This window comes from Podarcis erhardii, assembly GCF_964252035.2.
Source record: "Podarcis erhardii genome assembly, chromosome: 4".
NCBI lineage: Eukaryota > Metazoa > Chordata > Lepidosauria > Squamata > Lacertidae > Podarcis > Podarcis erhardii.
In genome coordinates this window covers 7,716,276-7,857,535 of record NC_138508.1, presented here as the reverse complement: position 1 = coordinate 7,857,535, position 141,260 = coordinate 7,716,276, and the positions used below count along the sequence as shown (strand labels likewise).

At 47.1% G+C, this 141,260-nt stretch overlaps 3 protein-coding genes across 3 annotated transcripts; 1 reads left to right on the top strand and 2 right to left on the bottom strand.

Moving 5' to 3' along the window:
• Window positions 1–8,444: 8,444 nt before the first annotated feature.
• Window positions 8,445–19,437, bottom strand: UCP3 (uncoupling protein 3). Its single transcript, XM_081860717.1, has 7 exons — window positions 19,233–19,437; window positions 17,688–17,892; window positions 15,436–15,633; window positions 14,693–14,794; window positions 12,409–12,589; window positions 10,535–11,012; window positions 8,445–8,651 (listed from the first exon to the last, which is right to left on the bottom strand). Exons 1-6 carry the CDS (start codon window positions 19,356–19,358, stop codon window positions 10,898–10,900), a joined length of 927 nt encoding a protein of 308 aa, XP_081716843.1. The 5' UTR covers window positions 19,359–19,437; the 3' UTR covers window positions 8,445–8,651; window positions 10,535–10,897.
• A 9,612-nt stretch (window positions 19,438–29,049) lies between these two features.
• On the bottom strand, window positions 29,050–86,015 carry C2CD3 (C2 domain containing 3 centriole elongation regulator). Its single transcript, XM_081860896.1, has 33 exons — window positions 85,844–86,015; window positions 83,588–83,857; window positions 82,400–82,557; window positions 81,968–82,182; window positions 79,176–79,414; window positions 78,880–79,009; window positions 77,752–77,874; window positions 77,367–77,511; window positions 75,326–75,483; window positions 73,628–73,846; window positions 73,121–73,233; window positions 71,019–71,137; window positions 69,898–70,020; window positions 67,926–68,411; window positions 65,676–65,827; window positions 63,149–63,392; window positions 61,466–61,646; window positions 59,762–59,945; window positions 58,693–58,865; window positions 57,466–57,589; window positions 56,972–57,240; window positions 55,431–55,520; window positions 54,656–55,282; window positions 53,267–53,566; window positions 51,002–51,140; window positions 49,708–49,772; window positions 46,258–46,463; window positions 45,758–45,888; window positions 45,442–45,606; window positions 44,263–44,471; window positions 39,770–40,796; window positions 37,550–37,658; window positions 29,050–30,442 (listed from the first exon to the last, which is right to left on the bottom strand). The coding sequence occupies exons 1-33, from the start codon at window positions 85,905–85,907 to the stop codon at window positions 30,290–30,292; spliced, it is 7,110 nt and encodes a 2,369-aa protein (XP_081717022.1). The 5' UTR covers window positions 85,908–86,015; the 3' UTR covers window positions 29,050–30,289.
• A 2,159-nt stretch (window positions 86,016–88,174) lies between these two features.
• PPME1 (protein phosphatase methylesterase 1) lies at window positions 88,175–128,980 on the top strand. Its single transcript, XM_081860595.1, has 14 exons — window positions 88,175–88,358; window positions 92,386–92,480; window positions 92,839–92,930; window positions 101,042–101,099; window positions 105,221–105,272; window positions 109,580–109,734; window positions 113,802–113,892; window positions 115,222–115,287; window positions 118,021–118,153; window positions 119,519–119,648; window positions 120,706–120,750; window positions 122,831–122,895; window positions 124,399–124,466; window positions 126,284–128,980. Exons 1-14 carry the CDS (start codon window positions 88,258–88,260, stop codon window positions 126,300–126,302), a joined length of 1,170 nt encoding a protein of 389 aa, XP_081716721.1. The 5' UTR covers window positions 88,175–88,257; the 3' UTR covers window positions 126,303–128,980.
• The last annotated feature ends 12,280 nt before the right edge of the window (window positions 128,981–141,260 follow it).

Sequence of the window (141,260 nt, the reverse complement as noted above, 5' to 3'; positions counted from 1 at the left end):
TGGCCCTGCACACATCCCAGCTCCCTGCGCCCAGCTGCAAATGGGTTGTGAGCTGGTGGGAGCGCCTCTGAGCATGTGCAGAATGTGTTTCTAGGCCAGCGCCGGAGTCTGCATTCCGGACCAGCTGGGGAAGTCCTAGTATACCCCACCGGATTCAAGGGTTAGGTCTGCCAGCCCCATTGCCCAGAAGGGTTTTGCTTCCAAATAACTAGGGAGAAGATGGGGGGCTCGTGAGCCCACCGACTCATGAGTAGGCCCCGTTTAAGTCAGTCAGGAGAAGCAGGATTGGGCAAATCCCTGGCGCAACAAGCCTCCATCGTCTCCCAAATGTGACACTCCCAAAACCGCCATGACCCACTTTCTAGAAAAACCAAAATTTAGGATTGATTCAGCATTTTTCTGGGTGGGAAGACAAGAGCATAGCTGTCAACTTTTCCCTTTTCTGGCGAGGAATCCTATTTGGAATAACAGAATTTCCCTTTAAAAAAGGAAAACGTTGACCGCTATGGACAAGAGCCTCTCCCCTATGACCCAGGACCTCATTTTTGGCATGCATTTAAACTAACCACATCTACTCGGAAGTAAGCCCTGCTGAATCCAATGGGTCTTACTCCCAGGTAAGCGGGGCTAGGCTTGCATCCTAATGCGGGGAAAACATCAGCAAGAAAAACAATTAAAAACCACAGTGAAAGCAATTCCACAGAGGCAAAACAATTAAAAACAGCTCCGTGTGGAATTGACAGCAATGTCAGAGCTAAAAACAATTTCGAATCCATTTAAAAGGGCTGCTGAAGGTGTTGCATAAAGACATGCAAAGGGGGAGAGTTTGCAAAGGGCAGGTTCCACCCAGTGCTTGTTTTCCTTAAAAAAATGTTTAGGGGTACTCTCATTTTCCTACTCCTATTGAAATACTGCCCCATAATAAGGCCAAATTTAGATCCACAAAATGTTTAGGGGTATGCATGCCCCCTGCGTCCCCCCAGGGGAAAAAAGCACTGGTTCCACCTCACTAAGATTATTTGCAGTCTTTCTGATTTCAATGATTTGCCCCTTCTTTTTCTTTGCTTTGCTTCTCCCTACCTGAATTTGGTATGTGCCTGCCACAAAACTCTTTTATTGTGCCCCCCCCCCCTTGCTGCTTGACTTAACATGGCTTCTCCCTCTCTGGAACCTGCATATGCTCAGGAGACCTCTTGCCTAATTCCTTTGTGTTATTTATTTCGCAAAATGCTTCCAGCGCTTGCTTCTAGTGTAGCAGGAACCCCCCCACCCCAATCATTCTGTTTGTATAAACTTCACACTCACACACTACATACGCCACATTTCTGTTATAAATTCATAACGCCACATTTCTGTTATAAATTCATAGAAAGTCAACCATACATTGGATTTGCACTGTTCCATTTTTTATTTTACTCCATATAACAAGAACTAACAAAGGGGGGTGACTTAGTCCTGGTCAGCCAAAATCCCTTCACTGTCTCAGCACATAAACAGGAGCCCTGCCCATGCCAACCCTGATGATCCCAGACAGAAGACAATCAAGATCACAAAGAACTTGCATATGGGAGTGGATTCAACATGGACTGAAACAAAGGACACTGATCAGATCTTCCCTCAGGGGGCAGGAAACTGCCAACTCCCCTTTGTCTCACTGGAAGTTCCTGGAAGTGACTCAGGGGGAGGGGGCAAGGGAGGAACCAGCCAGGTGACAAGACACTCAGGTTACCACCAACTCCTCCCTCAGCCCCTCCTTCCTGTAATGTATGCATGATGTTTCTGGGGGTGGGCTAGACCTAGAGGAGGGGAAATTCAAAAGTTTTTATAAGACCTTGCACACTATTCTTCTGGGTCTTTCCTCTCTCCTGCACGTGAGGGGAATACCCTGTTGCAACAGTTCAATAAAGGCCAAGCCTACAGGCTGCTGTTTTGCTCCAAGTTATCCTGGTTGGTGTCTTTGTTTTGTCCAAGGGAGCCCTCGGATTTTTCCTGTAACACTAGGACAAATTCCTTCCAGTAGCACCTTAAAGACCAACTAAGTCAGTTCTTGGTATGAGCTTTCGTGTGCATGCACACTTCTTCAGATACACACGAAAGCTCATACCAAGAACTGACTTAGTTGGTCTTTAAGGTGCTACTGGAAGGAATTTGTTTTGTTTTGACTATGGCAGACCAACACGGCTACCTATCTGTAACTTGCTTCTAGGAAACACTCAAAAGTGGTTTCCTCCAGCTGTATTCCACAGCTGAGTCCTGACCAGGGCCAGATTTAGTTTTGATGAGGCCCTAAGCTACTGAAGGTAATGGGGCCCTTGATATGTCCAGCTGTCCCTTGTCCACAACAAATTGTCACTGTTTTTTGTGTTGAATATATGCTAGATGGTCATTTATGGACCTAATAGGTATCTCAAGCCATTTGCACATAACAAAATATGCATTTAATCAAAGTAATTGTCGAACTGAAATACAGTTAAGAAGAAATACAGTTAAGAAGAAGTACATTAAGCTCTAACTTAAAATGATTTTTTATTCATAACAAACTTAATAATGCAAACACATTGGCGTTTGGCAATAACAAAAGTTCCTTTAGAAACACAGTTTACAAAGACTCACAATCTAATCTCTAGACACTTGCTATAAAATGAAATAATAATTGGTGTAAATATATGATGCAAACTACTAATAATTAAAAATAGCAGAATGTAGGCACCCTATATATAGAAATGAGCAAACTGGTGATATTTTAGGGAGCAGGCTAGGAGGTGGGGCCCATTGCTTACATCACAGGAGCCTACACAACACAAAACACTGTTGCTGTATGTAGCTTTTATTTTATTTGTTTTTTATCTTATATTTTGGAAGTGTACATCCAGTTTTTTTCCTTTAATTTTTTTGGGACCCCCCCCCCAAGAGAGTGGGGCCCTAAACTATAGCTTGCTTAGCTTATACATAAATCTGGCACTGGTCCTGACAAGCTCTGGAGGTGAGCTCAATCCCATCCCATCTGTTGTGAAATTCACTTTATACACTGTGAGGCTCCCTTCCATCATCGTTACCGACAATTAGCCACAAGGAGGCAAAACAAGCAGCTCTGCAAAACTCTCATTTATAACAGCAGTTAAGGCTTTCTTGGGAAATTAGTCAATCCTTTGGACCTCTCCTCTGAAACACCTGTGACCACTGGCACCTTCCCACAGCAAACTCGTTCCCTGAGTGCAGTGGCAGTGTGGTGCAGTGCAGTGGTTGCAGTGCTGGATTTTAGAACCGAGAAAACGAGGCTTCCAATCCTTACTTGGCCATGGGGCTCGCTGGGTGACCTGGGTCCAGTCCCTGTCTCAGCCTAACCTACCTCACAGGGTTGTCGTAAGGCTACAGTGGGGAATCGTGGCCTCGAGCTTCCTTGGGAGAGGAGGTGGGAGATAAATGCAGTAGCGGATTTTTAAAATGACAGATTCCTATCCATGCACCAGATATTGGCATGTTTAATACCAAGTGTTACAAAGGGTAAGCAATAATATCCTAAACACCCCCTTCTGTTCTTTTTATTATTAAGTTTGCATACGGCCCTAAACCCAAAGATCCCACAGCAGTTCACAACCAGGCAGAGGACCTTCTCAGTGGTGACTCCCGCCCTGTGGAACGCCCTGCCATCAGATGTCAAGGAAATAAACAACTATCTGACTTTTAGAAGACATCTGAAGTTTTTAATGCTTGATGTTTTACTGTGTTTGCTGTTTTCCTTTGTTGGAAGCTTCCCAGAGTGGCTGGGGTAACCCAGTCAGATGGGTGGCATATAAAGATTGTTATTATTATTATTATTAGCCTAACCATACCCAGTGGCCGTCTTGCACGGAGCCCCTTATCTTTGTTCTCTTCAATGGCCCATCACCCAGGCAATCACTTCGCCGGAAAGCTAGCCTGGCTTATATTTTAACTTCACACACAGCCTGCTTCCTCCCCGCCAGTTTTTAATGGTTGATATTTTGTCGCATTATTATTATTATTATTATTATTATTATTATTATTATTCTGTTGGGAGCTGCCCAGAGTGGCTGGGGAAACCCAGCCAGATGGGCGGGGTATAAATAATAAATTATTATTATTATTATTACAAAGGGGAGGAAAGAAGTCCAGGAGATCCTTTAGAATCTTGTTTCTATGTGCCTGTAAAATTTTAATCTGAAAAAGCAAATAAATAAATTTATTTTTTTTAAAAACCCCAACATCCTGCCCTTTCCCTGAGCTCCTTTTCTTGCGTCGGATGGTGTCCTTGAGCAGAGATAGTGGCCTTTCCTTCGCCGGATCCAGAGATGTGGGGGGGGGGTTTGAGGAATCTCCCAACCGTGCATGTTGCTGGAACATTGCCTGTTGCTTGGTCAGGTTTGCAGTTCGGTGCGCTGTACTTTTTGATCTGGGACAATCCAGCCTTTGGAAGGTCGCCCACCCACACCGGCGAGAAATCTCGCCTGCTCAGCCCTGTTTTATCAGAAATTCTCCCAAAGATTCAACAAAGCTGAGTCTGGAATAAAATGCATTGACCGTTCTTCCTGTCCACAAAATATCTCAAAGCTGTTTGGCGGCAAGGTGTGGGAATCTTGTCCGAATGCTTAAAGGGTCTTTCTGCGGTTGCTGCATCAGCTGATCAACGCCGGGTCCCAGGACCGGAGCCATAGCTGTTACCGTATTTTTCGCTCTATAGGACGCGCCCGACCATAGGACGCACCTTGTTTTAGAGGGAGAGAACAAGAAAAAAAATTCTCCCCCTCAGCGCCCCTTCAGCGAAGTAGCAGGAGAAACAGAGCCCCGTCCATTTCTCCTGCCGCTTTGCTGAAGGGGTGCTGCGCAGAGAGGGGGAGAATTCTTTTTCTCTTGTTCTCCCCCTCTAAGACAAGGTGTGTTCAATGTGTTCAAGGTGCGTTCAGTCACCTTCAGTCAAGGCGACCAGAAGCCTCCAGAGATCCCACCACCACCAGCCCCACAAGCTCGGAGGGCAGCGGGAAGGCGGTGGGGGGAACTGCCAGCCTCAAAGATCCCTGAAGCCTTCGGAGCGCAGCGCATGTTCCCGCTGCGCTCCACAGGCTTCAGGTTCCTTTTGCTGAAGCCAAGAGAGTCTTGCTCTCCCAGCGGCGGCTATCCCAGAAGCCTGGAGAGCGAGAGGGGTCGGTGCGCACCAAGGAGTCTGCATTCGCTCCATAGGACGCACACGCATTTCCCCTTAATTTTTGGAGGGGAAAAAATGCATCCTATAGAGCGAAAAATACGGTAACTTTTCCCTTTTCTTGCGAGGAATCCTATTCAGAATAAGGGAATTTCCCTTTAAAAAAGGGAAACGTTGGCAGCTATGACCGGAGGAACCGTTGGGCAGATGGAGGCAACTGGCTCAGGTGGCAGAAACTTAGAGGCGACGGCGACACCACTTTCTTGACTGTTCCCCTCTGTTGTGGGGCAGAAGCAGTGGTGGAGCAAGGTGGGTGCAGACCGCCGCTGGTGTCATCTCCTAGGCGGGTGACATTCAGCGCACCGCCTACCCACAACCCCCACCTACCCCGAGCTGTCGGGCGAAGCGGGAAAGCTGCGCTGCTTTGCCACTGGCCTCCACCCTTTCCCCTTCATTACAAGGAACCACGCAGAGGGCCTTCTCGGTGGTGGCACCCACCCTGTGGAACGCCCTCCCGCCAGATGTCAAAGAGAAAAACAACTACCAGGCTTTTAGAAGACATCTGAAGGCAGCCCTCTTTAGGGAAGCTTTTAATGCTTGATGTATTACAGTATTTTAATATTTTTTTTGGAAGGCCCCCCCACCATTGCAAAGAAGTTTGTGGGCTGTGCATTTTCGGGGTTTGGCTTCCGATCATCTGGGTCACCTGCAGTTGTTTTGGTGCCGGGTGATTGACAGGTGGGCAGGCCCCGCCGGCCGGATCCTGTCCCCTACTCCCACAGAAAGGTGTGCCAGCTTTTCTCTATCTCTCTCCCCCCTCCTTTTCTGGCAAAGTTTCTGCATCTGATCTGACAAGGAGAAAGTTAATGGCCTGGAAAAGCTTTTAGTGCAAGTCGTCCAGCACATTCTAGGAAGAACCAATGTTTCGGGAAGTTCCTGCTAAATGAGAAATGCTTTTCATTTCCTCCTACGTGTAAGGAGAGATCGTTGTCTTTTCCTTGCCTGCCTGCCTTCCCTTGAATGTCTAGCCTTTCACCTGGATAATTAAAAGTGCTATTAACAGTCTAGTGGTGTTTTTGTGTGTTCCTAAGAGTTATTCTGGGGGTGTATATTAGGAGAAATTCTCATTACAATGCTGAAGTTTCACGAGGACTTTCCCCCTCCAATCTGGTGTGGAAATCTGGAGAACTGAATTTTAAAGGTAGAAAAAATGAGAAATGGAGATTCAGGCTGAATTCGATGTATATGTCCATCTCCATCTTTGGCCCTGTGGCTGGTAGGAATAAATCGTAGCCTAAATCCAATTATCGTCCTGATTATCTCAGCAGGACATTCCTTAAAAAAGGCCTATGACGAAGGTGATGAACAAAATAGAATGACCCTTCTGTATTATGGTCAGGTGATTTTTTTGGGGGGGCGGGGGAATAATGGGCAAGATTTGGGGAGCACTTCTAACTAGGACTGTGTTTCATTTCCTTCTGGAAATTTGATTGCAGACTTCCTGCAGGTGCCCCAGGAAGCAGATGTTATATCAAAACAAAACCCACATTCTTATTTTTGATGATAAATTCTATTTTAGAGCCCTTCTGAGATGCTGCTATGAAAAACACACAAGCGTAGTCTAAAATAAAGTATCGTCATGAGTTTAGCGGGGAGGAGGCAGGCTGTGTGTGAGGTTAAAATATAAGGCAGGCTAGCTTTCTAGTGTGGTGATTGCCTGGGTGATGGGCCATTGAAGAGAACAAAGATAAGGGGCTCTGTGCGAGACACAACTGGTATGGTATGAAAACAGCAAACACAGTAAAACATCAAACATTAAAAACTTCCCTAAACAGGGCTGCCTTCAGATAATTGTCTATTTCCTGGACATCTGATGGGAAGGCATTCCACAGGGCAGGCGCCACCACCGAGAAGGCCCTCTGCCTGGTTCCCTGTAACTTCACTTCATAGAATAATAGAATCTTAAGAGTTGAAAGGGACCCCTGAGTGTCATCTATTCCAACCCCCTGCGATGCCGGAATCTCAGCTAAAGCATCCATGACAGGTAGGCCCACCAATGTTTCATCTTCAGATTGTATATATGTGAGAGCCAGTGTGGTGTAGTGGTTAAGAGCGGTAGTCTCGTAATCTGGGGAACCGGGTTCGCGTCTCCGCTCCTCCACCTGCAGCTGCTGGGTGACCTTGGGCCAGTCACACTTCTCTGAAGTCTCTCCTCAGCCCCACTCACCTCACAGAGTGTTTGTTGTGGGGGAGGAAGGGAAAGGAGAATGTGAACTGCTTTGAGACTCCTTAAAGGGAGTGAAAGGCGGGATATCAAATCCAAACTCTTCTTCTTCTTCTAAATAAGCCACGTATTCTAAAGACATTGCAGTCTCTGCTGTGCCTCATTCCCAGAGGCAACATGAATGCTGAGTAAGCGCCGAGAACCCCTGGAATCTCGCATTGCTTGGAGACTGGAAACGCTTCTTGTTTCAAAATTATTATTAATATGCAAATCTGATCAATTAACCAGTGGATTAATCAACTAACTAACGCTTATATGATTAATCAGTGTGCAATCCTATACAGTCATACCTTGGTTTTCGAACAGCTTAGTTCACGAACGACTTGGAACGTGAACGTCACAAACCCGGAAGTAGGCGTTCCGGTTTGCGAGCTTTGCCCCGGAAGCTGAACGTCTGGCGCAACTTCCGATTGGCTGCAGCACGCTCCTGTAGCCAATCGGAAGCTGCGCCTTGGTTTCCAAATGTTTCAGAAGTCAAATGGACTTCCGGAACGCATTCTGTTCGAAAACCAAGGTACGGCTGTACACACTTACTCAGCCCTGTTGAACTCAATGTGGCTTACGTCTGAGTAGACATAGAGGAGAGAAATGTGAAGATTTCTATCATCAGGTGTCCCATGGAACATCTTTAGGTGTTAGTAGGGGATTTTTGATATTTTTTTCTGGGAATAGCAGACTTCCTACCTCCACCACCCAGATTACAATTGCTTGTGAAAGTCCCCACAGTGCTAATAATAATAATAATAATAATAATAATAATAATAATAATAATACCATTTTGTCAACTGGAGTCACAAGTCTGAGAAAAACAAACCCAGGCCACAACTATCCTACCCTTCCCCACTTGGGGACCACATTGCTTTGAGAATCTGGGCGTTGATGGAAGACAGAGATATCTTTTAATTATTTTGCATTCAGCCCCGGCTGGAGAATGTCAAATTGTGGGGCAGCTGCTGAATTAAATGAAGCTGATGTAGATCTGAAAGAGAAAGTTCTGCAAAATAGAAAAAAAAAAAGCTTTATTTGGGGTGGGGGAATGCTACAAAAATGGGAACATGGCAGAAGAGCTTTGATTTCCTCTTGAGTAGGGGGGTGGAGGAGAAATTGCTGCTTCTTCATCCAATCTGTATTTACAGCAGGAGTTCCATCTGCCAGCAGATTTTCCGCGGGTTCAGTAGGGCAGGCGCTTTTGTGTTGCAGAAGCCATCTCTAGGCAAAGGAGAAGGAAATTTAAGTTAGTACTGGGAAGGAGGTTCTGCAGCAGTCTGCAAGCACAGATATCTCTTTAATGTTCCTACTCAGACAATAGCATCCTCCCTTCCCTTGTCTGTTCAAGTCCAACCTGCTTCAGGCTGCAGAATGCCAGTAAAATGTTGCATTATCAGAAGCGTTTGGTGGTAGACTTGGATGGTGTTGCAGTCCCCTGTTTCCTGCAACCTATAGCCACTAAACCACAGAGCCCAGGACTTGCCAATCAGAAGGTCGGCGGTTCAAATCCCCGCGACGGGGTGAGCTCCCGTTGCTCTGTCCCAGCTCCTGCCAACCTAGCAGTTCTAAAGCACGTCAAAGTGCAAGTAGATAAATAGGTACCACTCCGGTGGGAAGGTAAACGGCGTTTCCGTGCGCTGCTCTGCTTCGCCAGAAGCGGCTTAGTCATGCTGGCCACATGACCCGGAAGCTGTACGCCGGCTCCCTCGGCCAATAAAGCAAGATGAGCGCCGCAACCCCAGAGTCATCCGCAACTGGACCTAATGGTCAGGGGTCCCTTAACCTTTTTAAAGACTAAGGGAGCTTCTAGACTGTTGCCATTTTCAGGTGAGATTCAGTTGCATACTGGCAAATTTAGGTTGCATAATTATGGATGACTGGGAGGTCTCGTGCAACAAACTCGCTTCTCCACAAGATCAAATTTTTAGTGATAAGGAAAGAGATTCGGGGAATGCAATGGAAAGTGTGGGATAATGCTTGCTTTGATGCATCACCTAAGATCCCTGCAAACAATTCAGAGCAAAGGCTCAAAAAAGAGCCAACATTGACAGATTTCCTTGAGAATAAATCGGGACGAATGTTCTGTAAACAAGGATGTCTGGAAGCGCCGTTATAAATGTATTATGGCTTAAGTCAGGTGTGGCTAACCTGATGCTTCTAGATCTTTTAGACCAGAGTTTCCCAAACTTGCGGTCTCCAGCTGTTTTTGGACTACAATTCCCACCATCCCTGACCACTGGTCTTGTCAGCTAGGGATGATGGGAGTTGTAGTTCAAAAACAGAGACCCAAGTTTGGACAACACAGTTTTAGATACAGTGGTACCTTGGTTCTCAAACTTAATCCGTTCCAAAACCCAAGCGTTCCAAAACCAAGGGACGCTTTCCCATAGAAAGTAATGCAAAATGGATTAATCCATTCCAGACTTTTAAAAACAACCCCTAAAACAGCAATTTAACATGGATTTTACTATCTTACAAGACCACTGATCCATAAAATGAAAGCAATGAACAATGCTCTGCAGTCACACAATCAATCAATCAATCAATCAGTAACTGAACTGGGTTCCACTCAGTCACATGAAAAAGAGCCGCAAAAACAAAAACGCAAAATAAAAAGCAAAAACAGACAGACATCAGCGTGACACTCAAAACAAAAGTGTGGCACTCAAAACGGAGTACGTTTGGCTTCCGAAAAATGTTTGCAAACTGGAGCACTTACTTCTGGGTTTGCAGTGTTTGGGTTCTAAGGCGTTTGAGAACCAAGGTACCACTGTACATACGCTTCAGGTTACAGACTCCGCTAACCCAGAAATAGTGCTTCAGATTAAGAACTTTGCTTCAGGATGAGAACAGAAATTGCGCGGTGGCAGCAGGAGGCCCCATTAGCTAAAGTGGTGCTTCAGGTTAAGAACAGTTTCAGGTTAAGAACGGACCTCCGGAACGAATTAAGTACTTAACCTGAGGTACCACTGTACTGGTAACATCATTGCTACTCTGTAGGTCTCTTTGCAGTAAGATTAAACTAATCACTTTTTTCCTTGTGTAATTAGGTCCTCCTCCCGAAAACAATGCAATGCTATTAATATTCCCCATTGCATATTCACCTGTCAGTCAGAACCTTTGGACCAGACCACGCGAGACCCCATTCAAATCCGGATAAACCTCCTGGGCAAGGAAGCATCAGAGTCTCTCGGCACTCCTTTTCTGGGGTGGCAGCACCCAGAAGTCATGGGCAAATTTGTCCTTTTTAAAGTCTCCTTTTCTCAGCTTGAATATTATGCGCCACGGAGCCACACATTCCGAAGCAATTAAAACCATTGCCATTTGCGCCTTGCCGCCGCGACAAGAGTGTTTCCTAAAAGCTCCCCGGCCAAAGCTGTCTCTCTCGTGTTTTCCTCTCCCGTGTTCTCCTCTCAGGGAGTCCTTGTCGCGATCCACCTTCTCCTTCCCGGAGACGGCTTCCGGTTTCAGAAAGGGGATTCCCAGGTCACCTGGGCCAGAACCATCAGTCTTTTCAGTTGCTCAAAGGACACAAACATCACCATGTTCCAGGATCCCAGTCGCAGGAAGGAGGGTATGAAACTGAAGAAGACAGAGGCAGCCAGTTAGACATGGACTGTTCTCCTCCCTTGAAAGACATAGGAAGAAGCTCCCATGGGCATCGTGGAGGCCAGGGGTCGGGAACCTTAGGCCTGGGGGCCAAATCTAGCCCTGCAAGCTTCTGGCTATGTGGGGCTGCCTTTGAAGGTGACCTGGAAACTGCAACTAATCCAAAATGTGGCAGCCAGACTGGGGACTGGGAGCGGCTGCCGAGACCACATAAGACCAGTCTTGAAAGACCTACATTGGCTCCCAGTACGTTTCCAAGCACAATTCAAAGTGTTGGTGCTGACCTTGAATGCCCTAAATGGCCTCAGTCCAGTATACCCGAAAGAGCATCTCCACCCCCATCGTTCAGCACAGACACTGAGGTCCAGCTCCGAGGGCCTTCTGGCGGTTCCCTCATTGCGAAAAGTGAAGCTACAGGGAACCAGGCAGAGGGCCTTCTCGGTGGTGGCGCCCGCCCTGTGGAACACCCATCCGTCAAATGCCAGACAGACAAACAACTATACGATCTTCAGTAGATGTCTGACGGCAGTCCTGCATAGGGAACTTTTTTGTGTGTGATGTCCTATTGTGTTTTTACTATTTTATGTTGGGAGCCACCCAGAGTGGCTGGGGCAACCCTGTCAGATGATGATGATGATAATAATAATAATAATAATAATAATAATAATAATAATGGTCTTTTTTGTTAATTGCTGCATTTTGAAACTTTGCTTTGTGATTTTATTCTTTTTTTATTATTATTGTACAGTCATACCTCAGGTTACAGCTGCTTCAGGTTTCGTTTTTTGGGGTTACGGACCGCCGAAACCCAGAAGTACCGGAAAGGGTTACTTCCGGGTTTTGGTGGTTGCGCATGCGCAGAAGCGCCGAATTGCAATCTGCGCATGCGCAGACATGCAGACACGGGTTGCGAACGTGCATCCCACACGGATCGCATTAGCAACTCGAGCGTCCGCTGTATACTGCTTTGAGGCCAATTTAAAAGGTGGCATAAAAATGCCTTTAAGATAAGGAAACTGATACCAAAAAAGCATAGGTGATGGTAATAATAATAATAATAATAATAATAATAATAATAATAATAGTATTATTTATACCCCACTCATCTGGCTGGGTTTCTGCAGCCACTCTGGGCGACTCCCAACAGAATATTGAAAACATTAAAAACTTCCTTAAACAGGGCTGCCTTCAGATGTCTTCTAAAAGTCAGATAGTTGTTCATTTCCTTGACATCTGATGGGAGGGCCACCACCAGGAAGGCCCTTTGCCTGGTTGTGAACTGCTCTGGGCTCTTTGGGTATAGGGCGGTATACAGATTTAATTACTAATAAAAAGAACAGAAGGGGGTGTTTAGGATGTTATTGCTTACCCTTTGTAAAAAGCCGTAGGTCCCTCTTTCACCACCATGGTGAACATACAGTTCAGAGCGTTCTTGTACTGTCCTGGGATGGAGTTCATGTATCTCGTTTTGACCACATCCACGGGAGATGCCACAATGGTGGCACAGAATCCGGCCCCAAAGGCGGCGACAAAATGGCAGGGGAAATTGTCTGTTGGCGGCAGGAAATGGAGATGAGATGGTTCAGGTTTGGGACAGCCCCCAAACTGGGAGCTTCCTTCCCTTAGAAAACCGCTCCAGAAGCTACCTTTTGAGAGTTGGCCGCCAAGGCCAAAGGCTGGTTGAAAGATCTAGGCTTATGAGGTAGTTTGGTGCAGCAGTTATAGTGTCTGATGAAGGACACCGGGAGACTTGGGTTCAAATCCCGCCCTGCAGCCATGACACACACTTGGTAACCCTGAGTTTCTCTCTCTCAGTCTAATTTGCCACACATCATAAAAGAGGGGCACCATGCATGGGCAGAGGTGAGAAAAAGGAACTGCAAATGCTAATTTATATGTCTGGATAATAGAATCATATAATAGATCACTGCAGATGGTGACAGGAGTCACAAAATTAAAAGACGCCTGCTTCTTGGGAGAAAAGCAATGATAAACCTTGTTGTAGTTTAGTCGTTTAGTCATGTCCGACTCTTCATGACCCCCTGGACCAGAGCACGCCAGGCACTCCTGACTTCCACTGCCTCCCGCAGCTTGGTCAAACTCATGCTGGTAGCTTCGAGAACCCTGTCCCACCATCTCGTCCTCTGTCGTCCCCTTCTCCTTGCGCCCTCCATCTTTCCCAACATCAGGGTCTTTTCCAGGGAGTCTTCTCTTCTCATGAGGTGGCCAAAGTACTGGAGCCTCAGCTTCAGGATCTGTCCTTCCAGTGAGCACTCAGGGCTGATTTCCTTCAGAATGGATCGGTTTGATCTTCTTGCAGTCCATGGGACTCTCAAGAGTCTCCTCCAGCACCAGAATCCAAAAGCATCCATTCTTCGGCGATCAGCCTTCTTTATGGTCCAACTCTCACTTCCATACATCACTACTGGGAAAACCATACCTTTAACTATACGGACCTTTGATGGCAAGGTGATGTCTCTGACAAACCAAGACAGCTTCTTAAAAAGCAGAGACATCACCTTGCCAACAAAGGTCCCTGATGTTGGGAAAGATGGAGGGCACAAGAAGGGGATGACAGAGGACGAGATGGTTGGACAGTGTTCTCGAAGGTACCAGTATGAGTTTGACCAAACTGCAGGAGGCAGTGGGAAACAGGAGTGCCTGGCATGCTCTGGTCCAGGGGTCACGAAGAGTCAGACATGACTAAACGACTAAAACAACAACAATAGAATCATAGAATCGTTGGGTTGGACAGAACCCTGGAGGTCATCTAATCCTATCCCCTGCAATGCTATCTTTTGCCCAATGTGGTTCTCGAACCCAGACAGCGTCACTGAGGGTCAGAGATGAGGATGAGAGCTTTAGGCCGGCAACATCTGTTGGATTGGGAACAGGTTCACCATCTCTGACTTAGCTGCTCCTTTCGTGTGACGCGGCAAGTCCTTTTTTCCACCAGTTGCCAGCCAAGAAAATGCTGGGAAGCTCAAAATGTGTCTGAGAGCGATGGCCAGAGCGATGGTCAGTGATAGGCTGGTCTTGGATATGGAGGTTTCATTAAGCTGATGGAGGTAACGTCCTGACAGCTTGTACCGCGGAGCGGCTGAGAGAATGAGCCGCAAAACTGCTGGGCTATATGCCAAAACGGTAAGATTATCTGTGAGACTTAGGAACCAAGAAGATAAGGACTTTAAAAAAGAATGGGGAAATTTTGTAATGTACCTAAGGGATTATTGGAAGCAAATCAAAACGTTAGCTGGACTCTAAGAATCACTTGTAAAGCAGTTTATTGTTAAGCTAGATAAATGGGAATTGTGGAGAATGTATTGATATGTAGTATGATGATGATGATGATAATAATAATAATAATAATAATAATAATAATAATAGAAAGATCCCTGGAAGGGATGGAGGAAGTCATGAGATTCAGAGAATCTCATGAAATGAGTATATAAATGTTGTTGATATAAAGTTGTATCTGTAAAAAGCAATAAAAATATTTCAGGCGGAAAAGGAGAGAGACTGAGCCGCCATTTTGAATCCCTCCTCCTTCATTGGCTGGAGACTCCATAATCTTTAAGACCGCAAGTTAGGTAACTGGAGCAGACCTAGATTTGAGGCCTAGATTTCCAGCATCTGGGGAGAGGCTTCCTTACCTGTCATCAGGCGATATCTCAGCAGCGTTTCCTTGATGAGGTCATAGGTTACCATCTCCCCACAGTTCACGATAGAGTTTCGGATTATGTTTGGCAGGGTCCCTGTAGTGGGCGGAAGCAAAGGGTTGGGGTGTGTGTGTGTAGAGATTGTCAATTGTGATCTCCTGGCTGGATCCCAGGAGCTGACCAGGAGGTCTCGGTGGCTAGAATTATCTGTTTTCACGACTGTAGTTCAATAAATGTTCTTGCTGTTATCGCTGCGTCTTGCCTCATGGGAACCCACCTACTCTTCAGAGAGATTTTTAGGCTCCGATTTTAAAATTGCTTGAACCGATTATAATTTTGCATTTTCATACTGCGGCATCTGACACCCGCACCCTGGGATCTTAGGGTGCGAGGCGGGTAGGAAATAAAATCACCGTATTTTTTGCTCTATAAGACGCACCAGACCATAAGACGCACCTAGGTTTTGGAGGAAGAAAACAAGAAAAAAAAATATTCTGAATCCCAGGAGTCAGAACAGCAAGAGGGATCGCTGTGCAGCGAAAGCAGCAATCCCTCTTGCTGTTCTGGCTTCTGGGATAGCTGCGCAGCCTGCATTCGCTCTATAAGACGCACACACATTTCCCTTTACTTTTTAGGAGGGGAAAAGTGAGTCTTGTAGAGCAAAAAATACGGTAATAAATAGGACAATCATAATAAATATCATGCAAAAAGGGAATGAATGGCGGAAGACAACACACCTTTCCAGAGTCCTCGGACCCCTTCTTCCCTGGCGATGGTCCTGTAGGCGTCCACAGTCCCATTGTACTTCTTTGGTCCACCAACCAACCTGATGTGCGCTTGGAAGCGGACCTTAACCACATCTGTGGGCTGGGCACAGGTGACGGCCATGGCTCCGGTGGTGCAACCGGCGAGTAACCGGGTGGGGATGCTGGCGCCTGAGAGAGAGAAAGAGGCAGAAGATAAAGTCCCTACCAGAGAAGAAGGGGAAATCAAGTTGATGGACTATGCCGAAATGGCAAAACCGACTGGAAAGCTCCAGAACCAGGAAGACCAAAACTTTAATAAGGAATGGGGAAAATATATATATATAATTGACCTTAAAGACCATTGCAAGCAGCTGAAAACATGAGCAGGACTATAATAACACTTGTAACGTAACGAGAAATATGGTATAAGGGAGTTAATTTATTGGGGGGGCGGGTTATTGAAAACAGATGCAGTAGAAAAGGTTTAACCACAGAACCCATGGCGGTGGCGGCGGGGGGGGGGGGGGAGTCCAGAGATTTGGAGGAATCTTTAAACTGTGGTGCGATTATAATTTTAAATATGTAAAACCAAACAAAAACAATTTTTAAAAAGAGAGCGAGAGAGCGAGGCAGACAGAGAGACAGAGGGTGTTTTTGTCTTTACAACTGATTAATATCCTCGTTCCATCTCTTCCCCCAGTTATACAATTTGGGCTGTGTTCACAAGGCAGTTTATTTCATTTCCCCGATGATGTTTCCCTAGCTGTTAACTGCCACGTTTATTCTATTTATTTGTTATCCTTGTTTATTATACCTCCCATCCCACCTTTTTTACTCCAAGTCCAAAGGGATCATTCCCATCCCAGAATAATACCTTGTTTCGCCTTGCAGGGCTTCGTCAGCCGGGCATACTCTAAATAATACAGATAAACACAAAATATGGTATGTAGATCCATTGTTCAATATGTGTGTTATGCGTTTTATTTCCTAATTTGTTAAAAAAACTACATTATTATGTTTATCTGTATTATTTAGAGTATGCATGGCTGACAAAGCCCGGCAGGGTGAAACAAGGTATTATTCCAGGAATCCTTGTCTTAAGTTCTTTCGTCTGATACCTGCATACAGCAATTATATTTTGCAAAGGCATATGTGGAGCATTACAAAGAACAAGTTCATTTTCTGCAGGTATGCTTCTTAAAGTTGTCGTGTCTGACACTTGTATTCGTAAAGACTTACATGGAACGCAAAAAAAGCTTCTATTTGGACATTACATATTTAAGAACTGATCTATTTGCATTTCCTGTTCAAAATGTTGGTCTTTAGTTGCTTCTGCTTAATATGAGAATGTGAAAAGAGGTACGGTATGTTTATATGATGTATAAAGAATTCATAAAGTTAAACACAGCCCGTTGCAATGTGGGTATATTTGTCAGTTGAATTTATGTAACTATAGGTTTGATAGCGTAGCGTAGGATGACAAGCCGATGTTCTGTCAATGGGATAGCTCATGATGATGATGATGATGATGATGATGATAATAATAATAATAATAATAATAATTGTTACGTTGTGGGTTGACATAGCAGACGACACAGCGATTTCTCCAAGTAGCTCTTTATTTTGTAAGCTGGAATAGAACTGACTGCAAACAGCTCAGCCGGCCTGCTTTTATAGGCAGCCGGCTGTCAACATTGTAGCAAAAACAGCCCAGAGTTTCCCGCCTAAAATAACTGACGTGGACCTGAGTGAAATCTTATCTACAGACCTGAGTGAAAACTATATACAGTATCCCCCTGCTGGCCCAGGGTGAAACTTCACTACATAACAATAATAATAATAATAACAATAATTTATTATTTATACCCCGCCCATCTGGCTGGGTTTCCCCAGCCACTCTGGGCGGCTTCCAACAGAACACTAAAATACAATGACCTATTAAACATTAAAAGCTTCCCTAAACAGGGCTGCCTTTAGATGTCTTCTAAAAGTTTGGTAGTTATTTTTCTCTTTGACATTTGGTGGGAGGGCGTTCCACAGGGCGGGTGCCACCACTGAGAAGGCCCTCCGCCTGGTGCCCTGTAACTTGGCTTCTCACAGTGAGGGAACCGCCAGAAGGCCCTCGGAACTGGACCTCAGGGTCCGGGCTCAACGATGGAGGTGGAGACACTTGGAAGCCCGCCGTGTATCAGAACGAGACCCCCGCCGGAGCTCAGGGCCTCCGGAGGCAGCGGAGAACTTACTGTCTGAGCCCTTGGGGGTGTAGAACTGCTTCACCGAGTCGTACAGGCCGATCCGGATGGATGCAAAGCTCATCTGGCGCTGGAGGCCGGCCACCAAGCCGTTGTAGAGACTCTTTGGCCCCTCCGTCTTCACCATGGTAGTGATGGTGCCCAACACCCCTTTGTATTTCTTCGCTGTCCTGGAAGCCTTGCATTCCCCTTGGATCTGAAAGGAGAAGTTGACGAGAAATCAACCACTCATCACATGGCACAGCTCCGTTTTGTAGCAGACTGAGTCTGCATTCAGCAAGTAAAATCCTCAATGATACACTGGGCAGTAGATATAGGTCAAAATACAGTGGTACCTCGGGTTACATACACTTCAGGTTACAGACTCTGCTAACCCAGAAATAGTACCTCGGGTTAAGAACTTTGCTTCAGGATGAGAACAGAAATCGTGCTCCGGCGGTGTGGCAGCAGCAGGAGGCCCCATTAGCTAAAGTGGTGCTTCAGGTTAAGAACAGTTTCAGGTTAAGAACGGACCTCCAGAACGAATAAAGTACTTAACCCGAGGTACCACTGTATAGTCATGGAAAAAAACCGGGTCAAACACATGTTGGAAATGTAAAGAAAAAGAAGGGATTTTTTAGCATATGTGGTGGGAATGTACAGAACCCCAAAATGGAAAGAAGCAGAAGTCCCAGCAAAGGAAAAATGGATACAGAAACTTATGGAATATATACAGAAATGGCAAAACTTACCAGAAGAATAAGATATCAAGTTAACAAACGTTTTATAAAAAGAATAGGGTATTTATTAATTGAATATTTAGAGATAAATTGCAAACATTGGTAGGGTTATTGTAATAACCTGCAGTTTCATAAGATTACAGCGGATGCTCGGGTTGTGAACATGATCCATGCGGGATGCACATTTGCAACCCGCAGTGTTCGCAACCTGCGTCTGCGCATGCACAGGTTGCGATTCGGCACTTCTGCGCATGTGCAAAGCGCGATTTAGCGCTTCTCCGCGTGCACAACTGCCGAAACCCAGAAGTAACCTGTTACTTCCGGGTTTCGGCAGTCCGTAACCTGAAAAAATGCAACCTGAAGTGGCTGTAACCCGAGGTATGACTGTATATATTTAAAGTAGATGGATAGATGAGCAAATTAAGTTAATTTGGATACGCAGAAGATATTAAAAAATAAATTTAAGGAAACACAGAAAGACGGGGGAAGGAAGTCAAGTCTTAAAATGTCCAAATGATTGTAATGTCAGTGTAATGTATATATCTGAATAAATAATTTTGCATTCATACCACTTTAAGCACCTGAGAGTGCTTCTTGCTTGTGCTCATATTCCACCTTTTCCCTCAAGGAGGTCAAGCTGGCACGCATAGTTCTCCATCTCCTCATTTAATCCCAACAACAACAACCCTGCGAGGTTGGGCTGAGAGGCAGAGACTGGCTCCCATGGTCACCCAGAGAGTTTCATTATGGCTGAATGGGGGATTCGAACCCTGGTCTCGCTGGTCCCAATTCGGCACCCTAACCCAGCGGTTCTCACCTGCAGCCTGACTTTGGCCGTGTCCAAAGGGAAGGTGAAGAGGTCAGCAATGCAGGCGGCTGTCCCGGCGCTGAGAAACTTGACGGTCGCTGAGGGGGGGATGTCCGTGGGCTTCAAGCCGACCATCGTGTCACTGTTGACAGAGGCGTTTCAGCCCCGGAAGATGTCCGCGAACACCGAGAAGGAGGCTTTGATGTCCTTGGCAATATAGTCAAAACAAAAAAATTCCTTCCAGTAGCACCTTAAAGACCAACTAAGTCAGTTCTTGGTATGAGCTTTCGTGTGCATGCACACTTGAGCCTGGGGAGGGGAAATAAATCTTCAAAATTCCTGTCCTTTCTCACAGTCCTGTCCAATTCATAACTTTGAAAGCCCTAAACCAGGCATAGGTAAACTTGGCCCTCCAGATGTTTTTGGGACTACAACTCCCATCATCCTTAGCTAACAGGGCAAGTGGTCAGGGATGATAGGAGTTGTAGTCCCAAAATATCTGGAGGGCCGAGTTTGCCTGTGCCTGCCCTAAATGGCCTTGGCCCAGTATACCTGAAGGAGCATCTCCACTCCCATTGTCCAGCCCGGACACTGAGGTCCAGCTCCAAGGGTCTTCTGGCGGTTCCCTCCCTGCAAGAAGTAAGGTTACAGGGAACCAGGCACAGGGCCTTCTCAGTGGTGGCCCCTGCCCTGTAGAGCGCCCTCCCATCAGATGTCAAGGAAATAAACAACTATCTGACTTTTGGAAGACACCTGAAGGCAGCACTGTTTAGGGAAGTTTTTAATGTTTGATGTTTGATTGTGTTTTTAATATTCTGTTATGGGACGCGGGTGGCGCAGTGGGTTAAACCACAGAGCCTAGGACTTGCCGATCAGAAGGTTGGCGGTTCGAATCCCCACGGCGGGGTGAGCTCCCGTTGCTCGGTCCCTGCTCCTGCCAACCTAGCAGTTTGAAAGCACATCAAAGTGCAAGTAGATAAATAGGTACCACTCCGGCGGGAAGGTAAACGGTGTTTCCAGGCGCTGCTCTTATTCGCCAGAAGTGGCTTAGTCATGCTGGCCACATGACCTGGAAGCTGTACACCGGCTCCCTCGGCCTCTAAAGCGAGATGAGTGCCGCAACCCCAGAGTCGGCCACGACTGGACCTAAGGGTCAGGAGTCCCTTTACCTTTAATATTCTGTTGGGAGCCAGCCAGAGTGGCTGGGGAAACCCAGCCAGATGGGCGTGGTATAAATAAATAAATCATCATCATCATCATCACTGAATGGATAACAGTCCACATGTATTGAGAGCCTAAGAAGTGACTCCTGGATCTGCAAAATGGCCAGTCTAGACCAGAATCCTGTTCTCACAGTAGCCAACAGGGAACCCACAAGCAAGATTCGAACACAAGACGCGTCTTCCCTTCTGTGGTTTCCACCAACTGGGGTCCAGACGTATTACTGCTTCCAGTTGTGGAGGCAGAGCAGAGCTACTGTGACTAGTAGCCATTGAAAGTCCTCTCTCCTCCATGAATTTGTCTCTAGGCTTTTGCTTATCACTGCTTTCTGTGGCAGCGAGTTCCCCAGTTATCTATCAGGCTTGTTGGTAGACCTGATATCAACAACATTGTGATGGCCTGGGATTCGGACTCGGAGGCTGAACCTGAGGAATCCCAGCCTGCACTGGAGTCCCCGCCTCCAGAACCTGCTGAGCCGGGGCTGGGGCCTGAGCCTGAAGGGTCCTCACCTGTGCTGGGTCCTCAGGTGCAGGCACCAGCTGAGTCTGCTCTGGCTCCTGAGGTGATGGAGGGCCCATTGCCTGCAGGTGCTCCACTCTCAGCCCCGTCAGGGGAAGCTGAGGTTGCTTCTGGGTCCGGTCACCCTCCAGCCTCTCCTGAGCTGCAGAGGCTCAGGGCAGAGAGGCAGAGGGAACTAAGTTCCCGCAGGAGGAGCGCTCGCCTCCAGGCCAGGAGAGGCGAGTCACCTGAGAATTGGGGCCGCCTCATGTCTCAGGGCAGATAAAAGCCGGCCAGCCCCAGTCCCAGGTTGCGCAAGCAACATTGTTGGTAGCCAGTTCCTGCCTGAACCCTGTTCTGCTCTTCTGCCAGAGTTCCTGGCCCCACCCAACTCCCTGCCTTGGACCCAGCATCAGCTTTGACGGACAGCCTCCATACCGCACCCTTGACCTCGGACTGGACTCGGACCTCGCCGCACGGTTAACCCTCGGGACCAGCACAAACATAAAACTAAAACCAAAACAGACACCAGTAGACCACTGTGGGGTGTATACTCTTCCTTGCCTGCGTAGGCCTGGCAGAATAGAAAAGTTTCCTGCAGGCGTTTTAAAGTCGACACAGGAGGTGCCTGCTGAATCTCTAGTGGCAGTGTGTTCCACAGGACTGGGTCAATCGCCCAATATACCAGAATACCTGAAGGAGCGTCTCCACCCCCATCGTTCAGGCCGGACGCTGAGGTCCAGCTCCAAGGGCCTTCTGGCGGTTCCCCCCCTGCGAGAAGTGAGGCTACAGGGAAGCAGGCAGAGGGCCTTCTCGGTGGTGGCACCCTCCCTACAGATCTCAAGGAGATAAAGAACTACACAACCTTTTGAAGACATCTGAAGGTAGCCCTGTTCAGTGGATGCTGGGGTTGCGAATGTGATCTGTGTGGGAAGCACATTTGCAACTCGCAGCACCGTGTGTGCACATGCGTGGGTTGCGATTCAGTGGTTCTGTGCATGCGCAAAGCGCAATTTAGCGTTTCTTGCGCATGTACAAGCACCGAAACCCGGAAGTAACCAGTTCCAGTACTTCCGGGTTCGGCACAGTACGCAACCCGAGGTATGACTGTATTGAGAAGTTTTTAGTGTTTGCCCTTTTAGTATAGTATGTTTTATATGTGCTGGAAGCTGCCGAGAGTGGCTGGGGAAACCCAGCCTGATGGGTGGGGTATAAATAATAAAATTATGATTATTATCATTGCCTTACAACAATGTGTTATTTTATTGTTGGAAAGAGGAAGAAAGGAACAAGGAGGATGGGAAGAATTGTTATGACAAAATGTGCTTCTCACAATGCCAAATCATTTACCGGTAATCTCTGGGCAAGGTGGAACTTGTAGGCAAACAACAGAAACTAGCCTGAGCTTGAGGGCCAGTAATTTAAGCCAGCAACTATCTGCATGAAGATTCCTGGAACGTACCTGAGAATTAAGACTGCTTGCCAAGACTGGGAAATAAACAACTGTTTTACTTTTAAAAGACAACTGAAGGCGGCCCTGTTTAGGGAAGTTTTTAATGTCTGACTCTGTATTGTTTTTAGTGTTTGGTTGGAAGCCGCCCAGAGTGGCTGGGGAAACCCAGCCAGATGGGAGGGGTATAAGTAATATATTATTATTATTAATATTATTATTATTATTAATTATCTGACGGGTGGGCGTTCCACAGGGCAGGTGCCACTACTGAGAAGACCCTCTACCTGGTTCCCTGTAACTTTGCTTCTTGCAAAGAAGACCTTTCAACCCAACCAGTGCTATTTTTCTAGAAAAAGAGGTGCCGGAACTCAAACGCCTCCTTTGCTCTTAGAATGGCAATGGCCCCCAACTGAGAGGTGCCGGAACCGAGTCCCGGCTGAGCAAAAAGCCCTGAATGTGGCCAACCAACTCCATGCAAGCAAAAAAACCCCAGAAAAAAACCCACCTTACTTGGCCCCAGATGTTTTCTGCTTGAATCCCTTGCGGGCTGATCCGTAGGCGTTCCTGCCGAAAGGCGGTGATGTGAATTTTGCAGAGAAGAGTATTACTAAATCAGGGGGTTGGATCGACAGCCTAGGAATCACAGCAGCAGCGAAAGTTACGTTCAGCTCAACCACCCGCTGCTCACGAAGCTACTCTGTTCGGCATCTTCTCATCGAGATTCTCATTTATAAGGTTTGCTGCGGTTGGCATTTCGGCAGGGAGCAGACGGGTGAAAACAGAGATCGGGTCTCCTCGGGGTCAGTCAGTTCAAGAAGAGCACATGCCCCAGTCGCCGTGTCCTCATGTGAATCAAAATAGAAACGGGCGACTTCTGTTTGGTAATATCCCCGGTGGTGGTGGGGTGTACTATTTGTGGTAAAAGCTAAAGGGACCCCTGACCAGTTGTGGCCGACTCTGGGGTTGCGGCACTCATCTCACTTTATTGGCCAAGGGAGCCGGCATACAGCTTCCATGTCATGTGGCCAGCAGGACTAAGCCGCTTCTGGCAAACCAGAGCAGCGCACGGAAACGCCGTTTACCTTCCCACTGGAGTGGTACCTATTGATCTACTTGCACTTTGATGTGCTTTCGAACTGCTAGGTTGGTAGGGGCAGGGACCAAGCAACGGGAGCTCACCCCATCGCAGGGATTTGAACCGCCGACCTTCTAATTGGCAAGTCCTAGGCTCTGTGGTTTAACCCATAGCGCCACCCGGTAAAAAGCCATGTCCCACTAGAGATGCAATGAGGTTGAGGGTACGTTCTATCATATGTGGCGGACTTGTAAAAGGGTAAAAAAAAAGATTATTGGGAAATAATTTGTAATGAATTGGAAAAAAATGTTTGAAAGTACTTTCTCCCCCCAAAACAGTCCTTTTTGTTGGGAATAATTCATATTGAAATTCCCAGGTGTCAAAAATGGTTATTTATGTATGCCACTAACTCTGCCCGTGTTTTGCTAGCCCAAAAATGGAAAATGAGCGAGGTCCCAACCAAAGAAGAATGGCAACTTAAACTGAAGAAATATGCGCAGCTTGCAGACTTAACATATAGAATAAGAGAACAAGAAGAAAATATGTTTCAAGAAGACTGGAAAATGTTTATTGAATATATGGGGGGAAATTGTGCACACTTGAAAACGTTGGAAGCATGAAGATAAATTTGACAGTGTAAATCAGGCATAGGCAAACTCCAGATGTTTTGGGACTACAACTCCCATCATCCCTAGCTAACAGGCCCAGTGGTCAGGGATGATGGATTTGTAGTCCCAAAACATCTGGAGGGCCGAGTTTGCCTATGCCTGGTGTCCATAAGTTTTGACGGATGTACTAAAGGAAAACTGAATGGTTTGGTTTATGTAAAACATGCAGGGATTTATGGTTTGCAAAATGAACCATGGAAAGAGAAGAAGGGAGGGAAGCCATTGATATTTTAAGGTTGTTTAAATGAATATTCTAAAATGCAAAACAGAAAAATTTAATAAAAAGTATACCCCCCCCCCCAAAAGTCCCCAACACAGGGGCCTGGCTTGCAAATGTATCTGTGGAGAAAGTAGGATCCCATTACTGCTTACAACCCTGCTTTGAAGCTTACAAAGCGATTTAGAGTCTGGCTGTGCTTGCCCTTACAACAGCCTTGCAAGGTAGGACCCCGTCGTTCCCATTTTACAGATTGCTGTGACTCCTGCACTGCAAGGGGGCACTGGATGGGCCCCTTTCAGCTCTGCAGTCCCAAAAGTAAGCTAGCAAGCTCTTCCAAATAATCAGGTTTTTTGGGGGAGGATTTTTCCTGATTTGCTTGCACAAAGTTTACGAGGAGATTAGCAGCGACAGGCGTTTATCTCGAGTCCTCACTTGACCTGGGGAACTTGTTATAAGCTTTGCAGAGGGAAGCCAGCTCTCCTACGTAACTTTGCTGACGACTCCGAAGTTTACGTCCCCCTCGTTTCCTTGTAAACCGAGGACCTGGTGGTCTGGTCTGGATATTGGCGCATTAAAAATAGATACTGACAAACATTGAGAGGTCCTGGAATTTGACCAGGGCCCGGGGCTGTCCACCTGCTCTTCTGCTATTTAGAGAAGCCGCTTCCATGAAACGAGCGAGGGAACTGTGGCCTTTGCACCAGATAGTTCATGTGTGTCATGTGGTTTTTTTCGGGGGTCACATGCTGCAGCTTCTTTTGCAATTAGGGCAAATTGCTTGCAGGCCACTGATTGAGACGTCTAATCGCTAGTTCAGGGACGTTGTTCAGTTTTGACAGACAGCAGAGCATGGAGGTGGAACAGCCCTGTGGATTTCCTGGGATCTGTTATGCGGCGAGAAGCCCTTGGCCGCCTCTTGGTTCCAACCTCACGAGGATCAAATCTGCTGCAATTTTGGGTATCTAGCACCAACCCAACTTGCTGAAATGTATAGGACAAGAGCTAAAGCGTGTTGGAAATGTAAAGAAAAAGGAAGGAAGTTTTATCACATGTGGTGGACCTGTAAAGAGGTAAAAGCTTACTGGGAAATGATATATAATAAGTTAAAGAAAATGTTTTTGCTATGTTAATGGTGAAATCTGAGGGCTCCCTTGGACAAAAAACAAGGACACCAGCCAGGAATACCAGAGCAAAACAGCAGCCAGTAGGCTTGGTCTTGATTGAAGACTGTCGCGACAGGACTCCCCACCTGCCACAAGGTGGAACAAGATGGACGCCGCGAAGAAAAGAGCCCCCAAACTTTTATTAGCTGCTAATCCCCATGTTACACCCCCCAAACTACATCACTAATACATCATGGTTACATCATGAAAGGGGAGTTCTGATGATAGTAATCTGAGCATCCTGGACCCTGCCCGATGGTTCTCCTTGCCCTCCACCAAACAACCACAACTGTAACAAAAGAGATATTTACATTTCCCTTTGAAAGACCATTGCAAGCAATTACCAACACTAGAAGGGTTGTAACAGGACTTGTAAAGATAACCGTATTGACCCTTTTATATTTATTTAAAAATTGTGAAATCTTAAAGGAGTGAAATGTAAATTGGAAAATGTATAAAATAAATGTATAAAAGCTCAACATTAAAAAAACTAAGATCATGACCACTGGTCCTATCACCTCCTGGCAAACAGAAGGGGAAGAAATGGAGGCAGTGAGAGATTTTACTTTCTTGGGCTCAATGATCACAGCAGATGGTGACAGCAGTCACGAAATTAAAAGACGCCTGCTTCTTGGGAGAAAAACAGTGACAAACCTAGACAGCATCTTAAAAAGCAGAGACATCACCTTGCTGACAAAGTCTGTCTAGTTAAAGCTATGGTTTTCCCAGTAGTGATGTATGGAAGTGAGAGCTGGACCATAAAGAAGGCTGATCGCCAAAGAATTGATGCTTTTGAATTTTGGTGCTGGAGGAGACTCTTGAGAGTCCCATGGACTGCAAGAAGATCAAACCGATCCATTCTGAAGGAAATCAGCCCTGAGTGCTCACTGGAAGGACAGATCCTGAAGCTGAGGCTCCAATACTTTGGCCATCTCATGAGAAGAGAAGACTCCCTGGAAAAGACCCTGATGTTGGGAAAGATGGAGGGCACAAGGAGAAGGGGACGACAGAGGACAAGATGGTTGGACAGTGTTCTTGAAGCTACCAACATGAGTTTGACCAAACTGCGGGAGGCAGTGGAAGACAGAAGTACCTGGAGTGCTCTGGTCCAGGGGGTCACGAAGAGATCTAAACGACTAAACAAAAACAAATAAATGCTATGATATAAAGTTTAATTTTGAAAACCAGGAGGCAGGAGGGAGTCGACAAGCTCGTATGAGCAAAGGAAGTAAAGTAGATAATGAAGATGTGTCTAAATATGTTAAAATGGAAACTTAATAAACATTATTCAAAAAACAAAAAAACTGCTGCAATTTTGGATGTTGTATATGGCCTTGCAGGTGTTTTTTTGGTTTTTTTTTACCGAAATGTGAGATGTGGGACAATGGATAGGTGCTAGTCCTCACCATAAAAGGTTTCCACCTCCCTGCCCTGGAATGGATCTCCTCCCATTTTCTCCCTCCCTCTCTCCCATCTCTGTGTGGCCCTGACTTTTGGCTTTTTCTCACCATTCAAGTGTCTGGTCCATATTCTTAATCTGTAGCGACATCATTGCAGACCTCGCCTCAAAACAGCTTATCTGTTCCTTTTCTCGGGAACAGTGTTGCAAGCGTGTTCCTTGGATCATGGCCCTGCCGTCAAAAGGCAGGAAGGGGCTGATCTGAGGCTCGGCTTGCCAGCCAACCAACCCCTTACTGGATTTCTGGGACATCCAGCCCAGGAGAAGGCGTCATCACTTGCTTATAGAACTCCGTGATATTTGATAGCTTCACAGCAATCCAGCCTTGTATCTGATGAGGCAGCAAATTCAAATTGCTTCATTGTTTGAGCTCAAAGAGGAGGAGAGTGAGAATCCAGGCACTTAATGGGATGTTGGATGGATGGAAGAGGAGGTCAGGATGGTCAAAGGGGCATAGCAAAAGTGCCAAATGTTACAGCTGCAGTTTTAGAGGGCAGAGAGGGAAAGATCTATCAGTATCTCTGACAGAGGCACATTCGCACAAAATATAGCAGAAAATTCACACCGAGGGTGTGGTGTGTGTGTGTGTCCAGCAGTGTGGAAAATTAAAACTTGTTGGAGGAGTGTAAGTATCATAACGGAGCTATCTATCTTTTTGGTCCGGCAAGGTCAAAATGTTTAACAAAGAGATTAACTTGCTAGAGATCAGGCCACAGTCCAAATATCACTTGCTGCAAATATGACAGCAGAAGAGATGCTCTTGAGCTCAGATTCTGCCTGGTTTCCTGACTGGCCACTCTGAGAATAGGGAGAAAGGTTTTTTTCTGCTGCTCCAGAGAAGCGGACATGGAGCAATGGTTCCAAACTACAAGAAAGAAGATTCCACCTAAACATTAGGAAGAACTTCCTGACAGTAAGAGCTGTTCGACAGTGGAATTTGCTGCCAAGGAGTGTGGTGGAGTCTCCTTCTTTGGAGGTCTTTAAGCAGAGGCTTGACAACCATATGTCAGGAGTGCTCTGATGGTGTTTCCTGCTTGGCAGGGGGTTGGACTCGATGGCCCTTGTGGTCTCTTCCAACTCTATGATTCTAGGATGCTGGACCACCGGCCTGATCCAGCAAAGGCTGTTCTTATGTAGTCCATCTAGGGTAACTTCAGCACAGCAGATGAAAAGCCCTGATGGAAACAGGGAACAAACATAATGTTGAGCCCAGGGACATGTTCTGAGCACCGCAATGGAACTGAGCCGACAGCACCTTGCCCTGCTTATTTAGTTTATGCATTATATTTGGAAGAAGAGAAGGGGAAGAATCACGTTTTTGCTGCTCAGTCGGCAGAGCACGAGACTCTTAATTCTAGAGTCATGGGTTTGAGCTGCATGCTCGGCAAAATATTCCTGCGTTGCAGGGTTGGACGAGATAATAATAATAATAATAATAATAATAATAATAATAATAATAATAATAATAATAATTTATATCCCACCCTCCCCAGCCAAAGCCGGGCTCAGAGCAGCTAACAACAGTAAAATGATAAAACATTCTAAAATCATTTCATTATAAAATTAATTCCAATCAGATTAATGAGATGACCCTCATGGTCCCTTCCAACTCTACAATTCTATGAATTGGGAGTCGGAAATATTTTATGACTGGCTGAAAATCACCTAGAATGGGAGGAGGGAAAATGAGAGCTTTTGAGCTTGAGGGCTGCATTCTCTTTTGGACCACCTTCCGGCCGGACCAGAGGTAAAAGTGGGTAATGATTGTAAATTTTAGTATTATATGCCAGGCTAAGTAAGAGGCATTATCAGAGTTCAAGCATACATTTCCAGCAAGGCAAAAACACCTGGGTTGTGAAGTATCACCATCAAGGGCCAAGTGCAGAGATCTGGAGGACAGGATTCGGCCCCCAGGCCTGAGCTTTCCCACTCCTGACTTAGTTATCAACTAAGCAGATAACAATCTACCTTCCGCTCACTCCAACATCTCCAGCGCTTCCTAGAAGCTTCCAGCATTATATGAACAACTATTGCACAAAGCATCACTTATTGAAGAAACACGCTCGAGGTCACAAAAATATAAATGCTGTTTTATTGTAAAAAAAGACAGAGAGAATCGCAAGTCTTTAAAAAACTCTTTACAAATAAATTAGCATGATTTCCATTTAGGGCAGATACTTTTCAAGGCCCAGTGTGCTTTTTAAAAAAACTGACTTAAAATATATATATATATATATGTAAATACGTGAAGATATTTATATCCACAATATTGCCACAAAAAAGTGCAACAATTTTATTTGCATATAAACAGTTCTGATCCTGGTGGACAATGTGCACAACCTACTTTGTGTGCATTTAGCCAAGTTTGCAAACGGAGGGTGTATGCTGGGCAAGTCTGCCACGTTCACAGGGCGGTTCACAAAACTCAGCAGGAAAGAGCAGCTACAGCAAGGTTTTAGTCTGAGCCCAGGGTCCTTTGCATGTTGTCAAGTGTACCCAGATATACATGAGACCCGTAACCCTGGGCTGCGTTCTAAAGGACTGCGAGGATAAGAAACGCAGCACAGCAACTTTCACCGCTCACGCTAGACTCTCAGGCACTGTCTGCTTCTGCTCGGAAAGGCGATTCTGCCCTGTTTGAACGTTTGGAAAACAATGAAGCAAACTTCATGACCTCCAAGCAGGTGAAATGCCACACGAAGCCCAGGCCTACAAGAGTGGCACAGGGTGGAAGTCTGACCAGCCCCAGACCTTACCGTAGCTCCTTCCCTACACCAGCACTGCCCTCTGGGAAACTGGGCACCCGGTGCAATGACAGGAAGGACACCCAGGGCAAATCTCCAGAATGGTGCAGGGCCTCTCACATTACTTGTTACAGTGCGAGAAGGAGCAGAACTGCTGCAACAGCTCCTGGGGTAAGAACACAGGCTAGGAGAAGGAGCTGAAGGCAGGAAGGAGAATGGAACTTTAGCTCCTGGCAGAGCTCGGTTCCAGAGGGTAGGCAGGGATCTGCCGTTGCCTGTAACCTAATTCCTTGGCTTATGTGACTAATGCCACGCGTCCTTCTAGGAGGAATGGACAGACCTCATATGAGGCTCAGGAAGAGAGCAGACTGCATCTTTGGTATACAGCAACAGGCGGGTCTCCCGCTTTCACACCGGGCTCAGAACTCCCATACAAATGCAGAAGGGGTTTTTGTGTGGCTCCTCAAGAATCATTTTTCTGCCGGGACTCCTTAGGACATGTGCTTGCTACGGCAGCCCAAATGAGCCATCACTGATGGGCCTCCCTGCCCCCCCCCCCGCTCCGCTACTGCTTTTTGGAGAACTGGGCTGAAAATATCCGAGCGATCCTTCTCATTTCCTTTTCCGGGAGCTCGTCTGGCGTCAGGCTCGGGTTGTGACGAGCCGGCCTTCGGTTAGGGATTCTCCCGGCAGCAGCAACGGCGGCGCCACTTCCAGCCTGAAACAGAAAGTGACGTTGCACCAACTTCCTCTGAAGACACAGAAACTGCAGATCTTTGCTAATCATAAGAACGTGGGAAGCTGCCTTAAAGGGAGTCAGGCTGCAGCAGTGAGTGGCAGGGGGCCTTTCTCAGCAGGTTTTATACGTCAGGGGCCGATTGCAAAGGCTGCTGGTCTGGCAGCTCCTCCTTGCCCTTCCATCCTCCAACCTGCCTGGTGGGATTCCAGGTATGCCCCCTCCCAGTTTCAGTGGCCCACAGTCTTTAGCTCCTAAGAGCAGAATAAAATGAAACCTTACGGCCCTTTCGTTTTATTCAAGCCTTCAGGGAAACCTAGGTGTCAAGAGTCCTGTCTGAGCACCCATGGGTGTATTTTTTTTATTTATTTTCAAGAATAATAATATCTAGTTGCAGAAGAATAAGGGGTTTTTCATTCTTCAGTCAGTAATGGTGACTGCAAAGGTTGATGAATGCAATATTTCACACACATGTACAAATAACTACGCTGAGGTCCAGCTCCGAGGGCCTTCTGGTGTTTCCCTCACTGCGAGAAGTAGCAAGGTTAAAAAAAAGTTAAAGAACCCCGGACGGTTAAGTCTAGTCAAAGGCAACTCTGGGGTGCGGCTCTCATCTCACTTCAGGCCAAGGGAGATGGTGTGAAGTAAAGTTACAGGGAACCAGGCAGAGGGCCTTCTCAGTAGTGCTGCCCCCCCTGTGGAACGCCCTCCCATCAGATGTCAAACAGGTAAACAACTATATGACTTTTAGAAGACATCTGAAGGCAGCCCTGTTCAGGGATGTTGATGTTTTATTGTTTTTTAAAATATTTTGTTGGGAGCTGCTGAGAGTTGCTGGGGCAACCCAGTCTGATGAGCAGCTTATAAATAATAAAATTTATTACATTATTATTATTATTATTATTATTATTATTATTATTAACACACACACACCCTGCTGCCACAAGATCCCTCCTGCCCTTAAGCACCCATGTTTGGTGATCTTAGTCACAGATTCTGAACACTGTAACCTGTCCTGAGCTGTTGCTAAAGGACGAGTTCAAAATCCTAAACAGATGACACTTGCGTCATTTTTAAACGCCTGTTACATATCGATAGCTATCTGTATGCTTAACTTTGAGTCACATAAACGTTAATGCTGCTCTCAAGCAGCTTGTTCTCTCTCTCCATGCTATCTTCCAAGGCGAGTGGCTGCTGTCGAAACAGTTGAGAACGCTGAAGTTGCAGAACTTGCAGCCAGCCGCAGCCGGCCTGGAGCTCGTGTTTTTGACCTCTGTACAGCTTTAGCTAGCAAGTAATGCAGGATACAGAAAATGAGAAATGTGAACTTGGGCGTCTCCTTTGCCACAGGGTCTGCACACCTTTCCAACTTGACATGCCTGAGAGCGGCTTAGCATGCTTCCTGTTTCAACACCAGGCCTGTGAATTCAGGTTGATCGGAGCTGACGGGATCGGGCTTGGTATTCAAGAACACTCGCCTCCTCTTTCTGGGTCACTTAAAGATAAGTCAGCTGGCAGCTGTCCAGCCCAGGCAGCTGCCTAATGCCGTAAGGCAGCAATTCACAGCAGCCCCACAGGCTTTATAATAGGGCGACTCACAGAATGCTAGCGTTGGAAGGGATCCAAAGGGTCATCTAGTCTAACGCCGTGCAATGCAATCGCAGCCAAGGAATCTCTCGAGTAAGCTTTGCAATGCAAGTGTCTCGGCTGTGGGAAAGGCCAAAATTGAAGCCCCTCGCAGCAGAAACTTAAACTTGCAACATTTAGGGCAGGGGTAGGCAACCTAAGGCCTGGGGGCCGGATGCAGCCCAATTCACCTTCTCAACCCGGCCCGCAGACGGTCTGGGAATCAGCATGTTTTTACATGAGCAGAATGTGTCCTTTTGTTTAAAATGCATCTCTGCGTTATTTGTGGGGTATAGGAATTTGTTCACCCCCCCCCCCAAATATAGTCCAGCCCACCACATGATCTGAGGGACGGTGGACCGGCCCACAGCTGAAAAAGGTTGCTGACCCCTGATTTAGGGGGTCTATAAAGCCACGGATGCCTCCAGGCAAAGCCAACTTTACAAGCCAGAACTGAAGAGTTGCATGATTCCGTCTGTGCGATAATTTTCATTTGTAGTGACGGAGCATGAACTAGGAGATTTATCCCAAAGGGAAAGAAGTTGAATCAGATCAGCTGAAGGGTTCAAGAACGAAGGCTCTATAGCAGCCTCTGCAACCTGGTGCTGTCCAGATGTGTTGGGACTACAACTCCCATCTGCCCCAGTTGGCTGAGGTTGATATGAGTTGTAGTCCTAAACATGCGGAGGCCACTAGGTGGACAGAGGAGACTCTTTGGCAGGGTTTCCCAAATTTGGCTCTCCATCTTTTTTTGGACTACAGCTCCCATCATCCCTAGCTAGCAGGGCCAGTGGTCAGTGACGATGGGAATTGTACAACCTCTGCACTCATTTCATCAGCGAATGGCACCAGCTAACGAAGATCACTCAAAATTCGCCATGGAACCAGATGGTTGCTTTTCCCAGCAGCTTCTATTTACACCCATTCCACCCTTTTTTGGGAAGAAAGCCCTCACTCTGCATAGTTTTCAGGGCACCTTTTGCACTCACGTTGTGTTTACGCCGTCCCTTGCCAGGGAAAAGCGCTTGGGCAGGTTCAGCTCAGGGCATGTGTGCAAACACCAGTTAACACCTCCCACGCCTGGCTCATCCTTTTTCTACAGGGCTTGCTGCCAAATGCAGTCATACGGTGGTACCTTGGGTTAAGAACTTAATTCGTTCTGGAGGTCTGTTCTTAACCTGAAACTGTTCTTAACCTGAGGTACCACTTTAGCTAATGGGGCCACCCGCTGCCGTGCAATTTCCGTTCTCATCCTGAAGCAAAGTTCTTACCCCGAGGTACTATTTCTGGGTTAGCAGAGTCTGTAACCTGAAGTGTCTGTAACCTGAAGCGTCTGTAACCTGAGGTACCACTGTACAGGGACTCTACGGCCTCATTGCGAGAAGTGAGGTTACAGGGAACCAGGCAGAGGGCCTTCTTGGTAGTGGCGCCCGCCCTGTGGAACGCCCTCCCTTCAGATGTGAAGGAAATAAGCAGCTATATTATCTGGTTTATCTTATATGGTTTTGGAACGCTTTGGTTTTGGAATGGACTTCTGGAACGGACTAAGTTTGAGAACCAAGGTACCACTGGGAACAGCTTCAAGTGGCTGGCTAAACCAGGTGGTGTGATTGGAACGAGTATATATATCCTTTTGAGGATAATTCCATGGCTGCCTCATTTAATATCAGATCCTGCTCATTTTATCAGGCTCACAAGGTTCTGCCTCCAGTTTTATCCAAGCAAGATGTTCCCTCTTTTGCAGATGTTCTTTATAGAGTTCCCCCGCCCCTCACCTCCATAGGCCATAGGGCAGGGGGGAATGAACCCATTAAACTTGCTTTGACGACCAGCAGCTGATAGGTCTGGCTACCATAACAACAAGAACTTGCCTGGTGAAACTTACACCAGCTCCCTGGATTTATGGGGACAGTGTAAACAACATTTAGAGACCAGGCTATAAAAAACCCAAACACCTGACGCTTTAAGGAAACTTCTTCCAAAGAAGCCACCGTTCCCTTTCAAAGCAACCAGTTTGCAATAGCTACATTTGTGCACTTATAAATTAGCAACCAAATGTATTTTGATGTATTATTTATGCACACCAATCCCTTCCTAAGATTTTTAGTGCTCTCTCAGCTTTAACAGACTGTCTGGCCTTCTCACTCAGCAGCTTTTAGCTGTAAGCTCATTTGTTAAGCCAACGTCTCCTGCCAATTCCTGAAATTCAACAGCAGCTTCTGCAAGTCCCTGCCCTCATTTCATTCACTGATCTTTGAACCACAGACCTCTCGGCTCTAGATTCAACCCCCAGTGTCCTTCGTGCCAGCGTGAATACACCAGAAACTCGCCCCACTGCAGTGATGACAGCTGCCTGCAGTTTGTGCAAAGGAGCGAGTTGTGTGGAATTCGTTCAGATAGATCGACTTTTCAGGGCCATCACAACTCAACAGGCTGATTTAGGGCACAATCCAAATCCCTGGTCAATGGCTGGGCTTGATGTAGTGGATTAGCCGCCGTTGTATCAACTGCGCTGCAGTTTGCAGTGGCTAGAGCTGAAAGGGGGTGGGGGGAGAGGAGGGGAGGAAGCGCCTCTTTGCTGTTCCAGCATCCAGGCTAGTGAAGAAGCCTGGATTAGGTCCATTTCCATCATCTGACGGCAGCAAAGCTGTATTAGGATCGTTCGGATCCAGTGCTGACCTAGTCCCATCCCCTTAACACTCCGGGGCGATCCTGCTGGCCGCCATTTGGGCATTCACTGGTAAGGCTCCCCTGCTGGCAGGGCACGTCCGTCACATCCAAATTCCTTCCAGCATGGTGGCGCACTTGGGGTCTGGACTGCTCTGTTAGTGTGATGGTCTAGGACTCGGGAGAATCTCGGTCCGCACTGAATCCTCTGCCTCAGGTGGCAGCTGAACCAAGTCAGGGGCCTGATCCTGAAGAGTCCCAGTCTACACAGCTTCCCCTGCAACAAGCACCAGCTGGGCCGAGTCAGGGGCCTGAGCCTGCCCTGGCTCCAGATGCGGGGATGACCTCGTTGCCTTCAGCTGGGCCATCACTTATAGTTGCTCCACTACCGGTTGGGTCAGGGAGGCTGAGGCAGCCTCTGGGTCTAGTAACCCACCGACGTCTCCCGAGCTGCAGAGACTGAGGTCTGAGAGAAGGAGAGACCTGAGTACTCGCAGGAGGAGTGCTCGCCTTCAGGCGAAAGAGGGAGGTGAGTCACCGGGGTATCAGGACCGGCCGCTACCCCGACAGAGATAAAAGGCTAACGGACCCCACCCCAGGTTGTGGGAGCAACATTGCTGTATGCCAGATCCTGCCTGAGATCCTGTACCTGTCCTTGCCTGGTTTCCTGCCGTGGCCCTTTTGGACTGACTCCTCGTGAAATCCTTGGATTCGGGACCGGACCTGGACCGCGTTGCTCGGGTTACCCCCGGGCCCAGCACAGTTAGATCCCTTAAACAGAGTTTTAAATATTCTCTGCCCACTTTCTCCACCCCACACCAGCACAGAATCTTCTGGGTCAAGAAAAAAACCCAGCTTGTGCAACTTACAAATTATGCCAATCAAGTCACTGAAAAACAAAAAGAACCAAGTGCCCTGCAGAATCAGATTTAGGGCCCACCAGCATTTGGTTTCCTCTAGCGGTTTGGCCACAGGCCTCCAGGGGAAGCAGGGGAAGGAAAGCCACAGGCCTCCCTGTTGCAATTTCTCAGCGTTTGGCATTCAGAAATATTGACTGCCCCTGAGCACAAAGGTTCTACCTAACTGTCGTGGGTCAACAACCGTTAAAGGCAACCTGTTTGCACATAATTTGCTAACTGTGCATAACTCCTCCTTTTTTATGTTAATGGGAAATGGCACCGCTTGGGTCAATGGAATTCCTTCTTCCATTCAACCCTGCTTCCTAGATTCCACTGAACACAAGTCCATCTTCACAGCATTTATGGCTAAAAGCTTTATTTCTTGGAAATGTCCTCTGGATGCTGGGCCTGGCACTAGACTCCAGGATTGTGAGGACCGTATTCCTGCACGCACACAACTCTGCCTGTGGGGCCCCCGGTGCCTCTGACTCAAAGCCCTTTCCCTTGCCAGGCTCAGCCTGCCCATTTGTACTTGAAAGTCCTAGTTGTTGGCATCCGTCCATCTTGAGAGACAATGCAGTGAAGTCAAACTGCTGAAGAATCACAGCACCTGGTGTGGCTGCAGAGACCGGTAACTTCTAACTGCTGCCTCCTGCAATGTTTTAGTGACTTCCCTGGGGTACAAGCCTGGGAAGTTTGTCTGGAGGTCCTGAGCTGCCCTGATGACAAGACCCCCCTGATGTGGTCCAAAGGAAAGCAGAGCAATACATTTGGCACCAGCTTGGCTGCAGGAGTTGCCGGAAGGAGGCGTACAAGGCCTCAAGGACTCCACTCTGGATCTCCTTAGCCTTTTCTTCTCCCAAAGGTATCCCACAAGGCAGTGGGTAACTGGCTCTATTAGTGGGTTCATATCCCTATAATCATATAATCATATCCCTGCTCCTGCCCACCTAGCAGCTCGAAAGCACGTCAAAGTGCAAGTAGATAAATAGGTACCACTCCGGCGGGAAGGTAAACGGCGTTTCTGTGCACTGCTCTGGTTCACCAGAAGTGGCTTAGTCATGCTGGCCACATGATCTGGAAGCTGTACGCCGACTCCCTTGGCCAGTAAAGTGAGATGAGTGCTGCAACCCCAGAGTTGGTCAAGACTGGACCTAATGGTCCTTTACCTTTTTATAACTATAATCTACGGACCACAGCATTGGACCCAGGTCCTCTCTCTCTTCCCCCTTTTCTTTCTTTCTTTGTTGGGGCAGGGCCATGGTTCCTCTACCCACCTCCCCTGTAAAGCCACCACATACCTGGGTTAACAACATTAATAATAATAATATAAATAATAATATAATAATTTATTATTTATGTCCTGCCCATCTGGCTGGGTTTCCCCAGCCACTCTGGGCGGCTCCCAACCAAATATTAAAAACACAACACAGCATTAAACATTAAAAACTTCCCTAAACAGGGCTGCCTTCAGATGTCTTCTAAAAGTCAGATAGTTGTTTATTTCCTTAACATCTAACGGGAGTGTGTTCCACAGGGCGGGTGCCACCACCAAGAAGGCCCTCTGCCTGGTTCCCTGTAACCTCGTAGGGAGGGAACCCCCAAAAGGCCCTCAGAGCTGGACCTCAGTGTCCGGGCAGAACGATGGGGGTGGAGATGCTCTTTCAGGTCTACTGGGCTGAGGCCGTTTAGGGCTTTAAAGGTCAGCACCAACACTTTGAATTGTGCTCAGAAACGTACTGGGAGCCAATGAAACTCTTTCAGGACCAGTGTTAAACGGTCTCGGTGGCCATTCCATAAAATTCAAGGGGAAAACGAACAAATCAGTCAGCCCTCTGCCTAGGCCCCTGCTTGAAGGAAAGGCTGGGGAGAAAGCACAAGAGGCCATTCTACTTACTTTAACAGCAGCGGCCAGTGGAGTAGGAGGAGTGATGCTGAGCAGTCGCATGGAGGCTTCTAGATGCTGCGGGGGAAGAAAGAAGTTGGGGACGACCACGGGGTCAGATCTGCAAGGCAGCGTTAAGGAAGAGACTCTGGAAGCAGGTTAGGACTCCTGCTGGTGCCGCACTGGAACAAATTCCTCTGCAAAGCCCTACTGGGAAAGGGCAGAGGCTGCGTAGCTTCTGCTGCTCTGGGCCTGTTGGTGCAAGGCAGCCACTCTGTGTGCATGTCCACAGCAATACCTTCTGCAAAAAACCTTTTTTGGGTGGGCAGGTGGAGAACAACACTGAGGGGGGCCATTCTTACATTCTGTGTGACTCTAATCTCAAGCTGGATAGAGAGGAGTCCCTGAGGCCTTATACGTCTCCTTCCAGCAACTCCTCCAGCCAAGCTGGTGCCAAATGTATCTGGCACCTCTCTTTGTAAGACTAAAGTTCTTTTCTTACCTGAAAGGCCAATGTATCTTCCCCCTTGGGCCCAGGAGTGATATGCCTCCAATTTTTGCAGACAGCAAGATGCTGCCTTGTAGCAGCTCAGGCTATTTGCCCATCTAGCCTATGGCTTCTCAAATGGCTTGGCTTCCAAACAAATCGGCTCCTGAATGCTACAAACCCAGAAGTGTTCCAGTTTGCAAACTTTTTTTGAAGCCAAACATCCGACGCAGCTTCCGATCGACTGCAGGAAGCTCCTGCAGGCTAATCGGAAGCCGTGCCTTGGTTCTCGGAATGCTTTTGGGAGTCAAACAGACTCCCGGAATGGATCAAGTTCGAGAACCAGGGTTCGTATAACTGTTGGTGCATTCCCCCCCACCCCAGCCCAGGTCTTCTCCCTGTTGCCTGCTACCCCAAACTTTTTATGTCTGGAGGGGCAGAGGTTGAGTTTTGGGGGTTACCATCTGCACAGTGAGTGCTCTAGCAATGATCTACAGTGCCTCTCCAAACAGTTTTTCTGGTGAATACCTCTGTGCAACTCACTTTAAGCTGGGTCTTTACAAGCTGGGATTGTCTGCCGCCCAGATAGCATTTCTTCAGTATCTCAGGTTCTGTGCCTGAGATCATTTTAAATGGAAAGGAGGGTTCCTCTGCCACTGACCTATGGGCCCTTCATCTTGCGTACCCCTAGATGCAGAACCTGGCGTAACAGGAAGAGCCAAATCTATCCCACCCCCCACCCCCCGAAGAAATCAGTGTGGTAGCAAAAATCTGCACCACCCTGACATTAGCTTCCAGGTTATGGGAATCTTTAAGATCTCAGCAGTGAGAAGGCTCATTGTCGGGGAATTTTAAGGGTACCGGGGTGATGTCCTGGGGCTGCATGAACTAATCCCAATCCAGTTACACCCTGCGGTCATTTGGCTGCATGGGGCTATTTTATCACTTGCAACCCTGAGGACACACGCGGTGCTGCTTCAACAAAACGTTAAAATTTAACTTATATAAGATGGAAGAATTATCTTATGTTACGCAACGCCTCCTCCCAGAGAACACAAAATAAAAACAGGTAAGTGGAATGGACGGGCGCCGCCACCCATAACGAACAATCACTGTACCTTGTTCTTGGCTGATCACAGATGCAGCTTATGCAAGGAGGCAAAGCAAGGTTAGCCAGTGACTTAAAGCACAAGCTTCAACCTGGGCCTGTAGGGCAAATGCTACTGAGATTCTGACCCCCATCTAATGTGGGGCAGAGGTTGTGGCCAGCCTTACCACCGAATTCTGCTCCATGAAACCTTTCCTGTATGGAAGCTGTGTCTGCCACAACCTGTCCTGTTTTCTCCCTTCCCCAACCTGTTGCCAACCAGATGTCTTCAAATGGCTGGGGCTGATGGGAAGTGGAGTCCAAGACACCTGGAGAGCACAAAGTTGTGGGTTTTTTTTGGGGGGGGGCCCCGCACATTAGGCAGCAAAGAAGGAACCTGGTCACTGAGATGCTGTTTCTGAATGGAGGCAGCACTTCTGGGCAACATGGCCAGCAGCCCCCTCCTTTTGAAAAGCCACTTCTGCTCTTAGATAACCCCATCAGGCTGCATGGCACTGAGGGCCTTGGACGCGACCTGCCTGTTCACGCTGGCCACAGCAAAGCTGGACCAAGAGAAAGGAAGAGTCATCCTAGGAGAATTTCACTGTTTATTTGAAGCCCAGGGGGCTTGCTCAGTTAGCCGGGTGAAAAAGGATACAGGACTACACTGGGCTCCAGAGGCTTCTCTGACTCCTCAGGTAAGTTTTCATGGCTCTCGTCAGAGCAGCTTCCAGAATGCTGTTCAGCTCCCACTGTTCTAAGGCAAGTGTCTTCGCTCAAACGCCTTCCTTCCTCACCTCGGGGGCCGCTCTCTAAGTCCACCCTGCCCGCTCCCGTCTCCGGAGCACGGTGCTTAGCTGCTGCAGATTCTCCATCACCACCGCCGCCACCGTCGCATGGAATAAACGGTTCCCCTTCCGCTATCTTGCCCCCAATTTCCTGCACTCTTCCGTCATCTGCCCTTCGCTCTTCTGCAACCCTATCCTTTGTTTGGCTCATGGTTGAGATGGGAGCAGGTGGCAAGAACTCTTCCAGACTACCCCCGAGGTCCTGCCTCCTCACATGTCCATCATCCCCATCTTCTCTCAAGGGGCTGTTACTGGATCTGGCGCTGCTGGGCACGCTCAGAGGGTCGTCTTGGGTGACGCTGGACACGGGGCTACTTCTGACGCTGCCTTCGTTCAGCCCATGTTCAGCAGTCCCTGCAAGCTGGCCAGCGTTCCTCAGGATGGCAGGATCATGCTCTGGTTCAGAGACAAGGCTGGACCAAGGGCTGGTTCTGTCCGTCATGGTGGTGATTTCGTTCAGCGTTCTTGGTTCTATGACGTCCTCCTCGTACTCTTCCTCCTCCTCCTCCTCACTGTGAGGCTGCGCAGCACCTTCGCTTTTCTGGGTAGTGCAAGCAGTTAAGGGATGGCTGCTTTGGGAACTGGCTTGGCCAAGGAATTTGTACAGCATGCCTACCCCGTAAGGGGATTCGCCAAGAGGGAGCGAAGGCTCTTTGTCGACACAGGTGCTTGAAGGTTCGCTCTTTGGGTGGCCTTTGGGAACCTCAGCCCTGGCAGCACCTTCTGTTTCGTGAAGACCATCCTCGCCGTGGGAGGCAGTAGCGCTTGAACACTGGCTGCCATCCACACAGACGCCCACAGATCCTTCGGCATTCTTCCCCATGTTGTTCTGCAGGTCTGTGGGAAGGAAAACAGATTCAGGGCGTTGCTAAAAATGAACGAACACCAAAGGGAAAAAAGACCAGGGTTTCAACATTCATGCAGAGGTCAATAATGCCATGGCTGTTTCTGCAGTGCACAAGGAATGGAGTGGAAGAATGATATTTGTGTCGCTGGGTGGTGCATCTGGCCCAGTGCAGGTGTGATACAGGCTTCCTTGAAAGTTAGGAGCTGGGCCTGCGAATCGGGATCCAGCCTCAGGGTTGCAGAGCACCTCTCACCCCCTTTTTTGACTAGCATTACATCACGGTTTACCTCTCCTAAATTTTGAGTAGCTGGAGCATGAGCTAGAGTTCACCCACCCTTAGTAGTGGAATGCACACACCCTGCTTACAATTTCTGCAGAGCCACCCTTCTGGCAATGCCTCTCGATTAGAAAGAGGCAACTCCAGAGCAGGGAGTCTTGGACTACTCTTCCTAGAGCGGCACGTCTGACAATTAATTTACCTTCTTTTTGACACCAGGATAATACTAAAAAGAAGGACCATCAAGAAGGCTGATCGCCGAAGAATGGATGCTTTTGAATTCTGGTGCTGGAGGAGACTCTTGAGAGTCCCATGGACTGCAAGAAGATCAAACCTCTCCATTCTAAAGGAAATAAGCCCTGAGCGCTCACTGGAAGGACAGATCCTCAAGCTGAGGCTCCAGTACTTTGGCCACCTCATGAGAAGAGAAGACTCCCTGGAAAAGACCCTGATGTTGGGAAAGATGGAGGGCACAAGGAGAAGGTGACGACAGAGGACGAGATGGCTGGACAGTGTTCTCGAAGCTACCAGCATGAGTTTGACCAAACTGCGGGAGGCAGTGGAAGACAGGAGTGCCTGGCGTGCTCTGGTCCAGGGGGTCACGAAGAGTCGGACACGACTAAACAACAACAACAATACTAAAAAGAAATGGACATATATCTCTATGCTTAACACCATTAGCATTTTTTTTTTAACCCTCACTGGATATTATTTAAGGTCATTATTTCAGTCTCTGCAGCTGATCCGTTTTGGGGCTGCTGTAGGAGACCTTCAAATCTTTACCCCGTACTGTTTCATTTTGCTTTCTATGTAAAAAAAAATAACCCCTGAAGCCCTTCATTTCAAGGGATTTTTGTCTTCCATTTACCCCTCATGTAGTAGGCTTTTCTCCCACATGCACAGTTGAGAGGTACGAACCAATGAAGAACAAGGGACATTAGGGCTTTAATAAGGCAAGTCCCTTGCAAAAGTGGCAGTACTTTCACTAACTCTGTGTGTGTGTGTGTGTGTGTGTGTGCGCGCGCGCGTCTGTACACACTGAGCCACAAAAGATTCTGCTTTATAGGCTTTATGACTCCCACACACTGGTACCTTGCTTGTCGAACTTAATCCGTTCTGGGAGTCTGTTAGACTCCCGGAATGGTTCGAAAACCAAGGCACAGCTTCTGATTGGCTCTAGGAGCTTCCTACACTTGATCGGAAGCCGCGGAAGCCATGCCGGACGTTCAGCTTCTGAGAAATGTTTGCAAACCGGAAAACTCACTTCTGGGTTTGCGGCGTACAGGAGCCAAAACGTCCCGAGTACCAAGGCGTTTGACAACCAAGGTATAAGTGTACCAGGTTGGCTCACTGGTGCACCTAGCTCAGAAATGTCTGCACTTACCGGAAGGGGCTTTTTAGGATTTCAGACAGGGAGCCTTTTCCCAGCCCTGCCTTGAGATGGTGCAGACTGAACCCGCGACCTTCTGCATGCAAAACACCCCATTGAACTGCAGCCCTCCCTGGATTGCATTAAGCCTATGAATATTAAGCTACACCATCCAGTCAACACAAAATGCATGGCACTTAGTTCAATCCCTACTTTTGTTGACTTGCTCCTGGCGAGCGAGAGGGAGGCTTATTTTTCACAGTTATGAACTCCGTGCCTTGCCTGATACTGGGCAGGCTGTGTCCAAAGAAAGAAGCCAGTCAAACCCTTTACGTACATATACTGGGCACAGAAAGAGAAAACAAGACGTTGCAGTGAAAAGGAAATGAAGCACAGCATCACTTGTTTTCTGCAAAAGAGGAACACAAACTCTGGCTGCCTAGGAAATGGCCCTCCAATATTGTGTCACCTGAGCTACATCACAACTGAATGAGAAGGAGGAAAGTCTTTTGTTTAGTTGCTAGGTGAAGCCTCATTTCCTCTGAGCATTCGAAAATTGGCACTCATCCGGCTGAGGGCAAGATTAAAAGGAAAACAAAAAGGTCACTGGAAAAAGAAAGCGCTCAAAGAGAGATCTGGGGACAAGATGTGATGGTAACATGTTGTGGGAACAAAAACAGAAAACAGTAAGGGAAAGAGCATCAGGGTTGCTTGAGGTGTAACTTTGTTCCAACATAGGGGCTCAATCTTGAGTTGGAAAAAGCAGCATGTGAAGCAGGCTTGAGAAAGGGTTTTAGAGAAGACCACTTAACTAAAAAAAACAAACAAGCCATCTCGCAATGATTGTGGAGGAGAAAGGAACAAGTGGAAAGTCAGAGAAACAGGAGCAAAGAGGCTGGGATTAAAGTGGTTGTAGCAAATGGCAAGGAAGGTTTTGCCAACTTCCCATTCCTGTTTCTTCTCTCTCTCTCTCTCTCCTTCTCAGGGCTGTTTCTGAATGGGACGATACGTTCCATTTCATTTTTCATTTCACTTTGTATATCGCCTTTCTATATTACTATACATAAGGTAGTTTACAGGGACGCGGGTTGCGCTGTGGGTTAAACCACAGAGCCTAGGACTTGCCGATCAGAAGGTCGGCGGTTCGAATCCCCACGCCGGGGTGAGCTCCCATTGCTCGATCCCTGCTCCTGCCAACCTAGCAGTTTGAAAGCACGTCAAAGTGCAAGTAGATAAATAAGTACCGCTTTGGCGGGAAGGTAAACGGTGTTTCTGTGCGCTGCTCTGGTTTGCCAGAAGCGGCTTAGTCATGCTGGCAACATGACCCGGAAGCTGTACAATGGCTCTCTCGGCCAGTAAAGCGAGATGAGCGCCGCAACCCCAGAGTCGGTCATGACTGGACCTAATGGTCAGGGGTCCCTTTACCTTTACCTTTAAGGTAGTTTACAAGCTGAAGAAACAACACAATAGATATGTGGATAAGGCAGGAAGATGGGGGCAGGAGCAACAGCTGAGTCATGCTTCCTGTTTCCCATGCGCTCTTCTATTTCATTTGAAACCAACATTGTGCAGCACCCTGCCCTCCATGACCATCTGCCCCATACACTTTCACTGGGCTCCGCAGAGGTTCACCCTGCACAGATTCATCTATCAATGTACTCCTTTGCCCTCCCTGTCTCCGTCCCTCCTCTGAGCCTTCTGCTAGGCTTCTCCATTTGCCTGAAGTGGTCTTCTCCTCTCTGCCTGTCAAGCTGCATCCTCCCCTCCTCCCGTTACTGCCACCCCCCAACCCCTAATTCCAACATCTCACCAGCAATCAGGCTGCTGACTTGAGAAACCAGGTGACTGGATTTCTCCAGCAGATGGCGTCCTTCTGAATCTGCCACCATGGAGGCAGGGCTTTGGTGACTGGCACCCAGATCATCATTGTTCCTCCGTGGAGAACCCAAGCCGGGATGAGGTTTGGTGAGCTTTTGACCGAAGTACCTCTGAATCTCATCCAGCTCACTCAGGTTTTTCCTGGAAGGGAAGAGAAGTCAGAGAGGAAGCAGAGCCCTATCACATAAAGGGCCTTATGTGCAGCAATGGGTAAGCAGGTGGAGGTCAAAATCCATTTTATTTTCCACTTCCTTAGTGAATCCTTTTGCCCTTGGGTCTCAGGTCTAGTTAGGTCTCAACAGGGCTATATCTCAGGACCCTTTTGCAATGCCAGGAATTAGCTCTGGGCCCCCTGGATTCAAAGCAGAGTGACACCTGCCTTCTCCTTGCCACTGAACAATCAGAATCAGCTGAAGGGAGACCTGGCGTCAGAGGCACGAGGCACCTGGCTATCAGACAGTGGAGAAAGGCTGCAGAAAGGTTGCCTTCTTTGTGCGCCTCCTGTAGAGGCATCTGCTTGGCCAAGGGCCTTCCGGCAGTTCCCTCACTGAGAGAAGTGAGGCTACAGGGAACCAGGCAGAGGGCCTTCTCGGTGGTGGTGCCCGCCCTGTGGAACGCCCTCCCACCAGATGTCAAAGAGATAAACAACTACCTGACATTCAGAAGACATCTTAAGGCAGCCCTGTTCAGGGAAGTTTTTAATGTGTGACATCTTAGTGTATTTTTGGTCTTTGTGGAAGCCGCCCAGAGTGGCTGGGGAAACCCAGCCAGATGGGTGGGGTACAAATAATAAATTATTATTGTTATTATTATTATTATTATTGGCCACTGTGGGAAACAGAAGGCTGGGACTAGACAAGCTTCTGGCCTGATCCAGCTGCAGGCACTCCTGATGTGGAATTCAAAAGCACCAGCTTTCAGCTCCATCAATGACCATCTCACCTGCAACTAGGGAACATCCTACGCTCCTCTCCACTCCGCAAGCCTGCAAAGCATCTTGCTGTGATTTGGTGCGGAGGGGTGTTTGGGAAGAGCTAGCATATTATTTTCTAACAGAGCTCCTGCTGGCCCAGAGTGTTTTGCCATCCTGCCACCTGCAACGTGGCTTTACCTGAGCGTCCTGAGAAGGGAAGTGCGTGAGGAATGGGAAAGGGAATCCAGCCTTCCCAACTGGGACGTGCTGCTTTCTGCCTGCTGCAGCGACTCGTGGAATCGGCGGATGTTCTTCACGTGCTCTTCATGACGGGGCATCTGGGACCCCAAGGACCCAGTCCTGCTACAGGAAGAAACGCTGTTAGTGTGGCAGCCGCACTGTGGAAGGTATTCTTGGCAAATAATATCTGGTACAATTACATAGTTACTTCACAGCCCCCTCTCATTTGGGGGGGGGTGGCGGCTTGTTATTTCCCCACCAATATTCTTCTTACCTCTCCAGACTGGTGGCATCAGTGCCCTTCAATGGGGACTTTAGATGTTCGCTGGTGCCTCTTGTGGAGAAGCTGGGGAATGCAGTGTACAAGTCCTGTGCTTGGAGGGCAAAAGAGCTGGTGGCTGGAATCTGCAACACAACAGAGAGGGAAACTGGAAGGAAAGAAATATCTCCTGGGCTGAGCCAACATGCAGCTGTTCTGGAAGCCACAATTTCATTGGAATGAAAGCTTCCCTTCTAACTTTCCTTCACAGAATGAATGAATAAGCCAGCACATCAAAGGGGATTGTAGATAAAACTACCACAGGCCTCTTGGGTTAGATTTTTTAATTTGTGCATAATATTTGCCCAACACTTGTGTCAAGTTAGTGTGAGAAAGGCCATGTATCATTTCTGACAGCTGCATCCCATGACCCACTAAGCAGCCAGTATGGAATATTTGCAGTAATTCTGTCAGTCGAGAAGTCAGAAACCTGAGAAACTGGGAAATGGACATACGGATGATCCTGAAGCTTTGGTCTGGCTTCTTGCCTGTCTTTCTTCTTTGAGATGAGTTATATTTTCAAGGGGGGAAACGGCGACTTTGATCTGCCCCTGACACTGTCCGCTGAAGTCTGTGATGTTGTACCAGCCACAGACTAACTGGAAGCCGGAAAGGAGGGGGGAGAGATCCACAGAGGCAAATCCTATCACCCGTTCAACATCTGTAGGGAAAGCAGGGCGGAAAATACACAGGCGTCAGCCAGGAAAACATGGCCAAAATTCACACCTAACGATTTTAGCAGGAATGATACAAAGGATTTGGGAATAACTGACTGTTAATTGGTGAAAAGAGGAAAAGTAAAATTACATTATATTAAGACAATTTACAGGACAAAAGTTTTAAAAGAGGGAAAGGATTTGCGGAAATAGACAATCGACCTAGAATACAAAAAAGGGAGGTGTGAGGAGGTCAAGGAAACAAGCTAGTGAAAGAATAGAAAGGAGAGCTGATGCTTTTTCTTTTTTCTAATTTTGCCTTTGTTTAATGGGTTTTATTTTTCCGTTTTTTTCTTTTTTTTCTTCTTTTGTATATTTTCTATTGTGGTGTGTTGCTTGGTTTTTGTTTAACGTGGTATGTTCATCTTTTCTTTTTGTAATTGTTGAAACTTTAATAAATATCATTTTTTTAAAAATAAAAAATTCACACCTAACTAGCTATAGCAGGCATGTCCAAAATCCGTTTCGGGGGCCTAATCTGGCCTGCCAGTTGGTTTAATCAACAACTTTGGTCAGCCCCCACGCATGTTCACTTCATCAAATCTGGCCCTCTTTGAAAAATGTTTGGGCACCCCTGAGCTACAGTATACCTTCTTGTTCTGAGTGGCCAACCAGGTGGGCCTGGGAAGCTCACACGGGGAACATGAGTGCAGTCACACTCTTCTCTGATGCCAGAGGTTAAGTACACAGCCACCATGACCAGCACCCATTGACGACTTTGAATTCCTCCATGAATCTGTCTGACCCGCTTTTAAAGCCATCCAAGTTGGTGGCCAACACTGCGTCTTTAGGTCGCAAATTCCAATACAGTGGTACCTCGGGTTACATACGCTTCAGGTTACAGACTCTGCCAACCCAGAAATAGTACCTCGGGTTAAGAACTTTGCTTCAGGATGAGAACAGAAATCGTGCTCCGGCGGCGCGGCAGCAGCAGCAGCAGGAGGCCCCATTAGCTAAAGTGGTGCTTCAGGTTAAGAACAGTTTCAGGTTAAGAACGGACCTCTGGAACGAATTAAGTACTTAACCCGAGGTACTACTGTATTAGTTATGCACTGTGCAAAGAAAGTTTTCCTGAATCTTCCACCACTGATCTTCACTGGATGCCCCCGGGCTTGAGCATTATGCAAGCAGGAGAAAAGACCTCTATCCACTTTTATCCGCATCGTGTATGATTTTACGCACCTCTATCATGCTCCCCACACCCCCATTTTTCCTAATCTAAATAGCATTTTGCACAGTCGCCCACAGCCTTAAGGCACACACTCTCTGCGGAGGAGGGCATTCCGAGTGAAATCTTCCTGTGCGGAATTTCACACTGTCCAAAATTCTGCCCCTGGCTGTGGCATTTCTTCATGTCCCAGAGGAAAGAGCACAACATCACCACCCCATGATCCTGAGCCTTGCTACTGGTGTTGGGGGAATACACTTCTAAAATACCTGGATAAAAAGGGTGAATAAATATATCCAACATAACCATCTCTTGGGTGGGCAAGGCTTTGGAAAAGAAATCAGCTGAGTGCCCCCATGAGGAGAAGGAAAAAAACAGGCTCCAAGGCTGTCTGAATGCAGCCCTCAAATTAGGGCTGTTTGTATACTGTACGTTCTTCTATCTCTGCCCATTGCCAGCTGGCCTCTGAATATTCAAGGACATTGAAAGGAGACTTGCTGCAGTTTTTCTTTGAAACAATCTGTCTGTTTTCTCCCTTCCCTGCATGGATGCCGGTGCAAACAAGAAACAGACATTCCTTCTGCCAAACACAAAAGTAACCATTGTTTGGATTATCTCCTGCAAGCGGATTTTGGCATTCTGGAGCAAAGCCCCGAGGGAGTTCAAATTCTTTTCTCGAACCGCACAGACCTGCATGCATTTGCCAGACCCCAATATCTGGGATGAGGCAGAACCTGAGATTGTTGGGAGTGGGAGAACCTGACAGGAAGAGATGCAATCGTGCGCAAGAGCTGCACATATTAAGGCCGCGGGGGAAGGATGGAGAGCCATGAAGGGAATAAGAGGACCCTGCCTCGTGGGGCATTTGGAGTCACTGTCTTAAGAACTAGAAACTTGATTTGGCTTTGTTTTATTTAATCCAAACTTGGCGGGGAGTGACTGATGAAAATCCCTGCATGCCTATCTCTCGGATGACAGTTGTGGCCAGGAGCGCATTGCCTAACTTAGGCTGGTGGGCCCATTCCTGATAAAGGCAGATCTGACCACAGTGACACATGCCTTCCTTGCATCTACCTTTGAAGAGTCTTTGGAAGCACCAACTACAGTGGTGCCCCGCAAGACGAACGCCTCGCAAGACGGAAAACCCGCTAGAGGAAAGGGTTTTCCGTTTTGGAGGCGCTTCGCAAAACGAATTTCCCTATGGGCTTGCTTCGCAAGACGAGAACGTCTTGCGAGTTCCTGCAGGTTTTTTTCCCTCCCCCCCCCTTTTTCTAAGCCGCTAAGCCACTTATCCGCTTATCCGCTAAGCTGATAAGCCGCTAAAAGCCGCTAAGCCGCTAATAGCGCTAATCCGCTAATGGGCTTGCTTCGCAAGACGAAAAAACCGCTAGACGAAGAGAATCGCGGAACGGATTCTTTTTGTCTTGCGAGGCACCACTGTACAGTCAAAGCTCATGTTACATTTGCTTCATGATACATTTTTTCAGGTTGCGTCCCGCGGTGACCCGGAAGCACCGGAAAGGGTTACTTCCGGGTTTCACCGCTCGTGGATGCGCAGAAGTGCCAAATCGTGCTGTGCACCTGTGCAGATACGGCGCTTCCGGTTGCGGGCTTTTCATGTTGCGAACGGGCCTCCGGAACGGATCCTGTTCGCAACCAGAGGTACCACTGTAGTCCTGAATGCAGCAGTGAGGATGCTGTGGGTGCTGGCTTACAGGATCCTACCACTCCTCTCCTGATACCTATTTGCTTCTGGGCACGATGCAAAGCACCCAATAGGTGTGTCTTCTGGATGCATGTAGAACTTCCTTCCTACTTAGAACACATACATGAAAACGGCCTCCCAAGTTAGGTCCAAGCCCTTTACCATTAGTTTAGTTGGAAAGAGCTCATCAGTCCACACAAGTGAAATGAAAAGGCTTCCTGGTCCTCAGCTGCGTAAGGCACTTTATTAACAGTTACCCTTGGTATAGAGCTTGGGGGTTGTTGGCTATATGGTAACTGCATTTGGAGAATAATACCTGCTTTGTGCCACACTTTAAAGACCAGAGTTTGCTGAGGATCCAACAGAAGCTCTTTGGAGAGTCTGTCAAGAAGAAGAAAAAGTCAGAAATGCGCCTTGATCATGGTCGGATGAAACATTGCTGAAATTCAAGTTACATGTCATATGGAAAACTCTCCCTGAGGTATGAGAACGTAGGAACTTAGGAAGCTGCCCTATACTGAGTCAGACCATTGCCCCATCTTGCCCAGTGCTGCCTACACTGACTGGCAGCCGCTCTCCAGGGTTTCAGGCATGAGGGTCTCACAGCCCGGCATGGAGATGCCAGGGATTGGAGCTGGCACCTTCCGCAGGCAAGGCAGCTGCTGCTCTAACCACTGAGCTATAGCCGCTTCCCAAATACATATGGGGGTATGTGTGAATAGGTAGGCATGAGTGGCAGCAGGAGGGCCCATGCGCCTGAAAACTGGTGTGTACATTTCGACACTTCTGACTTTTGCTTAGAAGGTAAAGGTTAAGGACCCCTGGACGGTTAAGTCCAGTCAAAGGCGACTATGGGGTTGCGGCGCTCATCTCGCTTTCAGGCTGAGGGAGCCAGCGTTTGTCCACAGATAGCTTTCTGGGTCATGTGGGCAGCAGGACTAAACCGCTTCCGGTGCAATGGGACACTGCGATGGAAACCAGAGCGCACGGAAACGCTATTTACCTTCCTGCCACAGTGGTACCTATTTATCTACTTGCACTGGCATGCTTTCGAACTGCTAGGTTGGCAAGAGCTGGGACAGAGCAACAGGACCTCACTCTGTCATGGGGATTCAAACTGCGTACCTTCTGATTGGCAAGCCCAAGAGGCTCAGTGGTTTAGACCACAGTGCCACCCGTGTCCCCTTATAACTCCTTAATCCTCATCCTTGAGCAAAACTAACTTATTCTATCCCCCTCCCTATTATTGTCATAGCTGTGGAAAGATTTAGATTGCAAGTTTTTTGGGGCAAAAGATTCTCTCTCTAAAGCACCATTCTGTTGGGTGGTGCTATATAAATACTACTGCTCCTAAATGGTACCTGCAGTGCATTTTTGCCTCCTAACGGGAGTGCTCTTGTTCAGGGTTTATCGATTTCCAAAAATTTAAGTACCGCTTGATTGCAAGCACACAAACAAAGAAAAAGCCTCAAATGTGTAACATGCATTTTTGTTGCTTTGACTGGATAAATCCTTCCCTGTGCAGGAAGCCTGCTATTCCAATTGATTGTCCGCACAGCAGATGATGGGGCTTCTGAGATTCCCATTTGTTAAAGGCTCACATTGCATACCTGGTCTGCTGCTGAAAGTCCCAAACAGGTGAGTCGGAATTTTCAACTATTTCCGTGGCAACGGGATTATCGGCATCGGCAGCGACAAAGGACACGTAGCTACTAGGTGCCACGACCCCACGTTCCGTGAGAGGACTCCCTGAAAGATAAGTTGGGCAAATGCTGGTTTGGTCTGAAGTTATGAGAAAGGAGGAAACTTTGGGAGGTACCACGGAATGCAGGCTCTGCCCAGAAGAGCCACAATCCATGAGGCCAAAGGAAAGGGCACTTCCAGATGGTTCTGGGGGAATGACTCCATGATCCCGGGTTCCTGTGAGCCTGCCAGGCGGGCAAGCACAGCCTTGCAACTGGCAATGTGAACGAGAAGCAGGAGGCTGAGGGCACCAAAGCCCCATCGCTCACATGCTCATGCACAGGCATGTTGGACAATAAGCAGGGCGGTACCCAGCTTGGCTTGGCAGCAGCTAGACTGGCTCCCACTACATTTCCAAGCACAATTCAAAGCGTTGGTGCTGACCTTTAAAGCCCTAAATGGACTTGGCCCAGGAGACCTGAAGGAGCGTCTCCACCCCCATCGCTCAGCCCGGACTCTGAGGTCCTCCTCCGAGGGTCTTTTGCTGATTCTCTCACTGCAAGATGCGAAGTTACAGGGAACCAGGCAGAGGGCCTTCTTGGTAGTGGCGCCCTCCCTGTGGAATGCCCTTCTTTCAGATGTCAAGCAGATAAAGAATTACAGAAGACACCTGAAGGCAGCCCTGTTTAGGGAAGTTTTTAACACTTGATGTTTTTATTATGTTTTTAGATATGCTGTAATCCACCCAGAGGGACTGGGGAAACCAGCCAGATAGGAGATGATGATGATGAATGTTCTGGGTGATAGGTCTTTATAAGGCCCACTGTCTTACAGCAAGGGGGAAATGCAGGGGGAAAGTGCAAATATAGAATTTGCTGAACATTTAGAAACGCTTGCAATATAAAACACAAGACAGGACTTTAGGAACTGCCAAAGAGAGACCGAGGGTTCTTTGGTGCAAGAGAACGGACAAATAAAAGCCCCCCCCCCCCGATTACTATAATCTCTTTCATGGCTGGAGCAGGACTAGAGCTTACCAGCCCCACAACCTGGGACTGTTTATCTCAAAAGCATGGGAAGAAGCCTGTGAGAATAGAGATTAGCTAATCGTTTAATTGGCTTGACCTAGTTTGCTCAGCACAAAGTTGCTGTTGTGCACCCGCAGAACAATAAGGTCACCCTCTGGGAAGAGCCTCAATGCCGTTTCAGAGACAGAAACAATGTGGAACATGAATCCCAGGAAATTTTCCTGGGAAGGTGCTGATGCGGAGCCCAAGGCTGCCCAAATCAAGATCAGGACAAAGGGCATGTTGATGGCAGTTCTTTCGAAAAGCAAATTCCCTTCCAGAACACTTCCGCCCAAACTCCTGTTATCGATATCTTTTTGGAGTTTTTCAGTACTTTATGATTATCATAAATGGATAGGAGTTCATAACAACCTCTGTCTAAAAGAGCCGGGCATATAATGCAAGAATTCCATTATGACTACAAGTGGTTAACATGCAAACGTAATTAAATTGCTCGCTTATTTATTTATCCCCCTGCCCTCCAAGCTATTCACCCCAAAATCCTTTCTGAAGCAGCTTGTATATAAGATCAATAACATCAGCAGCAAACACTGAGCTCCTGCTTACAACCTAAAAAGACACTAACAGAAGGAAAAATCATTATTTCACACACAACTTTCTCCTTAACAAAGACTTATTACAGCGTGAATAATTTCCTGGGAGCAGACTGCACCTTTTCATTTTAAAAATGCACGCACTGGGAACAGTTCTTAGGATGAACTGGATGTGCTCATGTAACAGATTAGTTGTTTATGCTGTTTCCAACGTTTAATTGTCAAGTCACCCTGATAATGGGTGGAATTCAACTAATGTGTCCTGTAAGCAGAAGCACAGTGTAGGGACCTCCACTCGTGCAGTGGGGTGGTTTTCCTTAACTCTCCTCCCTCTGACACTGGCTCGGGGTGGGATAAACTCTGGAGCAGTGCAGGGAGAGGAGAGGGGGGAATCATTTTGTCTGGAAAACGGAAATGTTTGGCTTGACAAAACAACCACCTTGTTCAATTCCTCCTGGTGTTTTTAAGGGTGAATATAAACCTAAGCAAACAAGTAACAACAGAAGACCGCCTTTACGTCCCATTTGTGGGATTCCAACCTAGGCCCCAGGGAGCCCAGAGTTTTACTCACCTTTTAAGCTCAAGTGCATGGCTCTTTCCACAAGGATGCTGACGGCAAATGTCTGCTCGTGACCCACTGTGTGGGGAGACTCCTTGGATGGTTTCTCGCTGAGGGTTTCCACAACGGAGGTCTGATTGGGTTTCAAATCTTGCTCAGGCTCCTTCCGTCTTTCCTCGTGGTCACTGACGCCACTGCTGCCATCTTCGGAAACATCAGGTCTGGAGGGGCTTTTGGGAGCCGCCACAATGTGGACTCGCACGGCGGCTCCCAACAAGTTTGAAGAATTGCGCCGGAACAAGGGGAAGACACCTGCAATGATGGGAGAAGGCACATTTCAAGAAGGAGAAGAGAGGCTGGGGGCCAAGTGTCTGGTTCTGTAATCTCCTCTGAGATCTTGCTGGTATTAAAAAAACTCTCCCGTTATGCCCCATGGAGGACCTTAAGGTCCATAAATAGCAACACCCTAGAGGTTCTGGCCCGTAAGGAAGTCAGATTAGCCTCAACCAGAGCCAGGGCCTTTTCAACACTGACTCCAGCCTGGTGGAACGCTCTGTCTCATGAGACCAGGGCCCTGCAGGATCTGATTTCTTTCCACAGGGCCTGTAAGACAGAGTTATTCCGCCTGGCCTTCGGCTTGGAATCAATTTTATTCCCTCCCCCCTCTTCTTTTTTCCTTTTCACTCCTGTGATGGAACTCCTATTTGGGGACTTCCCTGGCTTTTTTCTGGCCCATGTAGGACCAGTCTGGAAAGTTAGCCTTGGTGAAGACTTGACGTTTTCATCCCCCCAAAAAGTTTCTGATTTGAGTTTCCATTGAAATGAGGCTGTATTTTAATATTGTATTTTATTCTTGCTTTTAAGTTGTATTTCAATCAATTTGTTTTATATCGGGTGTTAGCCGCTCTGAGCCCAGTCTTCGCTGGGGAGGGCGGGGTATAAACAAAATTTATTATTATTTATTATTATTATTTCATTCATTCATTCATTTGTTGCCTCCCACTCCTGCTCAGGCAGAAAAGTGTGGGCAGCTTCCCTTTCCACCTAGGCTGGAGCCAGCCATCCCTGTTGGCCCCCAGCACCAGGTGATTGGAAGTATGTGACTCTGAACATGTAAAGTTATTTCCTGCGTCCCATGGACAGCGCTAGACCTCTCCTCCAAGAAATTGTCCCCATACATTTTGAAAACCACCTGAAGCGGCAGGCATCACCACATCTGTTGGTAGCAAACTCCATATGGTAAGTGGGCGTCGCGTAAATATCCCAATAGGGGCACGGCTGTTACAATCTTTGCTTGGTGATGGGGTTAAAAAGGAGGATGCAAAGACTACGGTTTGGATGGTAATTGATGGTTTGAGCCCCAAATCTGCCCAACGTTTTTTAAGCTGCTAGTGAACATACCACTAACTGTCCTTTTCCCCCTTGAGCTCTCCCCGAGCGCGGCAAGGTCCACGTAGGCCGACCCAATCAGTCGATCAGTATCCAGGGGCCTCTCGGTGTTGCTCTCGTTCCCATAGGCTCGCCACGCCTGGACCTCCAGCCTCTCCTCCTTGAAGTACCACAATAAGGCTTGGCTCAACGGAAGATCCATTTCTTTGCTTTTCTTGAAGCTCACGGTCACGTGCTTCTGGTCTTCGGCTAATTTGGGCCTCCTAAGAGACGTCCAGGTGGCTTCTTGGTCATACAGCTTATAGCGGAGGTAGCAATGGACGCTTTTGTTTAAGTGCGTCTCTCCTGCAAGTAACACACACTGCACTGGCAGCCACAGCCGAGGGATGGAAATGGCCACGGCTGCGGTGTTTGGAGTAGGCTGGCATTCGCCCTCACTTTCGTCCTGCAGGCGCTCAGCGCTGGCTTCCTTCAAATTCCAGCCTAAAAGTTTAGCCGCATCCAGGACACGCTGCCGGTCCCCAGGATGGGCAAAGGTGACAGAAAGCTCCAGGCCTCCAACTATGGTTTGCAGGATGTTTGCACAGTGAGCAGGCACCAGATCCTCCGGCAGAGTTATTGGGAACCAGCCTCGAATACCTTTCACAGAGCACACAGGAAAAGAGTGTCATTATCACCTTTCAATGGAAAGTGGGGGTGGGGGAGCAGAACATTTTCATTTATGGAGCACCTCCCTATCAGAAAGCGACTCTGTTACGTACACCAAAGGTAACACAGGTATCTTTACCTGATCTTCTGTTCAAGAGGTCTCTGGTGGGAATCTTGGCAGTTCCCAGGAGGTAATCCCTTGAAGCCTGGGTTTTTGTTCCATATGGTGCTGTAAGATCAAAATGAAGAACATAGCATAAATATGAAATAAATAAAAAATCATTGTTCATCCATCCGGAAGGTATTCAAAACGGTCGAGTGTAGAAAAGGTGCAAGGGAAAAGCAATCCTCGCGCTACTGGCAATTGACTTATTTTAGGATGGATCTATAAGATCGGATCTGTGTGGGCAAAAATTGTCCTTCCTACAGCTGGGAGTTCTTTGAATCCTCTTTCATGTGGTTTCCTGTCTTTCCTCTCCTGCATACATAGTTGCTTAGGGACATAGGTGGTGCTGTGGTTTAAACCGCTGTGGTCGGCGGTTCAAATTCATGCGACGGGGTGAGCTCCCGTTGCTCTGTCCCAGCTTCTGCCAACCTAGCAGTTTGAAAGCACGCCAGTGCAAGTAGATAAATAGGTACCACTGCGGTGGGAAGGTAAACAGTGTTTCCGTGCATTCTGGCTTCTGTCATGGTGTTCCATTGCACCAGAAGTGGTTTACTCATGTTGGCCACATGATCCAGAAAGCTGTCTGTGGACAAACACCGGCTCCCTCGGCCTGAAGCGAGATGAGCACCGCAACCCCATAGTTGCCTTTGACTGGACTTAATCGTCCAGCAGTTCTTTATATTTTGCCTTTACTGACATAGTTGCTTATTTATGTGAAATGATTTCAGTTGTTATCCCTTGGAAATGGGCATGTTTGCCGCAGTTAACTGTGGGGCAATTCTTTGGGGCAATTCTCTATGCTCAGTGGTTGGTTGTTCTATGAAGGGTAATTCCCTGTTCTGTCATTGGGTGATAATCTACCACTGCTTCCTCATTCTTGGTGTACAAAGCCTAATGACTGGCAACCTAGTTAGATGAGTGGCATATAAATAATACAAATAAATAATAATAATAATGATGATGATGATGATGCCATCACCACCACAACCATCATGGCCTCCATTTCATCAGAACACAAACTCAAAAGCATGAAAGGAGCTCAAGTGATTTAGTCTAGGAAAGCTACATACAAATCCAGGAAATGAAGCACATATTGATCCCTTTGTAATAGAAATTGAGGGCCCCCAGTAAATGGACTGTTTGCTGGCTATAAGCTTGAAGGCAATCACTGGACTGGTCCCAAAGGCTGCCAGATGCTGACTGTTTAAAGCCAATGTGTTGTGCTTTAAAAATACAGTAGAATATGGCAGCCGGGTGGCTAGAAAGAGCTGGTGCTTGCTGCCAGAGCGCCATCTAAGCCCTGGAAATGTCTCTTGCACAAATTTGATGGAAGTTGATGGATGCTGTGCAAAAGAGCAGGTGGGAGTGCTGGGTGGGTTTGCTACCTAAGGGATCCTCCATTGGTAGCTCACTGGGTCCACTCCCCTTGCCCACCCAGCTCAGAGTGATGGCATGATGCAGGTTCTGTCACTGGCACAGCAAAAGTTTGAGCTGCCCCCGTGTATTTTACATACCTGAGTTCAGGCTCTTGTGAAAGACGGAAAAGACTATCTCCGAGATCTGCAACAGCTCCCCCAGGGAACAGGCTTCTCCACTGCTTCTCTGGACCACAAGGTTGCACGGGAACTCTGTGTGGTGCTCGAATTCTGGGCAGAAAGTGCGAGCCACGGCTCGGGTGTTGCGCCTCTCAGATTCGGGGAGGAAGGGCAGGTGCACGGAGACGTAAGCGTTCACACCAACTTCTGCACTGCATTGAAGTGAAGGGTTCTTTTCTGCCACGGCTCTTAGCAAAGAGAAGAAAAGATCCCAGAGACGCATATAAGGAGCGATTACAAAAAAATTAGACAGGCAAGCACATGGGTTTGTGTTGATTGTGTGTTGCCGTATTTAATAGGGGCAGGAAAGCAGGATGGCTGCCCTTATACAAACTATCTGGACCATCTAGCTTAGGGTAGTTGGCTCTGACTGGCAGCAGAACTCAAACACTCTCTTGTGCCTGTGTGCTTACCTGGCTGCTGCCTGCAAACCGGCTGCAAAGTGTATCTGAACAGAAATAGAAACTGCTTGAGCTGCCAGGATGCCTTCCGTCGCTTTCAGGGAGCGCCTGTATTTTACGCTCACATCAAGAAAACCTGGGGAAAAGGGGAAGAAAAAGAAATACATATTTAAGCTTTCCGTTGCTGAAACTGCAGGCAAGGTCTGCACGTGGCTGATGTGACAAGAAGTCATAGCTGAAGACGTTCCTGAAAACAGACGCTCCGGTCCTTCTTGTCAACCACATGAAGGTTAATACTTGGAAGCATCTAAGGAAGGTAGAAAGGGGGCACAGGTGGTGCTGTGGTCTAAACCACAGAGCCTAGAGTTTGCCGATCAGAAGGTCGGCGATTTGAATCCCAGCGACGGGGTGAGCTTCCGTCGTTCGGTCCCAGCTCCTGCCAACCTAGCAGTTCGAAAGCACGTCATGTGCAAGTAGATAAATAGGTACCACTGTGGTGGGAAGGTAAACAGTGTTTCCATGCGCTGCTCTGGTTCGCCAGAAGCGGCTTAGTCATGCTGGCCACATGACCCAGAAGCTGTCTGCGGACAAACGCCGGCTCCCTCGGCCAGTAAAGTGAGATGAGCACTGCAACCCCAGAGTCGTCTGCGACTGGACCTAATGGTCAGGGGTACCTTTACGTTTAAGGAAGGTAGAAACAGAATGATATGGCGGACAGAATGCAAGATGCTCTTTCTTAGCCTCAGGGTGGGACCGGACATCATAAGGCAAACACAAGGTTCCCCAATACCATGTTTGCCTTCTAATTCCAATGTGTGTGTGTGTGTGTGGTGGTGGTGGGGATTTCAGGAGAGGCTGTATAACCAATTGGTCCTTCTTGCACCAATTCTCTCAACCCCTCTACCCTGGGCCTTTCCTCCCTCCTCCCCAGATAGCTATAAAACCAAAATTAACTCAGCTGTGAGAAAAAATGGAGGTCAAGAGAAAGACGAAGCCTTCCTGCCTCCACATTATCTACCTTACACATACAAACACACCCCACCCCTGTTTTACTGTTAATCTCCAAACCTGTCTGCTAATATAATATGCCCTCTTTGTCACCTGTAAAACGGGACCTCCGGTACAGGATCACCAGGAAGGTGAAGTTCATTTAAAGACCTGAAAAATTATGCCTTGCACTCCGGTACAGTAAAACCTGACCAAAGTCCAGATTTGCTCTGGGCCAATGTCTTCTGTTACCTGAGGAACGGGGATGGGGTTCCCCTGCACTCTCAGTCCTTGGGATTAAGGGTAGACTGAAGGTCTGGATGCCCACATCCTCTCGGTACTGCATGGTCACCATGGCACACAGACGGGACAGCGGCAAGGTCCCCCTGGCTACCATCTGGTCTCGGACGTTAGGGTAGTAATACCTACAAGAAGAGATGAAACGGAAGTAAACATTAGGGGTAAACCCTTCTGAATGCAAAGAGGGCCCTGTCAGGCCAGCATCATGTGGCCCACCAAGCCAACTGCAGCCATGTACTGTATCCCGACAGCCCCGTCATAGGAAGCTGGTTTATGCCAGATCCATCTAAAGCAGGGCTGCCTGCTCTGACTGGCAGCCGCTCTCCAGGGTCTCAGGGGGAAAGGGCCTCTCTCATCACCTGGCCCAGCTGCATGCAAACTCTTAAGGTTTTGTTACAGGGTCAAAGAAATGAGTCTGAAAGGGATAATTCTGAGAGTGAAGAGATCAAGTACAGAGGACTCAATTCTTTTAGGACTTTCTGTGCCCCGCTTTGAGGAGAATCCTTCGCATGGTCATCCTATAATAATAATAATAATAATAATAATAATAATAATAATAATTTATTATTTATTGTTTATACCCCGCCTATCTGGCTGGGTTTCCCCAGCCACTCTGGGCGGCTTCCAACAAAACACTAAAATACAATAACCTATTAAACATTCAAAGCTTCCCTAAACAGGGCTGCCTTTAGATGTCTTCTAAAAGTTTGGTAGTTATTTTTCTCTTTGACATCTGGTGGGAGGGCATTCCACAGGGCGGGTGCCACTACCGAGAAGGCCCTCTGCCTGGTTCCCTGTAACTTGGCTTCTTGCAGCGAAGGAACTGCCAGAAGGCCCTTGGCGCTGGACCTCAGTGTCCGGGCAGAACGATGGAGGTGGAGACGCTCCTTCAGGTCTACTGGGCCAAGGCCTAACCACGGCTTGATGCCAGCAGAAAGGAGAGGGTGAGTGTTTGACTTGGCTGCGAGTGCTGCTAAGCAGGGGGCATTGTAGGGATGGCGAGGGACACCAGAAGAAATACCTGCACCAGATTTCAAACTGGATCCCTCCTCCTCCTCCTAAGCCCTGGGCAGAGAAAGAGCTGAGCAGCAGCCTTTGGACAGGGACATCAGCAGGGACCATCAAGGAGTGATGACGCTCGTCGCCAAAGTTGGGGTCAGGGACGCACAAGGTGGTTGTCGAGCGGAAAGGCTTTAACACAAGGCCTGAGGAGGTAAAGCAAAGCCAGAAAAGAGCTGTGATGCAAGGGACAGGGACCCACGTGCCACCCAAGCCGACTCACTAGCCAAGAGGACCCAAGGCTGCTCCTATGGCCGTCATTCACATTAGGCCTGTCTTTGGGCATTCATATTGGGTCTTAGCTTGTTTCAATATTAATAATAATAATAATAATAATAATAATAATAATAATAATAATAATAATTTATTTATATCCTGCCCATCTGGATGGGTTTCTTCAGCCACTCTGGGCAACTTCCAACGGAATATTAAAATACAATAACCTATTAAATATTAAAAGCTTCCCTAAACAGGGCTGCCTTCAGATGTCTTCTAAAAATCTGGTAGTTTTTCTCTTTGACATCTAGTGGGAGGGCATTCCACAGGGCGGGTGCCACTACTGAGAAGGCCCTCTGCCTGGTTCCCTGTAACTTGGCTTTTCGCAGTGAGGGAACCACCAGAAGACCCTTGGCGCTGGACCTCAGTGTCTGGGCAGAACGATGGGGGTGGAGATGCTCCTTCAGGTATACTGGACCGAGGCAGTTTAGGGCTTTAAAGGTCAGCACCAATACTTTGAATTGTGCTCGGAAACGTACTGGGAGCCAGTGTAGGTCTTTCAAGACCGGTGTTATATGGTCTCGGCGGCCACTCCCAGTCGCCAGTTTCTAAGCTCAGTCTGGCATGTTTGTGGGCCCTTGCTCATCCAGCACGCTGACTCGGGCTGACAATGACGTTCAGCAGGTTGGGATGCTTGCAGCTGTCACTTCCTGTCTCTTGGCCACTTACTTTCTACACTCAGCTGAAGGGGTAGAGCAGCGGAACATACAGTATTTCGGATGTGGGAGCTCTGCACCCTGGGGAGGCAGTTGATAACTCAGTTTTCTGGCAACATTCTCATGTGTAAGCTAGCCAGGAAGGGGTTCCATGCTCCAATCCTGTCCAATTACCTTCCAAACAGGAGAGGAGGCAGGTGCCCTCAGTGTAAAACCAGTGGCCGTCAGTGAGAGCAAACAAACAAGCCACTGCTGGTCCTATTATAGATGAGCACCCTCGTTTCATTTTGGAAGCTCAAAGACGTATTTGTCCATCACCATGGCACGCTAGCCCGTTCGGTTCATGTGGGAAAATGATTGCTTGTACATGAGAGCATGAGCAAAGTTCTTATTGTTACAGGGTGATTTCATAGCTAGAAGCATCCTTGGAGCATGAACAGCGCGTGAACAGCTCGTGCTGTCCTATATGATTGGCTAACGTGGCATGGCCTGATGCTCGCATGGTCTAGTGCGAAGGTCCTTATCTGCTTGCTAGAACAAATTGCTTGGCTTGTACTTTGTATCTTTCTGATTTCACACAATAAAAGCTGTGCTGCATGAGCCCTAGGAGCAGCCATATTTCGGAACCTATTATGGTGTGAGACTGATTTTTCCTTGGATGCCGAGCTGCAACTCGACAGGTTCAGAAGCTGTGAAGAACAACCGGAATAGCCTGATGGGCAAACAGCACTTACCATTCTCACAGAACTCTGTCCCACGCAGTACGTCGGACTCCGACTCCTGAACAGGAAAGTGGTACTGCACATAACAGTCAGCCTCTCCCCAGACCGTGGACTGGAGGGGAGTGAGCCCTTTGACGCTCTCAATATGGATCTCAAAAACGTGCTCCATCAGCCCTTCCTTTTCTCTGCCTGACTGCAAAATAATAGACAAAATCCCTGTGAAAGAAGGGAATCCCTGTGGGGAGAGAGAGACCCGTCTCCGGTGAACAAAATGCCCAATCTCAGCATGTTCTGGGCAGATAATTATTGTTATTATTATTATTTATACCCCGCCCTCCCCGGCCAAAACTGGGCTCAGAGCAGCAAACATCAAATGTATAACACAACATAAAATCAGGCAATCAATTAAAATACATCCTAAAATCAGATCAGGATCAGAATATGGCAACCCGGAGATTAGGGTTGGGGGAATAACCCACCATCATTATTTATGTCATAAAAGTTATACACCAGTTGACTGTGAAAGCAAAACAAAACCTCAAAGTGGCTTGCAAAAAGAAGGTAATGAAAAGAACCAACAACAATATTTGAAACCATTAAAGCTCGCTTCAGTTTTCTAAACATCTGGGTAGGACTGTCTGAACAAAAAGGTTTTCACAACATGCCAAAGCGAGGCACTGCAAAGGCATCCAGTGGCAGGGAGTTCCAGAGAGTAGATGCTACTGCACTAAAAGACTGATTGCTCACAAATGCGGAGTGATTTTGTGTGGCACTTGCAACCGTGCCAGTTCTGCAAACTGAAGTGGTTGAGTGGGTGTATATATTTGGTATAGTGATCTCACAGGTATACCGCAGGTTTGCCACACCTGTAAGACAGTCACTGATGTATAACATAACATAACACACCACACCACACCCACACTTTAAATGTTCTACACTCCTTCCCCATCAACACAACCGAAAGCACAAAGCTCTTGGAGACACAGCCAGGTGTGGTCTCTGGTGGGCCTCTAGGCCAGGCATAGGCAAATTCGGCCCTCCAGATGTTTTGGGACTACAACTCCCATCATTCCTAGCTAAAAGGTCCAGTGGTCAGGGATGATGGGAGTTGTAGTCCCAAAACATCTGGAGGGCAGAGTTTGCCTATGCCTGCTCAACAAAGGTCTGCATAGTTAAAGCTATGGTTTTCCCAGTAGTGATGTATGGAAGTGAGAGCTGGACCATAAAGAAGGTTGATCGCTGAAGAATTTATGCTTTTGAATCATAGTGCTGGAGGAGACTCTTGAGAGTCCCATGGACTGCAAGAAGTTCAAAACTATCCATTCTTAAGGGAATCAGCCCTGAGTGCTCACTGGAAGGACAGATCCTGAAGCTGAGGCTCCAAGACTTTGGCCACCTCATGAGAAGAGAAGACTCCCTGGAAAAGACCCTGATGTTGGGAAAGATGGAGGGCACAAGGAGAAGGGGGCGACAGAGGACAAGATGGTGGGACAATGTTCTCGAAGCTACCAGCATGAGTTTGACCAAACTGCGGGAGGCAGTGGAAGACAGGAGTGCCTGGCGTGCTCTGGTCCATGGGGTCACGAAGAGTCGGACACAACTAAACGACTAAACAACAACAAAGCTCTAGGCAAAAAAAGTGCTAGTTTTGGGGGGCAGCCTCAGCAAACACAAAGATACGTTTGATGGAAATACCTTTGGAAGAGGCATGGCAAGAGAGTCCAGAGAATGTGGAGGGCGCATTGCCACAGGAGGTGCCATTCCTTCTTCGTTCTTGAGCCTCTGCAGTGCCGCGATCTGCTCCGCGGAGCCCATGGCCAGAATGACCTTCAGGCTCCCCTTTTTGCTGCCGGTGAAGACGTCGACCACGGGCATGGAGCCATCTACAGCCAGCACCGGATACTGAGCCTGAAGCAGCAGGCTGGAAATCTTGGGGTCCCTGGGAAGGGAGGGAGGAGACAGTCATGCTATGTAAACCGCGTAGCGATTCCTGTTGACGCGTAAAGTAGTGAATTAACTAACTAAAACATACAGAAGAGTCCAATTTCCCTACCAATGAATCTCCTTGCCACCTTCGCCTTTAGCAGAGACCGGCAACTTTTTCATGGAGGCTAGGCATTTTAAAATGCAGGAAAGCTGGGCTTCTATGAATTTGACATGTGAGATTACAGTGGTACCTCGGGTTAAGCACCGTATTTTTTGCTCTATAAGACGCACCAGACCACAAGACGAACCTAGTTTTTGGAGGAGGAAAACATGAAAAAAAAATTCTGAATCCCAGAAGCCAGAACAGCAAGAGGGATTGCTGCGCAGCGAAAGCAGCGATCCCTCTTGCTGTTCTGGCTTCTGGGATAGCTGCGCAGCCTGCATTCGCTCCATAAGACGCACACACATTTCCCCTTACTTTTTAGGAGGGAAAAAGTGAGTCTTATAGAGCCAAAAATACAGTACTTAATTCATTCCGGAGGTCTGTTTTTAACCTGAAACTGTTCTTAACCTGAAGCACCACTTTAGCTAATGGGGCCTTCCTGCTGCCGCGGTGCAATTTCTGTTCTCATCCTGAAGCAAAGTTCTTAACCCGAGGTACTATTTCTGGGTTAGCGGAGTCTGTAACCTGAAGCGTCTGTAACTTGAAGCGTATGTAACCCAAGGTACCACTGTATATTCTGTAGTTCATGCTGCAGTTCCTAGACTCTCTGCTTAAGCAAAATGCATACTTAATCGGATCTGTGAGCCTTCAAGGCCTCATCACTTATCTGAATGGTGCTGGATACCTGGGGGGAGCGTAAGTCTGGTGGCAGGGGGACCTTTTCCAGCTTTAGGGTTGTATTTTCTCATGGGCAACCTTTCCAAGAATGGCTGCATGTCACATAGGAGAGGTGAGAGGCAAGAGTGGATGGAGGAAGTTGTGACTTGTTTTTGTATGGTAGGGCACGTTCCAGCCAGAGGAATTTTACTCGCCGCTAGAATTCCCTCCATCATTTGTCAAAGCAGACTGAATGACAGTTCAAGGGCAGCCAAGCCAGTCAAAAGCACGTGAGGAGGGCATGGAGCAATGGCCTTGCTGGGTGTGTGTGTCCTGACAGTGTGCCAAGGGGCTAGGAGGAATGCAGGGCCACATTTGACCCTCAGACTCTCAGTCCCCTTGGCTCAAATTCCCACTCAATCTTTCTGTGATTGCGTTTTCAGTTTATGTGCCATACTCTGGAACCTCAGGGTGAAAAGTGGGTGAGAAATGCAAGAAACGGGAGTCCACGGATTACTCGCACATGAAGTTGGCAGGACGCTGTGAGTGAGAGGCAAGGAAGGGAAGGCCTTCCAGGGGGAGAGGCCCCTGGCCCTGGGTCTCCTCATAAGGAAGCTGGTCCTGGAGGAAGACCTGTGAGGGGAGAGACTCCATCAGGCAAGGCCTCCTTCCACCTGCCTTGCCCCACCCTCCAGTCTCTGCTTCTCAAATTGTATTGTATTATTTTATGCACTGTGGCTTGCCGTTGTTTTATTGATTGTAGTTTCGAAATTATTTGTTGCAATTGTTAAGAGTGGGTTTCTGTTTTCTTTATATGCTGATATTATTATTATTCTATGCTATTCTGATTGTTGAATGTTACTTTATTTGATGTAGATTGCTTATTTTAAAGTTGTTTTATTATCACATTTTTGTATTGCATTAGATTGTTATAAGGTGTACATTCTTTGATTCTTCAGCTTGTAAACCGCCTTGAGTACTGTTAGATAGAAAGGTGGTATACAAATTAAAAATGACGATAATGTTGATGAGAAGCAAGGAAAGCTCCCAGTGAGACCTGAGAGGGTCCATGGCTTTCTGTGTGAGACAAGGGTTAACAACTAGTTTTGAAAGAAGACTATTTTCTCTTTCACTGTTTTTGTTTAGATTATATATATATGAGAAATGAAAGGAAAAAAAATTAAACAAAGCAAACTGGGTGGTGGATGTTTTGGGCAGCATACTGCCCCTTAGCTTAGTTTAGGATGAACTCACAGCAATATATCATATGTAGCCCAAGTCTGAGCCACTAAGATAGGGATGGAAATTAAAAATCACTGCCTGGAAGTGATTTCTGGTTTTTTAATCTGACTTGGTGGTGGTGGGGGGGGGGCATTATCAGTGTTCCTTGAGCACTGAAAGAAGAAGAAAACTGAGTAAATATGCCACAACACAGTAAAATAAAAACAATTTTAAAAATGAAGAATGAGTTTTTACTTGAATGAAACGTAGAACTGATGCAGTGGAAGCTTCACCAGTCCTAGCAGGGCGTCTCCTCCTGGAATGCAGACCTTGTTCCAGGCTTCTATGACCATCACATTGTTCTTCAGCCTCTCCAGATGTTTTGATGTCAGTGAAATAGGAGTTACCTAGAGATTTGATCAGACTCTTTGATCAGAGAAGCAGGCCTACACACACACACACACACACACACACACAGCCCTTCATCTCAGCCTTTGCAAATATAAAAATAAAGAGGACGGCATGTAAACCAGCAAATCCACAGTAAACTGACCGTGGACCCGATGCAGCTAATGGGGGGGGGGGAATTAAGTCCCCTTGCAAACTTACCAGGTTTAATTAAGTTGCAGGTAAAATGTTTGCTGATAAGTTTTCCTTGTGAGGAAAAGAAAACAAGTTTCAAAAGCTAATTTTGTTTAGTGATGTTCTAGGCCAGGGGTCAGCAAACTTTTCCAGCAGGGGGCCAGTCCACTGTGCCTCAGACCTTGTGGGGGGCCGGACTATATTTTTTTTTGGGGGGGGGGATGAATGAATTCCTATGCCCCACAAATAACCCAGAGATGCATTTTAAGTAAAAGCACACATTCTACTCATGTGAAAACACGCTGATTCCCGGACCATCCGTGGGCCAGATTTAGAAGGTGATTGGGCCAGATCCGGCCCCTGGGCCTTGGTTTGCCTACCCCTCTTCTAGGCTGCCCCATAAAAGATGTGTTTTGCACACTTTAATATTTGGTTTCCCGTGGGGTCTGTATGCGGGCGACCTGGGCATGCCTGAGCACACAGAGAATCACAGAATTGAAAAGTGGGCAGGGAACCCAATGGTTACAGCCCAACCCTCTGAAATGCAAGAATCGCAGCTGGAGAATCCCCAGCAGATGGCCACCCAACTTCTACTTGAGAAGCTCAAAGCAAGGGGAGTCCACTGCCTCCAGAAAGAGACTGATCCACTTTCAAATACAGTGGTGCCCCGCAAGACGAACGCCTCGCAAGACGAAAAACCCGCTAGACGAAAGGGTTTTCCGTTTTGGAGGTGCTTCGCAAGACGAATTTCCCTATGGGCTTGCTTCGCAAGACGAAAACGTCTTGCGAGTTTTCCCGACTTTTCCCCCCTTTTTCTAAGCCGCTAAGCCGCTTATCCGCTAAGCCGCTAATAGCGCTAATCGGCTTGCTTCGCAAGACGAAAAAACCGCTAGACGAAGAGACTCACGGAACGGATTCTTTTCGTCTTGCGAGGCACCACTGTAGCTCTGTTAGAAAGTTCTTCCTAATGTTTAGTCAGGATCTCCTTTCTTGTAATTGTGATCTTACCCGAACAAGCTTGCTCCACCTTCAAATGACAGCCCTTCAGATATCTGAAGAAGGCTTTCATACCACCTCCCAGTCTTTTCTTCTCCAGGCTGAACATCCCCAACACCCTCTTAAGGTTTGTTTTCCAGACACTTGGTCATCCTGGCTGCCTTCAGCTGCGCACATTCCAGCTTCTCAATATCTTTCTTAAACTCTAGTGCCCAGAATTGGATACAGGTGGGGTCTGACTCATGACTGAGACGTCCTTTGCTGCTGGGCATTGGGTGACTTTAATTATGGGGCCAAGCCAACTATGAATACCTGTATACCTGAAGCAGCGACTCCACCCCCTTCATCCAGCCCGGACACTGAGGTCCAGCTCCGAGGGCCTTCTGGTGGTTCCCTCACTGCAAGAAGTGAGGTTACAGGGAACCAGGCAGAGGGCCTTCTTGGTAGTGGCGCTTGCCCTGTGAAACGCCCTCCCAACAGATGTCAAGGCAATAAACAACTATTTTACTTTTAAAAGACAACTGAAGGCGGCCCTGTTTAGGGAAGTTTTTTAAGGTCTGATGCTGTATTGTTTTTAATACTCAGTTGGAAGCCGCCCAGAGTGGCTGGGGAAACCCAGCCAGATGGGCGGGGTATAAATAATAAATTATTATTATTATTATTATTATTATTATTATTATTATTATTATTATTATTATTATTATGAAGGGCAGCAAAACACATTCTGCCTCCTGGCCAGTCTGACAACTACCCAACACTTTAGAATACAGAAACTGGCCCTCCTGCCGTAAAGCAGGGGGGCAAATAATACAAAGTTTTGGGCCTGTATTTTGTTCTCTGACCTCACAAGTTTAAGGAATTGATGTTAAACAGAGGAGGCACTAATGTTACCAGGATTACTGCGCACATGAAAAAACTGAAGCTTGCCTGAGAAAACTGGAAGATGGGTTGTGTGGTCCCCCATATCACAGCAGACCTTGTGGCTTCTTCTGTGCTGAAGAGCTTGCAGTTTAGATACACGTTACAAGAGCCATGAAATCCAGCATCTTTGGGAACAAAGACCTTCCCTTCTGGGACCATCAAGAGTACGTGCAACAGCAAACCTTCTTCTTCCGATGCACACAACTGGTTCAGGAGGTTACGGGAGACGGGCATGGGGACTGGCAGCTGACTCACGCCAACGCTGGCACTTTCTGATACTGCAGGTGAAGACTCTTGGTTCCTCTTTGGGAGCTGGCAATTAGTTTGCTTCAGGACTGGGGGGCTTCCAGCAGGAGTGGTGCTCCTGCCAACTTCTTGAAACTTGACTCCGGGACTCCTGACGGCATGAACTGGAGCTTGTGGTGGCCCATTCGCTGCCTTGGCACCGGTGCTGGAGAAATCTTTATTATCAGCTGCAAGTTCCAATGACACCTGCCGCAAGAAAGTTAGAAATAACGCGTTACCTGCTGTCTGTTGAGAGCACGAAAAAGAAAAAGAGCAAAGATCACCTTCAACGGGCCTGGAAAGCAAAGGGTCAGGAATGCAGGTGGCCCTAAAAAACTGAGCAGCACCCAGAACAGCCACTCAATACATATTCCCACCGTTAGGTGACTGTTTTACTCTAGATACAGAAGGCCTTTGTTTCGGAATGAGCTGGGGTCCCTCTCTTCCCAGATGTAAACCTGACACCTGAATGAGCTCCAATGCAGAAAGCAGCCTCCCAGAAAAAAATTCCATGGCCAAAGCAAGAGGCAATGATACAAGCCAATTCTTTAGTCTCCTTTGGCAACAAACCTGTGGGCAATTATGTTGGGATTCCATTCCTCCCGTGCTGCAGGTGTGTGGGGGATTGTTACATGTCAAATGTCGGTTTATATTCCAACACTGAATTCAATAATTCAGTGGGCGGAAAAGGAGATACAGTGGTACCTCTGGTTGCGAATGGGATCTGTTCCGGAGGCCTGTTTGCAACATGAGCAGAATGCAACCTGCAGTGGTGCGTCTGCACATGCGCGGGTTGCGATTCGCCACTTTGGCGCATGTCGGTCTGCACATGCACGAGCGGCAAAACCCGGAAGTAATCCTTTCTGGTACTTCCAGGTCACCGCAGGACGCAACCTGAAAAAACGTATCATGTGCAAAAAAGTGGAGATAGACAGGGGCGAGACAACGACTACTTCTTTTTTTAATCTAAAGGAGGGGCAAAATGATTTGGGATGTCTCTAACCTGGAGGGGGAAACATGCTATTTATAAAATAAAATAAACTCAGATTATATCCTAAACAAAACAAAACAAAACAAAACGTATCATGAAGCAAACGTAACATGACGTATGACTGTACGCTGTTTCCGTTCTGTATAGCTTTTGCAGCTCTCTTTTCGAGGAAGAAAGACAGAGAGGCCATGTTTTTCTTTGTTCTGTTCTGTTTGATTTAATTTGCAATAAATTAGGCTTAGATGTTACTCCTCAAGGCTGAGCTTCTGTTTTGAATTCAGCTTGTCGTGTGCTCATGTCCCTGGATATGGGCCACATCAGCGTGACGGGAGACCGGAGTGAAGAATCCCAGGTGACGCTGCATTGGGGGGGGGGGGGGAAGCACCAGGCCTCGGTGTTATCACCCAACCAATTCGTGCCCTCACAGAATCAGGCTGTACTCATCATGAAAGGAAGCTACTGGTAAGATTTCACAGTAAAAAAATAACCAATTCCCAAAGGCTACAGGGCAGGGGCTCACCCAGTGCTAACTAAAGCACAAAAGCCAAGGCAAATCCTTGCCGCAAAATATATCCTGATACGCCATTAACACCCAACGACAATACCAGTTCAGAATAGTTCCATGATGAGAGCGTATGACACCTAAGTGTTGCATTAAGACAAGCTACCTGTGTGAACGGTATAGAAGCAGGTTGTGTATACCTTTAAAGGCCCCAGCTGGGCTGGAACTCCGTCTTCTTTCACGGACAGTTCACGGCTGACCGACAGTTGCTCAGACTGAATTATGTCTCGCAGCGGGAAAACAGCTGAGCCAATCAACAGGGGCTGAAGACAGGAGAACACAATGGGGAAGGAGCGGGTAATGTGGCACATTTCACTTTTCAATATTACATAATCTATACTGTATTGTGCTCATGGTCGTAAAGCCTCTGGTAGGGTTTGGGGGCTGGGGTTCTGCCAAGGTCTTCACGGAAAAGTAATCAATAAGAAAAGATATGTACTGTACTGGCCCGTATATAAGCCGCACCCGTATATAAGCCACACATTTAAAATTGGAGAGGGTGGGGAAAGGAAAGAATACTCAAATATAAGCCTCTCCATTCCTCACTGCTCCTGGCTGCATACTTGGGGGGAGGGTGCATTTCCGGCAGCCTTTCCCTTCCTTGCTGTCTCCCTTACCGACCTTGGAGGAGAGGACGGGGGACTATGCATGAGGCGGGCGCCGCTTTGCTGCACTCCTGGTCTGTTTGCCCCGCGCTCCTGGCTGCATACCGTAAGGTTGCGAATATAAGCCGCACTTTTCACGGTCAGAATTTAGGGGGAAAGTGAGGCTTATTTTCAGGCAAATACGGCATTAAGAACATTAAAATCCTGACTTTCTGACAAAATAGTGCTCTAAGTGGGTAACGGTAAAACAAAAAAATTAAATTACGAAACAAAACTTATTTAAAATTATTATCATAAATTACACACAAGTTAAACAGGTCTAAAAAGGGTATCTATAAGCAGACAAGATTTAAAATATCCATTTAAACCCAGTTAATATGCTGAAGGCCAACTGAAAAAGAAGCATTTTGGCCCTCCTCCACCAGTGGAATGCCAAGCTATGCTTCTCAAAGGAGGGGTTGCAGTGGAGCCCGTGAAAAGTCTCCTTGTTGGCTCTTGCCGCACAGACACCCAACATTGGTGGGACAAAGAGTGAAGCCTTAGCTGCAGATCTTAATACACAGCAGTCCCATAAGCAGGGGACTGCTAAAGGTAGGTTCAAATCTGCTTCATCCAGAAAAAATAATAATGAATGAAATGAATGAAATAATGAATACCTTTCTTTGTGTGCCTTGTTTTGAGTAGACGTGAAACTCAAGGTCCGAGTTCCACCAATGGGTTATCATTGTGCCACTGAAGTGAACAGAGAACACGTGCCGCTGTTGAAACTTCACCACTGAAAAGGTAAATTGGATGCCCGATGGGATGGAAGAGGGGAGAAAAAGATGTTTAGTCAAAATTTCAAGGATATGGCAGAAGAAAGGTCTCTGGAGGCTTGGGAGGGAAGAGGCACAATGAAAGAAGAACAGAACTAACTACTTAACTACCCCACTCCTCTCTGGCAGATTATTTCGGCTTTTCGCATTTACAGGGCGATCCTATACATATATACTACAAAGGACGTCTATGAGGCTGTCTCCCAGGATTTCAGCATATAAAATCCATTTTTATTAACCCTATTAATAATTTCCCCCCCTTAACTATCTAAAGGTTCTTTCAGTCGCTTTAATTTTGTTGTTGTTTAGTCGTGTTCGACTCTCTGTGACCCCATGAGCCAGAGCATGCCTTGGAAACTTTCACTTTCTTCTCAAAGCTTCTCCTTTTTTATGTCCATGGAGTTTTGTTGGCAAAACGCTGGAGTGGGTTGCCAGTTCCTTCCCCAGGTGGATCACATTTAGTCTAAACTCTCGGCTATGACCTGTCTGTCTTGGGTGGCCCTGCGTGGCATAGCTCATAGCTTCAAGCCCCTTCGCCATGACAAGGCAGTGATCCATGAAGGTGATCCCTTTCTTTAGAGAGCCAGTGCGGTGTAGTGGTTAAGAGCGGTAGTCTTGTAATCTGGGGAACCGGGTTTGAGTCTCCGCTCCTCCACATGCAGCTGCTGGGTGACCTTGGGCTTGTCACACTTCTTTGAAGTCTCTCAGCCCCACTCACCTCACAGAGCGTTTGTTGTGGGGGAGAGGAAGGGAAAGGAGAATGTTAGCCGCTTTGAGACTCCTGAAGGGGAGTGAAAGGCGGGATATCAAATCCAAACTCCTCCTCCTCTTCTTCTTCTTCTTCTTCTTCTTCTTCTTCTTCTTCTTTACAGTGGTACCTCGGGTTACATATGCTTCAGGATACATACGCTTCAGTTTACAGACTCCGCTAGCCCAGAAATAGTGCTTCAGGTTAAATAGTGCTTCAGGATGAAAACAGAAATCATGCTCCGGCAGCGCGGCAGCAGCAGGAGGCCCCATTAGCTAAAGTGGTGCTTCAAGTTAAGAACAGTTTCAGGTTAAGAACGGACCTCCGGAACGAATTAATTACTTAACCCGAGGTACCACTGTAAAAAAGGTAAAGGTACCCCTGCCCGTACGGGCCAGTCTTGACAGACTCTAGGGTTGTGCGCTCATCTCACTCTAAAGGCCGGGAGCCAGCGCTGTCCGCAGACACTTCCAGGTCACGTGGCCAGCGTGACGAAGCTGCTCTGGCGAACTGGCACCAGAGCAGCACACGGAAACGCCGTTTACCGCTATAAAGCGGTACCTATTTATCTACTTGCACTTAAGGGTGCTTTCGAACTGCTAGGTGGGCAGGAGCTGGGACCGAACGACGGGAGCTCACCCCGCCGCAGGGATTCGAACCGCCGACCATGCGATCGGCAAGTCCTAGGCTCTGAGGTTTTACCCACAGTGCCACCCGTGTACCACTGTACTAGTAACTAAATCCTATTGACCAAACTGCGGGAGGCAGTGGAAGACAGGAGTGCCTGGTGTGCTCTGGTCCATGCGATCACGAAGAGTCGGACACGGCTAAACAACAATAACAACAAATCCTATTCCAGTTAACTAGACTGCCACTCTTCATTTTCTAGTTGTTTTATAAAGTCCTTTGCCTCTAGGTTTTTTTTTGGGGGGGGGGCGGGCTGATCAGCTTACTTTTCCTTATCATAAAGATCCAATCCCACCATCTTTCTCCACCTATAGCTGGGGCTGCCAGCCTTTTGGGGTCAATGGGGACATTTGGAATTTTAAGGAAGTGCAGGGTGCAGTGTGGCATAGGACAAAATGGATGCTACACTTAAAAGGACAGGACCAGAAAGTGGTGTTGGGCATGGCACCATGCAATCAGCTGCCCCATCCATGGGAGAAAAGGCCCCTTTCCCCCAGGCAAGGCTTACCTTCCCCCGAGATTTTACTTGACGCTACCCGAACTATTTCTGTCGTTATGGCAGCCTGCCCTGCTCCAATCTTCGAAGCTCCCACTGGAAAGTGAAACTCGACAAAGAATGTCCTGTGAATGGGAGAAACAGAAAGCGTATTGGGTGAATCAATCCACTGTTTTTAATATAATGAGCCAAAGTGGAAAGGGCATCAACACAAGCCAGAGCTCAAGCTCAGCGGCGGACAGCTTTGCATGCAGGAAATCCAGGATTCAATTTCTGGGATCCCCAGGAAATGCACGGAAACACCCTATCTGAAATCTTGGAGAGCCATTTGCCAGTTAGTGGAGGCACCATGGGACTAAATGGACCAAGGGATTTGACTTGGTATAAACAGGGATTTTACATCATCCCCAAATCTTTGCTCTTGTGATAAAATGAATGATTCTAATGATTCCTGCTGAGATTGGATCAAGTCAATGGGCTTACAGGTCTCACCCTTAAGAGAGAAGGAAGAATTATTACCTCTTTTTGGCCAACGCTGGCCTGGGCGGCTTTCCAGTTGAACGTTTTTTGCCTGGAGTGATGTTTTCAGGGGGCACCTTTAGGCTCTCCACGACTGCTCTAGCTAATCGGACCCGGCCCAGCACTGCCAGTCTGTCAAGGCTCAAGTTGACAGCTCGTGTTTCCTCTGTAGATTCCGTGGAAGCCTCATGAAGAGGAAGCGGCCCAGCAGGAGAATGGCTGAGAAGGGGGACACAAACGAGCAGGCTAAGATAACCTTCCTCATAAAAAGGAAAGAGAAAGGTGCTCCAAGGAGTTGTTCTATGACATCTCTTGCACATAAGGACCTAAGAGGAGCCTGCGCTGGATCAGACCAGTGGCCTAACTAGTCCAGGACTCTGTATTCAAAGTGGCCAAGTCACAAGAGGCATGCAAGCAGTACGTACTGTCTCCAACAGTGGAGATAGTACCTAGCCATTGCTGTGAGCAGCCACTAATAGTCTGATCCTCCATGAATTTGCATGCTCACACATTTGATACAAATGCACCAATTCTGTGTAGGGAAAAACACCTGAACTGAATTGATGTTCAGAGGAAATCAGGAGTTGTGATATCATTATTATTATTTATTAAATTTGTTAGTGATTTTTCTTGCCCAGGGCAACCCAAAGGGAGTTAAAACCAACCAAACAGCAGATAGAGAGAATTGATAAGAATAATGATCTGTTGTGACCTTGACGGAAGCATACAATAGATGAGCCTTCTTGTGTTTTGGCTCATCTTCCTCTTTTTTTCTTTTTTTCCATTTTTTTCTTTCCTTCTCCTCCTCCTCCTTTCCTTTTTCTTTCCCATAATAGCTTAAGTTCTATGCCATGCACTTAGATATTTTTTTTGTAGTTTTTTAGCTTTTTTCATTATTATTATTATTATTATTATTATGAAGGATTTTTTTTTGTAATTTTGGTTGTTTATATTTCTCTGTACAGTGGTACCTCGGGTTAAGTACTTGATTCAATCTGGAGGTCCGTTCTTAACCTGAAACTGTTCTTAACCTGAAGCACCACTTTAGCTAATGGGGCCTCCTCCTCCTGCTGCGCCGCTGGAGCACAATTTCTGTTCTCATCCTTAATCAAAGTTCTTAACCCGAGGTACTATTTCTGGGTTAGTGGAGTCTGTAACCTGAAGCGTATGTAACCCGAGGTACCACTGTATTTGTTTAAAGCAAAATAAAAGTATTTTTTTTAAAAAAAAAAAACCCAACCAAACAGGTGGACAATTCCCCACCCCAGTAGTTTTCAACCAGTGTGCCATGGCACCCTGGGGTGCCTTGAATAATGGTCAGGGGTATCATGGGCAACACTGGCCTCTGTCCCTCATTCCTTCCCTTCCTCCTTGGATGCCCTTTCTCACGTCTCTGTCTCCCAAAGGCCCACGGCCTGGTTTAAAAGCAAAGTTTTTGCCTGGTGCTTAAAGATGTCTAACAGTGGTGCCAGGGAAGCCTCCCTGGCGAAGCATTTCACAAATGGGGAGCCACTCCAGAAAAAGCCTGTTCCCGTGCTGCCGCTCTTCAGATCTCTTTTGGAGGGGGCACACAAAGTAGGCCCTCGGATGCTGATCGCAGAGTCCTTGTCGGTTCACATGGAGAGAAGCAGTCATTAAGTTATTACAGTTCTGAGCTGCTTGAGTCATGTGTAATGGAGCCCCCAGCAACTGGTTTACCTGGGTTTTGTCTCCCGAGTCCCTTTCTGACCCAAGGGGCTAGACTCTGAAGCCTTTTTTGATCTCCGACACTTGCTGTTCTGCGACTTGTTTAGTTTTCCGGAAGCAACAGCATCTTCCTCGTCACTGAGGAAGTCACTTAAGCTGCTGTCAGACTTCTAAGGAAAAAAGATTGAGAAAAGCAAAAAACATTTAACAGTCACAGAACACTCAGGAATTAACGATTCAGTTACCAAAAGGAAGTTCTCCTTATATTGAGATTAAAGATGGTAACCACTTATAAAAACCAGATGATGGAACGGAGGGAAGTCAAAAGCTCGGCAGAGCTAAAACTTTGTAAAAGGTGATATGATGTGATATTTTCAAAAATGGAAAATAAAAAAACATTTAAATAAAAAAATGTAATTACAGTATAGAATTCAAACTCAGTTGCTGAAATACATGATCTGTTTTAGTAGGCACGTTGCTGGATTAATAAAAGGAACCATAGAATTATTATTTTTTAAAAGATGGTAACCTTTTCCAAACACTGCAAGTTTTTTTAATCTCTACTCAAATTCTATTTTGTGGCCAAGCTAGACAGAGAGATATGAGGAGCATCTGGAAAGGTGTGAAATTAAAGGGGCAGAGGCAGAACCTCCGGTCTTCATCTACTCCTCCAGCAAGTCCCGGCACAAATGAGAGGTGTGGCATATCTGATGTGTTCCTACATGAATACTTTTTTTATGTGGGATGCCTCTAGCTGCCAAGGGTGCCAAGGGGATACACATGCCTCACACTAAAAGAATCTTCATGGTGAGTACGCAACATTATTTTCTCAGGAGAACACTCTGTGGACAAGCTGTGCTAATCTTCTATTGGGGGGGGCACCACATAAATCTGATTGACCTAGGAGGGGGCTAGTGTTTTAAACTTCACTTAAGTCTTTTGCACACCTCAAACAAACGTTTTTGTCTTTCTGCAGCTCTCGTTTTTTGGACGATGCCCAGTTCAAGAGAGGTAAGACGGAATGAAAGGAGAGGCATAGAGGAAGAACATAAGCCAGCCTTCCCCAATCTGTTGCCCCCCCACCCCCCAAATGTTTAGACTATACAGTATTTTTCGCTCCATAGGGCTCACTGGACCATAGGGCGCACCTAGTTTTTAGGGGGGGGAATAAAGAAAAAAATATATATATTCCCCCCCCCCAGGTCCAGGAGTGGCAGCAAGATTGCGCGCAACCTCGCCGCCGCTCTTGGAGCTTGCAGGATTGGGGGCGGGGAAGCCCGAGCTTCCCCTGATCCCAGCCCCCAGAACAGGCAGCTATCCGCAAGCCTTCCAAGCGCAGCGGGAACTCCTGCCGCACTCAGAAGGCTTGCGGATAGCTGCCTGAAGCCCGGCGAGCGCAGCAGGAGTTGGCACAGCGCTTGCCGGGCTTCAGGCTGCAGGCTGCTGTCCGCAAGCCTTCGGAGTGCTCCGAAAGCTTGTGGATAGCTGCCTGAAGCCTGGAGAGCGAGAGGGGTCGCTGTGCAACGACCCCCTCGCTCTCCAGGCTTCAGCGAAAGCCTGCATTCGCTCCATAGGACGCACACACATTGCCCCTTCATTTTTGAAGGGGAAAAAGTGTGTCCTATAGAGCGAAAATACGGTAACTTCCAATGCCTACGGCTGCTGGGAGTTGTAGTCTAAAAGACCTGGTGGGCGCCAGGTTACTGTGCTGACATAAGCAAAGCAGACTTTGATTTGCAGAATTGTTGCCTGGTTCATTCTAGTCCAGTACTCTGACTGACAGCAGCCTTCCAGTATCTCAGGCAGAAAAGTATTTCACAGCCCCTCTTGAGACTCTTTTAACTAGAGATGACAGAGGTAGAATCTGGAACCTTGCGCAGGCAAAGCATGGGTTCTACCACTGATCAAGGCCCCTTCTTCAAACACAGGATAAGAGACTATGTACAAATAATGTTTTCTAGCCAGTAAGCTGACTGTGGTAAGACTGGCTTGGTTCATGGAAAGCTTAGTCACAATAACATGCCCAAACCACCTACACGCCTCTGGCGCTTACTCGAGCCGTGTAGAACAAGTTTTCCAGCAGGCTCTGGTCATAGTGGGGGTCGTTCAGCTCACTGTCGTACACCTCACTCCCGGGAGAGATACATTCCAGGGGAGAGCCTGTACCATCCAAAAGGCGCAGAGGGGAAGAACCAGAACTGTGGGGAAAGAAAGAAGATAAATATGCACATCATCTAGCTGCATACACAGACATGCGCATGCACACAGTAACGTTGAATTCAGCACTGTCCTAGCTTTTTGGTTTTTATCCAGCACCGCTCTGCTAGGTGATGTACAGAACACAAATGAGACGGAGTCTCTAGCTGTGTTAGACGGAATCTATTGTATTTCTGATGACCCTTGTTGCTGGAGGTCTCCCCACACATTTCACATCTTACCTGCCCAGCAAGAGCTGGATTGCTCTGTTTTCAGCATGTAAATCAAATTCTGAGCCATCAGGCAGTGGCTGAAGCGGCTCTTCAACGGCAGATATGAGGCCAGGGTGCAGGTTTTTAAGATTCCTGGATAAGAAAATATGCCAATAAAGGTGAACTAGGCACTTCTCGGGCATGGTATGCTCTGGATGCTTTGGACTACAACTCCCATCAGCCCCGGAAGTCACAGTGAATGGCCAGGAATGATGGAAGTTGTAGTCCAATTTTAGCCGCAGGGCAGCAGGTTGGGTAAGGCTGAACGGGGGGGGGGGGGGGTGTTGTTATGATATTAAGCAAGGATAAATTACCAAAACCAATGAGGTTTGCTTGGTGCCAACATCAGCATCATTTATTCACCAGGCATTTTAACAAATTTTATTGCTATAGGCTGCAGACCCATATACATTTAACTTGTAATAAATCCCATTGGACTTCAGACATATATAGGATTGTAGTGTTTTGCTATGTTTCGTTCCTGCAGCAAAAAACCCCTTAAAACAATCTGAGCCCCTCTCTAGTTCAACAGGCTTCCATTTTCACTCATTTGAGTAAGAATTCAGAAAATAGGGTACCGAATGAGTAAAGGTGGTTACAGACTGTTGGACCAATCCACTGATTCCCTCAATTTAGTATACACACACATACAAAGTTAGATCATATATCTTTGAAATGAGATGTAAATGTACACACTTCATGGTTTTTTCTGATATAGAGTTGGCAACTTGCATATTCCTAATTCAGCAGATGTCAGAGATAGAACCGTAACTATTTTGTCTGTACAAAACAAATTCCTTCCAGTAGCACCTTAAAGACCAACTAAGTCAGTTCTTGGTATGAGCTTTCGTGTGCATGCACACTTCTTCAGATACACTACACTTCCAGGTGCTACTGGAAGGAATTTGTTTTGTTTTGACTATGGCAGACCAACACGGCTACCTATCTGTATTTTGTCTGTGTCTATAGAATTGTTGGCCCCAAGCTACTCTGAAAAAGTGATTTGATACTTACTGCTTTTATTAAGTATCCTGAACGCCATTATATGACACAAACATTATATGACACAAACATTCCCACATACTCTCCCCAACTCACTTTTCAACTAGTTTGGAGACATCCTGCTTCATGGGCTGAAGTTCATAAAGCTGTATATCGGGATCTGGATTTGATGTCATTGCAGACACTACCATAGCGTTTCGGAGTCTATTGCCTCTATCCAAAAGGGCTGGGGAAAAGAGGACAGGAGTGAACACTGAATTTAAAATAACAACTGTACATACTGGCTTGTGGGCGAGCCATTCCTTGACCACTCCTATAGGAGAAAGTGCAACGTGACAGAACTTTTTAAAACGATAACATCGTAGATGAAACCCAACTGTTTATATACATACCTGAAAGGAGATCTTTTGTGGGTGGGTTGTTGCAAGACAGAACGTGGGCAGGTTTGGCACTTTCCTTAGCCAATCTCACTTGAGCCTCAAGATCAGAGCCACCGGAAAACAACCCTTGTTGTTTGGGATCATTTGCATTGACGGAATCATTGTGCCTTTGGAGGTGGTGGTGCTGAGGTCGAAAAAACCCTTCTTTTAGGTTCTCGGAGTTCTCCTGAAAGTACAAGTGATCCTTGCCCCTGTTCCAAAACACAAGCACCATCACAAAGTTTAACTCAATGATGGTTTTCCAAAATGCCCCATATGCTGTTCTGGGCATGCATATAAAGTATCAGTATAACTGACAGGGAGAGCTGAATAATGGGGACAGAAAACACACCCTTGCCTTCAGAGCACTGCAGAGTGAAGGGCTAGGGGACATTCAGGCCTGCAGAGTTACTTGGGCACTGAGACATTTGGCAATATGTTCTCTTGAGTTCCATTGAGGAGTTCAGTCATCTCCTGCATCACCTGACAGAGGTCATCATCACTGGGGGACACAGAGACAGGACTCATGAGCCGTTTTGCAACCCAGGATGTTCAAGTCATGGCTTCACGTGAACTGGGAAGAGACTGGCACGCCCACCCACCCTGAAATGCTTATGGGTAATGACAGCAATCCACTTTGATATGCGTAACAGACACCTATGCAGCTTCTGATCTGCTTAAACAGGGGTCAGAAAACTTTTTCAGCAGGGGGCCGGCCCACTGTCCCTTAGACCTTGTTGGGGGCCAGACTATATTTTGGGGGGAGGGGGCGGGGGGAGAGAACAATGAATTCCTATGTCCCACAAATAACCCAGAGATGCATTTTAATTAAAAGCACACATTCTAGTCATGTGAAAACATGCTGATTCCCAGACCATCCACGGGCCGAATTTAGAAGGATCTGGCCCCCGGGCCTTAGTTTGCCTACCCATGTGCTAAAATAAGCTTTCCCGAGGAATACTGAGCTCCCTGGGTGCTTAATGGAAGCCAGAGTTCAGCCCATTAGCATTTTTAAAAAAGGACTTTAAGCATGCATAAGGCTTACTAGCAGCCGATAGTCCTGTCCAACATGAGAATGCAGAACACAATCGTGTTGGTTCCTTGCCAGCACTGAAAACCTAGCACATGCTTCTCCCATGCTGTTCTTCAAGGGAGGTGTGCAATCTTGAGTGGAGAGTGCTTTTCCCGGACCAGTGGGTTGCCAGCTTCCCATCAATATGAGATTATGGGACAAGGAACCCACTGAAGACAATATGGTCTCTCTTTCCATCTAAGATGAGCTCCACTTACAAATTAAACCAAAACAAAGTGGCCAGCACCCTTTTCTGGGTCTCTTGAGGGCCTGCCCTTTCTAGGTTCAGAGGCAATGGAATCCACGAGAGCCAAAGATGCCCTGGAAGCAGCTCTCCAACCCACCTGATGTGGTACCACACCCAGAACAGCCAGAGGACCTTGGATAATTATTATTATTATTATTATTTAATATTTATACCCTGGCCATCTGGCTGAGTTTCCCCAGCCACTCTGGGCGGCTTCCAACAAAACACTAAAATACAATAACCTATTAAACATTAAAAGCTTCCCTAAACAGGGCTGCCTTCAGATGTCTTCTATAAGTTTGGTAGTTATTTTTCTCTTTGACACCTGGTGGTAGGGCGTTCCACAGGGCGGGTGCCACTACCGAGAAGGCCCTCTGCCTGGTTCCTTGTAACTTGGCTTCTCGCAGTGAGGGAACCACCATAAGGCCCTTGGCGCTGGACCTCAGTGTCCGGGCAGAACTATAGAGGTGGAGACGCTCCTTCAGGTATACTGGACCGAGGCCGTTTAGGGCTTTAAAGATCAGCACCAACACTTTGAATTGTGCTGGGAAACATACTCAGATGCCTCCTTTCCCCTTGAATACGTGCCATGAGGAAGTGAATGCAGCTGTTTAGGGAAGTTTTTAATGACTGATGTTTTAATGTATTTTTAATCTTTTGTTGGAAGCTGCCCAGAGTGGCTGGGGTAGAAATAATAAATTATTATTATTATTTATTACAGGAAAAATGGCAGTTGATACGACCCCATGAAGCCTTCTAGATGTTGCTGAACTCCAATTCTCATCATCCCCAATACAGTGGTGCCTCGCAAGACGAAAAGAATCTGTTCCGCGAGTCTCTTCGTCTTGCGGTTTTTTCGTCTTGCGAAGCAAGCCCATTAGCAGCTTAGCGGATTAGCGCTATTAGCGGCTTAGCGGATCAGCTGTTAAGCGGCTTAGCGGATCAGCTGTTAAGCGGCTTAGCGGATCAGCTGATAAGCGGCTTAGAAAAACGGGGGGGGGGGGGGAGGAAAAATAACCTGCAGGAACTCTCAAGACATTTTCGAAGCAAGCCCATAGGAAATTCGTTTTGCGAAGCACCTCCAAAACGGAAAACCCTTTCGTCTAGCGGGTTTTCCGTCTTGCGAGGCATTCGTCTTGCGGGGCACCACTGTATTTGGCTGTGCCGGTGGGTTGATGGGAGTTTTGAGGGTCCCACCTCTGGGGGGCCACATGTTGTTCCCCATTCCTGCCATCACTTAGTTAATTTCTCCCTTACCCTTCCTCCCAAGGGAGCCCAGGGCGGCAAACAACAGGTGATAAAATGACAAAGGCCTATTAAAGGGCTTCACAACGGGAACAAAAGCCTCCACCCTGACCAATGTGCAGCTCAAAATGTATTTATCTGTCTCTTCATCTTAAAACATTCATTGAGATCAAAATGGAAAACCAAAAAAGAGAAAAACACCTTGGTGTGGTGGCCCTACTACTGCTAGCGGACTCTCTTCCAACGATATTCGTGCTAGCTGGCCTGTGAGGCTGCGAGGGTGCAAGGAATGGGTTAGAGTCAACCGCTTCTTTGGTTCCCCGGACTGACAAACCAGCACTGAAGCTGACATCTGTGTTTGGGACGGAGCTGTTGCTGTCGTAGGTTTCAGACAGCGGTTCCAGAACAAGCGATACCTGAAAGACAATGTTTGAAAAGGCTCAACAGTATTAGTTAGCATTTGGAAAACAAATTTTTTAATCGCTTCACACCTTATTATTATTATTATTTATTAAATTTGTTAGTAGCTTTATCTTGTGTTTTCCATGCCCACCTCACCATGTGCTGAACTTGGAGCACATGGCTAACATGGGGTGGGGATGACCATTAAATAGGGAAAGGTTTGAGAGTTACCTGTAGCTCTCCCATCTTCTCAGATGTCGGTGAGACAATGGTGAAAAATCCGCTGATTGGGTGACTTGGAGAGAGCTGTGCCAGCCCATTGATTTGCACCCGGCCAATTGGAAGGTGATTTGGTTTCGCCATTACTTCCAGGACAAGAGCACCCATATCTGTAGGAGGCAAAACAAACAAAAATAAACAAGCTCAATAAACAAAACGTGAAGAAACAGCACAATGTGTGCTTTTACTTCAAGATGCAGAAACAAGTGGCTGAGCTATTCAAGCTACCCTATACAGTGGTACCTCTGGTTAATTACTTAATTTGTTCCGGAGGTCCGTTCTTAATCTGAAACTGTTCTTAACCTGAAGCACCACTTTAGCTAATGGGGCTTCCTGCTGCCGCTGCGCCGCCAGAGCAAGATTCCTGTTCTCATCCTGAAGCAAAGTTCTTAACCTGAGGTATTATTTCTGGGTTAGCGGAGTCTGTAACCTGAAGCGTATGTAACCTGAAGCGTATGTAACCTGAGGTACCACTGTATATGAAAACCAGTTCCTCACCTCCATCTCTTAGCCATGGCTGGATACTTACCATGATGGAAATAAGAAACTGGTATGGAGGTGGCCCAGGCTGGGGCCTGGAACAAGGGGTGATGGAAAGACCTGAATTGGGGAGAAAGTGAAAGGGGCAATGGGAAGGGGTCTCCCTCCCACCAAAAATAATAAATAAAATCCTTCTAAAGCAGGCATCAAACTGAGGGGCCATCAGCTAGCAACTTTTATAAGGCTCTGAAAAAGCAGAAGTTGCCCACCAATTATGAGAATGAACCTTATCTGCCAGCAATGCAGAATAATTTCATTGTTTGTTACATCTCATTCTAAGCTGACTCACTGGGACATGATTTGAAGGGGCAAAACACATTCACTGCCTTCCATTTGTTATTATTATTATTGTTAATAATAATAATAATAATAATAATAATAAATTATATTTATACCCCGCCCTCCCCAGCCAGAGTCAGGCTCAGGGCAGCTTACACCAATAAAACCACAGTAAAAACATAAGGGGGGCAATTTAAAATACAGATTAAAATGCAATTTAAAATGCAGCCTCATTTTAAAAGTAGCCATTTTGTGCTTTAGCAGCTTGTCCAACCCTAAACTAACAAACCACATGCTCAGGCTTCAAAGAAGTAGCTGTACCTGTCAGATAGGAGACAAACTGTTTTGGTCCACACCGAACTGGGTAGCGGGTCGTAGTTTTGAGGGTTTTTTGCTCGGCCTGCGAGGTATCCCGGGGAACAAAGGCTGTCCCGTCCGATGTTTCTCCCCACCACCTCACCCGGATAAGGAAGGAAGCAGGTGGCTTGGCAACCATCCATAAGATTTGGCTAATGGTCAGCTTCAGAAAGCAGCGCAGTTGTCCTTCTACAAGCGGAGGCAAACTTGTAGAGGGGGAGATATCACTGACGTCTGTGGAGAAGAGGTAGAGCATAGCATTACTCTTTATCCAACCCAGGCCAGTTAGTTTATTTCTTTTTAAAAATTAACTTTGTTTATCATCTTGCAATTATTACATAGTAACCCAATGACATCCAAATACACAACAAAACATCGGCTTCTCTTCTCCCCCCCCCCCCGGTCCATTGTTTTAACTTCTCCCCCCTCCTTACGTTTTCTATTTTCCCTCCTATTCCTTCTATTTCAATTTTTTTGAACGGAGCTGTGCAATTTAGGTAGTTCTGTCCCTAGAATAATTCCCAAATTCTATCAGTGCTAAATTGTATTTTGACGGTTGCTTTTCTTTCTTTGTTTTTAGCTGTTCTTGCTGTTGTCTGCAAGGCACCTCGAGTCCCTTACCAGGCGGCATATAAATATAAATGTAGTTGTAGTAGTAATAGTAGTAGTGATAATACTAATACTACTACTACTAATAATAAATTTAAGGTATATGGTGAGCCCAGTAATAATAATACTAATACTACTAATAATAAATTTAAGGTATGTGGTGAGCCCGGTAATCATAATATTAATAAATTTAAGGCATGTGGTGAGCCTGGTAATAATAGAAATAATAATATTAATAAATTTAAGGCATGTGATGAGCCTGGTAATAATAGAAATAATAATATTAATAAATTTAAGGCATGTGGTGAGCCTGGTAATAATAGAAATAATAATATTAATAAATTTAAGGCATGTGGTGAGCCTGGTAATAATAGAATAATATTAATAAATTTAAGGTATGTGATGAGCCTGGTAATAATAGAAATAATATTAATAAATTTACAGCATGTGGTGAGCCTGGTTATAATAGTAATAATAATAATATTAATAAATTTAAGGTATGTGGTGAGCCTGGTAATAATAGAAATAATAATATTAATAAATTTAAGGTATGTGGTGAGCCCGGTAATAATAATAATAATAATAATAATAATAATAATAATAATAATAAATTTAAGGTATGTGGTGAGCCTGGTAATAATAGAAATAATAATATTAATAAATTTAAGGCATGTGGAGAGCCCGGTAATAAAAAAAATAATAAATTTAAGGTATGTGGTGAGCCCGGTAATAATAATAATAATAATAATAATAATAATAAATTTAAGGCATGTGGTGAGCCCGGTAATAATAATAATAATAATAATAATAATAATAATAATAAATTTAAGGCATGTGGAGAGCCCGGTAATAATAATAATAATAAATTTAAGGCAGGTGGAGAGCCCGGTAATAATAATAATAATAAATTTAAGTATGTGGTGAGCCCGGTAATAATAATAATAATAATAATAATAATAATAATAATAATAAATTTAAGGTATGTGCTTAGCCCGGTAATAATAATAATAATAAATTTAAGGCATGTGGTGAGCCCGGTAATAATAATAATAATAATAATAATAATAATAAATTTAAGGCATGTGGTGAGCCCGGTAATAATAATAATAATAATAATAATAATAATAAATTTAAGGCATGTGGAGAGCCCGGTAATAATAATAATAATAAATTTAAGGCAGGTGGAGAGCCCGGTAATAATAATAATAATAAATTTAAGTATGTGGTGAGCCCGGTAATAATAATAATAATAATAATAATAATAATAATAATAATAATAATAAATTTAAGGTATGTGCTTAGCCCGGTAATAATAATAATAATAAATTTAAGGCATGTGGTGAGCCCGGTAATGATAATAATAATAATAATAATAATAATAATAATAATGATAAAAATAAAAAAATAAAATTAAGGCAAGTGGTGAGCCCGGTAATGATGACGATAATAATAATATTAATAAATTTCAGGTATGCGGTGAGCCCGGGGGGGCGGGGTTGTCGCTTCCTTCCCTGCCCGCCTCACCCGCCGATCCGGGGTGGGTCGCTAATGACACCCCGCCGCGCCCCGTTCCTTTTACGGGTTCCCCGCCCGCCCGAGACCCCTCCTCACCTTTCTTCTTGCGGCCGGACCCCGGCCGGGCCGGACCAGCCGCCTTGGCCTTCCTCTGCTTCATCCTCCCGACTAGGCCGCCCGAGCCCGCTTCCCGCTGCTTAGCAACGGCCGCCGCCGCCGCCGCCGCCGCGCGGCCTTCTGGGAAACCGGCGCCAACGGCGGGAGGAAAGCCCGGCGGGCACTTCGCCGCCTCCGGTGCGACCTCCGACCTCCAGAGGGCGCTGCGGGGCTGCAGGCGCAGCCACTGAAAGGCGTCTTCGCGGGGACCTTCGCTAGCACCGTAGAGATAAGATTGTAGAGGAGCATTCCAGTTGAGGTGCCGCGGCTCTGCTTCTCCCAAATCAGGTATGGAGAGCAAGGGCGGGTGAAATTGCTGGAGTATTCAGGTTTAGCAAATTTCATCGAATTTAGTAATTATGATTATGATTGTTAGAATTAAAAACAATTTTAGATTTTAAAATAATATTAATAGTTTCTTTAGTTTATTTTATTGTTTATTTAACATAATTTGTTAGAAAATATAAACAAAATATTACAAATACATACCTATATATATTTCAAATAAGCACATATATATGAAAAAAGGAACAAAAGAGAGAAAAAACGAAAAGAAAAAGAAGAAAAAATAAAGAGGAAAGAAGAAAAATTGGGAGAATCTCTTCCTAGTTAATTCTACAAATATCGCAATATGAAAATAATCATAAAATTTCATTGATTGACTTCAATCGCTTACACTGCACTTCCTATATACATTTTAAACAAGATTGTATCTTTTATTCTGTATTTTCCCCAAACAATCTCACACAAATATTCTAATCAATAAGTTTTCTAAATTTCTCATAAATCTATTCTAAACACATACCTTACATTTAATCCTTGTCTACATAAATAATCATTAATTTTAATAGTGATATTAATATCAACATTATTATTATTAACAATAATAAATTATTGTTGTTATAGAATAAGAGATCAGGAAGAGTGGAGTATTTAAAGGAGAGTGGGAAATGTTTGCAGGTTGAAATGTTAGCAGGGATGGAGCGGATTAAAGTATATGAAGGTACGATTGAGGAGGGAGGGCAATAAAACTTACGGAGCAATTAGAATATGCAGTCACAATGGGAGCCGTGAAAGGGGGGCAAAGGAAGGAGAGATTATGACTGCATGAGTGAATTGAATGGAATAGGACCATTTGTAATGGAAAAAGTATAAATATATTTCAGCTTTTAATCATGGAAAACTAAAGAGCGACTCAAGGGCATCCTGATCAAATTTGCAGATGACACCAAACTGGGAGGGGTGGCTAACACCCCAGAGGACAGGATCACACTTCAAAATGACCTTGACAGATTAGAGAACTGGGCCAAATCAAACAAGATGAATTTTAACAGGGAGAAATGTAAAGTATTGCACTTGGGCAAAAAAAATGAGAGGCACAAATACAAGATGGGTGACACCTGGCTTGAGAGCAGTACATGTGAAAAGGATCTAGGAGTCTTGGTTGACCACAAACTTGACATGAGCCAACAGTGTGACGCGGCAGCTAAAAAAGCCACTGCAATTCTGGGCTGCATCAATAGGAGTATAGCATCTAGATCAAGGGAAGTAATAGTGCCACTGTATTCTGCTCTGGTCAGACCTCACCTGGAGTACTGGGTCCAGTTCTGGGCACCACAGTTCAAGAAGGACACTGACAAACTGGAACGTGTCCAGAGGAGGGCAACCAAAATGGTCAAAGGCCTGGAAATGATGCCTTATGAGGAACGGCTAAGGGAGCTGGGCATGTTTAGCCTGGAGAAGAGGAGGTTAAGGGGTGATATGATAGCCATGTTCCAATATATAAAAGGATGTCACATAGAGGAGGGAGAAAGGTTGTTTTCTGCTGCTCCAGAGAAGCGGACACGGAGCAATGGATCCAAACTACAAGAAAGAAGATTCCACCTAAACATTAGGAAGAACTTCCTGACAGTAAGAGCTGTTCGACAGTGGAATTTGCTGCCAAGGAGTGTGGTGGAGTCTCCTTCTTTGGAGGTCTTTAAGCAGAGGCTTGACAACCATATGTCAGGAGTGCTCTGATGGTGTTTCCTGCTTGGCAGGGGGTTGGACTCGATGGCCCTTGTGGTCTCTTCCAACTCTAGGATTCTATGATTCTACACTTTACTATCTCTACGGCGCCGCCCCGCCTGGCTCGCCCCCCTACAACGGAACCGCGCCTCCCAGGGTGCACCGCGGCCACTCCCGTTTGGAATCTTCAGAAACTCCATTTCCCAGCAGGCCTTGGGGCGCGGGAGGCGTCCTTCCGGCGCGCAGAGGCTGCTGGGAGCGGCTGGCCGGCGGCTCCTTCTGGCAGGGCGGGGGCCGGATCCTGCCCCTTCGCCGCCGCCGCCTCGCCTCTCCCCGCCGCCCTCGCCATGTCCGCCTTGGAGAAGCAGCTGCAGCTGGGCCGCCTGCCCCCTCGCCCGCCGGGACCCGCCGGGGGAAGCGGCCAGGCCCTGCCCAAGATGCGCATGGGGTACGCGAGGGGCAGAGAGTGGGGGGGGGGGGTCGGGTGACGTCACGCGGCGGGAGATGACGTCACGCGGCGGGGGGACCGGGGAGGTGGCGTGACGTCATGCGGCTGGGGTGGGGAAGGGGGCGCCGAGTGGAGGAGGGGGCGTGGCTTTGGGGAGGATGAATGGGGCGGGGCGGGGTTTGCCCAGGGTTTATGTGGGTGGGGTGGGTGGGATTTTCCACAGCACGCGTGGGTGGGGGAGTCTTGGGGGGGGGTGATTGTCTGCAAAATGAAGGGGGGCTTGAAGGAGGGAGGGGGTGATCTCTGCTTTCAATGGAAGCCTGGTGTGTGTGTGTGTGTCCTATCTATACATACGCTGTCTATATTCTCATATATATGTATTTTTATATATCTGTATGTGAGTATGTATATAAATATACAGTGGTACCTTCAGTGGCGTAGCGTGGGGGGTGCAGGGGGGGGCCGGCCACACCGGGCGCGACATCTGGGCGTTAGGGTTAGGGGGCGCAAATTACTTGCCTTGCCCCGGGTGCTGACAACCCACGCTACGCCACTGGGTACCTTGGATTACATACGCTTCAGGTTACAGACACTTCAGGTTACAGACTCTGCTAACCCAGAAATAGTACCTCGGGTTAAGAACTTTGCTTCCGGCGGAAGCTGTATGCCGGCTCCCTCGGCCAATAAAGCGAGATGAGCGCCACAACCCCAGAGTCGGCCATGACTGGACCTAATGGTCCCTTTTCCTTTACATATATTCAATGTGGATATGCATGTATATATATATTTGTGTATCATGGGGGTTTGACATAAAGGCACACTCCTCCATTGTCTCCTGAAACAGACAGATCCCAACAGCAAATAGGAGTTATGTGATGTGTAATATGGGGGGGTTATATTAATGTGGGGCCCAGTTCCAAAGGTCAGGGCGGAAGTGTGTAAAAGTGCCTGCTTTAAAAGGGTGGATAACAACAGCTGTGGTGCTCATAATGGTGTTTTCTGAAATGCATTGTGTACAAAACAGCCCTGCAGGGTAGGCCACCCTAGTTCCCCACTCCCGCCCCAGTTGGCTGAGAGCGTGCGAGAAATAACCCTCACCCGCTCTCCAAGGTTGGTTCATGAGCAGGACTGAATTTCTGCATGCACACAGGTGCTCTGGAGGCAGTAGTTAGCCCCGTAAAAAGCACTGCTCCTCGGTTGCAGACATGGACAGAGGCCACCTGGGGAATCCCAGGTTGACTGCTGCTTCTGGCCTTATGCCATAGGGCGTTGCAATTTCTTCACCCTTACCCAAAGGGTTTAAGGGGTCCTTTTTTTTGCCCAGTGAGAAAGGATAGAGAAGGGCATTCTCCTGGAAATTGAAGGCTGTCGTTTGTGATGTGAAAGCTTAATGCGCTCCTCTCTTCATTGTAAAGGGTAAAGGGACCCCTGACCATTAGGGCCAGTTGCGGACGACTCTGGGGTTGCGGTGCTCACCTCGCTTTATCGGCCGAGGGTGCCGGCGTACAGCTTCCGGGTCATGTGGCCAGCATGACTAAGCCGCTTCTGGCGAACCAGAGCAGTGCACAGAAATGCCGTTTACCTTCCCGCCAGAGCGGTACCTATTTATCTACTTGCACTTTGACGTGCTTTCGAACTGCTAGGTGGGCAGGAGCAGGGACCGAGCAACGGGAGCTCACCCCGTCGTGGGGATTCAAACCGCCAATCTTCTGATCGGCAAGACCTAGGCTCTGTGGTTTAACCCACAGCGCCACCCACGTCCCGTCATTGTATGTGTTGTAAAAATCACATTGCAATAGGAGCAACCTCAAGGCGGCAACCAGCTCAGAGAATTGGGGGGGCCTGATCCTGGTGCATCAGATTCCATCAGAGGTAGGTGATGTTCATCCGGCACAAGCAATGCATGGGGGCTGTGAGGGATCGCGGGGTGTGCTGTTTGCAAAAAGGAGGGACCTGAACCCTGCTTTCAAAGAGGTGGCGTTTGGGGGAAGGAGAGGACAGTGTTACCAGATTGTGACGCTTGCTGGCCATTTGCCAGGGAAGGCTGGGTGGGGAATCGCTGAAGGAAACCTGCTGTGCATGGAAGATGCAAAGTGAGAGCGGAAGGCGTCTCTCTGGGAGGGGCCGTCGCTCGCTGCTCAAACACACCATTTGCACGCAGAAGTCCCAGGTCCACTCCCCAGTGAAAGCAATAAAACAACAACAACACTGGCTGCGGAGCCAGCCGAGATCTCCGCCCGAGACTTTGCGGTGAGAACAGCTAACCAGCCTGGACTAGCCTTCCCCCAGTCTTCATGCTCTCCAGATGTTTTCGACTCTTCACTCCCAGCAGCCTTGTGGGAGTCCAAATCATCTGGAGGGCACAAGGTTGGGGAAGCTTGCTCTGCAGCACATCGGGCTATGCTTCTGGCAGATCTGAGCGGCTTTTTGGAGGACGGAGGCCACCTTGAACTAATAATCTCAGCTTCTGCCTGCATGGTGAAAATAATGAAAGAGGCGAGACTGTTTTGGTGTTGCTGTGTTGGAGAAATTAGGCAAGCAGCCCTTTCCTGGCTGGAGTAGTTTCAGGTGAAGCTTCGGAATACAGTCATACCTCGGGTTACAGACGCTTCAGGTTACAGACTCCGCTAACCCAGAAATAGTGCTTCAAGTTAAGAACTTTGCTTCAGGATGAGAAGAGAAATTGTGCTCCGGTGGCGTGGCAGCAGCAGGAGGCCCCATTAGCTAAAGTGGTGCTTCAGGTTAAGAACAGTTTCAGGTTAAGTACAGACCTCTGGAATGAATTAAGTACTTAACCTGAGGTACCACTGTATCTGGTTGTGAGAGAAGGAGATTTAGCCCCCAAACCCATGTTCCAGTAATCTCATAGGTAAAGGTAAAGGTACCCCTGCCCGTACGGGCCAGTCGTGACCGACTCTGGGGTTGCGCGCTCATCTCGCTCTAGAGGCCGGGAGCCGGCGCTGTCCGAAGACACTTCCGGGTCACGTGGCCAGTGTGACGAAGCTGCACTGCTGAGCCAGCACCAGCGCCGCACACGGAAACGCCGTTTACCTTCCCGCTAGATAAGCGGTCCCTATATAGCTACTTGCACTTAGGGGTGCTTTCGAACTGCTAGGTGGGCAGGAGCTGGGACCGAACAGCGGGTGCTCACCCTGCTGCGGGTATTCGAACCGCCGACCTTACGATCAGCAAGTCCTAGGCACTGAGGTTTTACCCACAGCGCCACCCGCGTCCCGTTTCAGTAATCTCATAGAACACCTTCTTTGTGTGGAATGTGTTTGGCCTTCTCAGCCCCTGATGCATCCCTCCAGCGGGGGAGAGGGCTCTTGTGTTCGAATCCTGCTTGCAGGTTTCCCACAGGCATCTGGTTGGCCGCTGTGAGAACAGGATGCTGGACTAGATTGGCCATTGGTCAGATCCAGCATGTTGTTCTTATGTACCCACAACTCCCATCAACCTAAGTCAGCATGGATAGCAGCAAGGGATGATGGGAGTTGTAGTCCGGCAACATCTGGAAGGTTGCTGGATGTAGGTCAGGCATAGGCACCTTCGTCCCTCCAGGTGTTTTGGGACTACAACTCCCATGATCCCTAGCAACAGGACCAGTGGTCAGGGGTGATGGGAATTTGTAGTCCCCAAAACATCTGGAGGGCCGAGGTTTCCTATGCCTGATGTAGATCTTAGTCTTCCTTATATTCAGTCCCAGGATGATTGTGAAATGTCTGTCTGCCAACCTGTGATATTATTTCTCTTGCCTGACTCCACCATCCAGCAGTATAGATTTCTAAAGCTTTATTTGGTAAATAAATAAAATGTTGAGTTGCTGGCAAAAGATGTGCAGTGATGGAGCCTGGATTATTTTGTGGTACCCCAGGGGAATCCAATCTGTAATGAAAGGAATGGCCGTAAGTTTCTTCTCCTTCTTTTAAATTGCAAGAACAAGGCTGTCGTTGCACATAAAGGGCCCTCCTGCACACAGCAAAATACTTCTTAAGCAATATTTAAGCGTTGTGTCTCTGTTTTCCAGGCCTGGAAGGAAGCGTGATTATTCTGCTGTCCCGTGGAGCCAGTACTTCGAGTCCATGGAGGATGTTGTGGTTGAGAGCGACTCTGGCAAGGATATATCCTTTTCCCCTCCTTTGTTAAAAAAAAATCCTGATTTATAGGGTCCTCTGTTGTGCACATAGCCATAAGGCCACCTGCTTAGAAGCTGCCACCCTCCATGCAGTGTGGCTCCCGGCAGATGGCCTTGGGCGGTGATGTTTGCAAAATGTTTCCCTGATTGAGCTCGCTTTGGGTGGCACTGAACCGATTCAGCGCTGCCAAAGGACGGTGCCAAAGTCTTCTGGGCGTAAAAAAATAAAATAATGTCCTGTTGACTGAGCGGCGATGTGTTCCTGGGAGGCACAGACGATGTCGCAGCTTGCATCTTAACTCTTTTTATTTTGAGAAGGTTACAATGTCCTTAACTGTTCATACACTTTTCGAATTTACAAGAGTGGGTCCGAGGGTCCCGTCTTACTCCTTCTACACGGCGGAGGCCATTCTGCCCTTTCCTGGGCTGTGTTTACCGTAAGTGAACAGCTGATTGTACATCTTTTCCTGTGGTTAATATTTTGTTGTTTATGGAGCGCCTTCTGATTACAAAGCGCCTTTACAGAATAAACCCGGAAAGCGTCCTCCGGGATGAGAATTCATGTTGTGGCTTGATGGCCGCAAGCAAATGCGTTGTGGATTTCCAGCACAATAGCTGCCTTGTTTTTAAAGGCTATGACGGAGAGCAGGGCACCTGCTGTGAATGTAGAAGCATCTGCAGTGAGGAGGAGATCTGGTTGCAGGGCTATAATAGGACTTGAAGAGAAAACCATACATCCTAAAGACACCGCAGTCTCCACTAACCTTTATTCCATGGAGGCAAGATTGTTGAACTCCCTGGAATCTTACCACTCTGTGTTGGTGTGTAACACTATACAGAGACACACACATGCACCCCTCTCCGTCCAGGCAAGCATAGAGGATGATACCCAGCTCTACCTCTCTTTCAAATCAGAACCAGTGAAGGCGGTGAAGGTCCTGTGTGAGTGTCTGTAGGCGGTTGGAGGATGGATGGCGGCTAACGGATGGAGGCTGAATCCTGACAAGACAGAAGTACTGTTTTTGGGGGACAGGGGGCGGGCTGGTGTGGAGGACTCCCTGGTCCTGAATAGGGTAACTGTGCCCCTGAAGGACCAGGTACGCAGCCTGGGAGTCATTTTGGACTCACAGCTGTCCATGGAGGTGCAGGTCAATTCTGTGTCCAGGGCAGCTGTCTACCAACTCCACCTGGTACGCAGGCTGAGACCCTACCTGCCCGCGGACTGTCTAGCTAGAGTGGTGCATGCTCTAGTTATCTCCCACTTGGACTACTGCAATGTGCTCTACGTGGGGCTACCTTTGAAGGTGACCCGGAAACTACAACTAATCCAGAATGCGGCAGCTAGACTGGTGACTGGGAGCGGCTGTCGAGACCACATAACACCGGTCTTGAAAGACCTACATTGGCTCCCAGTACGTTTCCGAGCACAATTCAAAGTGATGGTGTTGACCTTTAAAGCCCTAAACGGCCTCGGTCCAGTATACCTGAAGGAGCGTCTCCACCCCCATCGTTCTGCCCGGACACTGAGGTCCAGCTCCGAGGGCCTTCTGGCGGTTCCCTCATTGCAAGAAGCAAAGCTACAGGGAACCAGGCAGAGGGCCTTCTCGGTAGTGGCGCCTGCCCTGTGTAACGCCCTCCCATCAGATGTCAAGGAAATAAGCAGCTAGCTAGCCTATCTTTAAAAGACATCTGAAGGCAGCCCTGTTCAGGGAAGTTTTTAATCTGTGATATTTTAGTGTATTTTTGGTTTCTATGGAAGCCGCCCAGAGTGGCTGGCGAAACCCAGCCAGATGGGCGGGGTACAAATAATAAATTATTATTATTATTATTATTATTATTATTATTATTATTATTATTGCACTCCCAGAAGCCTTCCAGTCAGGCAGGAACACAGAATCCCACCCTTTTAACTCTGCGCTGCATGAAAAAGACTTTTCTTCAGTTTGTCCTGCATCTTCCAATATTGAGCTTTGTGGTGAGGGGCATATTTTTTCTGACTAAGCACCAGGAAGAACTTTGTGACGGCAAGAGTCGTTTGACAGAGGAAAAGGCCCCTTCAGAAGGCGGCAGGCTCTCCTTCATTGGAGGTATAATAATAATAATAATAATAATAATAATAATATATTTTTTCTACCCCTCCCCATCTGGCTGGGTATCACTAGCCACTCTGGGCGGCCTCCAATAGAAGGCCAAAAATGCACTAAAACAACAGTCATTAAAAGCTTCCCCAAACATCATATATTTGAATTGAATTTATTACGGTCCCAGGCCAGACTCGCATACCGTACTAAACAAATCAGAAACACAATAAAATTAAGTTTAAATTAACAATCAATATAACGATAAACAATACAATTATGGCAGCAGCTAAAATGTCATATAGTTGTTAAAATGTCATATAGTTGTTACTTCTTTGACATCTGATAGGAGGGCGGCGCCACTACCGAGAAGGCCCTCTGCCTGGTTCCCTCACGTCTCGCAATGAGGGAACTGCCAGAAGGCCCTTGGTGTCCAGGCGGAACGATGGGGGTGGAGATGCTCCTTCATGTCTACTGGGCCTTTGAGGCCGTTTAGGGCTCTGAAGGTCAGCACTAACACTTTGAATTGTGCTTGGAGACTTACTGAGAGCCAATGTAGGTCTTTCAGGTCTTGGCAGCTGCTCCCAGTCACCAGTCTAGCTGCCGCATTCTGGATTAGTTGTCGTTTCCGGGTCACCCTCAAAGGTAGCCCCATGTAGAGCACGTTGCAGTAGTCCAAGTGAGAGACAACAGAGGTTTGGTGGTCACCTTTCAGGGATTCTGCAGCTGTGATTCCTGCATTGCAGGGGGTTGGACTAGATGACTCTAGTGACCCCTTCTTCCAACTCTCCAATTCTGTAAGCTGCTGCTGCTGCCAGTTAAGCTATCCCTGTTTCCCCCCCCTAACCTAGTGTCCTCATTTGTTTTCTAACTACTACTCCCATCAGCCCCGCCAGAAGGGTCCCAGGTCAGGGAAGTCTAGGGTACATGGAGCAATGGCCTCACTCTCCCCTGTATCTCCTAGTAGAGCTAGCAGAGACTTGTCCTAAACCCCAGAGAGCGGCTGCCAGCCAGGGTAGACAATACAGATCTCAATGGAACAATGACCTAACTTGGTTGCAGGCGGCTTCCTGTTTGCTTGGACCATTGATGGAAGCAGAACACTGCGTGGGAAATCCGATTCAGCATGGCTCTTCCGAACTGGCTTAAGGCAGCAACCCTGGGTCCACTTTACCTGGGTAGCAAGCCACGAGATTTTCTTCTGAGCAGACATGCCCAAAGTTTTCGCTGCTACTGGCTTGCAGAAATTCCCTCAACTCAGCCCCTGTTTGACCTTCCTTGGATTCCTGCAGCACAAGAAAGTAAAATAAGGGGAACCTGGATCCTTCCAGGGGCTGTTGGACTCCAACTCCCATCAGCCCCAGCCAGCATGGCCTGTGGGATGATGGGAGTTGGAGTTCAGCTACATCCAGAGCGCCACAGTCTCCCCGTCCCTGGCTTAAAAGTTGGAGGGCATAACGGCTTCCGCAATTGCAGGCATCGCTTGTCTCCTTGGCTCTTGGGAGACTTTTCAACAGGCATTCTCCGCCGCTGCCGGGTGCGCCTGGTTTTTTGCCACCCAGTCGATTTTCCTGGAACAAAAGGCCTATTTTTAAAACATGCCTTGGAGCCTCAATGCCGCTTAATCAGTGCAATTCCAAAAATATGTTATTTAGGTGGCAGGGACAAATCACGAAGCGCCATCGTCTTTGCAGCAGGGCTCTTATTTTTCATAAGTGTGCCTGGTGCAAATCCCACCCCACCCCTTATTTTGGGAAAGACTGGAGCTTTTTCCCTATTTCCACCCTTCTGACTGAGAGTTCACACATCTGCCCACCCAGTGCAAAGGAAACTTGGATCCTGCACACAAAAGGATGCAATCGCTGGACTAAGTTCAGGTCTAAAGAGGAGCTGGCATTCAGATGGTTGTCTTCAGTAAATGCCACGAGTTGAAAGTTACAGAATTGTAGAATTAGAAGGGACTTCCAGAGTCATCTAGTCCAGTGTTTCCCAACCTCTGGTCTCCAGCTGTTTTTTGGACTACAATTCCCATCATCCCTGACCACTGGTCTTGCTAGCTAGGGATGATGGGAGTTGTAGTCCAAAAACAGCTGGAGACCAAAGGTTGGGAAACACTCATCTAGTCCAACCCGCTGCAATGCAGGAATCTCAGCTAGATCATCCATGACAGATGGCCATCCAACCTCTGCTTAGAAACCTCCAAGAAGAGACGAGTCCACTGTCAAACAGCTCCTACCCCCAGAAAGATCTTCCTCCTGTTGTTTGGATTTGTAAGCAGTCAGGAAAGAAGGAGGGGCAGTTTTTGGATCAGCCCCAACCATCCTCTTAACCTGATCTCCACTGGATCACTCACCCAGTAGATCACGATCCCCTTATTTCTGCCTGCATCCCTAATAGTTGGACCATGGGTAGGAAAACTAAGGCCCAGGGACCGGATCCGGCCCAATCACCACCTAAATCCGGCCTGCGGATAGTCCGGGAATCAGCCTGTTTTTACATGAGTAGAATGTGTCCTTTTATTTAAATTAATCTCTGGGTTATTTGTGGGGCCTGCCTGGTGTTTTTACATGAGCAGAATGTGTGCTTTTATTTAAAATGGGTTATTTATGGGGCATAGGAATTCGTTCATATTTCCCCCCCCCCCCAAAAAAAAATATAGTCCAGCCCCCCACAAGGACTGAGGGACGGTGGACCAGCCCCCTGCTGAAAAAATTTGCTGACCCCTGACATTTTGTTGTGCCTACTTGTTTCCAAAATCTGTTAAATTTTAACACGATGTAATTGCATAGAGAGGTTTTTTTTTAAAAAAAAATGGTTAAGCAGTAAAGGTAAAGGGACCCCCCTGACCATTAGGTCCAGTCGTGGCCGACTCTGGGGTTTCGGCGCTCATCTCACTTTATTGGCCGAGGGAGCCGGCGTACAGCTTCCGGGTCATGTGGCCAGCATGACTAAGCCGCTTCTGGCAAACCAGAGCAGCGCATGGAAACGACGTTTACCTTCCTGCCGGAGCGGTACCTATTTATCTACTTGCACATTTACATGCTTTCAAACTGTTGGTGGGCCGGAGCAGGGACCGAGCAACGGGAGTTCACTCCGTCGCGGGGATTCGAACCGCCAAGCTTCTGATTGGCAAGTCCTAGGCTCTGTGGTTTAACCCACAGCGCCACCCGGCAGTTAAAACTTGCAGAATAAATTATTCCAAACAGGAGGGGACATGCATCGCATCCTATGTTTACTTGCATGAGTTTTGCTTGGGTCTGCAGAATTTGTTTTTCCCCTGCTCTGCTGATGTGGGTCATCTTGTCCCAATTTCAGCCTTTTCTTCTTTAAGTGGGTCGCCTTGTCCCCATTGCACAGCCCCCCTTCCACTACTTAAAAGACCGGAGGCCCTCCGAGAGATTTGGCCTTCTCCCAGTCCCACTGTTTTCCCATTCTCTTCCCCAACCCACTTAGCTTCATTCATATTCCTGGTGGGGCTTCTTTGTTAGTTTACGCTGCTCCAAGCTGCCTGCCCTCTTTGTCCGAGGCCCCCCCAGGTTAGTCAATGGGACCAGAGTGCTCCCTCTGGCCGGCAGCCCTTTCCCTTCCTAGGGGGCAGGTGAAGCGCTTGCGCATGGCTTTCCAAACTGGCTTGCGCATGGCTTTCCAAACTGGCCACATCACAAACTGACAGATGCTCCTTTTCCCTTATGGGGTATCCAAGAGTCCTTATGTAGGTTCTCCATCGGTCGGAGAAAAGAACAGAGGCCAACCAGAGAATATTGAGAAGCAAAGCGGCTAGCAAGCCTGGTCTTCATTAAACTGTTGCAACAGGGTCCCTACTCACCACATGCAGGAGGGAACGGGAACCGAGAAACATGGTGCGCAAGCCCTTAAATAGACTTTTGAAATTGACACCCTGTAGCTCAAGACCTGGGACGCAGGTGGTGCTGTGGGTTAAACCACAGAGCCTAGGACTTGCCGATCAGGTCGGTGGTTTGAATCCCCACAACGGGGTGAGCTCCCGTTGCTCGGTCCCTGCTCCTGCCAACCTAGCAGTTCGAAAGCACATCAAAGTGCAAGTAGATAAATAGGTACCGCTCCAGCGGGAAGGTAAATGACATTTCTGTGTGCTGCTCTGGTTCGCCAGAAGCGGCTTAGTCATGCTGGCCACATGACCCGGATGCTGTACGCCAGCTCCCTCGGCCAATAAAGCGAGATGAGCGCTGCAACCCCAGAGTCGGTCACGACTGCACCTAACGGTCAGGGGTCCCTTTACCTTTCCCTTAGCTCAAGACCACCTCCCAAAACATCATACGTACATCACAGAAGGAGGTTGGTCTACAGCAGAAAACCTGTCTGCCAGGATACCTGATAATGGTCACTGATTGCTTTTACTAGGGCAGCCTGGGCATTCTTTGGTGATGGTAAATTCTCAGTTCCTAAATCCAAGTCACAGGCTCACCCTATTCATACACAGATATGCCCTTAAGACAGGATTTATGAGCAAAGAGACAATGGGGAGGTTTTCCCATTTCCTTCCTCCTTGCAGAGAAACGTTTGAGGTCAATTTGGGGGAGTCACAATGGTTTCAGAACTGTTTTCCCATCCTGTTTCAGACATGTGGTTTATATATTTATGAATGTGTTTGCCTGGTACATTTATGAACACTTATTTTATAACTTAGACCAGGCACCCCCAAACTCGGCCCTCCAGATGTTTGGGGACTACAATTCCCATCATCCCTGACCACTGGTCCTGTTAGCTAGGGATGATGGGAGTTGTAGTCCCCAAACACCTGGAGGGCCGAGTTTGGGGTTCCCTGTCTTAGACCTTATGATTCTCATAACACCTCGTAATATTCATTCCTCGCTTGCAAGGAACCAATCCTCTGGAACTCCCTGCCCATTGATATTAAGCATGCCTTCGCTATGCTGTTTACAGCACCTTCCAAAAAATCTATTATTGTTCAGGCAAGTTTCCCTTGCATGTAATTTTGACAAGTGCTTCAACATGTATCATAGAATTGTAGAATTGGAAGGGACCCCATGATTATCTAGACCAACCCCCTGCAATGCAGGGGTGTGTGGGTGTACTTTTACTTACATTTTCACTTTTTAAGGTCGGCTTAATGCCTGATCTTTTTATAATCATTATTTTGAGTGGATAGTTCATATTGTTCTATATATAAATAAACTTAATTATTCTGTTTTTCAATCTACCGTATTTTTCGTCCCATAGGACGCTCCGTCCCATAGGACGCACCTAGTTTTTTTGGGGGGAAATAAAGGAATTTTCCCCCCTTTATTTTCCCCCCAAAAGCAGGTCGGGGAAACCGAACCAGGTCGAGGAACGGCGCTGCGCCTTGCTGTCCCCCGAGCTTGTGGGGCTGGCCGATGTCTGCCTCAGGCGGCAGGCTGCTATCCGCAGCGTGGGGAGCCCTGCGGGGAACTCCTGCAGGGCTCCCCACGCTGCGGATGTCTGCCCGGCGCACGGGGCACTCTGCTTCAGGGTGCCCCGCCTGCCGGGCGGCAGGCTGCTATCCGCAGCGTGGGGAACCCTGCGGGGAACTCCCACAGGGCTGCCCAGGCTGCGGATGTGCTCCCGAAGCGCCGGGCGTTCTGCTTTCAGCGCGCCCTGCGCTCCGGGAAGCAGGCTGCTATCCGCAGCCTAGACAGCCCTGCCGGACCTCCTGCAGGGCTGCCTAGGCTGCGGGTGTCTTCCCGAAGCCTGGAGAGCGAGAGGGGTCGGTGCGCACGACCCCTCTCGCTCTCCAAGCTTCAGCGAAAGCCTGTATTCGCCCCATAGGACGCACCCAGATTTCCCCTTCATTTTTGGAGGGGAAAAAGTGCGTCCTATGGGGTGAAAAATATGGTAAAATATTCATTTAAGCAACCTTAAAATTTCAATACTTCCCTCCTTCTCTTTCCATGGTTCATTTTGCATAACATTAATCCCTGCATATTTTATATAAACCATTCAGTATTCCATTATTACATCCATCAAAACTTATTTACACTGTTAAATTTATCTGAACGCTGCCAATGTTTTCAGATGTACACAATTTCCCCCCATATATTCAATAAACGTTTTCCAGTCTTCTCTAAACGTATGTTCTTCTTGTTATCTTATTCTGTATGTTATGTCTGCAAGCTGCGCATATTCCATCAGTTTAATTTGCTGTTCTTCTTTGCTTGGGACCTTGCTCATTTTACATTTTGGGGCTAACAAAACACAGGCCGCAGTAGGGGCATGTATTAATATCCCTTTTTGACACCTGGGAATTTCCACCTGAATTATCCTCAAAAGAAAGGACTCTGTTGGTTGTTTTTTTAAGTGCTTTTAAACATTCCCAACCCCCAATGCATTATAAATTATTTCCCAATAGTTCATATTGTACTTTTGTAAACGCCTTACAGGTATTGGTGATTAAGCCGTATGTAAGCCCTGTTGAATAAAACTGATAAATGAAATCTTTTCCTTCCTTGCAGTCTGCCATCATCAGCCGTGTCCAGTGCCGGATCGTGGCTTTGGATCTGAGAGGACATGGTAAGGAATCCTTTCAGAAATAAAAGGCGACTCTCTTTTTTTGGTACTGCTGTGAGTTTTTCTCTCCACAGCCAACCACCCCCTCTACTCCCTGACTTTAAATATAAATGGCAGTTCTCTCCGAAGGATTCATTAAAAGATTATATCGAGCCATCTAGCCCCACCTAGCGTGGTTAAATTATTTTATTCCAAAAACGTTTTACTCTGCCGTTCGCCCAAAAGGCTCTTGCGATTGCCAAGACACAGGAAGTCTTTTTTTTTATGCACACAACAATTCAATAAAACAAGTACACATTAACATTGCAAAATGCAGGCAGCAGGTCTCAGCAACAGCTCAGTTGGTCAAAGGCTTTCCTAAATGGGAAGGTTCAGATCAGCCTGCCCTCTTGTGCACCACTTTGAGGTGCTTTTTTAAAAAAAAAAACCACACACATAAATAAAGTTAATAAAGTAAATAAAGTTAGCTCCTATTTAAATTGTGGAACTCCCATAGGAGGCAGGTGTAATAAGAGTTAAAAGGGGTCCTTCTCCGGGCCTCTGGCAGAGCACAATTGAAAGCCCTTCTTCTTGTTGTTTAGTCATTTAGTCGTGTCTGACTCTTTGTGACCCCCTGGACCAGAGCACGCCAGGCCCTCCTGTCTTTGGTCAAACTCATGCTGGTAGCTTCGAGAACACTGTCCCACCATCTCGTCCTCTGTCGTCCCCTTCTCCTTGTGCCCTCCATCTTTCCCAGCATCAGGGTCTTTTCCAGGGATTCTTCTCTTCTCATGAGGTGGCCAAAGTATTGGAGCCTCAGCTTCAGGATCTGTCCTTCCAGTGAGTACTCAGGGCTGATTTCCTTAAGAATGGATATGTTTGATCCTCTTGCAGCCCTTGTCCGTGGAGTTTTCTTGGCAGGGATACTGGAGTGGCTTGCCAGTTCCTCCTCCAGGTGGATCACGTTTGGTCAAAACTCTCCACTATGACCTGTCCATCTTGGATGCCCTGCTCGGCATAGTTCATAGCTTCTCTGAGTTCTTTAAGCCCCTTCACCACGGCAAGGCAGCCCTTACCAGCTAGTAAAATGACAGACCAGAATTCTAGCAAAAAGTAAGGCAGCTAGTTAAGCCTGATCTTTATTAAAAGCTGTTGCAACAGGGTGCTCCCCCACATGCAGGAGGAGGACCCAGAACATAGGTGTGCCCGCCCTTATATAGACATTTTAAATTGCCCGCCCTGGAGTCTAAGACCACCCCCAGAAACATCATACCTACATTCTGGTCTACAACAGAAATCTGAGTGCGTTGTTTTTACCCTGTTTGCCAGGTTACCTGTTAATGGTCACTTGACTGGATTACCTGGGGAGCCTGGCCATTCTTTGGTAACGATAATACTTAATTCCTGAGCCAGGTCACAGGCTTACCCTATTCACACCTTAAATGTGCCCTTAAGGCAGGATTTGTGAGGACAGAGATAATGGGGAGGTTTCTACATTTGCTTTGACCTTGTAGAGAAATATTTAAGATGACTGAAAGAGTCAAAATGGCTTTAGGACTTTTCCTATGGGTTTCAGACATGTGGCTTATATATTTATATGTGTTCGCTTGGTACATTTATGAACATTTATTATATATTTATAAGACATAAAAATTCTTATAACACAGGGATGACCACCAAGCTGTTGTTGTTGTTTAGTTGTTTAGTCGTGCCTGACTCTTCGTGACCCCCTGGACCAGAGCACGCCAGGCCCTCCTGTCTTCTACTGCCTCCCGCATTTTGGTCAAACTCATGCTGGTAGCTTCGAGAACGCTGTCCCACCATCTCGTCCTCTGTCGTCCCCTTCTCCTTGTGCCCTCCATCTTTCCCAACATGAGGGTCTTTTCCAGGGAGTCTTCTCTTCTCATGAGATGGCCAAAGTATTGGAGTCTCAGCTTCAGGATCTGTCCTTCCAGTGAGCACTCAGGGCTGATTTCCTTCAGAATGGATTGGTTTGATCTTCTTGCAGTCCATGGGACTCTCAAGAATCTCCTCCAGCACCAGAATTCAAAAGCATCCATTCTTCCGTGATCAGCCTTCTTTATGGTCCAGCTCTCACTTCCATACATCACTATTGGGAAAACCAGAGCTATAACTAGACGGGCCTTTGTTGGCAAGGTGATGTCTCTGCTTTTTAAGATGCTGACCACCAAACTAGATGGCTTTAAAAGAGGATTAGGCAAATTTATGGAGGAAGGGAGAGCTATTGAGGGCTACAAGCCATGCTAGCTATGCTCTGCCTCCACAGTTTGGGGGCAGCAATGCTTCTGAACAGTGTTCAAAATTTGCCAAGGGCATTTTGTGACCAAATGAAGATGCCCCGGGTACCAGGATGGCACCTGATGTCTCTCCCACCTGGAGCTGCATGCCTGGGGGTCTTTGGATCTTGGCTGTTTTCACACACTAGCAACACATCCTGCAGAATTCTGTCCATTGTATTTTATCTGCACAATCAGAATGAATTGTGAGGACGGACTGCTGAGGGCCTGAAGGGCCCGGCCCTTGCCTCTCTCCACCTGGCTTGGAGCGGGGCCTGACAGGCTCTTAAGGACTGCTGCTGCTGCTGTTGTAAACAAAATCTGCCCTTTTCCCCTTATGGGGTATCCAAGAGCCCGTATAGAGTCCTTACGTAGGATCCCTATTGGTAGGAGGGACTAACAGAGACCAACCAGAGAATATTGAGAAGCAAAGCAGCTAGTAAGCCTGATCTTTATTGATCTGTTGCAACAGGGTCCTCACTCACTACACGCCGCAGGGAGGAGGAACCCAGAACAATGGCGCGCAAGGCCTTATATAGACATTTTAAATTCCCTGCCCTGGAGCTCAAGACCACCCCAGCATACATCATACATACATCACAGAAAGGGATGTAACCCAACCCCCCCCCACAGAAACATCATACCTACATCACAGAAAAGGCGCTCTACAACAGAAATTTGAATGTTGTTGTTTTTCCTGTCCGCCAGGTTATCTGATTGCCTTTCCTGGTAGTCTGGCCATTCCTTTGAAATGGTGATTACCCAATTCCTGTAACAAGGAAGGTTTTTTCACCTCCTCCCTCCTTGCAGAGAAACATTTGGTCAGCTTGGGAGTCAAAATGGTTTCAGAACTGTCTTCCTGTGCTGCTTCAGACATGTGGTTTATACAGTGGTACCTCGCAAGACGAATGCCTCGAAAGACGAAAAACTCGCAAAACGAAAGAGTTTTTCGTTTTTTGAGTTGCTTCGCAAGACGGATTTCCCTATGGGCTTGCTTCGCAAGACGAAAACGTCTTGCAAGTTTGTTTCCTTTGTCTTGCAAGTTTGTTTCCTTTTTCTTAAAACCGTGCATTCACTTCGAGGAGCAACTCATAGCACGCGGTGTGGTAGCCTTTTTTGAGGTTTTTGAAGACTTTGGTGATTTTTGAAGCTTTTCCAAAGTCTGTGCTTCGCAAGACGAAAAAATCGCAAGACGAAAAAACTCGCGGAACGAATTAATTTCGTCTTGCGAGGCACCCTGTATATTTATGTACGTGTTTGCTTGGTACATTTATGAACATTTATTATATATCTAAGACCTTAAAATTCTTATAACAGGGCTCCTCTTTTAAATTGTTTTTGATTTCTGTCTGTGTTGTTTTAAATGAGACCACCTTGGCTGGGAGCCCTGCAAGACCCTCACCCCGGCCTTGCTGGCCCTTTCCCATCTGACCTGGGAGTACGGACTGACTCCAGCTACAAAAGCTGAGACTGTTGAACAGATTCTTCGTCTGGTGTATTTGTTCACCGGAGGTTGAGAGAGCTTGTTGCTGTTATTGATATTATTGTTGTATCTTTAGTTTTAGATCTTATGATTCACGTGGAAATGGTTTCCATTTGGTTGTGTGCTTTATTTATTGTTTATGACTTCGGTTATGTTTGTAATTATGTCAATCTTGTCATGTTGTAAGCCGCCTTGAGCATCGTTTCAATTAGGGAAAGGCGGCATAGAAATGAAATGATGGTGATGATGAATTTCAGGAACCAAAATGTCATATCGAGAGTCGTACTTCGAGGCTTTGTTAGAATAAAGCAGCATATGTTTTTTGTCAAACGGATCAAGTAAAAGAAATCCGCTTTCCTTTGCAGGTGAGACGAAAGTTAGGAACCCAGAAGACCTCTCTGCGGAGACGATGTCCAAGTAGGTTGTTCCGTAATCTAACCTTGTTGTGCTTGGTTTTCGTAGCCGTATAAACAAAACCCATTCCGAGGTGCCCTTGATTTTGATGAGGACTTAAGAGTGAAGTTGGAAGACCTGAGACTGGCCCTTAAGCATCCGTCAAAGCGATAAAACTCTCTCCATGCTAAAAGGTGTCTTGGTTCTGGGCATTTGGCTGTCTGCCTAGCAGTTTGAAAGCACGCCAGTGCAAGTAGATAAATAGGTACCGCTTCGGCAGGAAGGTAAACAGTGTTTCTGTGCGCTGCTCTGGTTCGCCAGAAGCGGCTTAGTCATGCTGGCCTCATGACCTGGAAGCTGTACGCCAGCTCCCTCTGCCAATAAAGCAAGAAGAGCGCCACAACCCCAGAGTCGGCCACGACTGGATCTAATGGTCAGGGGTCCAAGCACGCCAGTGCAAGTAGATAAATAGGTACCGCTCCGGCGGGAAGGTAAACAGCGTTTCTGTGCGCTCTGGTTTCCGTCACGGTGTCCCGTTGCACCAGAAGCGGTTTAGTCCTGCTTGCCACATGACCCGGAAAGCTGTCTGTGGACAAACACCAGCTCCCTCGGCCCGAAAGCAAGATGAGAGCCGCAACCCCATAGTCTCCTTGGACTGGGCTTAATCGTCCAGGGTTCCTTTACCTTTTACCTTACCTGGTCCTCAGCTGTAGCCCAACCGTTCTTGGGCCAGACTCTTTGAAATTCAGTCCTCTACCCATCCTGCAAATTTATTTTCTTGAGTCTCCAGATAGCTGCCTTGCGAAGGAGTCAGATTCTTTCACGCTGGCAGGGACATTTGGCTCCTTGCAGGGCGGCCATCTGTGAAGCCACCAACAGCCACTTGCTCTGTTTTGGTCTTAAGGCAGCAGCTCTGCCCAACACTGCAGTTTGCGATGTTTGTGCGTCAGCACTGGGGTCTTGGAGAGATCCCTTCTGCAAAGACTTTCCCCTGATAGCGGCCTGGAGCGAGAGATTTTGACAAACGGCTGTTGCTAACTCGCTTAAAAAAAAATAAAAAATGATACCTTTCGTCTGAGCATCTTTCTGGACTAAATCTAGGCATCTGTTTTCCAAGGGCAAAGCGGGTTTTGCGTAAAAGACAAATGCAGTATCTTAAATCCAACGTGGTACAGGTTTATAGGGAGGTAATGGTGCTTTTGCCAACTTATTCCAAAAAATGGAACGGGAGAGGATGTTTGCACTTATCTAGTATTTCCTGATTTACAGGCACCTCCCCATATGCACAAGGGGTTGTGTTCCATGTCATTGCACATTTGCATGAAATCGGAAATCCGTTTTAAAAAGGTGGCAAACACCCCATTCGGCCTTTTAGTGTCGTTTCAGTGATGTCTTTATGACATTTCTGGGTCACTTCTGGGTTCAGTGCTGTGCCTCGGTCCTGCCTAAAATGGTAGTTTTCTGTTCAGTGGTACCTTGGTTCTCAAACTTAATCTGTTCCAGAAGTCCATTCCAAAACCAAAGCGTTCCAAAACCAAGGCGCGCTTCCCCATAGAAAGTAATGCAAAACGGATTAATCCATTCTGGACTTTTAAAAACAACCCCTAAAACAGCAATTTAACTTGAATTTTGCTATCTAACAAGACCGTTGATCCATAAAATGAAAGCAGTAATCAATGTTCTGTACTATAAAATAAAATAAATATTTTTTTTTTTTTTAATAATATTTATTAAAGTTTTCCAATTAATTACAAATTAATAAAACATCCAATTTCAAATCTTTTTCCAATTACATCCTTTCAGGACTTCCCCTTCCCTCCCCCCCTTGTATTCCAAATCTCTCAAATGATCTCAACAAGTTCTTCTCCTCAGTTCAAACTTGTTATCCTTAACCCATTTTTTTTTTTTTAAAAAACATTATTTTCCATTCCCCTAAAATCGGTTTATTCCCACCACGAGTTCCCCACTTTAGAATACCATGTAGATGTATATAGCCTAAATAAAACATAGTTTACGCCTTTAAGGATTCCACATTTCCCACCCCCCCTTTTCCCGGTTGCGTTCCCAATGTTCCTCAATGTCCGATATTTCCACGTCTCTCTAAATCATAGTCCTTTGCCAGTCCTCTTTAGTTTCGAATGTCCAATCATGGAAGGATTCTGTCTTAAAGAGAGGCCCATTTTTTCCATCCAGATTTTTATATCCAGGAGTGAAAAACTCCAAATTATAATCCTTAAGCTTGTCAAATCTGGATGTCCCAAATGTCCCCACTTTTGACTTGGTCCAATTCTTGTTATTTTGTTGTTCTTATTGATCACACTCCTCTTTCTATTTCTTTCTGTCCCTGTTTTCCTGCACAAATGTCCTAATTCCAAAAGTTAGTTCCTTTACAGAGGCTTGTTATTCAGAAACAAAACATTACGTCAAGTTCCTTTCATTCCACAACAGATGATTCCATTGTCTTCTTCGGTGTAGTAGCCTCTGTAGTCATAATAATGTTCCATTTCTGCAGTTTCCCAGGAGATAAACAGTTCAGTTCCAATTTCCAGCTAAAACTTGTAATATCCCTCGGCTCCTCTAGGTGGATTGCAAAAACTGAGTTCTCTTCCAGATCGCATCCATTAGCCCTAGTAACTTTGTAATCCTTATTTAAAACAATTTGTATCCAATTTATAACAAATATAACCAGCAAAGTCCTTGTAACATAGTCTCTATCTTATTTTCCGCTTTGACAGCTCTTTGACAGCTGTCAAAACTTGCCTTTCTCCTCTCCAAGCTCCGTCATCGATCGCTCCCGGGGTTCCAGGGGGGGTTGTTTTTAAGTCCGAATTCTACTTTCCTCCTCCAGCTCAATCTCATATTCTTCACTCGTGAGGTTAAAAACTTGCCAAAATGATGTTACTCCGATCTTAGTTATCAGATCCTTTGCTTTGACCCTTCTACAATGGAGGGGGTGGCTGACTTCCTTTTTTGCGCCTCCCCCGCTCGCTCCGAAATTTTTAAAATTTTTGTCCCTCTTTTTAGTCCAAGTTCCAATTACTTACAGGTTGTTCTTTTAGGTCCGAATTTTCAAAGGAAGAAGCCAGCGCTCTCCGCCGAATGGCATGCGGCTTCGCACGGCAGGGATAGCAGAGGACTCAAAACACCACGCTTCTCCCCGGCACCCGATCCGTAGCCTTTAAAAAGGCTCCTTCACGAGTCGGGAGGGCGCTAACGGTGTCAGCCGAGTCTCCATGTCCACGGCCCCCGTGGCCGTGGTTTTTAAGGGTCCCCGCATCGCCGGTGCGGTAGGACCCAGCCCCTGCCGTGCAGGCTCCCTCCGGAGCTCGGAGGGAGTCCGCCATTCGGCGATGGCGCCGACCCGGAAGTCCTAAAATAAAATAAATAAAACAGTACTTAAAATTATTTTTTCCCTTACCTGCACTGATGATAGTCGTTGTTTGGACGGGGGGCTTTTATCCATTTCCGCAGTCACACAATCAATCAGTAGCTGAACTGGGCTCCACACAGTCACTAAAACAAATGAACCGAAAAAAACGTCAAAAACAAAAACGCAAAATAAATAGCAAAAACAAAAGCGCCAAACCTAATCCATTCCGGAAGTCTGTTTGACTTTCGAAATGTTCAAAAACCAAGGTGCAGCTTCTGATTGGTGCAGGAAACAATCGCCGACAGCCGCATCGGACGTTCGGCTTCTGAAAAAGTTTGAAAACCGGAACACTTCCGGATTTTCGGTGTTTGGGAACCAAGGCATTTGAGAACCAAGGGACCATTGTATTTGTATGCTAATTTATAGGAATGAATCAATCATGAATCAATCATCTAGTCCAACCCCCTGCAATGCAGGAATATGCAGGTGGCCCATATGGGAATCAAACCCACAACCTTGGCATTGCCAGTGCCTTGCTGCAACCAGTTGAGCTGAAACAGTGGCTCCTAGCTCCCAGGAGCTCAAGGTGACATGCATGGTCCTCTGCCCTCACACTGGAAGATAGGGAGCTAACTTATACAAAAGCAAACCATTGGCCAATCTAGTTCTGTATATCCAACACTGACTGGCAGTCGCTCCCCAGAGTTTCAGACACCGGGAGACGCAAAGGCTTAAACCTGGGCCCATACAAGTAAATAAGGGATCGCTCAGGGGCTTGAGCAGGAGACTCTTAATCTCAGGGTTGCGGGTTCGAGGGACGCCTTGGGCGAAAGATCCCTGCATTGCAGCGGGTTGGACTAGATGGCCCTCAGGGTCCCTTCTGCTTCGACAATTCTGTGATTCCAAGCATTATCCTGTGTGCAAGGAAGGAGCAACCAGCTTATGTCTTTCTTTTTTGCAGGGACGTCGGAAGCGTGGTGGAAGCCATGTACGGGGACCTCGCCCCGCCCATCATGCTGATTGGCCACAGCATGGGCGGGGCTATCGCCGTGCACACGGCAGCGTCCAACCTGGTGCCCAGTTTGCTGGGCCTCTGCATGATTGACGTAGTGGAAGGTAAGAGTTGGCGTCACTTGGCGCTTGTTCCCTCGTTCCTTTCCTCTTTCTCAGCCATGTTTCCCTTCCCTTATGGTCTTGATTTATCGGCTATTTTAAAATGTGGCTATTGATTTATCTTTTTTTTTTTTAATAATTTTTATTGGGTTTTTACATTTTATAACAACAGACACACACACACAAAGACAAAAACAAACAAATACAATTTCATGCCCTAATTTTCTTTACCCTCTTTCATTGACTTCCCCCCACCCCCTCTTCTTACATCCCAGTCCCAATAATTAATTCAGCAAGTTCTTACCTAACCTCTTAAACATATTAATATTACTTTTAAAATTTAATTCTTTTTGTTTATCTATAGTCAACTTATCCGATTCTCTTATAATCATTAATTTCTTTTTTTTTAAGGTCGATCTAACTTCCCTTCCACAAATTTTTCCCTTTGTTATATTAATTATAGGTCACATTAACCAAATAAGCAAATCATAACATTTTATAGTTCTATTCTCTCTCCCCCCCCTGCCCCGGTTTCTGTCCCTTCCCAAACAAATGTCCAAAAAACAAACAAAAAATAGTTCTTAGCCCGGATTCCTCACGTCCGAGGCGTCTGATTCTCTGTCAGTCCCTCTCTGCCAACTATATTGGTAGTCCTCTTTGTTGGTCCTAAGACCCCGAAGGAGTTCAGTCAGAGTCACATCATATTTTCTTTCATCCAGAATGTTTAAAAGTGGTTGCTGCGAAGGATCATCTACTTTTCCATACTCAAGAGGAAAGTCCCAATCATGTTGCTTTATTCTTTTTAGTTTTAATATTCCAAGTACTCCAGGGACTTCCCTCTTCTTCTTTCTCATCTTTCGCAGGTTTGTAATCCAAAGGTCTTCTTGCTCGTACTCTAACAGTGTAGATTCCTGATTGATATTTTCCACTTGTAGTGTCTGCACTCCTTCTTTCCTCTCTGTCAATTCCAAGAGCATCTCTTCCTGCTCAGCTGCAGGTTTTTTATCAGACATCTCCTTTGTGCATTCAGCAGAGTTGTTTGTTTTAGAATTCAAGGTCATAAATACTTTGCTCAAAGCCATACTCTGCTCTTGCAGGATTCCCACGAGAAAAAACATTTTTTCTATCTCCGCCAGTAATTTTCCCTCTGCAGCCATTGTAATGTCACTAATTCCCCCTAGGGGGCTTTCAGTTACTTGGTAGTCCTTTTCCAACAATCTGTTACTTTGTTGTTATCACTACTTTGTTTCCAATCACCTCAGTTCAAATGTATCACCTTTAATTCAGAGAGTTATTAAATAACAAAATTCTTTACTTTGTCCACCCGTTTGACAGCTCCTTTGACAGCTGTCAAACTCCTTTCACTTTTTCCTCCGGCACACAAACAGGACACTCCCGGGTTTTGGGGGGGGATTACACACAAAGTTCCAAAGTTCCTCCCTTTCTCTCCAGCACAAAAACTTCTTCTATCAAATTTGTGAAAAATTTTTAAATCATCAAAACAGTATTCATTCCGCCTTAATTCTCCATTCCTTGCTTTAAATCGTCTGTAAGTAGAGGGGGTGCGGACTTCCCTTTAACACCTCCCCCGATCGTGCCGAATTCAGAAGGTAAAAATTTTTTAAAGTCCAAATTCCACTACTCACGGGTCCTTTGTTATCCAATCCGAATTTTGGGAAGAAAGTCAGCGCTCTCCGGCCATGGCTCGCGGCATCGCTCCACTGAAGTAGCGGTCTACTCTCAGCACCACGCCACTCTCCGTACCCTCTCCGTAGCCTTTAAAAAGGCTCTTCGTGGGTCGGGGAGGGCGCTTAAGGTGCCCACCGAGTCACCAAGTCCGCAGGCTTCCGCGCCTGCCGTTTCTGAGGGTCCCCGTGTCGCCGGCACGGCAAGACCCGTCTTCAGCGGAGCCGATTCCCTCTGGAGCTCGGAGGGAATCCGCCATTAGCCGTTCGCGCTAACCCGGAAGTTTATCGGCTATTTTAAAATGAGGCTGCATTTTAAATGGCAATTTAACCTGTATTTTAATATCCCCCCCTTTCCCCCCTATTATGTTTTTACCGTGATTTTATTGGTGTCAGCCGCCCTGAGCCCGGCTCTGGCTGGGGAGGGCGGGGTATAAATAAAATTTATTAATATTATTATTAGTCTCACTGCGGAATATACTAGGCCAGCATTTGCCTCTATATAGGCTGGCCTTCTGCGAAAACACCAACCGCCAGCCATTCTCTTTTCTTTCCACTAAAGCAAACCTCCAGGCATGCCCATAGCAGTTTTTCTTTTTGTGTATTATTTTTATTAAGTTTTCTGTTTGACAATTTAAAATAGCCATTAAACAATCTTCAAATGTCAATGACTTCCCTTCTTCTCTTTCCATGGTTCAATTTGCATATCGTAAACCCCTGCATGGGACGCGGGTGGCGCTGTGGGTAAAACCTCAGCGCCTAGGACTTGCCGATCGTATGGTCGGCGGTTCGAATCCCCGCAGCGGGGTGCGCTCCCGTCGTTCGGTCCCAGCGCCTGCCAACCTAGCAGTTCGAAAGCACCCCCGGGTGCAAGTAGATAAATAGGGACCGCTTACCAGCGGGAAGGTAAATGGCGTTTCCATGTGCTGTGCTGGCTCGCCAGATGCAGCTTGTCACGCTGGCCACGTGACCCGGAAGTGTCTGCGGACAGCGCTGGCTCCTGGCCTGTAGAGTGAGATGAGCGCACAACCCTAGAGTCTGTCAAGACTGGCCCGTACGGGCAGGGGTACCTTTACTTTTACCTTTAAACCCCTGCATATTTTACGTACACCGGGCACATCCAACTCTTTTGAGACTATGATCTGCGCCCAGTATAATAAAACTGGCAGTGATCTACCCATTGTCGAACTTTTTTGGTGGGAGGATTGCCCATAGTTGTCAAGCTTTTTTAAGGGGGGAGTAGTGCACCCAGAATTGTTCAGCTTTTTGGGGGTTAAGAACTTTGCTTCAGGATGAGAACAGAAATTGTGCTTCGGCAGTGCAGCAGCAGCGGGAGGCTCCATTAGCTAAAGTGGTGCTTCAGGTTAAGAACAGTTTCAGGTTAAGAATGGACCTCTAGAACAAATTAAGTACTTAACCTGAGGTACCACTGTACATCCATCAAAACTTGTTACACTGTTGAATTTATCTTAATGCTGCCGTTGTTTCCAAGTGCACAGTTTCCCCCCATATATTCAATAAACGTTTTCCAATCTTCTTTAGTCGTATGTTCTGCTTGTTCTCTTATTCTATATGTTAGGTCTGCAAAGCTGTGCATATTCCGTTGGCTTAAGTTGCCATTCTTCTTTAGTTGGGACTTCAGCAGTTTTTCTTTTTAAATCATGAGGTCTAGAAACCTTTTTTTTTTAAAAAAGCAAGTAAGTTTCTAGACCTAATGATTCAAAAAGAAAAACTGCTATGGGGGTACATAGCTAGACGAAGGAGTTTTTCGTTTTCTTAGCCGTTTCGCAAGACGCATTTCCCTATGGGCTTGCTTCGCAAAACGAAGCTTGCCCCGCAAGCTCCGGGGAAAGCGGGGAAGCGCAGCGCGTCTTCCCCGCTGTCCCCGGACCTCTTTTGAAGCAAGGGGCGGCAGGGAGAAGATCGCTTCTCCCCGTTGCCTGCCCCGCAATCTCCGGGGACAGAGGGGAAGGCGCGCGTGCCTTCCCCTCTGTCCCCGGACCCCTTTTGAACCAAGGGGCGGCAACGGGGAGAAGCAATCTTCTCCCCGCTGCCCCTTGCTTTAAAACGGGTCCGGGGACAGAGGGGAAGGCGTGTGGCGCTTCCCCTCTGTCCCCGGACGGTCTCCATAGGAACACATTGATTGATTTTCAATGCATTCCTATGGGAAACCGTCTTGCCTTTTCGCAAGACGAAAAACCCGCAAGAAGAAAAAACTTGCGGAACGAATTAATTTTGTCTTGCGAGGCACCACTGTATAAGGATAGGGGGACTATGAATCAGCACCGTTGATTTCATCCCAGTCACAGTTATGTAGGTTTGGATATCATCTCTTCTGTAAAACACTGGTTTGCTTCATGCCAGATTTTTCCTTCTTGTTCATAGGCACAGCCATGGATGCCCTCAACAGCATGCAGAATTTCCTTCGGAGTCGCCCAAAGACATTCAAATCTCTGGAGAACGCCATCGAATGGAGGTAAAGGGGAAACTTTGGGCATCTTACGCAGCCCATCACAGTCATTTACAGTCTCCTCTACTAGGAAAGCAATTTTTTCTCTCTCTCTCTATATATAATTTTTAAATTAAATTTCCTATTTTACAATTTCAAGTAAACATTTTACAAACTTTAACTTCCCTTCTTCTCTTTCCATGGTTCATTTTACATATCCTACACCCCTGAGTATTTTACTATAAGCATTCAAATCAGTTTTCCACTTTTACATCCATCAAAAATGATGATGAATTTGTCTTAATGCTGCCAGCGTTTTCAGCTGCATAAAATTATTTTCCAGGTATTCAATAAATGTTTTCCAGTCTTCTTTAAACGTATGTTCTTGTTCTCTTATTCTATATGTTAAGTTTGCATATTCTATATGTTAAGTTCTGCATATTCTGTCAACTTGAGTTTCCCATCCTCTTGAGTTGGGGGCGCACCGACCCCTCTCGCTCTCCAGGCTTCAGCGAAAGGAACCCAAAGCTTCCGGAGCGCAGTGGGCAGTGCCCTCCCCCTGCACTTCGGAGGCTTCGCGTTGCTATCGCTGAGGCCATGGAGCCTGCATTCGCTTCATAAGACATACAGTGGTGCCCCGCAAGACGAATGCCTCGCAAGACGAAAAACCCGCTAGACGAAAGGGTTTTCCGTTTTTCGAGGCGCTTCGCAAGACGAATTTCCCTATGGGCTTGCTTCGCAAGACGAAAACGTCTTGCGAGTCTTGCGAGTTTTTTCCCTTCCCCCCCCTTTTTCTAAGCCACTAAGCCGCTAATAGCTGCTAAGCCGCTAATAGCGCTAATCCGCTAATCCGCTAATAGGGATGCTTCGCAAGACGAAAAAACCGCTAGACGAAGAGACTCGCGGAACGGATTATTTTCGTCTTGGAGGCACCACTGTACACACATTTCCCCTTAATTTTTGGAGGGGAAAAAGTGTGTCTTATAGAGCGAAAAATACAGTAACTAAAACAATAACATTATAGCATATGTATCCATGTTTATTAAATGATGTCGTTAAATTTTTATTTAAAAACAAACTAACCTTAGACTGGGTTTTAACGCACATGAAAAACTTAAAAGAAATCCTTATTTCCTGAAGAATAGCCTTTGGACTATAATGTAACTTAAATAGAAAACTATCTTTAGAAAGATTTCCCCTCCAAACACATTTTATTTTTAAAATCCAATTTAAATCCAAAAAAATCCAATTTAAATCCAAAAAAATAAAAAATAAAAAAATAAATAAATTGATTTTTATCCACCCTGGCAGTAACTAACCCCCATCTAATGGCTGTTTCCTTTTCTCTTTCTCTAGCGTAAAGAGCGGACAGATACGGAATCTTGAATCTGCCAGGGTTTCTATGGTTGGCCAAGTCAAACAGTAAGTCTTGCCTTCTTCAGTTGCCTTTTATCGTGTGTTTCTGCCCCGTTTCCATACATGGATGTGTGAAATGATGGTGGGAGCTTCTCATCCTGGCTGTGACATTCCCGCAGGAGCCAATCTTCTGGGGTTTGGATTGCAACTTAACAGTGTGCGTGCTCTCCCCCAAAATCCCTCTGAGGAACCCCAGTCAGGTAGTTTAGATTTTTATTTTCTTTTGGGGGGGTGTCTGTAGATAATAAACATCAAAGGCAGCATAGGGTTATCAGCCACAGCAGAAGAAGCAAAAGCCGGTTGAAGTTAAATCCTTTGAAGACAGAGGTCTTCTGGCTGGGACGGGACGATATGGGATTGGGGGGGGGGGGTGGCAACTCCCATCTCTTGCGGGGGCGCAATTAGTGCCAGCACCATCCGTTAAGAGTTTGGGTGTAATCTTCGATACCTCCCTCTCCATGGAGGCGCAGATTGCAGCTATAACAAAGGTGGCGTTTTTTCATCTCCGCCAAGCTAAGCAGTTGGCTCCTTACCTCTCTCGCCCTGACCTAGCCACTGTGATCCACGCGACGGTCATCTCCAGACTGGATTATTGTAACTCGCTCTACGTGGGGCTGCCCTTGAGGCTGACCCAGAAACTCCAGCGGGTGCAGAATGCCGCAGCGAGACTCCTTACGGGGTCCTCGCTGCAAGATCACATTCACCCGGTGCTATACCAGCTGCACTGGCTCCCAGTGGAGTACAGGATCAGGTTTAAGGTGCTGGTTTTAACCTTTAAAGCCCTATAAGGCCTAGGACCCTCGTACCTACGGGACCGCCTCTCCTGGTATGCCCCACGGAGGAACTTACGGTCTTCAAACAAAAACATCCTGGAGGTCCCAGGCCACAGAGAGGTTAGGCTGGCCTCAACTAGAGCCAGGGCTTTTTCGGCTGTGGCCCCGATCTGGTGGAACGCTCTGTCACAAGAGACTAGGGCCCTGCGGGACTTGACATCTTTCCGCAGGGCCTGCAAGACAGAGCTGTTCCGCCAAGCCTTTGGTCAGGGCACAGCCTGACTCCCTCCTTTGGCAATCTTCACAGAACTCCATCCCAATGGTTGCCATCAATTTGATTTGAAGTAATTTTTTAATGAAATGATTTTAGAATGTTGTATTATTTTATTGTTGTTAGCTTCCCTGAGCCCGGCTTCTTCGGCTGGGGAGGGCGGGATATAAATAAAAAAGTATTATTATTTTTTATTATTCTGTGGGCATTGTTTTTAAAAGGCACAACCAAAAAATACTTTAACAATACATAGAATTCTGACTCGGAACCTGCCTCACTTTTGCTGGACAGCCGAGTGCTGTGACTTTTCCTGAAGCTTAGTAGGAATATTGGGGGGGGGAGGGGCTTGAAAGCCATGTTTTGAGTGGGACCACACTGCGGTCTTCCAAATCCAAACATTTATCTTTCAATACTTCCATGCCCCTTAATCCTTGTTATCCCATTCTGGGAGAAATTTCCCTTGGGGGTTCAAGTACAGAGGCTTACACCACTTATCCAGTCGGTCAGACTTTATTCAGAAATGCTTTACAGGACAGAGACCAGAGAATCTGTGAGATCTTTGCATTACGATGCCCTCTATACAGTGGTACCTTGGGTTACAGATGCTTCAGGTTACAGACGCTTCAGGTTACAGACTCTGCTAACCCAGAAATAGTGCCTCGGGTTAAGAACTTGGCTTCAGGATGAGAACAGAAATCATGCGGTGGCGGCAGCGGGAGGCCCCTTAGCTAAAGCAGTGCTTCAGGTTAAGAACAGTTTCAGGTTCAGAACGGACCTCCGGAACAAATTAAGTACGTAACCTGAGGTATCACTGTATAGGAAAAATATACATAATCCGAGCTGTTCCATCTCTTCATCCAACCACAATCCTCGAAAATCAACTTTATTCTACCGATTTTTTTTTGCTGTAGAGTCGTACCTTGAAAGTCGAACGGAATCTGTTCCGGAAGTCCAAAACGTTTGGAAACCAAAGTGCGGCTTCGGATTGGCTGCAGGAAGCTCCTGCGGCCAATCAGAAGCCCCGTCGGACGTTCGGCTTCCAAAATAATGTTCGAAAACCGGAACACTCACAAATCAGTCCAGGAGCTGATTTGTTCAGGAGCCAAGGAGTTTGAAATCCAAGGTACGACTGTATTTGTTAGAACCCTCCTTGTACCTTATCTGGAGTTGTTTTTCACTCTAGCATTCTGCTGTTAGGTTCCCCGCTCTACTGGCTTTTACCAGTTTTGTGTTCAGACTGCAGTCTTGCGTCCGTGACGCTGGCCTCGCGGACAGTAATAATAATAAATTTTATTTATACCCTGCCCTCCCCAGCCAAGGCCGGGCTCAGGGCGGCTAACAACCAATAATAAAAACAAGTTGAATGAATGCAACTTAAAAACAAGATTAGAATACAACATTAAAACATTAAAATACAGCCTCATCACAGGAGGAGAAAGGGAAAAAAAAAAGAGGGGGAGGGAATCAATGAGTTTTATAGAAATCCCACATCCTTTCCCGCGGAAGGAAGCAATGCATTTCTGGAAACCAAAACTAAAAATTCTGGGAGCTACATCGGGTGCGATAACTTCAGTTTCCTATGTAACACGCTGATATTTCTTGCCCTCCCATTAAGGCCAAGGTGGAGTGTTTCAAATTGACTTGGGGGTCTCGTTGTCCAGGTCTCCTTCACTCCTTGTTGTTCCTTTGAACCAGGTGTGAAGGTGCTGCCAGCCCCGGGGGTCCCAAAACCATCGTGGAGGGGATCATAGAGGAGGAGGAAGAGGAGGAGGAGGAAGACGAAAACGGAGAATCCGTGAACAAAAGGAAGAAGGATGACGACACAGAGGTGAGGAAGGCATCTTGTCGCGGGCCTCTGGCTGTTGTTGGGCTGTCGGGCAGGGGTGATGGGGTCGGAGTATAGCAACATCTAGAGAATCACAGATTTCCCCCATCCCTGACCCACAGGCTGCCTCTTCTCTCGTTCCCCACAACCTCTGAATTCTTCTTCAGCAGCCTAATACAGACATACCTCATGTTACGTTCGCTTCAGGTTGTGCATTTTCAGGTTGCGTCCTGCAGCGACCCGGAAGTACCGGAAAGGGTTACTTCCAGGTTTCGCCGCATGCGCAGACACACAAAATGACGTCACGGGCATGCGCAGAAGCAGCGAATTACGACCCGCACAGACGCAGGTTGCATTCTTTTCAGGTTGCGAATGTATCCTGGAACGTATCCCGTTCGCAACCAGAAGTAGCGCTGTAATAATAATAAATAATAATAATCTATTTATACCCTGCCCATCGGGCTTGGTTTCCCCAGTCACTCTGGGTGGCTACCAACAGAATATTAAAAACACGATAAAACATCAAACGTTAAAAATGTCCCTAAACAGGGCTGCCTTCACATGTCTCCTAAAAGTCAGATTTCCTTGACATCTGATGGGAGGGCGTTCCACAGGGCGGGCGCCACCACCGAGAAGGCCCTTTGCCTGGTTCCCTGTAACCTCACTTCTGGCGGGGAGGGAACAGCCAGAAGGCCCTCAGTGTCTGGGCTGAACGATGGGTATGGAGATGCCCCTTCAGGTATACCGGGCATAAGCCATTGTATAGGTTCAAATCCCCACGACGGGGTGAGCTCCCGTTGCTCTGTCTCAGCTTCTGCCAACCTAGCATTTCGAAAGCACTCCTGTTCAACTAGATGAATAGGTACCGCTGCGGCGGGAAGGTGAACGGCATTTCTGTGCGCTCTGGTTTCCGTCATGGTGTCCCGTTGTACCAGAAGCTGGTCCTGCTGGCCACACAACCTGGAAAGCTGTCTGTGGACACACGCTGGCTTCCTCGGCCTGAAAACGAGATGAGCCCCGCAACCCCATAGTCGCCTTTGACTGGACTTAACCATCCAGGGGTCCTTTACCTTTTATAGGTCAACCCCAACACTTTGCATTGTGCTCAGAATAATATTAATGGCAGTTTCCCCTCCTCTTATGCTTCCATGAATCCAAGCTGGGATACAACAGGGCTGGGGGAAACATTGCAGCCTTCCGCCACATCCGGGGGGCTCCATCTCCCATCAGCCTTGCCCCAACGGTCAGGGATGATGGGAGTTGTAGTCCTCCAGGATCTGGAGGACTGGAACCCAATGCTCGCATGTTGCGTTTCCAGTGTTTTAAAGCAGACATCTTCTGTCTCCCTTAACCCACTCCGAAAAAAAGACCAAGAAGGATGTGGCCTACACATGGCGGATTGAGCTGGCGAAAACGGAAACGTACTGGGATGGCTGGTTCCGGGGCCTCTCGAACCTCTTCCTCAACTGCTCTGTTCCCAAGCTGCTGCTTTTGGCCGGTAAGTGTATTTCTTGCTTCGCTTTCTTCTGCAATCCCCACAAAGACACTCCGCCCCCCAGTTCCTTGTGGAGAGTCTCTTTGTCACTGTTCACAGGTCAGATTGCCCTGGCTTAGGAAGGGGTGTTTTTTACAGGTAGCATTCTGCAGCCAGGTACTGAGGCGTTCCCAAAGCAAAGGAAGGATTGTTAAAGGAAGAACTTTAACACAGCGTTTGTAAGAACCAGTCAGATTTCCTCTGAGCATTTCAAAAAATCCCCACGTGGGGACAAAGTCAGATCAGAGGAACCTTCTTACTTACAAAGAACTATGTATTATTTGAGCTATGTATTATTTGTATAATTTGAGCTATGTATTATTTGAGCTATGTATTATTTGTATAAATAATACAAGAACTATGTATTATTTGAGCATGCATACATGTTGTTTAGTCATTTAGTCGTGTCCGAATCTTCGTGACCCCATGGACCAGAGCACGCCAGGCACTATATTTATTTAGCCTAAACATGCATACATGTTTAGGCTAAATAAACAGGAACCAAAGAGGAATGCATTTAGCAAACCCCGGAGGTAATAAACCCACAGTAAAGACAGGCATTTTACCACCTCCATGTGAACTCTGTTCCTGGCCCTAAGTTCTACCTAAAGATTAACAAAAGCTACATCAAAGCTACCTCCTTCAAAGCTCCCTCCTTATTTTTATGTACCCAGGAGGCCTGGTAAGCAACTAGGCTGTGATAGTATGCATTACTGTCAGGCATAGAGAAAATGTGGGATAGATCAGAAATCATGTCAAGGACCCAAACCCAGTCAAAGCGATGCTTTCACCACAGACACAGTGGCGTGCTTCATTTTTCACAATTCCTCATAGCAATCCCACATGACCACTACAAACAGCAATTCCAGCAAGTTCTGGATTATGCTTCACTCCTTCTCTTCTCCTCCACCTGCCTTTGCGGGATTTCCAGCAGGGCAAAATAACTTGATTTTTTTATATATAAAAAAACCCCTTCTCATCCTTCTCTCTCTTTCCCCCGTGCCCTGGAATCGTTTTTTAGGTGTCGACAGACTGGATAAAGATCTAACCATTGGCCAGATGCAAGGTAAATATGCTGACATCCTGGACTCTGATTGGTTTTCAAGAGGATCACGGGGATTGCCTTTCGAGGGATCTAACAGGAGGCAGGGACAGTGGTAGCCGGTTCTGGATAATGTCATTCTAACAATGACCTCCGATAGACCGGCCCTTTGCTTGGCAATTAGAGTTCTTAAAGCTGGGAGGCGGGGACGAGGGTGTTGTCCGCACACATGCTGTTGTTCCAAAGTGCTATTTTTAAATTGGGACTAATCTTTTCAATTGGGATTATTTAATTGGGATTATTTAATTGGGATTATTTAAAGCAGGCACGTCCAACTCCCCAAGAGACTGCGATCTACTCCCAGTATAAAAGAACTGGCAGTGATCATTGTCATTGTCATAGAAGGATTGACCAGGGTTGTTGAGTTATTTTTGGGGAGCAAGAGTTGTTGAGTTTGTTTTTTCTTGTTTGTTTTTGGTGGGGATTTCTCAGGGGGTCCAAAGATCAACCAGGATTTAATAAATATTAAAACAAAAAAACAAAGATCGACCAGGGACATCCCGTGATAGACCAGTAGATCGCGATCAGCCTGTTGGACATGCCTGGTTTAAAGGAGTTGAGACAAGTTCCTAGTCCTTAAACCTGCCCTGATACGTTTGGAAGTGCATTTAATCCCAAAAGCCTGGGAGGAAGCTTCACTGAAGTTTCCGTCGGTTGTGGGTGGGCTTTGGCACTCCTCCTGGGTGCTTGGCCCCACCCAGAATGCAAATCCCCGTAACTTGCATGTAGACCGTTGCAGCATTTGGGTTTGCAGAATTCAGGCCGCTTTGGGTGCAAAGTGAGACAACCTCCTGAAGCCTCTCCCGCGGAGATTCCTCAGCTAAGCGGCTGCTGCTGCTCCCCAGGTGTGCTGGAGGATGCTATCCCATTGCTAGTGGGTGTGGCGATCACACAGGGTCCCCGGACGTTTCACCGTCTATTGATCCCTGTGCCACCACTTTATTTCTCGCTGCCACCACCCAGGCCCTACCTGGTACAATACTGAGTCCAGTCAGGGTTTAAATTGGAACATAAACTTCTGTTTATTTATTGCAGTTTAACAAGCGTGTGGTTTCATAAACGGTATCGGTCAATTACAATCATAGGGTGCCTATCCAGACCTATAACTTCCGCTACCTGCTCTCACTCACTAAACCACCTCTCAGATATTGGCTTGTCTTCCTAGCTCCTAACTGTTCCTGACTCGGCTTATATCGCTACACTAACTCAACCTACCCACAGACTCTATCCCAATTCACTCCCACTCCAACCAAACTCCCAATGAACTCCCCCCTTTGCCCCTCCCAGAGCTGGTTTTATAATCCCTCTGACTCCACCCCCTGGGTTCTGATTGGGTTACCTGTTTAACTATTTCTCCTCCGGCACTCATATGTTAACGTCACAGTGGGGTCTACTGTTGGTTCAGTCAGCTTTTGAATGTGGGATGCAGGGTGGCATCCATCTACAGTGGTACCTTGGTTCTTAAACTTAATCCGTTCCGGATGTCCGCTCCAAAACCAAAGCGTTCCAAAACCAAGGCGCGCTTCCCCATAGAAAGTAATGCAAAAGGGATTAATCCGTTCCAGACTTTTAAAAACAACCCCTAAAACAGCAATTTAACATGGATTTTACTATCTAACGAGACCATTGATCCATAAAAATGAAAGCAATAAAGAATGTACTGCAGTCACACAATCAATCAGTAGCTGAACTGGGTTCCACGCAGTCACAAAAAAAGAGCTGCAAAAACAGAAGCGCAAAATAAATAGCCAAAACAGACAGACCTCAGTGTAACACTCAAAATGGAAGTGTGGCACTCAAAACGGAGCATGTTCGGCTTCCCAAAAAAGTTTGCAAACCGGAACACTTACTTCTGGGTTTGCGGTGTTTGGGTTCCAAGTTGTTTGAGTACCAAGGCGCCACTGTACTTTACCTAAGGAGGGAAAAAACCATGTCTTGGGCTGCTGCCGCCTTCTCCCTGCCTATGAACCATGGAGTCAAAAGCAGAAGGTCGGGAGCAAAGGATTCTGGGAGTCTTGCCTCACCCTCTCTTGCCCCCTTGCAGGGAAATTCCAGATGCAGGTTCTTCCGCAGTGCGGCCACGCAGTCCACGAGGACGCCCCAGACAAAGTGAGCGACATTTTGGAACACCTGGGGCTTTGAGGGCAGAACTACAGTTCACCCCCTTGGTTTTTGTTTTTTGGGTTTTTTGCAAAATGTATTTATTTATTATTTATACCCTGCTTGAATGGGGTGTAGAAAAATAACCCCAGCTTGGTGGGAGAAGATTGGAAGAAATTCAAAGTTTATCTACAGAAACATTGTAAAATTAAGGAATGTTAGAAGGATGTTGGAATGAAGCAATGTGGTTTTAGCAGAAATGATATAAAGGATTAAGTAAAAATGGATTGTTGATTGGTGAAAGAAGAGAATGTAAAATTATAGTATATTAAGATAAATCATTAGGATAAAAACAAAGATGGAAAGGATTTGCTGAAATATCTAATTGAATACAAAAAAGGGAGGTGTGAGGAGGTCAAGGAAATGAGCAAAGGAAAGAAAGTTATGTAAAGGATTGATTTGTTTTTGTTTTTTTTAATTATCTGCATCTTTTTTGTGTTTTTTTTCTTTTGTTCTTGTATTGTTCTGTATTTTTATTTTTATTTCTGTTTAAATTGATATGTTCTTTATTTTTATTTTTTGGTAACCTTTAAAATCTCAATAAAAATCAAATCAATAAATAGAAAAATAACCCCAGCAATCTCAAAGCGGTAAACAAATGAACAAAAAAGATAAAACCGTAAAATGATCCCTGAGAAAAATCAGCAACGGTAATTGAAGACATTTGGAAAAAGTTAATGGATCGCAAAACACAGCCAGATGAGCGGGGTATAAATAATAAATTATTGCTGTATAATCATTACTGCGACTCGCGTCAACTTTCCAAGCAGCCAGGTCAGCTTGTTTTTAGCAGGTGCCGAAAACAGTACAATGCTTCCTCAGCCACTCTGGGCAGCTTCCAACCAAATATTAAAATACAATAATACATCAAACATTAAAAGCTTCCCTAAACAGGGCCGCCTTCAGATGTCATCTAAAAGTCTGGTGGTTGTTCTCTTCGACATCTGGTGGGAGGGCGTTCCACAGGGCGGGTGCCACCACCGAGAAGGCCCTCTGCCTGGTTCCCTGTAACTTGGCTTCTCACAATGAGGGAACCGCCAGAAGGCCCTCGGAGCTGGACCTCAGTGTCCGGGCAGAACGATGGGGGTGGAGATGCTCCTTCAGGTATACTGGGCCTTTGAGGCCGTTTAGGTTCTTTAAAGGTCAGCACCAACACTTTGAATTGTGCTTGGAAATGTACTGGGAGCCAATGTAGGTCTTTCAAGTGTTATGTGGTCTTGGCGGCCGCTTGGTCTAGCTATCGCTAGATGAAAACACAAATAGTTAAAACACAAACAGCAAAGCAGTAGCATCCGCCTCCTGCAAACACTGTAGAATATTAATCAATTAACCAATAAATTAATTTATATGGTGCCCTTGATAGTCTGCAGGGAGGCAGGGCTTATTCAGGGCTCCCTTCGCATACAAGCCTTTCCGTTCTCTCTTTTAACATCTCTGGCCGCTCTCTTCCAGGTTGCCGAAGCCGTCGCCACGTTCCTGATCCGTCACAGGTTTACAGAGCCCATCGGAGGATTCCAATGGTGAGGCTCGTCGGGGAAAAGCAGGCCCCAGGCTGGTCTCTTTCCTTGCACAAAAGTCGCCTGCGTGGCGCCGTTCCTGCCCTCCCCATATGTCCGTGGACCACAACTCCCATCAGCCCCAGCTGGCGTAGCCAGTAGCCATGGATGATGGGAGATGTAGTCCGACGGGCATCTGGCGCGGCCGTGGCAGATCAGGCCTTGATTATCGACCCCACTGGGATGGGGAGGCAAGGCCTGCCAAACAGGTCTGTGCAGGTGGATATTAGATTTTCTATCAAGCCATTCCCAACGGGTCAGGATGGGTTCCCACGTCTCTGCGGATCTCATCATGAATACGGGGACGCCGCAGGGGTGCGTGTTGAGCCCGCTTTTATATACGCTCTATACAGCTGACTATGCCTCCAAATACCCCATTAATAAGATCATTAAGGGACGTGGGTGGTGCTGTGGGTTAAACCACAGAGCCTAGGACTTGCCGATCACAAGGTCGGTGGTTCCAATCCCCGCGACAGGGTGAGCTCCCGTTACTCAGTCCTTGCTCCTGCCAACCTAGCAGTTCGAAAGCATGTCAAAGTGCAAGTAGATAAATAGGTACCGCTCCGGCAGGAAGGTAAATGGCATTTCCGTGCGCAGCTCTGGTTCACCAGAAGCGGCTTAGTCATGCTGGCCACATGACCTGGAAGCTGTACGCCGGCTCCCTCTGCCAGTAAAGCGAGATGAGCGCCGCAACCCCGGAGTCGGCCACGACTGGACCTGATGGTCAAGGGGTCCCTTTACCTTTACGTTTAAGATCATTAAGTTTGCAGATGATACAACGGTGGTTGGTTTAATCACGGCTGGAGAGGGGGAGGCAGCCTATAAGGAAGGAAGTTGAGTGGTTGGGGGAGTGGTGCAGGAAAAACAACTTACTCCTTAGCTTAAAGAAAACAAAAGAGATTATTGTAGATTTAAGGAACGTAAATTGAATATTCAGCCACTCATTATGGAGGGGAAATGCGTGGAACAGGTCTCGGTGTTTCAATTTCTGGGAATGGAGTTGAGAGATGACCTAACCTGGGGAGAAAACAGTAAAGACCTGATGAAGAGAGCACAGCAGAGGTTATATTTTCTGAGAATCCTCCAGAAAAATGATCTTTCAAAGGACCTATTGATGGCATTTTACTTATTAAGTATTAACTTATGCTCTGTGTGTGTGGTTTGGGAGCTGCACGGTCAGGGAAAAAACAATGCTGTCCAGGTTTCATTTCTGGAATAATAAAGTTTCAGAGTCATTTTTACAGTTATATAAAAAATTACTGATTTGGTTCTGGAGGTCCGTTCTTAACCTGAAACTGTTCTTAACCTGAAGCACCACTTTAGCTAATGGGGCCTCCTGCTGCCACCGTGCCGCCGGAGCACGATTTCTGTTCTCATCCTGAAGTACAGTTCTTAACCCGAGGTACTATTTCTGGGTTAGCGGAGTCTGTAACCTGAAGCGTATGTAACCCGAGGTACCACTGTACTTCTTCCAATCTTCAGTAAATCTCTGGTCCTGAGCAGGGACCACACATTCGCTCCATAAGACGTACAGACGTTTCCCCTTACTTTTTAGGAAGGAAAAAAAGTGCATCTTATGGAGCGAAAAATACGGTATACATCTGTTGCCCGTGGGCAACTAGGCGAAACCAGGACTGGCCCGACTCATTCTCACAAATGCGGAGCAAGTTTTACATGGTGCTTGTGACCCGTTGCTTGAGTGTGCAGGGGCTGGCTGGCTCGGCCAGCATGGCGCCATAATCCTGCTCTGATTTTACCTCTCTTTCTCTCTTCCTCCACAGTGTTTTTCCTGCTTGTTAATGCCCCGACGGTCCTCCCGGCACCGACTCCCCTTGTAAATAAACCTGCACCAGAGGGCTGTGGTGTGTTCTGTCTCCTCCTCGGCCGTCCCTTTCAGTTGCCAACTCGGACCAACTGGCGCCAGGGCCCAGTCCGTGGCCAGACCTTCTGCCGCCGGACCCCCAACCTGGTCCATCCCTGGATCGGGGGGGAGGCGGCCTCCTTCCCGTCGCCCTGAAGGAAGTAAGCTGGCTCTCTGCGAAATCACGGGTGGATGCGAAGGATTCTCTGTGCAGCCCCTCCTGGAAGTTTTAGGAAATCCTTGGCCCGGACGGACCCCATCGAAGCCCCCTCTCCCCTTTGGTTTTTCTTAAGCATGCAGGATTCCACCATTTCAAAGCTGGGCTCTCCTCTTCGCTCCTCCAGAGCAGGGCTTTCATTTTTGGGGTGCTTGGGCCAATCTTCCTCCCACCCTCTTCCTCCTTGCGAGTTTTCAGTAGCGCAGGCTGCCATATACGTAGAAATCTGAAGCGCATCGCTCCATCCGTGGCTTGTGGCCTGTCGCCTCCTTGACCGACCTCCTGTGTTTGCGTTCCCCAGCGAACGGAGGCTGGGTTTTGGTTTTGTTGACACACCTGCGTCCACCAAGGGGGCTGCAGATGTGAAGATTCAGGAAGGGGGCTGAAAAGCAGGGGGGGTGGTTCTGAGGTTTTCCCCAGCCTGATGTTCGAGAGCCCAGCCCGGCAGGTTCTCCAGATGTTCCCTGCTGGCCAGTGGCATTGAAACAGCTGCCAGAATTGGGCGGTTCTGATTCACACGGTGCTGTGCAGTCGCGCCAACCATCAGCAAGCAAGAAGAGGGCAGGGGGCGGTGTTGTTTTAGGATTACAGAAATGGGGGTGGAGAGCCGGCCATTCCTTTGCTTCAGGGCTGCAAACGACGGTTTGGGCATCCTTCAGCTAAACTTCAAAGAAGCAGCCCTTCGATCTAAAGCACCATTTTGGCCCTTATCAGTTCCGGGGGCTCTAGTGGGGATAACGTCCTAGAGCCCAGACCCCTCTGTATTTGAGGAGGTGTTTCCCATGCGTTCACACTTCCAAGCCCCAGTTAAGAACAGGAGAGTTGGCCCCCTGAGCAATATTTTCAATACTAGGGGAGAGAGAGGAGCATATTTGCATTGGGGTTTGCGGTCCATGACTCTTAGAGGCAGGGATAGAGGCTGTGTCAGGAGCCGTGATAGTTTTCACTGCGTGCTGCAGTCAAATCCTTCTCCAGCCTCTCTTGCAAAACAAAAAACCAGGTGAAGAGAAACAATGTGAAATAATACACAACAAGCAAGGAGGAGAGACTTTGGGAAATATCCCCAGCCATCCCCTGGAAAGTTCTCTTGCAAACTCCTTGTGCTGCTCCTGTTCAGTTCGGAGGGGTGTTGGCCAGAGACCTTCCTGGTGGATTGGGCCCTGTCAGGCCCAGAAAACCCAAACCCTTTGCCAGATTGAGGGTGGCAGGTTGGTTTTGTGCCTATGTCCCAAGCTGAGGGATAGGGGCTATGACTTCTTCCTCACGCAGGAAAGATGAGCGAGGCATATTGGAAGACGCACCTTGCACATGGATGCCCCGAACGTTTTCCAGTTGGAAAAGTTTCTGGAATTGAATGCGTAGTCACAGCCCTGCCAAAAAAAAAATAAATCTGTTTGAGCAGCCTGCCCTTGCGGTCTCTTGCCTTCTCTGCCACAATGGCCCTTGCGTCTAAGATGGGAGTCCCCCATTCTGCTCCACGGACTGGAGGAAAAAAGCTCAAACTCGCACGGTTGCTGCCCAATCTCTGGAAATGGCGCCCAGACCCCAAACACCAGCTGGAGTGAGGAGCCAGGAGAGGAAGACTTCTCCCAGTGCAGTTTCCAAGTTTCCACCAACACTTCATGGTCGCCTTTGTTTTTCCCCCTGCTCAAGTCTGGCAGTGGTACCCAAGGATGCTCTCCTCTTACTGGGGAGCTCCCCAAAATTAAGGAGCCGCCTCTGGAAGTCAGACAGGCGAACCTGACCCGGCTGCATCCCTTGTTTTGGCAGGGAGGGCACTATTCCCCCCCCCTTCAATTTTTTCCGGGGGTATTCCCTTCCCTTCGATAATCGCCACTCAGTCAGATGTTTAGGATGACAGTGCTTCCAATGGCTTTTGGGGGTCTCCTTTCTTCCTCCTCTTCTCCTGGCTTTTGAATGAGCTGCCTTGGAAAGAGGTTGCCCGTCTGCCTGCGCATTAGATGCCGATTCCGTTTGGTGGTTTTCTTTGAACCAGTTTGAAAAACGATCTCCCATGGCGTATATCACAAAACGCAACACAGAGTCGCCAGGTGACAGTCCCCCTTCGGTTAGGTACTCTGTCTGTGGGTCACTTGCTACATTCGGGGGCTGGGAAGCGTCCCTAGATTATCCCGCACACCCACAACCCCCCCCCAAACACTCCTTCCCACCCCAAACTCTGAACCTTCAGCATAATTTGCTTCTCCTTTTCTGGGCAGGGAGGCAAACCGTATCTGGTTCAACAAAGACTAGAGTCCTCGTTTAGCCTTGCCTCCTTTAAATAATACATACTGTAATGTTGGCATTTTTTTCTGTGGGGGAGTGAGATTTTTTTTTGTCAACTCCCTGCTGATGATGACGACCACCCTTGTTTTATGAAATAAATATTTCGCTACCTGCCGTGGTGCGGCTGTGTGTGTGTGTTTAATGGTTCTTTGTCTATAGAATAATAATTTATTATTTGTACCCCACCCACTCTGGAAAGCTTCCAACAAAATATTAAAATACAGTAATGCATCAAACATTAAAAGGTTCCCTCAACAGGGCTGCCTTCAGATGTCTTCTAAAAGTCTAGTAGTTGTTCTCTTTGGCATCTGGTGGGAGGGTGTTCCACAGGGCGGGTGCCACCACTGAGAAGGCCCTCTGCCTGGTTCCCTGTAACTTGGCTTCTCACAGTGAGGGAATTGCCAGAAGGCCTTCGGCGCTGGACCTCAGTGTCCTGGTAGGATGATGTGGGTGGAGACGCTCCTTCAGATATACTGGACCGAGGCCGTTTAGGGCTTTGAAGATCAGCACCAACACTTTGAATTGTGATCGGAAACGTATATATTGTTATGGGTTTCAAGAGTGGGGTCAGTTTGGATGATGCCCTGAGTCCCTTCCAATTCTTGGGATCCTGTGTCTCTGGAGGTGGAATGTACAAGTCACAAAGTTTCCCAAGCTTGATTCTCCAGCTGTTATCGGACTACAGTTCCCATGATGATGGGAATTGGAGTCCCAAAATAGCTGAAGACCAAAGTTTGGGAAACTCTAGTACAGTGGTGCCCCGCAAGACGAATGCCTTGCAAGACGGAAAACCCGCTAGACGAAAGGGTTTTCCGTTTTGGAGGTGCTTCACTAAACGAATTTCCCTATGGGCTTGCTTCGCAAGACGAAAAATCTTGCGAGTTCCTGCGGTTTTTTTCCGCTTCCCCCCCCCCTTTCCTAAGCCGCTAAGCCGCTTATCAGCTGTTCCGCTGATAAGCCGCTTAACAGCTGATCGCTAAAAGCCGCTAATCTGCTAAGCTGTCAATGGGCTTGCTTCGCAAGACGAAAAAACCGCTAGACGAAGAGAATCGCGGGACGGATTCTTTTCATCTTGCGAGGCACCACTGTATAAGAGCAACTTTGCCAAAACAACCCTTTGAATGGATTCAGCTGGCGAATTAAGAATCGCAATTAGCTTAACTAAAGAAGTTGCTCAGTGCCATAGAACAAATGGGTGGGGATCCCGCCATGACCACCAGCTGCTAGGTAGGAGAACAAAAGCAGAGTTGTGTGTGAGCTGGAAGCAGGACCTGCTTGCTTTGTGCTGGAGTCAAAGCTATGATTAATGCAAAAGCAAGATCTTTGGGGTTATTAATGCTCTGAGATTAAATTAATACTCAACTTGTACAGTCATACCTCGGGTTACAAGCGCTTCAGGTTGCTTTTTTGGGGTTACGGACCCGCCGAAACCCAGAAGTACCGGAACAGGTTACTTCCGGGTTTTGGCGGTTGCGCATGTGCAGAAATGCTAAATTGCGCTTTGTGCATGCGCAGAAGGCCCAAATTGCAACCCACGCTTGTGCAGATGTGCTGTTGTGGGTTGAGAACGTGCATCCCCCACAGATCATGTTCGCAACCCAAGTGGCCACTGTATATACGCGTAAATAAAACCAGGTATCCTAAAGACACCACAGGTCTCCGCCAATCTTCATTCCAAGGGGACCAAATGGGGCAAGCTGCTGGCATCTCACCCCTCTGGGGTGGCATAGAGGGTCCCTGAATGGTTAAGTCCAGTCAAAGGTGACTGGGGTTGAGGCTCTCATCTCACTCTCAGGCCGAAGGAACCGGTGTTCGTCCACAGACAGCTTTCTGGGTCATGTGGCCAGCATGACTGAATCACTTCTGATGCCATGGAGCACCGTGACAGAAGCCAGAATGCACAGAAACACTGTTTACCTTCCCACCACAGCGGTACCTATTTATCTACTTGCACCGGTGTGCTTTCGAACTGCTTGATTGGCAGAAGCTGGGACAGAGCAACGGGAGCTCACCCTGTCACGGGGATTTGAACTGCCGACCTTCCAATCAGCAAGCCCAAGAGGTTCAGTGGTTTAGACCACAGCGCCACCCACGTCCCTTTTTGAGTGGTGTAACAATACACCGCGCCAGAGTTCTCACTGTCTAGGCAAGCAGAGAGGCACGATTGCATTTCAAGGTCAAATATCAGGGAGGCAGGAACACAGGACAGATGCATTGCATAGCAAACCCCACCGGTTTTATTCTATACTCTATAAAGGCCTTTATTTGGTCTGTCCTGAAGCTTCCAACATTCAGTTTCATTGGAGGGCCATATTTTTGCCTTCTGACTAAGCGCCGGGTTGGCATGCATACTTATGGTATGACAAAGTTAAGATCAATAAGGCCTTTAAGAACCATATTGTCAGGAAAGCAGTGTTTAATGTCTGGACAAAATATAAAGACTTATTGGAAAATAAAACTCCAAGGTGGCTTTCACCTCTGGAGGCTAAGGCCCGAAAAAGACCCAATATGGAGGCCAAATGGCCAAAATATTGGGAAATATTAGAAAAAGATGGAGACAATTGGAAATTGCAGAGTTTGGAGAAAATGAAGGACAAGGTGCGAGACTGGTTACATTATGCTCAGATTAAAGAAGTTTTTAAAAATGACAAAAAGTTAGGGTTCCAGGTGGAGAAATCGAAGTTAGAAACAGAATTGTTAGAACCAAAGACCAAGGTACTATCTAGAATGTATAACTTGCTGCTAAAATGGAATACACAAGACGAAATGGTTAAATCGGCTATGATAAAATGGGCACAGGACATTGGGCATAACATTATGTTTGAGGACTGGGAAAGGTTGTGGACCACTGGGCTGAACTTCACTGCATGTAATGCTCTGAAGGAAAATGTTATGAAAATGATATATAGATGGTACATGACCCCAGTTAAACTTGCCAAAATATACCATTCGTCTGACAATAAATGTTGGAAATGTAAAGAAAATGAAGGAACATTCTTTCACCTCTGGTGGACATGCCCTAAGGTGAAGGCCTTCTGGGAAATGATATATAATGAGTTGAAAAAGGTATTTAAGTATACCTTCACTAAGAAACCAGAGGCCTTCCTTCTGGGTATTGTCGGCCAGAGGGTGTTAAAGAAGGATCGAACATTTTTCATGTATGCGACAACGGCAGCAAGGATTCTCATCGCAAAAAATTGGAAAACTCAAGATTTACCCACACTGGAAGAGTGGCAGATGCAGCTGATGGACTATATGCAATTGGCCGAGATGACTGGCAGAATCCGAGATCTGGGAGAAGAAAAAATGGAGGAAGACTGGGAGAAATTCAAGATGTATCTACAAAAACATTGTAATTTGTTTGAATGTTAAGAAGGATGCTAGATTATAAAAAATTGGCCACCACTAAACTAGATTTAAATTTGATGCTAAGTGAGATTAAAGAAAATATAAAAAATTTATTGGAAAAAGTGCTAGATTATATTTGAATGTGTGGACATGAGACTGTAAACAAGTTGATAATTTGTTTGGAAAATTTTTTTTTAACGACGTAAATGGGAGAGGGGGACGTGAGGGAGTCCAAAGAAGCGAAGAATTTGTTGTGATAGAAGCAAGATTGTTTTATGTGTGCATTTTATATCTAAAAAAACCTTAATAAATATTTTTTTTTTAAAAAAAAAACAGAGTTCTCACTGTCTAGGCAAGCAGAGAGGCACGATTGCATTTCAAGGTCAAATATCAGGGAGGCAGGAACACAGGACAGATGCATTGCATAGCAAACCCCACCGGTTTTATTCTATACTCTATAAAGGCCTTTATTTGGTCTGTCCTGAAGCTTCCAACATTCAGTTTCATTGGAGGGCCATATTTTTGCCTTCTGACTAAGCGCCGGGAAGAACTTTCTGACAGCAAGATGGGGGGATGGACTAGATGTCCTTTGGGGGCCCTTCCAACGCTTCAATTCTGTGAGTGTATCGTTCTTTCTGTGCTGCATGCAAGAGGCCACTGGGTGGCAGCACCCTCAATATCTTAGACCTACTGAAACTTCTCTGTAGCAGCTGCAAGTTTGGACCAGTCGCTCGTGCCGATTTGCTAAATGAGGTTTTATCATCCTGAGGCCTCCTGATAATTTGCAGATTTGCCAAAGCTTTTGCTGCTATCTTGCTGGGGACTGTCTGTAACTCTCATAGATTTTTATTATAAAGGTAAAGGGACCCCTGACCATTAGGTCCAGTCGTGACCAACTCTGCGGTTGGGGCACTCATCTCGCTTTATTGGCCGAGGGAGCCGGCGTACAGCTTCCGGGTCATGTGGCCAGCATGACGAAGCCGCTTCTGGCGAACCAGAGCAGCGCACGGAAACGCCGTTTACCTTCCCACCAGAGCGGTACCTCTTTATCTACTTGCACTTTGATGTGCTTTCGAACTGCTAGGTGGGCAGAAGCAGGGACCGAGCAATGGGAGCTCACCCCGTCACGGGGATTAGAACCACCGACCTTCTGATCGGCAAGTCCTAGGCTCTATGGTTTAACCCACAGCGCCACCCACGTCCCTGATTTTTTATTATTGTTATACTGCATTTTTACTTTCATGCTTTATGTTTGTACAAAAACCTTCCAGTCATTAGGAAGGAGCATGTGTATAGCAAACAATTTTGTTGTTGTTGTTGTTTAGTCATTTAGCCGTGTCCGACTCTTCGTGACCCCCTGGACCAGAGCACGCCAGGCACCCCTGTCTTCCACTGCCTCCCGCAGTTTGGTCAAACTCATGCTGGTAGCTTCGAGAACACTGTCCCACCATCTCGTCCTCTGTCGTCCCCTTCTCCTTGTGCCCTCCATCTTTCCCAACATCAGGGTCTTTTCCAGGGAGTCTTCTCTTCTCACGAGGTGGCCAAAGTATTGGAGCCTCAGCTTCAGGATCTGTCCTTCCAGTGAGCACTCGGGGCTGATTTCTTTCAGAATGGAGAGGTTTGATCTTCTTGCAGTCCATGGGACTCTCAAGAGTCTCCTCCAGCACCAGAATTCAAAAGCATCCATTCTTCCGTGATCAGCCTTCTTTATGGTCCAGCTTTCACTTCCATACATCACTACTGGGAAAACCAGAGCTTTGACTGGACGGACCTTTGTCGGCAAGGTGATGTCTCTGCTTGTTGAACCGGCAAGCCACTCCAGTGTCCCTGCCAAGAAAACTCCATGGACATATCAAACAATAAGTTCAATTAATTAGAATCCTGCATTTGCTTATTTTTACATGAAATATGCTCTTATAAAGATATGTACAGTGGTACCTTGGGTTAAGAACTTAATTCGTTCTGGAGGTCCGTTCTTAACCTGAAACTGTTCTTAACCTGAAGCACCACTTTAGCTAACGGGGCCTCCCGCTGCCGCCGCACAATTTCTGTTCTCATCCTGAAGCAAAGTTCTTAACCCGAGGTACTATTTCTGGGTTAGCGGAGTCTGTAACCTGAAGCGTCTATAACCCGAGGTACCACTGTACTCTCAGTTATGCACTGCGGAGATTTTAATGCAAGATGTTTAGCATTTTTTAGTACATAATGTTGTTTTAGATTCGTTATCCCTCCCCACCACCACCCTATAAGGTGGGTCAGTGTTGCTTTCCCCCCATACTCACCCCCCCTTCCCTGAGAACTCGCTTTGAGTTTGATTGTTTGGGGAAGAAAAGAGTAACAATTAACAACATCTGAAGAAGTGTATCTGAAGAAGTGTGCATGCACACGAAAGCTCATACCAAGAACTGACTTAGTTGGTCTTTAAGGTGCTACTGTTTTGAATTAACAACAACTCGGGGAATCTGGGCGCAGAATAGCGATCCGTGTGTCTCTGCGATGTGATGCCTTTGGCAGAGAGTTTTCTCACACCTCCTTGCAAAAACTGCATAAATGTGCGGATAAATGCCAAATCTGGGGAGTCTGGGACATCCAGGAGTCACCTGGGACTGCTTCAAGCAGGACTGTTCTCTCTTTTCTGATCTATCAAACACACAACTCAGCCACCAGCTTTGCCCCCCGTTAGACCGGGGGAGCCTCTTTGGAAGCAGCTGGCGAAAAGCAATTTTATTGCAGGACTGAGAAGTTGGGAGTTTATATATATATATATAAGATATTTATTAAAGTTTTCAAAAATAATACATTATAAAACGGAAAAAACAGAAAAAACAAAAATACAGAAATACAGAAATAAAAACAATTTAAAAAACACAAAGAGTTTCCATTTACTTATTTTCTTTTAACTTCTTTTCCATACCTCCTCATACCTCCCTTTCTTATATTCCAATTCAAATTGTTTGTTCAGCAAATCCTCACCATTAGTTCTTTTACTTATTTCAGAACCTTATTTTCCATATCTCTTAAGCATTACAGCTGAAAACCACTTTATTTCTGTCCAGCATCATTCTAACATTCCTTAATTTTACAATATTTCTGCAAATAGTCTTTAAACTTCTTCCAGTCTTCTTCCGAAGCTGGGAGTTTTCAGGTTGGGGGAGAATCTCCCTTTTGCTAATAATCTTGATGGTTTTTGTTTTGTTTTTTAAAAAACCACCATTGCAGACATACAACGTGGACATGTCCCGTTTTATACTGTTTTTGGTCCAAGGTTGTTGTCCACTCTGGTGCATAGCTGTCAACTTACAGATTTGAAAATAAGGGACCAGCAGCCTCAAAATAAGGGATCAGCAGCCAAAATAAGGGATTTTGGCTTAGCTTATACATAAATCTGCCACTGATGGAGCTATGCTGCTTTGGCTGCCACTGACTGTGTTTTGCAGGGGGTTGGACTAGATGATCCTAAGGGTCTACAACTCCGACCAAAGAAGAGTGGCAGACAAAACTGATGAACGACGTCGAGATGGCAAAGCTTACAGGCAGAATTAGAAACCAGGAAGAGGACCTCTTTAATAAAGAATGGGTAAAGTTTATAATTTAGTTGAAAAGCTATTGTAAAGAGTAACATACATTGGTAGGATTGACAGAAAACTTGTAGTAAAAATTTGAACCATGGATGGACAAATGATTTATAAAAATAGAGTTATGAAAGGGATGCGGAGGGGGAAATCACTACATTAAGATGCTGCACTGGTTGGGGGGGGATGCTAAGCAGCACATCGGGGCGGCCGTTGTCCTGGCGCGAGGAGTTCCAACGGCCCTTCCCCGCCTAAGAGAGAGGGAGAGAGACTCTCGCCCACGCCACCCACGAGCCCGGCATGAGGCGGTTGCTGCACTGGCCGCTGAAGCGCCGCCCTTCCGCATCCCTCCTCATCCCCTCCTCTTCCTCCTCCCTCAGGCTGCCTCCTCAGCCGCTGCCGCCTCTGGCTTCCCCTGGCAGCGCAGTGGAAGTCTCGCAAGAAAGGGACTGCCTGCCCGCACGCCGCCACCCGTCTCCTCACGACGCGCCCCTGCGGGGGAACAGGGAGAGATGGAGACGCGGCAGCTCGTGTGCGCTCTTTCTCTCTCACACGGTGGAGGACCCCGAGCCGCTTCTTACCTCCTGAGCTGGGCGAGCATGAAACCCAGGAAATTTAAGGGACATCACCAATCCGGGACAGCAGCGGGAAACAGCGCTGGGATAAGGGAGTTTCCCGCCGAATAAGGGACGGTTGACAGCTATGCTCTGATGTTGTCCTGGCTAAATCTTTGATACCTTCAGACGTTTGTGTATTTTAAAATTTACCGTATTTTTCCAGGTATAAGACTAGGTTTTCTTCCTAAAAAATAATGTCAGAAATGAGGGGGTGTCTTATACATGGGGCCATCTCCCCCCATTTTTACAAATCTGAGTCTCCCAAAATAGGGGTGTCTTATATATGGGGGCGTCTTATAGACAGAAAAATACAGTATATTCTTGTGCTGGGGTGTTAAGGGGGTAGCTCTGGTGCGGGACATATTGTGCTGCTTCTGGTTTGGCCCCCACCCTGAACTCAGAACCAATTTTAAATATTGCTGCACAAAAGTAAAAAGGAAACACACCATCTGCACCATCTGCAATCTTTGGGTGAAGGGTGGTATACAAATTAATAATAATAATAATAATAATAATCATCATACATTTAGAGGACCAAATATTCCCCAGCCTTGGACTAGATGGAATCTCAGTCTGCTCCAACAAAGCACTTAACTGTTTTGTTAATTTTAACTTTTAATCAACTCTTTTTGGTTCTAAAAGAGACACTCACATTTTTAAGCTCTTAGTGAGAGAAATTCCATCGATGTCTGGGGCTTGTGGACGGTTGGACGTGTGAGATACAGGCGGAGAGGGAAAGAGAGGGGGCTTGTGTGGGATGGAGAGACCGTGTATCATTCTTTTGTCTCCCAGGAGGCTCTCTCTGAAAGAAGAGGCACAGTCCGTTTCTGCTCCAGTTAACCACAATTTCACTTTTTCAAATATTGACTCGGCTGGCCTCAGGCCACCGGGAGGTGTGTGGATCCACAGCTCCTTGGGAAGAAAGCAGCTTTCTTTTGCTCCCGCGCATGCATGCTGCACCAGTTTGGTTGCCACTGAGATTTTCTGCCTTTTGGTTCGCTGGGTGCCTTTAATTGCAGCAGAACAGGCAGAAATCAACCGGCGAAGCTGTTCCCATCAGTGCTTCCATGTGTCGGGAAAAGCTTCACGTTGTGGCGCTGGGCAGCTTCTGAGCAAGGTCATGTGTATGTTTTGATGGTGAATTTCAGCTTCCGTTCATGAAAGAAATCAAGTGTCTAGACCTTCGGATTGCAAAAGAATGAATAATAATAATAATAATAATAATATTAATAATAATAATAATTTATTATTTATACCCCACCCAACTGGCTGGGTTTCCCCAGCCACTCTGGGCGGCTCCCAACAGAACATTAAAAACATAAGATAGCATTAAACATTAAAAACTTCCCTAAATAGGGCTGTCTTTTAAGCATCAGATAGTTGTTTATTTCTTTGACATCTGATGGGAGGGCGTTCCACAGGGCGGGTGCCACCACCAAGAAGGCCCTCTGCCTGGTTCCCTGTAACCTCACTTCTCGCAGGGAGGGAACCGCCAGAAGGCCCTCGGAGCTGGACCTCCTTGTCCAGGCTGGATGATGGGGGTGGAGATGCTCCTTCAGGTATACTGGGCCGAGGCCGTTTAGGGCTTTCAAATCATGGAGAGACCTGGTCTGAATAGAGACATTGGATTCTTTTCTCATTATACATGATATAGCTATTTTTTGTCATCTCACCCCTTGCTTTTTCCTGTAAGACCAATTGCAGTCGATAACAGTCAACAGGTTTACCACCCCTATCAGCCAATCACCGATTCCCACCACCCTTCTGAGTAATACCCCTCCCCACCTTCTCACTATATAAAAGGGTCTGGTGACTTCTGTTTCAGTGTATCTGAAGAAGTCTGCATGCACACGAAAGCTCATACCAATAACTAACTTAGTTGGTCTCTAATGTGCTACTTTGTTCATGGAGATTTCTTGGCAGGGATACTGGAGTGGCTTGCCGGTTCCTGCTCCAGGTGGATCACATTAAGTCAAAACTCTCCACTATGACCTGTCCATCTTGGGTGGCCCTGCGCGGCATAGCTCATAGCTTCTCTGAGTTCGTAAAGCCCCTTTGCCACGGCAAGGCAGTGATCCATGAAGAGCTGGACCATAAAGAAGGCTGATTACCTTAGAATTGGTGCTTTTGAATTCTGGTGCTGGTCCCATGGACTGCAAGAAGATCAAAATTATCCATTCTTAAGGAAATCAGCCCAGAGTGCTCACTGAAAGGACAGATCCTGAAGCTGAGGCTCCAAGACTTTGGCCACCTCATGAGAAGAGAAGACTCCCTGGAAAAGACCCTGATGTTGGGAAACATGGAGGGTGTTGTGACGTGGGGTTTGTGATTTCAGCTCTCTTGACATAATATGCTGGAGACAGTTCTCTAGTAACACTTCTTTATTAAAGCAACAAGACTGAAGACCTGAGGAGGGGAGAGCTACATTTATAGGGACAGGGAACTAGCTAGAAAGGATACATTTTGGAGGGAACAATATCAGGCAATCACAGTCCTGCCTTTTGGAGGAAGCCAATAAGACAGAGGATCCAAATACAGCAGCTTAAATGAACCAATAGTAGCTGTACCCTCTGGAACCAAAAGGCAGTTACTTTACCCTAATGCAAATACAGACAATAATAATACAGATATAAAATCCTTTGACTCAATACACAACACCCCTCCCCCCCTAGTGAGCACAGCAGACGTAATCTCTCAGGTACTGTGGGGTCCTACAACTTCTACTTGATCTCCTGACAACAGGTGTTGCCGGTTCTGGATTGGGTGTCACCTGTGGTAGGGGGGCTGCTATAGGGGTTTCGTCAGGAACAGATGGCGTCCCAGACATCTCAGGGTCCCCTACCTGTACCTCGTCATCCTGAGGACTAGCAAACCCTGGTTCATTTGCTGAAGCCCCTGGTGACTGCACCTCTGGGCCATTTTCACCCTGGTCTTGCAGCTCTGCGTCGTTAGCTAGGGATGAATTATCAGACTCCTCTCTGCTGAGCGCCCGGCGCCTCAGCTGATCTATATGTCTCTTCCAAACTTGCCCATTTTCCAAGGTCACATAATAGGACACAGGTCCACTAGCCCGGGTGACCACACCAGCCACCCACCGCGAACCTCATGAATAGTTCCTCACCCAGACCAGATCTTCAGGGGCGAGATACCTTGTTGTGTCAGTCTCAGCTTGGGGGGTTGCTCTTGAATTACGGTTTGGCATTTTATCCGGGTGGACATAATCCAGCACCGTTACCAGTCTTCTACCCAAGAGCAGCTCAGCTAGCAACTTGCCCGTCGCAGTACACGGCGTCGCATGCTGCAAAAATAACATTCGCGTGATGCGAGCTGACCAGTTTCCCTCCATTAAGCGCGCAATGGATTCTTTGGCTGTTCTTACCATGCGCTCCGCCTGCCCATTGGAGGATGGGTGAAAGGGCGCGGATGTGACCCCTCTTATGAAGTTATCAGCCAAGAATGCCCTGAATTCTTGGGATACAAAAGCTGCCCCATTATCTGATACAATGGTCTCAGGTAACCCGTGGGTTGCAAACAGCTGCCTCAACACCTTGATTACAGCAGCTGATGCCATGCTGGGGACCATCGCCACTTCTAACCATTTGGAATATGCATCGACGATAACCAAAAAGACCTTCCCCTGGAGTGGCCCAGCAAAATCTAAGTGCAGCCGGCTCCAGGGAGATCTGGACTGCTCCCACCAGTGAACTGGTGCTCTGGCCACTTCTGGCCGCACCTCTTGGCATGCCTTGCATGTTCGTACCCATTGTTCTATGTTCTGGTCCATTCCAGGCCACCACACATAACATCGGGCTAGCGACTTCATCCTGACCATTCCCGGGTGTCCCATGTGAAGCGTCTCAAGAACCCTGTTTCTCAGTGGTGCTGGGATGATCACCCTATCTCCCCACAGGAGACAACCCTTATGCATGGATAACTCGTGCTGCCTTGTCGCATAAGGCCTGAATTTGTCTTCATGCGGACCACCTGGCCACCCCCTCCCCACCCAAGTGAGCACACGGGAGAGAACAGCATCTTTCCTCGTTTTCTCAGCAATATCAGTAGCCGTTACAGGAGCCCCCGGAAGTGTTTCCAGCATCATTATGTGCTCCGCTGGAGCAGGATCCTCATTGCTCCCGCCAGGAAGGGGCAATCGACTCAGCGCATCAGCGTGGCACAACCGTTTCCCCGGCACATGGGTCAAGGTGTACTGGAACCCGTTCAGAAATATAGACCAATGCAACATTCTGGGGGAGAGAATTTGTGGCGTTTGTTTGTTCGGGTTGAACAACCCCAACAGTGGTTTGTGGTCCGTTTCAATGGAGAAATGATGACCGTACACATAATCATGGAACTTTTTGATTCCTGCCACAATTGCAAGCGCCTCTTTGTCAATTTGAGCATAGTTGCGCTCCGTGGGCGACAACGTACGGGAATAGAAAGAGATGGGCTTTTCCGACCCATCCGGTTCCCTATGACTCAGCACCGCCCCCAGGCCGTATTGAGAGGCATCACATGCCAGGACCAGCGGCTTCGATTCATCATAATGAGCAAGGACGCTCTTGCTACTCAGCATTCCTCGCAAGGAGTCAAAAGCCTTCTGCTGCTCCTGCCCCCATCGCCACACATTCTTTTTCTGCAACAGTCTATGTAATGGTTCAGCTACCGAAGCTTTCTGGGGTAAGAACGAATGATAAAAGTTAATAAGTCCCAGGAATGACTGCAACTCCGTCTTGTTCTGTGGTCGTGGTGCCTCGATGATGGCCTTAACCTTAGCATCTGTGGGGTGGATGCCTGATGCATCAATTTTAAACCCCAAGAATTCCACAGTTGGCACCCCAAAACTGCATTTTTCCTTTT

Excerpts from the sequence above, each read along its gene's own strand:
- UCP3 (XM_081860717.1), bottom strand. The coding sequence starts at position 19,358 with ATGGTCGGCTTGAAGCCCACGGACATCCCCCCCTCAGCGACCGTCAAG. Across the intron at positions 14,795-15,435 it reads GGTCCGAGGACTCTGGAAAG|GGACCCTGCCAAACATAATC; the intron begins GTGTGTTGTCTT and ends CGCCCACTACAG. Across the intron at positions 11,013-12,408 it reads CCTACGGCTTTTTACAAAGG|TTTCATACCCTCCTTCCTGC; the intron begins GTAAGCAATAAC and ends TGTCTTCTTCAG.
- C2CD3 (XM_081860896.1), bottom strand. The coding sequence starts at position 85,907 with ATGAAGCAGAGGAAGGCCAAGGCGGCTGGTCCGGCCCGGCCGGGGTCC. Across the intron at positions 82,558-83,587 it reads GTTTGTCTCCTATCTGACAG|ATATGGGTGCTCTTGTCCTG; the intron begins GTACAGCTACTT and ends TGCCTCCTACAG. Across the intron at positions 53,567-54,655 it reads GGGGAAAAGGACAGTTAGTG|GTGTCTTCCCCTTGTTCCGG; the intron begins GTATGTTCACTA and ends CCATCATTGCAG.
- PPME1 (XM_081860595.1), top strand. The coding sequence starts at position 88,258 with ATGTCCGCCTTGGAGAAGCAGCTGCAGCTGGGCCGCCTGCCCCCTCGC. Across the intron at positions 101,100-105,220 it reads TTTGGATCTGAGAGGACATG|GTGAGACGAAAGTTAGGAAC; the intron begins GTAAGGAATCCT and ends TTTCCTTTGCAG. Across the intron at positions 113,893-115,221 it reads GAGAACGCCATCGAATGGAG|CGTAAAGAGCGGACAGATAC; the intron begins GTAAAGGGGAAA and ends CTCTTTCTCTAG.